Below are 136,623 nucleotides of genomic sequence, written 5' to 3'. Positions count from 1 at the left end.
GGCACCCGATCTCCAGAAGACACCAGCACACCTGGTCCATAGGACCAGGGCCCCACTGACGCCAGGTATTGCTAGCCTATGCTCCAGCCTCCACCGCGCTCCCCACCCAAAGGCGGTCTAGGTCTGGATGTCGCCATCCCGGTGCTGATCTACAGACCTAGCAGTCACTGAAAGGTAGGGATCTTCCCCACTTTCTGACGCGTCTCCAGCTCCGTATCTTACTGAGCCGAGCCAGGCACCGTAGGCGAGGAAGCGGCGCATACGTGACGTCACTGACGTGCGCCTCTCCAAAAACAAGGGCAACATGGCTATCGCGCGCCCGACGTTGCTGTTGTCTCTCGCTGCTCGGTTGCTGCAGGCGCCCCGCCGGGATCTGTCGGCCCGCGGTCCGGATGAACCTCTGACAGTGGTGCGCATTCCGCGGGCTCTACAGCGGCGGCAGGAACAGCGACAGAGCGGGCGTCGGACTGCCCAGCGGCCGCTGTTAGTAAAACCCGGACCACTCCTCGTCTCGGCGCGGCGGCCTGAGTTAAACCAGCCAGCGCGCCTCACGCTGGGCCGTTGGGAATGCGCGGCGCTCGCCTCGCGTGGCTGGAGGCATCGGCGCGCGCATCGGGACTATTTCTCCATCGAGCGCGCACAACTGGAAGCGCCAGCGCTGCGGGGCCTGCGGTCCCACGGCAGCTTCGCGGACCTGGGTCTGGAGCCTGAGGTGCTGCGCGCACTGCACGATGCTGCTCCCGAAATCGTTCGGCCCACCACCGTGCAGTCACGCACCATACCCCCACTGCTTCACGGCCACCACCTCCTTTGCGCCGCAGAAACTGGCAGTGGCAAGACTCTGAGCTATCTACTTCCGCTGTTGCAAAGGCTTGTTGATCGTCCAGCTCTGGAAACCCACCGCGTACCTGCTCCTCGGGGTCTGGTCCTTGTGCCTTCCCGAGAATTAGCAGAACAGGTGCGGGCTGTGGCCCAATCACTAGGCCGCTCCTTGGGCCTGCGGGTACAAGAACTAGGAGGAGGTCATGGCATGAGTAGAATCAGGCTGCAGCTGTCCAAACAACCTTCAGCACATGTGCTAGTTGCCACTCCGGGGGCTCTATGGAAGGCCCTGAAGAGTCAACTGATCACCCTGGAGCAACTCTCCTTCATGGTGTTGGATGAAGCAGACACACTGCTGGATGAAAGTTTCCAGGACCTGGTGGACTACATCTTGGAAAAGAGCCATATAGCCCAAGGCCCAGCTGATTTACAAGACCCTTTCAATCCCAAAGCTCAATTAGTGCTCGTGGGAGCCACATTTCCTGAAGGTGTGAGCCAGTTGCTGAGTAAAGTTGGGAGCCCATACTCTCTCACCACCATCACCAGTTCCAAGCTCCACTGCATTATGCCTCATGTCAGACAAACATTTATGAGGCTGAAGGGAACAGACAAGGTGACAGAGTTGGTACAGATCCTCAAGCAGCGTGACAAAACAGATAAGACTGGATGCTCAGGAACAGTCCTGGTGTTCTGTAACAGTTCCAGCACTGTGAACTGGCTGGGATATATTCTGGATGACCACAAGATCAAACACCTAAGGCTTCAGGGGCAAATGCCAGCCTCAATGAGGGCAGGTATCTTCCAGTGCTTCCAGAAGGGCTCCCAAGACATACTGCTCTGCACAGACATTGCTTCTCGTGGCCTAGACAGCACCCATGTGGAACTGGTTGTCAATTATGATTTTCCCCTCACCCTGCAAGATTACATCCACAGAGCAGGAAGGGTAGGCCGTGTTGGGAGCGAGGTGCCAGGCTCAGTCATCAGCTTTGTGACCCATCCATGGGATGTGAGCCTGGTTCAGAAGATTGAACTGGCAGCTCGTAGAAGGAGAACCCTTCCAGGACTGGCATCCTCAGTGAGAGAGCCTTTGCCTCAGCAAGCTTGATTTTGGCTAACTAAAATGGGATTCTAGATTAGGGATCTTTCCTGGTGTCCTGGGTGGATGAACACACTTGTCACTTAGGCTGACCTTAATGCCCCTCAGGCCTGGTGAGCTGTTTGCAGCTTTGAAAGATGAACTACGGGCCAGCAATGGAGTAATGGACCATAGTAACGTAGTCTTTCATATAAAATATGAAGAATAAAATGCATTTTAGTTTTTGTGATGTCATGATTTCTAGCAATAAATGATGCTTTTATGGGCCGCCTTAACAAAAATTATTTTGGGGGCAGACTTCATTGTGTTCTGATAATTCATATGCCTAACTGCCACATGTAGGACAAAGAATCTGTTGAGTTTATTTTCTTTCTTTGCAATGCTTTGGAGAGCAACCTTTCTACCGCTGAGCTACATCCCCAGCCTTATTGTTTCTTTTTTTTTTTTTTTTCCTAGTACTTGGTTTCACTTTGGGCTATATCCCAACTATCCTCCCTTTTTTTAATGCTTATTTGTGGTATTTGAGATTGAACCCAGGGGTGCTTTACCACTGAGCTACATCCTCAGCCATTGTTATTTTTATTTTGAAACAGGGCCTTGCTACATTGCTGAGAATAGCTTAAAAATTATTGGCCTCCTGAGTCCTGGGACTACAGACCTGCATGACCACACATGGTTTCTTTCTTTCTTTTTTTTTTTTTTAAGAGAGAATTTTTGTTAATATTTATTTTCTAGTTTTCGACGGACACAACATCTTTGTTTGTATGTGGTGCTGAGGATCAAACCCGGGCCACACGCATACCAGGCGAGCGCGCTACCGCTTGAGCCACATCCCCAGCCCCATACATGGTTTCTTTGCCTTTTTTTGAAGAAAGGAGTATGAAAGAATAATGTGGTAATTTTGTATTATGTCATTTTGTCTTAAACATGTTTCAAATTTTATGCTGAAATAGGCCTGTCATTCCTATTTCAAAAAGTCACCGGAGAAACTTGTTTTGCCTTGGAGCACCTTTAATACCCTTCCCAGTGTCCATCTTCTTGAAATGTCACAGGTTTGTCTTACCAGTTATAAATCTGGACCTCCAACATGAAACTCTACTATTTAGTAAAACACCACTGCGGACTTAGGTTAGGTCCTTAGGCTCCTTTTCAGAACGCATTTGTGAAAAGGTGAGGGTGCAAAGAATTTTTTTCTTTTTTTATGGTGCCTGGGATCAAACCCAGGGATTCATGTATGTTAGGTGAACACTTATCATTGAGCCACATCTCCAATCCATCAAAGGATTTATCTTTGGGGCAGAATGAGGTCAAGAAGGGCTTCTTTGTTTTATTCCCAATTGGAATGTTTTTCCACTTGTATAACTCATTAAATTCAGGCCTACTTCCAGGAAGCATTCTCTGACCCCCTAATCCACTCAAATCTCTGCTTCTCCCAACAGGTAAATACTTAGCGTCAGGGACATGCAACCTAGCTCTCTGTGTTTAATGATAACTGTCTGACCAGTCTCAGAATTTGTGTTTCTCAGAATCTTGCTCCCTGTGGTCATGGGTTGTACCCAACCCCCAGTTGTGCTCCACAGACAGTGGCTATTTGATTAGGATATGGGGGAAGGCCAAAAGGGAGGGTCCAGACAGAGCTCTCTTCTTTTTGCCTTGCTTTCCATAAAATACCAAGGGTCTGAAGCCTACACTCAAGACACACATTCCTTCCATGGCCACCCGGAGTAGTGATGACATCACAGCCTCAGTTTCCATGGCAGGATAACAATAGAAAACTTCCCTACAAGTTCTCTACAGGACACCAGAGTATCTGGTTGCTCCAGACAATGTGTCTGATCGGATATTCTATATTCAGTCTAACTTGTCTGCTGTCCCCTCGGAGAGCAGAGCAGCAGGTAGGCCTAGGCCAGGCACCTATAATGGAGCCCCTGGTAAATATACAACCTCACTTGACTGCCACATCTTCCTTTAGGGTTTTCCCATCACACCTCAGAACTTCACTACCCATGAGTAAGACCAATGGTCTGGTGCTTCCTCAAGGACCCACAGTGTTTTTGCTCACTGCTGAGGGCAAGTGTTCAGATAGGTGCTAATCTTTATCAATCTAGCCTTCCCCTTTAGCCTCCCCACCCCCAGTGCTTCCTTCAGAGCACAGCACACTGGTACACACCTATAGTCCCAGCTGCTTGGGTGGCTGAGTGGGAAGATCACCTGAGCCCAGGAGTTGGACTCAAGAATCTGGGTGGGGGACATAGTAAAACCTGGATAACATGGTTAGACACCGATCAACAAAAGGCTTTCTCCAGACCTTCCTTTATAAGAGTCTTACAGAAACCTAGTGTGCTTTTGTTATCAAATGCTAACTAGAGCAATTGAAGCAAGAGCTATCAGCCTCTCATGAACCTCATCTTCAGACCCAGGCACCTTTACCATACTGTCAGGGATACACCCACAATGGTCCCCTCACACATCCCAGTTTTATCTCCTGAGGAAAAGAGTAGTGTCATGCAGCTGGGAAGAACATAAGGGCCTCTGGGAGAGGTGAAGTGTTACTGAGACTGGAGGTCTGAGGAAATGGTGTCTCAGGAAGTAGATGTGAGAAGGCTATTTGGGCCGAAACTTGGTACCCAGAATTTGGATCTCAATCTTTTGATCCTCTGCCCCAGGATATAGCCTGTGGAAAGTTGTAGAGTTGGGCATTGTGTTGTACAGCTATAATCTCAGCTACTCAAGAGGCTGAGACAGGAAGATTGCTTAAGCTCAAGACCAGGGCAGTTTGAAGAAATAGCAAAATATATCTCAAAAGAAAAAAAAATGCATTGGAAAAAATCTATAAAAACTGGGCTAGATTTCAATATTATTGAACATACTGTATAAATGGGTCTCAACAGGAAATGTCAAGGTGGGGAGTCTAAACCTATGTATTTATTCATTTTAAGTATTTTTATAGGTATAGATGACCACAGTACCTTTATTTTTATTTATTTATTTTTGTGTGGTGCTGAGGATCAAACCCAGTGCCTCATGCATGCTAGGCAAGCACTCTACCATTGAGCTACAACCCCAGCCCCTAAACCAATTTATATTAGACCATTTTTTCCAAACCTTGAAAATTATTTCTATTAAAGCCTCAGGAAAGATAGATTTTAAGAATTTTTTTTTTTCAGTTATAGAAGGGAGAGACTGAGGGACAGCTTTTTGGGATATTTTGAGGTTTGACTGTTTTCCTGCTGCTTCCATTGGCTCCACAGAACTCAAGTACTTTGACAGCATCCCTTGAGGAGATAGGCAAAGCATCCATAGAGGTCACAGGCAAAGGCTATGTTCGAATGCCAAGCAGAGAAGAGGGCTTCAGTCAGAAACAGGAAGCATCAGGAGAGCGAGGTCCTGGTGGCAGACTGTACAAAGCAGAAGCAATTAATCAGTTCTGGTTTTCTTTCCAGCAGCAGTGCCTCTCATGTCTCCTTCTACACCTGCATACCACCATGTCCTCTACCAAGGATGTGGAGAAATACAGGTGGGCTGGCATGGGGAGACATACTGCCTGGTTGGTGGCTACCAGCTCTATGGAGATGCTCCCTTGGCCACTCCACCAAAGGCCAAAGCAGAAAAGCCAGCAGAGAAGCCAGCCCAGAAGCCAAACCAGAGAGGCAGAGGGGCTCCCAAGAAATACCATGCTCCAGCAGAGGCAGAAAAGACCCTGGGCTGCCCCAGGCCCCAAATTCTTGCCGAGAAACCACTGTCACAGAAGCTGGCTGGCTGAGCTTTCCTGTAGAGAGGACATTTATTTACCTAGGACATCTAAGGAATCATCTTTTTTTAAATTCTAATTCCTGTATTTTTTTTTTAATTTTTAAAAATTATTTATTTTTTAGTTATAGTTGGACACAACACCTTTATTTTAATGTGGTGCTAAGGATCGAACCCAGGGCCTCGCACATGCTAGGCGAGCACTTTACCACTGAGCCAAACCCTATCCCTAATTCCTATATTTCTTAAAGAAATAAAAAAAAATTATTGTTGCTGTTGTGTTAAATATAAAGTTATTCATATATACAAAAATTTGAGAGAAGCCCTGGAGATGATTGCAAATGATTTTCAATGGTGCTGCAGATAGGGCCTTGGTTTAGCTTATCATAAGGAATTACTGAAGCTTATGCTGGTATCTTCAGTGATTGGCAGAGAGTAGATCTGTATTTAAAAGCCATCCTTTATACTCCTTCTTCTCATAGGCTTTCACTCTGACTTATTTGTAACCATATTCTTCCCAGTCTAAGGGGCTTTTCTTCATCCATTCTCTCATGGCTGCCAGTTGGTTAATACTATGTGATGCTTAATATTTAATCCTCAAAAAGGAGGGAAATACCAGGTAGAATACCTCCTGGCCCCTGTATGCACGTCTTGAGGACTCTGGACAGAACAGAGCATGCTGCAGCTTGGCAGGCCTAAGGCCAGTATCTAGAATTCCTTTTGTCACAATATTGTTATTCAAATCTATTTTTCCCTTATAAAGATTAACTATATCAATATGAAATTGTATGAGTAATACAAATTAGGTAGTCTTCACTTCGGCTAATGCATCTTCTGAAGTGATCTCCACTGCCCTCACTGGAGACAGTACCTCAGTCAATCTGCATGAGCCTTTCACAGCCAGGGGTCCCCTTCCATGTCAACTGGCCACAGGCAAGAAACCTCAGAAAAGGGGGTTTGAAGGGATAGGCTCCTTTGAACAAGGCTTAAGCTGGCCTTGAAGAAGACCTGCCATTCCTCTGCTCAATCCTCTGAAGTCTCTCCTTGGGCAGAAGAACACTCAGCACTCTCCAAGGGGAGGAGTCAAGTGTAGAGAGAGAGAAGGACATAGTGGCCCACTGGTGCCCTATCCACCAAATAGGTCCAGCCCTGACTTATTGCCAGAAACATCAGCACAAACCATCAGGTAGGCTTCCTGAAACTAGAAGCAGTATTTACCCAGGGAGCCTCCTGCCTGTGCTCTCAGCAGGCACAGTAGCTACCTGGAACAGGAAGGGTTGGGGAAAGGCAGTAGCGCCACCCTGAGCCTCACATGCTCCTTTATTCCCAACCCATTATGGCCACAAGACACCCCCCTACTCCTCAATAATTTTTTTTTGTAACAGTGTTTGACTTGAAATTCAGCTTGTTGAAGGTCAAGCTTCAAACCATAATATCCCCTTTAAGTACATTCCTACATGGAGAACTTGGTCTTCTAAGGCCTTCTGCCTTCACAAGGGACTCTCGGGTACGGTTTCCAACTGTTAACATCTGCAATGATGCCTAAGTGAACTAGATCAGGACCCAGGTCAGTTCATCAAGAAATGAGAGCCTTGGGCTGAGGATGTGGCTCTGTGGTAGAGCACGTGTTGTAGCATTCATGAGGCTAATGGGGTTCCATTCCCAGAGCCAAATAAAAACCCTGATGAGTGCTTCTGTGTGTATGTGGTGTATGTGAGTGTGGGAGGGGCAGGAATGAGAAGATACAGGTCCATCTACATCCACTCATCTGGCTGTTCCATTATTCAACAAGTGTTTATTGAGAACCTGTTACATCGCAGGCACTGTGCTAGCTGCTTGGAACATATTAGTGAGATGATCCAAGTACCTCTCATCAAGACCCCAACCAACAAAGGATGAGACAAGGATACAATACGATTTCAGAGACTTGGGTTGTAGCTCAGTGATAGAGTGCTTGCCTAGTGTGGGCAGAGTCCTGCATTTCATCCCCAACATTAAACAATTTTTTTAAATTCAATTAATTAAAATTACTATAAAGGAAAACGAAAGCATAGAATGATGAATACTACATTATACAAAAAAGTCACAGAAGGACCCTTCAAAGTCAGGGTATTTCATCAAGGAGGGAGGCATAGACTGATATGTCCATTCCATATGTCCATTCCTAGACCAAAGAGCACAGGAAAAGACCCTGAGGTAGAAATGAGACTGAGCTACTTAAGAAGCAGGAGAAAGGCTACTGTGACCAGGAAGGAAAGATGTAGTTGGAGAAGTACATGAGAATGAGACCCCGGTGGGCCACATCAGCAATACTGAGGAGTATGGATCTTGTTTTAGATATGAAAGGGGAAGGGGGAAGTCATAGGATAGATTTGAACAGGTAGTGAAGAAATCTGATGCAGATGCCAAAAAGATCACTCTGGCTGTGTGAGCCTTGGTAGTAAGGCGCTGGCTGTTACCAATGGAATGTCTGTCTCAGCAGTTAAGGGGACAGTTGGTGCTGGGGAATGGGGGTTGGGGGCAGTCAACAGAGAAGGAACAGCACAAGGTTTGGATTCTGTCCCAGACCTGCCCACATCAGCAGCCCATCATTTGGAGGCCAGCCAGTCCCTGTCTCTAAATAATATAATCTCCTCATAACTACCAGTTTGCAGGAAAAATAAGGAATAGAGGAACATGTTCAATGACACCGTGGGATGCAATCAGCAAACTCAAAACCTGAAAAAACCTCTGAACATGATGATTTTTCTTTTTTTAAAACACAATTTCTTTTTAATATCTTTATTTCACTTATTTATTTTTATGTGGTGCTGAGGATTGAACCCAGGCCCTCGCACATGCAAGGCAATCGCTCTACTGCTGAGCCACAACCCCAGCCCACATGATGTTTTTTCAACAAATGAATTGCAAAGAAGATCAAAGAAGGTAGAGAAACCTACAGATTAAGCCATACCATACCTGTTGTTATAATTCTAATTCAAATCTATTTTTTAAATATTGGACAAGCAAGGATGTTTGAACTTGATAATTTATAATAATACAAATATTACTAACATTTTAAAAGTCATAATGGTATGGCAGTTGGGTTTTTTGTTATTGTTGTTGTTGTTTTATTTTTATTATTATTATTATTTTTTTTTTTTGGAACCAGGGATTGAAATCAAGTGTCCTTAACCACCAAGCCACATCCCCAGATTTTTCTTGTATTTTATTTAGAGACAGGATCTCACTGAGTTGTTTAGGGCCTCGCTAGTTGCTGAATTCATGATCCTCCTGACTCAGTCTCCCAAGTCGCTGGGATTCACCCCGAACCCAGCTATTTTTATTTTTATATTTTGCAGTATCAGGCATTGAACCCAGAACCATGTGCATGCTAGACATGCACTCAACCTCTTCTACTACAGAGCTACACTCCATGCCCTTCTCCCTACTTTGTTTATATCTTTGGCATTTTCTCTAAAAAAAAAAAAAAGTTAAACAAGTAAAAGTTTCTAAGTACAGCTTGATGTTCAGTCAGACTTAGAATCAGTGAGGGCTCAGATGATCGCTTTGCAGGGTCAACCAGCTTGTGGCAGTCACAGAAGGGAAGGAGGGTCAGCCTTCTAGGGCTGGATGTGCCAGCAAACAACATGCTGTTATAGAAGCAGCTGACAACCTGACACATGAGCTGACCACACTGAACAAAGAGATGGCAAGTCTGAACCTGAGACTAAATGTCAAATCGTACACGCTGTGTAGATGTTTAATTGGTCAAAAATGGCTCCCAGAACTGTGTAGATGTTTCTTTGTTCAGAACTGTCCCCCAGAACTGCTGCCCCTGCAAGCCACCTTTCTGCTTGTTTATGCCAGCACATGTGATGACTGGAGACTTGTCCAGCCACCTCACCAACTGCCCCAGCAAACGGCCAACACCATGGCTGAGCAGCAGAGAATGTCTGAACAAACAGATGGATGTAAGGAAACTGAGGCCTTTCCTGGTGAAAGGAGCAGAAGTGGAAGGATTCAAGGAAACCATCTGTCCTTGCCACGAGGGACCAGTTGTTCCTCTACCTGCCCCGCAACTCACTTTTCCCACCTAGACAGTGAAGCTGGTAAAACTCTACTTGTTGTACTGGCACATGCCAATAGTCTCAGCCACTCGGTAGTTTGAGGCAGATGAATTGCCAGTTCCAGGTCACCCTCCACCCGCCAAGACCCTGTCTCAAAATAAAAATTAAAAAGTGTGTGTCGGGGGTTGTGGTAGAGTGCTTGCCTAGCACGTGTGAGGCACTGATGGCGATCCTCAGTACCACATTAAAAAAAAAATACTATAAAGGTATTGTATCCATCTACAAAAAAATTTTTTTTTAATTTTTAAAAAGGGTTGGGGATGCAACTCACAAATAAACCATCCCTGTGTATAATCCCCTCTACAAAAGAGGAAGAAGAAAAGGAGGAGGAGGAGGAGGAGGAGGAGGAGGAGGAGGAGGAGAAAAGAGAAAGAAACTACCCTGTAGGTTGTTGTGAGTAAAATATCAAACTGGTAACACAGCTTGGGCACACAGTCACATCAGCTGCTCTCATCATCACCATTATCATGTGCCCTTGCTCTATGAATGAAGAGGATGCAGCAGCCTCCCAAGGGCCAAGTGCAACAAATTCTTTGGCACCCTTGCTGGGGACTGGTGGTACAGGGAGAGGAGCCAGCACAGAGTTGTGGTGGTCAGAGAGTGCTCAGTTCATCTGCCAGATCAGCATTAGGCAAGTGCAGACTGCTGTGAGGAGGAAGAGGAGGAGGAGAGAAGGAAAGCAACAAGGAGGAATAAGACCATGAGGAGAATGGAGAGTTTCCAGCAAAAAAACTTTAAGCAGGGTGTGGAGAGGATTCCCCATATCCCTGTTTCTAGAGAAGGCAGGTCACTAGAGAGGGTTTAGATTTGGTGAACCTCTGCAAGATCTGTCTCCATCCAGGGAACTGATATACAGTTCAGGGGGCCATCTGAATCCCAGGACATATACAGTTCGGGGGGGTACCTGAATCCCAGGATACCTCCCAGAATCTTTCTGGAAGCAGCTCCTGCACCCTGGAACACACACTGCCTGCTGATGGTGAAAGCTCAAGGATTCAGGACAGCATGTAGACCAATCTTAGGACACAGGCTCCAAGTCTGTGTGCTACACTCACTCATCTGGTCTCCAGAAGCAGCCCAGTCAGACACTTCAAGCCTATTAGGCAACACATGTGCTTTTGCCCTGAGGACCTTGTATGCATCCTCAATATTGGCTGAAACCAGGTGTGCCCATCTGTAACAGGAGCTATGTGGTTCAAAGGGGACTTGATAGACTGTTGGACAGAGAAGCTAGTGAAGGTACAGGATAGAAAGATGGGGGTTGGGGAGAAGGTTACGGAGAAGGTTGGGTGAAAGCAGGAAATGAAGATAGGTTTGTGGGTTTTGCACTTCTCCTAGCAAGATAAACACTGAATGCCTTTTTGAGGAAGAAAGATGTGCTATCATTACAGGAAGGGTGGCCCCAGCTTTGTGATTGGAGGATGTGTGTCCCCAATGGCCAAGCTGTCTTCAGTTTGGAAGACTGTTGTTTCTTGGGAATTTCACTGTCAGTTATTATGGGAGCAGATGAAGAGGAATACTAAGGAAGAGGCAGGGGCAGCAGGAGACTCCAGGACCAAGCCATGGTGGTCCTCAGATGTTGATGACCATCATCTGGGGAACACTGGATAGCAAGTAAGCCCCCATTTCCACCCACCCCTGCACCTGAGCGTGTTAAGTGGCCTGTGAACCTATAACGCAGCCTGAATTTAACTTCTCAGAATATTCCTTTTTTTCTTTTACTTTCTTCCTTTTTTCTTCTTTCTTTGCTTTTTTTTTTAACTGGTGATTGAGCCCTGGGGCACTCAACCACTGAGTCACATCCCCAGCCTTATTTTGTATTTTATTTAGAGAGAGGGTCTCACTGAGTTGCTTAGCACCTTGCATTTGCTGAGGCTGGCTTAGAACCTCCTGCCTCAGCCTCCTGAGCCACTGGGATTACAGGCGTGCATCACCATGCTTGGCTTTATACCCAATTCTTAAGGTTAATACTACTGACAGGTACAAAATATATTCAATAGGTATTGATTTCAACGTGACCCTATGGGGTTGTGTTAGTTAGCTCTTTGTTGCTGTGACAATATACTGGAGAAAATTATCTAAAAACAAGAAAAGATTTATTTTGGTTCATGGTTTCAGAGATTTAATTTCATAGTCACTTGGCCCTATCACATTGGTCCTGTGGGAAGCAGAACTTCATGGCAGAAGCACAGGCAGAAGAGAATGTGTTCAGGAAGCAGAGAGAGAAAAAAAGAGAGAAATGCTATTTTCATGTATTTATTTATTTATTTGTTAGTACCAGGGATTTAACCCAGAGGTACTGTCCCACTGAGCCACATCCATAACCCCTTTTTTTTAAAAAAAGGAAGGAAGGAAGGAAGAAAGAAAGAAAGAAAATATATAATATAAATATGTATGTATATGGGCTTTGGATATGTGGCTCAGTGGTAAAACACCCCTGGGTTTAATCCCTGGTACGAAGAAGAAGAAAAATGAGAAGAAGAAGGAGAAGGAGAAGGAGAAAAGAAAGAAATGGTATGCTTTCCTGTGGGAAATGGAATTGAGGCAAGGAGACCACAAGGAAAAGAGCAATAAAGATGGCCTCAACTGGGGGAAAAGGAGAAGGTACAGAGAAGGGGCACTTGGGAGATATTCCAATGTTGAGCCAGTAGGATGTGTTTGAGCATGGGGCAACCCAGGGGTACTCTACCACTGAGCTACACCCAAGCCCTTTATATTTTTAATTTAAGATGGAATCTTGCTAAGTTGCAGAGGCTGACCTTGAATTTACCATTCTCCTGCCTTAACCTCCTCAGTAGCTAGGACTACAGGCATGCACCACCATGCCCCTGAACCAGCAGGATTAGGAAATGCCATGATTGGTTAAAGGGGAGATAGTGAGGAGGCAACAGAGATTAACACTTAGGGTCAGCTCTGGAGTCAGGCCCTGCACAATTGACTGGCATTCCTCCTAGACAGGAGGCACCGGGAAACATCAAGTGCATAGTACCTAAAACACCTCCACCTTGGAAACACTTCCTCCTGGTAGCTTGGGACCTCCACACCTTAGGAGAAGTTTGCTCGTTTCCTTTTTAGAGGGCCTTCTTGCATCAGTCCTCATGCACTGATCACCTGAGAATGTTTCAAAAAATGGAGCAACTCCAGAGAATGTCAGTATTTAGAGCAGAATCTTGAGAGTCTGAGGGCAAGGAACAGGAGAAGGTCTTTGGGGATGGAGTTTGGACCAAGCTCTCAAGTGATGGGATTTCAACAAGAGTGCACACCCCTTTGATATGTGTGTGTCTGTGCACATGTATATAGCTGGAAGCTTCCTGGAGGAAGCAGCCTGGGTGAGGAACCAGGGTAGAAATAGGGTGGGGCTCTCCAGGAAACGAAGAGAACTAAGCAGAACCATTAAAACCTCAAGATAAAACCGGGGTAGATACAGATCCCATGTGCCAGGCTTTCCCTTAGGACTCATGCTTTCGACCTAACTTCCACATTCAGGTAGGAGGGATCCTGGCCATCAGGAAGGAAGGTGCTGGAGTGGGAGATCTGCTGCCTTGGAAATTACTTCATTTTCTTCCACCCAAATAGCTGAGTCCCTGACCCACTCTAGATGCTTGCTTAGTCCTCATCCCAAATGTATCTCCCTATGAGTCCTGGGCAGGTACAAAAATCTCCTTAGGAGGAAGCCCTTTCCTGAAGCTGCATGAGGATAATAGGGAGGGGTGTTCCTGATAGTTCTCAGTTGCTGGCTACAGTCCCCAGGGGATGGACCTGGGGTTATGATTGGTAGGGAAGAGAGATCCAGAGACTACCTATCTCCTTCCCTACACACCACCTACCTGACCCAGCATTGGAAATCCAGAGTCCAAAGTATCGTGGTCACAGAGACACATCCAGCATTCCAGGTGTCCTAGGAAGGGTGCAGGCGGTAGCTGATGCGCTGTGGACTCTAAAGATCTCTATGGGGACGCTCTCTGGGAGAACTACCTCAGAGTCTCCTTAGAGAGTAAGCCCTAGAGGCAGTAGGGGTGCTGTCAAGCCTTCTGGATCAACCCTTGGGAGGAGTGCAGTGTCAGGTAGCAGTGAGGGTCCTAGGAAGACCGCGATGGGAGGCAAGTAGGTGAACAGGTCCTCCTAGCCCGCGGGGGCGCCCTTTGCCGGGGATGGGGGTGAGGGGAGGGAGGCGGCAGGGCGGGAAGGCAGTGGAGGCCCCTGGCAGTTGTGCTGCCACTTGGTGATACTCCGAGTCGCCATCTCAGGGTCTCTTGACTCAAATTCCACTCCTCGCGGGGCCACGACGCTGGTTGGCCTGAATCAAGATTCGAGACCCAATCGTCGCCTTTTCCCTCTCTCAGGCTCTTGAGATCGTCACCTCTGCTTTGCGCAACATGCAGCCTGAGGGCCTCGAGGGTCCCCACGTGCTCTGCCCGTGGCCTCTGCTGCGTTCGTTTTTTCTGCCCCTGCTGCTGCTGCTGCTGCCACCAAACCCTGTAACCGGCACTGAGATCACTCCCGGTACCACCGACACCCCGACCACTCTAGACGCCCCCAACTCTGGGACCACGCCAGTCACCCCCAGTATCCCAGGCCTGCGAGAGCGCGCGCTGGCCCTAATGCGGGACTTCCCGCTGGTGGACGGGTAAGTAAGTGCCGCATGGGGGCAAGTGGGGCAGAGCGCACCCCTAGGTCAGGAAAGGTTCCAAGCATGCAAGGTTAGCGAGGAGGCCCCCTCACACCTAATGTGGATGCCCACTCTCCAACTTTTGTGGGTGCCCTGCTCTCCTCTATCATTCCCCCTCTGGTGGGAAACCCCCAGCCCAGGCCTCAAGGGACCTCAATATAGTCTGGTAGGGTGAAGGACACCCCCTCCTCCAGATCCCCTGCCTTGCCAGGAAGCCTAAAGTGCCCACCCATCTGTCCCTGACCTGACCTTGCCTTGATGTCCCTCCAGCCACAACGATCTGCCCCTGATCCTGAGGCAGTTTCACAAGAATGGACTAAAGGATGTCAACCTCCACAATTTCAGTGATGGCCAGACCAGCCTGGACAGGCTTAGAGATGGCCTCGTGGGTGCTCAGGTATCACAGGGACACTCAGGGTACCACAGCATGGCTTTTGGGACTTTGGGGAGGAGAGGCAGCTCCAGAGATTCCAAGTTTGTCACGTGGGTACTCAGTTACTATAGCAACTCAAGAAGTGCCATGAAGCTTGTTGGGTGGAGGGTTGTATATCTGTCATCCCAGCTATTGAGGAGGCTGAGGCAAGAGGATCACAAGTTCAAGGTCAGCATAAGCAACTTAGAGAGACCTTGTCTCAAAATAAAAAGTAAAAAGGACTGAGAATGTAGCTCAATGCTAAAGATCCCCTGGGTTTAATCTTCAATACCAGAAAAAAAAAAAAGTGTTATGATGTGGAATCAGGGTCTGCAGGGGCTACGGTGAGCCAGTTTGATTGGTATGAAGGTACCACAGAAGGACAGAAGGAACAGTGCATTCTGTGTGGCCTCTGGGCCCACCAAGTGTTGTGTTAGCCATGGAGGCCCAAGGAGCTCCAAAGTAGCCCCTGCCCAAACCAACCCCTGACCCTCCCCCCAGTTCTGGTCAGCCTACGTTCCATGCCAGACCCAAGACCAGGACGCTGTGCGTCTCACACTGGAGCAGATTGACCTCATTCATCGCATGTGTGCTTCCTATTCTGAGTTGGAGCTTGTGACCTCTGTGAAAGGTAGGTGAAGTAATAGGTGATGTTAGGGATTTGATTGAGCTACTTTAACTCCTAAAAGTAATCACCTGATCTCTCTCCCCCCAGCTCTGAACAGCACCAAGAAATTGGCCTGCCTCATTGGTGTGGAGGGTGGCCACTCACTGGACAACAGCCTCTCCATCTTGCGTACTTTCTATGTGCTGGGAGTACGCTACCTGACGCTCACCCACACCTGCAACACACCCTGGTAAGCACAGTACTGACGGTAGAGGTCTGTCTTCCCCAGGTCACACCAAGAGCCCAGAGCAAACTTTACCCCTAGGAGCTGGCACTGACCCTGGAATGCGGAGGGAAGCTGGTATCGTGGGGTTCACAGAGCAAGACTAGACCCCAGCAGGGCTCTCCCTCTGCCAGATACAACCCATCCTGGGTCCTTGGTTTTTCTTCAGGGAGTTGCAAGGTAGAGAGTTTAGTAGAGGCTCTAGGTTCTTGTGACTGAAACATGGCCACCAGTCAGACTATCTCTTGGTAATCCTGCAGGGCAGAGAGCTCGTCTAAGGATATCCACTTCTTCTACAGCAATGTCAGTGGTCTAACCAGCTTTGGTGAGGTAAGGACCCCAGTTCATACTCCACCCCACACAAATGTACATGCCCCATCTTTCCCTACAGACAAATGCAGGCATGCATGCACCCTTGACACTTGCCTTCCTACCTGTATCTGCAGAAGGTGATAGCAGAAATGAATCGCTTGGGCATGATGGTAGACTTGTCTCATGTCTCTGACGCTGTGGCCCGGAAGGTTCTGGAATTGTCACGGGCACCTGTTATATTCTCCCACTCTGCTGCCAGGAGTGTGTGCAAGAGTGATCGGAATGTTCCTGATGATATCCTGCAGCTTCTGGTGAGAAACTACCCCGGCCCTGGAATCTAAAACAAGAGGTTTGAACCAGGAGCCCTTGATCCCTCAGTTTCCTCTGACCCTTGGCTGAACCACAGACCTATAGTCCATAGCCCTTGAACTCTTGAACAGGGTGGGGGTCTTTTAGGTCATAAATATTCCTCGACCCCTTAACCTCAGAGCCAAGATATGCCCACCCAAACCATGGCTAAGATTCTCCTATTCACAAAAACCAGAGAGGTGAAGTCTCCTCTGGTTTCTGAAGCCAGAGCTGGACATCTTCCTCATAGGGGCTAGAGGGTGGGCAGGCATGCTGCTATGCCAGGGATCAAGCTGAGTGTCCATTTGACCATCCTTGCAGAAGAAGAATGGTGGCATTGTGATGGTGACCTTTTCTATAGGCGTGCTACAGTGCAACCTGTTAGCCAACGTGTCCACTGTAGCAGGTGAGTTTTCCCTCAACACTTCTAGGCTCTCTCTTTTTTGTGGGTGCTGGGGATAGAACCCCAGTGTACTTTACCATTGAGTTACATCCCCAGTCCTTTTTTGTTTTTGAGACAGGATCTCACTGAATTGCTAAGGCTGACCTTAAACTTGCATGCCTCTTCTTCAGCCTGCAGAGTTGCTGGGATTACAGGCATATGACATCACACCTTGTACTCCCCAGGTTCTCTAAAGAGCTCTGATTTGGACTTGAGGCTCTGAGGGTACCTTGGTATGGCCCCAGTGGTTTGGCTAAAATTCCCCAATGTCTACCTTGGTGCTTTGCAGAACCACTGCCAGAGTCCATGCTGATATGCTGATGGATATAAGGGAGGTGGTCAAACATAGACCTAGGTGCCCACCATCTGCACATCTGCAGGGATACCAAAACACCCTGTTCCTGCCTCTGCTTAGGTCTTCAGGATCTTTGTCAAGTGTTCTCTTTGTCCCTTTTTTATACTCCATACCCCTGGAAAGGTGCACCTAATAGGTTCTCAAGGAGACTAGAGGCAGGGTGAATCTAGATGAGAAATGGCCTAAATGGCTTCACTCAAAACCTGAAGTCCAATCTAGAGCCAGCTGGGATCAGTTGATAAAATCTCAGGGCCTTCAGGAACCTATATGCTACAAGTTAAAGACTACAAGAAGAGGATTAGCAGAGTCTAGCTCTATGGGCACCCCTGCCCTGGAAGCTTCACACTGCAGACTCTCTATCTCCCCAGATCACTTTGACCACATCAAGGCAGTCATTGGATCCAAGTTCATTGGGATTGGTGGAGACTATGATGGTGCCAGCCAGTGAGTACTTTCCAGTGGCTTTTCTGTGGGACCTTTACAGTCACTATGCCTACCACATCATGTTCCTCATAGCCTTTAGGCCTTGCCCACCTCACATCTACCCACTCTTCATTCCCAGGGTCTGCTTCCTGGACCCCACTGACTGTTTTCAGCCCAATGACCCTATTCTAAAGTGTCATATTTGGCTAAACTCCCAGACAGCTCATCTACTCAGTACATGCACCCACCCCCACAAATCCACTCCCTCTGAGTGGACTATCAGCAAGGTCTCGCATGGGCTGGCCATCTTCTCTACCCAGTTCTGGTTCTGGGAAGTTTTTCTTCTTTTTAAATGGAAGGGACACATGCAGATCTTTTTTTTTTTTAATTTTTTAGTTGTAGATGGACATAATACCTTTATTTTATTTATTTATTTTTATGTGGTGCTGAGGCTAGAACCCAGTGCCTCACACATGCTAGGCAAGCGCTTTACCACTGAGCTACAACCCCAGCCCCAATCATACAAATCTTAATCATACAGTTCAGTGGGATTTGGCAAATATTCAAATATTCCTCTAAGGGATGAAGAGTGGGGCAAATCACTGTTGCCAACTCCTCACTGCCCATATCTAATCAGAGCTGGGGTGCAGTGATCTAGGACACATAGGGCTAGGATTCTGAGGCCTTTCTGCTGGTGGCCACACAGATTCCCTCAGGGGCTGGAGGATGTGTCTACATACCCACTGCTGATAGAGGAATTGCTGAATCGGGGCTGGAGTGACGAAGAGCTTCAAGGTGTCCTTCGAGGAAATCTGCTACGGGTCTTTGGAGAAGTAGAACAGGTATGCTGAGCTGGGTAAGGAGTGGTCCAGGGTTCTGGAAATGTATTAGGGGGGTCTGGGGGAGTTGCTAACCACCAACTTCCATATCTAGGTACGGGAGGAAAGCAAGTGGCAAAGCCCCCTGGAGGACAGTATCCCAGATGAGCAGGTGGGCAGCCCATGCCGATCCATCCTCTCAAGACTGCGTCAGAAACAATATTTGGCTCCAGACCAGAAACTAACCAAGATCCCCACACGTCAAACATCCAGATTATCACGCAAGTGGTCACTCTCAAAATCTTCCTCCTACAAGGTCCCAGGTCTCACAGTTGTTGCCACCTTCCCAGTCCTCATTCTATGGCTCTAGTGACCCAGTTAGTCCTGCCAGATTTTACTCTGGCAGCTTGGATACCCCGGAGCACCCCCACTTTGGGAAGGCACAAACATTTCTTGGAAATAAATGTTTTGGACATGGAATCGCATGTGAGTGTCCTCGGTGGTAGAGTCTAGTGGCATAGGCTCCCCGGGCTGATGATCATTAGGGGACCCTGCATTTCAGCCACCAGTTGCTCAAAGAATGCCTGATGGTAGTAGCCTGAGGTGACTGAGGGGGTTGAGCTCAGTACTAGATAGTGGGCAGATCTTGCTCAGGAGGGTGGACCCTATTCCAGGTTTCCTCTGAGTAGCTCATCTCTATCGACATGTGAATCCACTGACCATCCCTAGAGGATCTCTTAGGAAATTCTGCTTCAGATTCTCAAGAAGGGAACCTGCCTGGATCATGAATGATATTTGTTCCTCTTTGTACAGAGCTCCCAGTCCTCACAGACTTCCTTTCCAAAAGGCACTAGCATCTACCCCCTGATGAATCTTACCCCCAGGCCCTTAATGATAACTAATAGCAACTGTAATAATAAAAGCTAATACTAACAACTAATAGTAAATAATATATGACGATAATAGAGAGTAATAAGAATAGTTACCATTGCTAGTATCCTGTGTAGACCTCATGACTGAGCAATTTTGCTCCAGATATATATTCAGCAGGAAAGCATGGATACATTCCCCCAAAAGGCATATGAATTTATATTTTTAGTAGCAGTATTCATTCAAACTGCATTTCAGAATCAAACTGTGAGGACCTGAACAGATACTTCACAGAATTAGACATACAATTGATCAAATATATGAAAAAAATGTTCAACATGTCTAGCAATTAGAGAAATGCAAATCAAAACTACACTGAGATTTCATCTCACTCCAGTCAGAATGACAATTATTAAGAATACAAACTAGGGGCTGGGGTTGTGGCTCAGCGGTAGAGCACTCGCCCCGCATGTGTGAGGCCCTGGGTTCGATCCTCAGCACCACATAAAAATAAATAAATAAAATAAAGGTATTGTGTCCAACTACAACTAAAAAAAAAAAGAATACAAACTATAGGGCTGGGTTGTAGCTCAGTGGTAGAGTTCTTGCCTAGTATGTGTGAGGGACTGGGTTTGATTTTCAACACCACATATAAGTAAATAAAAGTAAAGGTTCATCAACAACAAAAAAAGTTTTTTTAAAAAAGAATACAAGCAACAATAAATGGTGGCAAGAAAGTAGGGAAAAGGGTATACTCATACACTGCAAACTAGTGCAACCACTAAGGAAAGCAGTATGGAGATTCCTCAGAAAACTTGGAATGGAACCACCATATGACTCAGTTATCTCATTCCTCAGTCTATACCCAAAGGACTTAAAATCAGCATACCACAATGATGCAGCCATATCAATGTTTAGAGCAGCCCAATTCACAATAGCTAAACTATGGAACCAACCTAGGTGCCCTTCAACAGATGAATGGATATAGAAAATGTGGCGTATGTACACAGTGGAATATTACTTAGCCTTAAAGAAAAATGAAATTATTGCATTTGCTGGTAAATGGATGGTGCTGAAGAACATCATGCTAAGAAAAATAAGCCGATCCCAAAGAACCAAAGGCTGGATGTTTTCTCTGATATGCGGATGCTAATTCACAATAAGGAGGGAATAGGGAAGAATAGAGGTATTTTGGATTAGACAGAGGGGAGTGAAGGGAAGGGAGCAGTTATGGGAGTAAGAAGAATAGCAGAATGAATCAGACATTATTATCCTATGTGTATGTATGATTACACAATTGGTGTAATTCTACATCATATACAATTAGAAGAATGAGAAATTATACTCCATTTATGTATGATGTGTCAAAATGTATTCTACTAGGGTTGGGTGCGGTCGCAGATGCCTGTAATCCCAGCAGTTTGGGAGGCTGACAGGAGGATTGTGAGTTCAAAGCCAGCCTCAGCAACAGTGAGACACTAAGCAACTCAGTTAGACCCTATCTCTAAATAAAATGTAAAAAGGTTGAGGATGTGCCTCAGTGGTTAAGCACCCCTGGCTTCAATCCCCAGTACCAAAAAAAAAAAAAAATTTGTTTTGTTGGGCATGGCAGGGCACGCCTGTAATCCCAGTAATGCTGGAGATGCTAGAGGCTGAGGCAAGAGGATCCAAGTTTAAGATCAGTCTCAGCAACTTAGTGAGACACTGCCTCAAAATAAAAAATAAAAAAGGGCTGAGGATATACCTCAGTGATAAGGGGCTCCTGGGTTCAATCCCCAGTAACACAAAAAGAAAAAAGTATTTAAAAAAAAATCACATTAACTTGAGAAGCAAAAATAAAAGTGACTGGGAATATAGCTCAGTGATGGAGCACTTGCCTAGCATGCATGGGTTCAATCCACAATACTGCAAAAAAACAAATAAAACCTTGATTGCTGAATTTGCAACAGAAATAATGGAAGCCCACACAAAGTAAACTATCTTTAACACAGAGAATGAAAGAAATTATTAATGTTCAATTCTATGTAAAAATATTCTTCAAAAAATGAAGGAAGCCAGGCGTAGTGGCACACACCTGTAATCCCAGCACTCCAGAGGCTGAGACAAGAGAATCACAAATTCAAAGCCAGCCTCAGCAATGACAAGGCGCTAAGCAACTCAGTGAGACCCTGTCTCTAAATAAAATCCACAATGCCAAGAAAAAAAAAAGAAAAAGAAAAATACACTGGTACATGATGCGTGTCCATAATCCCAGCTACTAGGAGGCTAAAGCAGGAAGACTTCAAGTTCCAGGCCAGTGCATGGTAATTTAGCAAGATCCTATTGAAAACAAAATTTAAAAGGGCTGGGGATGTAGCTCACTGGTAGCCCACCCCTGAGTTTACACAGAAGAATGTTTTGTACAGAAACAAAATTCAACTCTAAAGGCTACAATAACATGGTCTCCCATAAAAATCGTTTGTTTGTTTGTTTGTTTATTTATTTATTTATTACCGGAATTGAGCCCAGGGCTGCTTAATCACTGAACCACATCCCCAGTCCCTTTCTATATATTTTATTTAGAGACAGGGACTCAACATGTTGCTGAGGCTGGCTTTGAACTCCTTATCCTCCTACCTCAGCCTCCCGAGCCTCTGGGATTACACCTGCCACCGCACCCAGCTTCATTTTTATTTTTACAGTCTGTAGAGAATACAGTGAAAACATACAGATCCAGGACTAGGGATGTATGTAACTCAGTGATGAAGACCAGCATCGTGAGGCCTTGGGTTCAGTCCCTAGTACTGCAAAACAAACACCATACAGATCCAGTTCACTTTTCTGAGCAGTAGCATAGAATTTCATGGAATGTTTGACCCTCAAGGACAAGGCACAACCTGGCAGCTGAACCCCAAGGTGGCTCTGGCTAGAGTTGAAATTAGGCCGATTCCTGGGTCCTTACCCAGTTCCCGTATCGATAGAGGAAGCCCTCCAGGCCCAGGGGGGCGCCCTCCTAGTTGGGGAGAGAGCACTGCGGTGCCCCCTGGCGACTCCGCTTCGCAGCACAAAGGATCCCAGCACGTGGGTGCCAGCGTAGCGACCTCCAAACGAGGCTGCATCCACCTGAATGTACGGTCGGTACTCCGTCTGTGCCCCCTGCCCTTCACTCGCCCCTCCCAGGCATCTCGTTCATCACGCCTCCCCCCCCACACACACCATTCCGCGGATCATGTTCCCCCTTGGCCTGGAAGGTCCCTGGGCGCCCCACCCGCGGGCTCTGCTATGTCTGCCGTTCCTGCTCTTTCTGCTTCTGCTGCCTCCGCAGCCATTAACCCACTCCCAGACCACGCTGGGCACCCCCAATGCCTCAACCGCCTCGGGCACTCCCAGTGCCCCAACCCCTCCAGGCACCCCTGTCTCCCCACCCACACCGGGCACCCCCCGTGTCCCGGGCCTACGAGAGCGGGCTAGGACCCTGATGAGTGACTTCCGGCTTGTGGATGGGTATGTAGGTGACTTCCTGGGAAAGACTAGGGGCTGAGCACACCCCTAGGCAGGGTAGGTTCTGAGCATGCAGGGCTAGGGAGCAGTCCCTCTCACACCACCCCTGGAGGGTCTCTCAGCCTTTCTCCATTGGGGTGGGTGTCCTCTACCCTATTACCCCATTACTCTCTCCAGTCAGACCTCAGGGGTCTCCATATTGTATGTGTGATGGAGCTTGGGGGTGGTGAGGAAAGGTAGGCACAAGCATGTTGCTATGTCCTGCTTGACCAGGAGGCCATGTCCCCATTCTGATCTCCTTTTTTTTTTATTAATTAATTAATATATATTTTTTTAGTTGTAGTTGGACACATTACCCTTATTCATTTATTTTTATGTGGTGCTGAGGATGGAACCCAGGGCTTCCCACGTGCTAGGCAAGCACTCTACCACTGAGCCACAACCCCAGCCCCATTCTGATCTCCTTTTGACCCTACTAGCCACAATGACCTACCTCTGCTCCTGAGACAGCTTTTCCAGAACAGGCTGCAAGATGTGAATCTGCACAATTTCAGCCGTGGCCAGACCAGCCTGGACAGGCTTAGAGAAGGCTTTGTGGGAGCTCAGGTACCATAGGGACACACACACAGTACCAGCATGGCTGCTGGAGAATGTTGGGATTAGAGAAACCTGGGGGTGGGGGCAGATTTTGGGTGACTAGGTACATAGGCATGCAGTGAGCCATAAGATGAATGTTAGAGAGTGTAGAGACCAAGACAGATAAGCTGCATGGGTGCCTGGATTCTTTGGAGATAGGTTGGAAATGACCAGAAAATCCCTGGTGAGCGTGGGGATTGCTGGAGTCATAAAGGATGGTTAATTGGCCTGGGTAATTTGCATACATGGGAATTAGTCCATGATGTGTCATGAGTCCAATTTAGTCATTGGCAGAAAGCTTATTAGTTAGTCATCAAAGTACCATGGGGTCATGTGGTGCCTCACTTGGGGTCACAAACCCAAACGGGTGCTGTGGGGAGGGGACTGAGGCAGGCCTAGGGCAATGGAGACCATCCTGGGCTCATTCTATACCCACTGCACTAGTTCTGGTCAGCCTACATCCCATGCCAGACCCAGGACCGGGATGCCATACGCCATTCCCTGGAGCAGATTGATGTCATTCGCCGCATGTGTGACTCCTATTCTGAACTGGAACTTGTGACCTCAGCTGAAGGTGGGCTGGTAGATGGAGGGATAGTCCAGGGATTATTCCAGTGATTGTCCCTGGGCTCTGAGCACTTGACTCTCCATCCTTTTCTAGGTCTGAACAACACTAAAAAACTGGCTTGCCTTATTGGTGTGGAGGGTGGCCACTCACTGGACAGCAGCCTTTCTGTATTGCGCACTTTCTATCTGCTGGGAGTTCGCTACCTGACTCTCACCTTCATTTGCAGTACACCTTGGTGAGCACTCTGCTTGATTAGGGAGGGAAAACTGCTTCATTACTGGGATGGGCCTGACCAGATGTGAGGATAAAGTGGTCCACAGAGGAAGGCTATACTCCCAGCAGGTCCTGGGTCTTCACTTGTTCTGGAGGTAGGATGGATGGATAGACAGAAGGCATCCATTCTGATGTCCAAGGTATGACCAGCCAGATTGTTCTCCCCTGGCTGTCCTACAGGGCAGAGAGTTCCACCAAGTTCAGATACCACTTCTACACCAACGTCAGTGGGTTGACAAGCTTTGGTGAGGTGAGGACTCTTGTTCCATACCCTATCCTACCTTCCCTACTGATTTGTATACACACCTCTGCACCCGACACCCCATCCTTCTCTCCCCCAAACCCAATTGTCCCTGCAGAAAGTGGTAGAGGAAATGAACCGCTTAGGCATGATGATAGACTTGTCCTACGCCTCGGACACCTTGGTGAGGCGGACCCTGGAGGTGTCAAGGGCTCCCGTGATCTTCTCCCACTCAGCCACCAGGACTGTATGCGACAATTTGCTAAATGTTGCTGATGATATACTGCAGCTTCTGGTGAGTGCCCACCCAGCCCTCACACCCAGAGCTTCATCAAAAGGAATGTTTCATCTAAAGATTCTTGATCCTGAACAAAAAAAAAGCTGTTGGCCCAGGTCTCACATACCCTTGTACCCAAAGGTGGTTAACCCTCCTTCATCTCTGAAACCCAAGGCCAAATCAGTTACACCCAGAGACCCACAAAGCCAGAAAGGGGAAGTACCTGCCAACTCCTGAAGCTAGGACAGAGTACTGACCTACCAGGGCCTTCACAGCATGGGAAGTGTGCCATCAGGCCAGATGGGCTGAACTAAGTGTGCCTTTGTCTATCCCTATAGAAGAAGAATGGTGGCATCGTGATGGTAACTCTGTCCATGGGGGTGCTACAGTGCAACCTGTTAGCTAACGTGTCTACCGTTGCAGGTGAGCTCTACTCTGTGCAACTCTGGCTTGGACTGTGGTTGTGGGGTCTCAGGAAAGATCCAGCAGTCTAGCACATGTTGGGCAATGGCAGACCTTTCAACAACCCAGAGGCAGCAAACTCATCTCCCCAGTCAGTGCCGTTGGGTTTGATATCTCTGCTTGAGCCTCACTTTTACTCTCAATTCTCTCTCATTTCCCACATCTCTGAGCAGGACAGGCAGAGCTCCTACTGGGTTCTCAAGGAACCCAGAGGTAGGAAGAAGTTCAAAGTGGTGGCTCTCAGGTCTGCTCCAGGCCTAGTGTTTTGTCTGTAGCCACTCCAGGACTTACGACTGACCCTGAGCTCTATGAGGTCAGCTGCCATGATCTGGAATTCTGTGGACAGAGTCAAAGCTTCCTCAGATCAGGGCTGGTCCCAGGTTCCAACTCCAGCCGAAACTGCCCATCATAAACCTTCACCTTCTAGATCACTTTGACCACATCAGGAAAGTCATTGGGTCTGAGTTCGTTGGGATTGGCGGAAATTATGATGGGTCTGGCCGGTGAGTTCTTCCCCTGGACTTGGCCTGGGCTGGGGTACAGAAGGGGGTCCTTTAGACTTAATTCCACATCCAGGACCTGTTTTCTAGGTTGGCCCTGTCCTTCCTGTGGCCCAGTGGACCCATTTCGGGTGGTCACACTTGTTAAGTACTCCCCCAGCAGACCACTGTGGGCTGACCATCTGCTTGGCCGCTAGGGCTTCAGAACTCCAGTCTTGAAGGCACTTCCAAAGTTGCATTCACAAGCTGGAAGAACTTAACCTTCAGTTTTAGTCATTTGTGACTAGGGCTGGTAGGACTCCAGGTCCTAGACCAGGATTGAAACCAAGGTCCCACAGCTAACTGGTAGGTGGCTACACAGGTTTCCTCAGGGGCTGGAGGATGTATCCACATATCCAGTGCTGATAGAAGAGTTGTTGAGACGGGGTTGGAGTGAGGAAGAGCTTCAAGGTGTACTTCGAGAAAATCTACTGCGTGTCTTCAGACAAGTAGAACAGGTATGCTGAGTTGGACAATAGGATGGTCGGTTCATGGTTTAAGCAGGTCAGGAGGCTGCTGTGGGGGTACATGGCTACTGACTCTCTCACTCTAGATCAGAGAGGAAAGCAGTGGACAGAGCCCTGTGGAGGCTGAGTTTCTAGACAGGCAGCTGAGCAGGTCCTGCCACTCGTACCTCCTGCCTCAGCCTCTGAATAAACACATGACTACACACCCAGAGAAGACCAACTGGCCAAGTAGTCAAGACCTGCAGAAGCCCTCAAACGCTTCTCCACATCCAATTCCAGGCCTTGTGGGTCTTGCTGTCTTCCCAGTCCTCATCCTCTGGCTTTGGTGATCTGGCCAGTATCCCCCAGAAATCACTGTGCAAAGTTCCACAAGGTCCCAATCCTTGTTATTCTGTCCCCAGAATGTGGTGAAAATAAAATTTGAGACTTGGAGCCACGTGTGAGTGTCCTTTCTTCATGGTGGGTGTAGGGTCAGGCAGGTTCTTGATTGGTGAGGGGACCTGTGGCCTATACATTCAGCTGCTTAAGGAGAGGGGTTCCCACTCACCTCCAGTCTTGTTTCTCAGGAAGGACAGAGTTGCTCACTGGACTCTTCTTGTGCTGAAAACCTGAGCCCAGAGAATGTCACAAAGGAATTGGGTTTAGTGGGTGTTACTGTGTGTGGATTCCCCTCTTCCTCTGAAAGGTTCAATTTGTTTAAGAAGCTGATCTGATATTATTTATTTTTTATAATTTGGTTTAGTTTGGTTTAGTTTGGTACTGGTGATTGAACCCAGGACCTCTTTATCACTGAGCTATATCACCAGACCTTTTTGTTTTTTATTTTAAGACAGGGTCTGGCTGTGTTGCTGAGGCCTCAAACTTGTGTTCCTCCCGCCTCAGCCTCCCAAATTGCTGGGATTACAGACATAAGCTGGTAGTATTTATAAACAGGAACTTGTTTGATATTAGTGGAAAAAAATTATTTATAAATATGTCAGCTTTTTCAGATACGGTCCTCTGATTTTCTTTACTTATTTATTGAATTTTGGTGCTGGGCGTTGGTACCCAGGTCTTCACACATGCTAGGCTCTAGCACTGAGCTATATTTCCAGTGCTAAATATTGTTGATTGTTGTTTTAGGTCAACATGTCTTGGGGGTGATTTGTATGTAGGTTGATCACTGAAATAATGCTATTTTTCTTTTTAAAAAATTTTTGTTGTATATGGACACAATACTTTTATTTATTTATTTTTATGTGGTGCTGAGGATTGAACCCAGTGTGTCACACATGCTGGCAAGTGCTCTATCACTGATCTACAACCGCAGCCTCATGAAATAATGCTATTTTTCATACCTTGTATTCCTGCATGCTCTTTTTATGTTTTGTTTCATGTTGCTAATATTCACTTACCTTTTTAAATGTTTATTATGCTAATTAAAAAATTTTTTGGTACTGGGGATTGAACACCGGGGTGCTTTGCCACTAAGCACATCTCCAGCCCTTTTTTGCTTAATTTTTATTTTGAGATAAGATCTCACTAAGTTGCTTAGGGCCTCACTAAGTTGCTGAGGTCGTCCTTGAACTTGTGATCCTCCTATCTTAGCCTCCCATGTCTCTAGGATTATAGGTGTGCACTACAGAACCTGCCCTAATTTAAAACATTTTATCCATGTACTCCAGAAATCTTCCTGATAGATTTTTTTTTTTTAATGTCTGTACACACCAAATATCTTTTTTTTGTAAGGGCGGGGGACTGAGGCTTGAAACCAGTCTGAGGCTTGTACTCTACCACTTGGCTATATCCCTGCTCCTTTTTATTTTATTTTTTTTTAATTTTGAGACAGGGGAGCCAGATGCAGTGATGCACACCTGTAATCCCAGCAGCTCGGGAGGCTGAGACAGGAGGATCGCAAGTTCAAAGCCAGCCTCAGAAACAGCAAGGTGCTAAGCTACTCAGTGAGACCCTGTTTCTAAATAAAATAGAAAATAGAGCTGGGGTTGTGGCTTAGTTATTGAATTACCCTGAGTTCAATTCCCAGTTTCCCCCCACCAAAAAAAAAAAAATTTTTTTTTTAAAGAGAGAGAGAGAGAGAACTTTTTAATATTTATTTTTTAGTCATTGGCGGACAAAACATCTTTGTTTGACAATGCCAGGTGAGCGTGCTACCGCTTGAGCCACATCCCCAGCCCTTTTTTTTTTTTTTTTTTTTGAGCAGAGAATGTCACAAAGGAATTGAGTAGCCTCCTAAATTGGCCAGGCCAGCCTGAACATTTTGATCCTGCTGCCTCAGTCTCCCTAATAGATTACAGGCATGTACCACTGTGCCTAGCTCTTTAAATATCTTTAGAATTTGCCTGTGAAGTTATTTTTCCTGAGAGGAATCTGATGGTACAGGCTGCTTGGTTAGTCAATGATATGGATGAAGTTGTTTACCAGTTGCAAAGTTCCCCAGAGTTCCCTCTAAGGTTATTGGTTGGGCTATAGTGACCTGTCTGTTCCACACAGCACCTGACCACTCTGAGGCTGCAGATGTGTGGGACAAAATTGGAAACCATTGTAGAACATTAGGGAGGACCAATGGGGCACCTATTCGTTCATATATATATATTTTTTTGTGCCAGGGATTGAACCCACTTAACCACTGAGCCACATCCCCACCCCTTTTTATTTTTTATTTTGAGACAGTTCTTACTAGTTTGCATAGTCCTGCTAGGTTGCTGAGGCTGGCTTAGAACCTGTGGTCCTCCTGACTCAGCCTCCTGAACCTCTGGGATTACAGGTGTGGGCCACAAGGATCAGCTACCTATTCATTCTTTACTCAAAAAATGAGTTACGGGCTGGGATTGTGGCTCAGTGGTAGAGAACTTGCCTCTGATATGTGAGGCACTGGGTTCAATTCTCAATACCACATATAAAATAAATGAATAAAATAAAGGTCCATCAACAACTTTAAAAATATTAGTTGGGGGGCTGGGGTTGTGGTTCAGCAATACAGCCCTTGCCTAACACATGCAAGGCCCTGGGTTCAATCCTCAGAACAACAGAAAAAATAAATAAATAAATTGGGGCTGAGGTTGTAGTACCGTGGTAGCACGCTTGTTTAGCATGTGTGAGGCACTGGTTTTGATCCTCAGTACCACATATAAATAAATAAGATAAAATTATTAAAATAAATAAATTAAATAAATAAATAAGGGTATTGTGTCAACTACAAATATATATATATATATATTTGTGTGTGTTTGTATATATATATATATATATATATATATATATATGAACCAAGGGTTGTGGTTTACATCTATAATCTCAGCTACTCTCAGCTACTCAGGAGGCTGAAGCAGAGGATTATATGTTTAAGGCCAGCCAGCCTGAGCTATTTAGTGAGACCTTGTCTCAAAAAAGATGTAACTCAATGGTAGATCACCACAAAAGTTGGGACCAGGTCCTGGGGATACAAGGGTGATGGGACTGACAGGGTCCTGTCCTTGTGAAGTCCATAGTCTAGTTGACACGACTAACATAAATAAGAGGATCTCACCAACACATTTCTGGAGTGGGTACCATGATGGGAACGTGCCCCAGGGGAATGCAATCCGTGTAGGAGGTGGGTGGAGGGAGTATTTGAAAAGCCTTGCGGCTGTCCCAAAGTGGCAAATGGGGCTGGGGCTGGGTGGTAGGTAAGGAGGAGTTTGGCCTGTGAGGGTGGGAGCAGAGCCTAGGGAGGCAGTTCCCCCCAGAGGGAACAGTGGGTGATGTCTAGAAGATCCTTGAGTCAGCAGGTGAGATTTTGAAGGGCTGATGCGCGGCAGGAGGAGGACGAGGTGTGGGGTAGGAGGCTTCTGTAGAGGTAAGCGGGATGGTTAGAGCAGGGCTTTGTCAGCTAAGAGCCAAGCTAGGGGTTTCTCAGCAAAAGGAGCTCTTTCACCCTCTCCTGAGAGCGCAGGAGAGGAGTGAGCAGGGGAAGGGTCCAGTTAGAAGGTAGCCGAGGATGGTATAAGGGGCGGAAGGTCAAGTCGAAAGGCGCCACTCGCGATGGCCATGAGGAGGGATCAGTAGCCGTAGGATCAAGGTCGCCCTGCAAGGCGATGGGACTCAGATTCTGCTCCAGAGCTGGAAAGTGAGAGGCGGCGGCAATCAGAAGGCGCAGAGCCTGAGGTTGACAGATGTTCTTAGGGACACAGAAGGGAGAAGAATGGAGATAGACAAGAAGATGGGCTCTGGGTTTTTCTGATAGAAGGGGAAGGGTGCAAGTGGACAGGAGGGTCCAGAAAGATAAAGATGCTAAAGGAAAGCCCCCGTAAGTTATCTGAGGAAGTGGAGTAGAAAGTGTGTGGGGGGAGCAAAGAAGTAAACGGCTCTGGTGAAGGAACCCTGTGGAGGTAAGACAGTAAAAAAAAAAAAAAGAAAAGAAAATGAAAGAACTAGACTAATCACCCAGTGTGCTGTCCCAAAGTGGCAAATGGGGCTGGGGCCGGGCGTGGTGCTCCTTCCTACGGAGAAAGTTGCAGCCTCCAGGCAAGGATTCATTCCCAGAAGGTTCCAATAGGAGAGGCTACAGCGAAGGGGCACGGCGGAAAAGCGGGAAACTGATGATGTTAATGGGGTGTGTTATCAGGGGATGTCTGGAGGCTCTGTGCAGGTTTGGGCTGGTCCCTGAGGTTTTGAACCCGTCCTGCCTACCCATCCCCTTCTCTATGTAACAGAAATGCTGTTCACTCACTAGATCCGGGGCTCAGAGCTAATGCACCCGGCGCCCCATCTCACCGAGCCCCCAGAAAACCCCAAAGAGTGAAAGCGCCTTTCCGCTATTTTACGAGTAACGTAGGTGGGACTCAGAGAGGGCAGCCTTTCACCCAAAGCCACACAGGAATCGGTCCTTCTCTCAGGGGAGTACTCCTTGCCCAGGGTCCCCGCGCCACCTAGGCCCCCCTCTGGGAGGAGTCGGCACGAGCCCCTCCTGCTCCCCGCCCTCCGAGGGGCGGCCCGGGGGGCGGGCGGAGGAAGTGAGCGCAGCGGGGAGGAATGTGAGCGGGCGGGGCGCACCGGCCCGGAGCAGCGGGGACAGCCGGCAGGCGGCGGGGTCGGCGGGCGCGGCAGGCCGGGAGGGTGCGGCAGACTGATTGCGCGCGATGCCTCACTTCACTGTGGTGCCCGTGGACGGGCCGCGGCGCGGCGACTATGACAACCTCGAGGGTCTGAGTTGGGTGGACTACGGGGAGCGCGCCGAGCGGGAGGAGTCGGACGGTGAGGGCTTGCCGGGCGGGGGCCTTGGCGGGGTCGCGGGGCGGCCACGAGGAGCCGGCTCCCGCCGGTAGTGGGACTTGGCGCGCATACGTCGATGCCGGCTTAACTTTTCTTTCTCTGCGCCGCCGCCACTCCCCGCTCCGCGCGTGCAAACACGATTTTCCTCTGCTCCGGGCGCGCGGGCCAGGTCGCTCTCCCTAGCCCAGCTCCTCCCCTGCGAGCCGCGGGCGGGGGCTGCAGACGTGGCCGCCCGGGGAGGCCAGACAGCAGGCCGCCCGGCCCCGGATAGCTCCGAGCCCGGGTCTCCAACCTTTTCCTTTGGGAGTATAGCCAAAGCCCCAATTGCAGCCCCTTCACCTCTGTAAACGACCCCCATCCTCTTGTCGCCTTTGCCTGGTGATTCCCTCCTTCCCTTGCCCTCCCCTTCCTGTGTCTCCCTACTCTCTAAACTCTCACACCCGAGAGAAGGGTGTGCCTGCTGAGGGGGCCTTTGGGTACCTGCCTGTAAGTCGTCCCTGTTGCCCAGGCCTAGATCTGTAGGTACAGTGGGCATCTGGGGAGCATTCACACGGGGCCAGGCTTGTCTAGGCACTTAACGTGAACCGACTCGTTTAATCCTCCCTACCTTCCTTGGGAGAGATGCTGTTACCTGCACTTAGGAAGGAGTGACGGAAAGTGTGGGGAGGTTATGAAATTTGCAGGGAGGGGGGTTGTTGGGGGGGTATTTAAACCCCCAGGGGAGATTCTAGCACCTTAACTCTGAACCTGGGTGTTAGTGCTGGTCCTGGAGGTGAGTGTCTCCTTTCTTCCAGGTTCCTGCCTCTTCCCTTGCTCCTTTCTCCATCTCCTCTCCCAGAAGGCTCAGGGTTTCACTCAGTCAGACGGTGTCCTTGCCAGGAGCCACTTTTGGAGTCCTGCTGGAAACTTATGTCTGTCTGTCTGTGCACTGTGTACTGGCATATGCATGTGCAAGTGTGCTGCTGTGGGTATCAAGTTAAAGGCAGGGTCAGGTCAGGGCATTCTCATGGCCAGTGTATCCTGCAGGATGGTGATATGACTGATGACAAATGCCTATAATGTCTGGGACTGATCATGATGGAGACATTTAAGAAATTCATGTCATTGAGATGTGTCAGGTGATATGATCTTGACCTCTGATCTGTCTTTGATGGTGATATGACTGAGCTGATCCATGCTGATGCGAGTGGCTGTGCGTTTGTATTACCTGACTGCCATGTGTAGAGTTGGCACAGGACAGAGGGATGGGCTGTTGGACATTGTGAAGGTTTTTCAGGCTTGACAGCTGTGTGAATACCCTTTGACATTCCCTTGTCTGTCCCTAGGGCTTGTTCAGAGAGTCAGAGCAGCATCCCTGCTCCCCTGAGCCTGGAAGGACCTCTGTCCCTGGAGGCTGGGCTAGGCTGCATCCCTGATTCAGTGGGCAGGCAGAGCTGGCTTAGCTTCTGCCTGCCTTAGCCTCATCCAGCCAGATCCCTCCAAGCAAGACCAGCTCCTCCCACTAGGTCCTTTCCTTTTCCTCCTCCTCTTGCTCCTTTTCAGCCAGACCTTGACTGTGTTTGCAGTATGGGGGACACCCTGAACCCTGGTGAGTGATTTTTTTAAATATATTTTTTAGTTGTAGGTGGACACAATACCTTTATTCTGTTTTTATGGGGTGCTGAGGATCGAACCCAGTGCCTCACTCGTTCTAGGCAAGTGCTCTACCACTGAGTCACAACCCCAGCCCCCCTGGTGAGTGATTTTGATCCTTCTTGGTGGGTACTACAAAAGTTCAGAGGGCTGAAAAACAGTCAAACTCAGGTCCATCTCCTGGGACCCCTAGCTGAAGGCCTGCCCTCTACTCTGAGGGGTCAGCCAGCCTGTGGGCAGGGGCTCGGGAGGTCCTGAAGGGGCACCTCAGGCAGATGCCTTTGTGCACAGGGATCAGGAGGATCACCTGGATCCTTACCTGTTACTGGTGTCTATACAGTTGCTGGTGGGAACACACCTGTGTCCCTCACAGGCAGGCCTCATATCCCGGCCATACTAGGGGTCTCAGGTGGCATGTGAGCAGCTTGGGCCTGGCAGGCATGCCCAGACGTGCCCTGGAATTTTTGGAATAGCTGAGGCCAGAATGGGCAGCTTGAATCTGAGGGCAGTACAGATATCCAGTGTCTGCTTAGACCCTCTTACGTTTCCACAGTCCCACTGGAGCTGTCCCTAAGCAAGGTTTGGGGAACTCCAACAAGTGCTTACTGGGTGTCTGGCAGCAGATAGTCCCTTTTCTGATGCCTCTGGGCAGTTGGAAAAGCATGTGTTACTATCTGTACATAGAATAGGACACACAAGGCAGCACAGAGTATCATTTTCACATGGGAGAGGCCAGGAATCCAAAGCAGACTTCTGGCCATCTGAGCACCCAGGGGACAGGATGTGCAAACTCTGGCAAAATTGCATATTCTAGACCTCTTCTTTACCTTCAAGGATCATGCTACACCTTGGGGTGTATCCTGGATGGACTGGGGTCTGGAGTAGGAATAGGGAACCTACAGCCAAGCCCTCACCTGGCTCTAGTACCCTGTATCCTGGTCTGACAAAATTGCATTCTCACTGGTCAGCTGTTAATATAAAGGGCAGTGTTACTGGGTTTTTAGATTTTTCTTGTGACTCCTGATCTGTGTAAGCATCAAAGTTATAGCAAATGTCATAGGGTGTGAGGGTGTCTGAGGAGCTACATGACCCCACTGGGCTTTAACATGCCTTGGTGGGATGACTTTCTGGCTGCCTTTGTCTACTGTGTCATTGACATTGACCTATATGCAATCATTGAACATGTGACTGATCTGTTTGGCCCACTTAACTAGTCCAGATTGCTGGATGAAGGAAATATACTGCTTTCACATGCTAAGGCAGAACTGACTTTACCCCAGAAATTTTCACAGGCACACTTTACCTATCAGTCTCCTTGAGTGATAAAGAATCCATAATGCAGCCCCTGCTAAGTGGTTGTAGGCTTGGGGAAGCCAAGTTAAACCACACACTGATATCAAGAGGATGTTTCAGATGGAGAAGGATGCATTAGTCCACGTTCTCAGCTGCAAATGAGAAATGAATTGTGACCTATTTAAATTAAAACATTGACAGTCATGGCCAGCGCATGACCCAATCACACCACTAGTCTGGGTTGGTAATAACACTTCTATTACTGCGTCCATCTGGGGACACCGTGCCAACACACTTAAAATCAAAACTGCATACTTCTGCAGAGCATGGTGGTGCATGCCAGTATCTCAGCTACTCAGGAGGCTGAGTCAGGAGGATCACAAGTTTGAAGGCAACCTGGGCACCTTAGCAAAATCTTGTCTCAAAAATGAAAAATAAGGGCTAGGGATGTGGCTCAAGCGGTAGCGCGCTCGCCTGGCATGCGTGTGGCCCGGGTTCGATCCTCAGCACCACATACAAACAAAGATGTTGTGTCTGCCAAAAACTAAAAAATAAATATTAAAAATTCTCTCTCTACCGCTCTATCTCTCTCGCTCTCTCTTTAAAAAAAAAAAAATGAAAAATAAAAAGGTCTGGGGATGTAACTCAGTGGTAGAGTGCCCCTGGGTTTAATCCCCAGTACCCAAACAAAACAAAACTGTATGCTGCTTCCAGCAAACACCATGGGTGGCTTCTTTGAACCTAAATGTCTACAGCCCATTTATTGTGAGACCTGACAGTGCTGCAGCTACCAGACTTCATTGGGGTAGAGGGACACTTGGCATCTAGAAAAGAAGTACTTAGTGTCTGCTGCCTGTTTGTTGGAAAACTGGGATTGTCACCATGAAGCTCACAAGAGACAAAATGTAGAACAGGGAAGAGTACGAATGATGGGATGCCAGGAAAAAGCAGGCAAGCTTTGGGAGGTGAGATAGCCTTACCAAGGGGGAAGAATAAAATGGGGGGCCCTCGTGGCACATTCCTGTAATCCCAGCGGCTTGGGAAGCTGAGACTGGAGGATCGCAGGTTCAAAGCCAGCCTCAGCAATGGTGAGGCCCTAAGCAACTCAGTGAGACTCTGTCTCTAAATATAATACAAAATAGGGCTGAAGGTGGGCTTAGTGGTTGAATGTCCCAAAATTCAATCCCTGGTGCCCCCCACCCCCAAAAAATCATTTTGGTTGCTTTCTGCCAGGTTTCCTTGGATCTGAGGCTCAGTCTCACCAACCTGAGGGGTGGGTGGAAGCTGGTGTGGGCCTCTCACCTGTTTTGATGCAAGCAGGAGGAATCTGCAGACCAAGGAGCTAATGCCCTGGGACCCTATGAACAGTCCATGCTTCTATCTTCCTTCTTTCCTCTTTTTCCTGTTTGCAGTGCTGGGAATTGAACCCAGGAGTGCACTACCACTGAACTACATCCCCAGCCATTTGTTTGTTTGTTTGTTTATTGGTACTAGGGATTTAACCTAGAGGTGCTCTACCTGTTTGTTGGAAAGCTGGGAATGTCATCCCCCTTTTTGAGACATTAAGGCTGGCATTGAATCCTCCATCCTTAGCCGTGTGTGTCACCACGCCCAGCTACACTCCTGTATTTCCAGACTATACAATCTAACATTCACCCACCAGCCTTATCTTTCGCAGATGACCTGGACAACTGGCTCCCACTTCTGCTTACTGTACAGCTAGGGCTTGCCCCTGCCTCCCGGCATGCCTTGGGCCACCCTCCAGGGTGCCCCTTCAGGTGCGGGTCATGGTGGGGTAGCTAGCAGGCCACCTGCTGGCCATGGCAGCAGAAGGCACTCTGTGTGGCTTTCATCTATCTGGAGAGCAGTACCCCGGTGATGCCTGACGACACCGAGCCCTTGGCATGGGGCACTCTGGGTGCTCCAGATAGGCCTGAAAAGGGGTTAGGGGTTATGCGAGGGCTGGCTGAGGCCAGGGCCCGCCCCCTCAACAGGCCCCCACCCCTTGCCTTACACTGGGGTTTTCATACCTGTACCCTGTGTTACAGGGAATGATGGGCTGGGTTTTGATTACTGGCTGCTCTTGGGTTACCCTGACTCTTCAAGGAGGCCATTAGGTGTGATGGAGAAGCTGATGCTCAGCCTCTTAACACTGTGGCCTCCAAAGTGGTTTACAGAAAGGATGTTTTGGGCACTGGCCTCTGAGGAGGGGTACAGGCTGCCTGTTCAGGAGGCAGCCCTAACTGGGTTTCTTTCCCTTTCTCTCCACAGGACAGAGTAATCACAGAGAGAGCAGCCCTTTTCTTTGCCCCTTGGAGGCTTCCAGAGGAAGTGACTACTATGACAGGAACCTGGCACTGTTTGAGGTAGTTGAGGAGCCATTTGGGGCCACAAATGTGGCAGGCTGGGAGACAGACCGAGGCCTGTCAGGGGCCTCTCATCTAAGCATGCAGGCTGGATGGTGACTCTTCTTCTGCTCTCCCCTTGTCTTGCTCCCTGTAGTCAGATAGTGGTTCCTGTGGCCCTTCAAACTGAAACTGCTTTCCCAGAGGCCATTTGCAATTCTGACCCCCATTGCTATCTCCTTGGCTGTTAACCTTTGCCTTCCTTGCTGCCCCCTCAGCAAGGTGACCACCCCCTGAGAATTTCTTTTTTTCCCTGCACTCCCAGTTCTCCGCCTGTGGGCTCTCTCATAGACTCTGTGTCTTTCCTGGTTGGTTCTTCCAACTCTGTCCCTGGTCCTTCTCCCTGAACCTGCTCTTGCCCTCCACATCTGCAAGCTCAGTTGATACCTCTTTGAAAGTTTCCCAAATTTGTGCCTGAACTTATATTTTAGCCTTTCCATACTCAAGCTGAAAAGTAAGATATGGATTTAAGACATGGTTTAGGCTCCTAAACTTTTTTTTATAATTTATTTTTTAGTCATAGGTGGACACAATATCTTTATTTTATTTTTATGTGGTGCTGAGGATTGAACCTAGTGCCTCATGCATGCTAGGCGAGCACTCTACCTCTGAGCCACAACCCCAGCCCCTAGGCACCTAAACTTTGACCCACATATTCAGCTGCTGAATAGTGTAGGCTTCTCAATCTCCACATGTCCAAAGGCCTGTATATTTATTCTTTGCTCCCAACCAACCTCCCTGTGTGTAGGGTCAGAAAAGAGCTGTCAGATAGTGAAAGGCTAAATGTGGATAAGAAACCAGTGGAGAGATGGCACTAAGAATGAATCAAGGGCAGGGAAAGCCTAGACCCCCGTGGGAGTTGGGGGTCCTGAGCCCAGGGTACCTCCTGACCAAGAGCAACAAGGTTCTGCAGTAAAACCTTTGTCCTGGCTTCACTTTGAGGATGATGGCCCAGCATCCCACTTTGGGATTGAGGTATGTCAGTCACAGGAACCAGAGCCTGGGGTTAGGCCATTTAGGAAGGTCAGACAACAGAGACTTCAGTTGTTCCAGACATCTTTTGTCTGCCTTGGTCCCTGAGGTGACTAAGGTGGCTTTTTTTGTGGGCAGTCCAGGGTAGATATGAATCCCAGAGGCTCAGCCATCGCCAGTAGGTGGCCAAACAGCAGATAGGATGAAGTGTGCAATTTGCCTGTCTGCCAACTGTGCCTGCCCTTCTTTTTCTCCCCTGAGGCGGGTGGTTTTCACAAATGGGCTGGCAGTGATTGCAGCCAAGGTGGGGCAGAGAGAAGCCACCACTGGGCTGGGCCTTTCAGTGCCACGTGCTGGGGTGTGGTGCCCACACCTGCTTAGTTGGCTGGCTTGGGCTTCCCCCAGCAAGAGCTGGGATCAGGCCCAGGCCTGCCTCAGGGCCTGGCATGGAGCCAGAGTCCAGGCTGCTGGCTACATATAGGTAGCCTGGCGCTGTCCTGGCCCATTGCCATATTGCCCCGTGGCTTTGTTTACAGGAGGAACTGGACATCCGCCCAAAGGTGTCATCTCTTCTGGGCAAGCTTGTCAGCTATACCAACCTCACCCAGGGCGCCAAGGAACATGAGGAGGCTGAGAGTGGAGAAGGCTCCCGTCGGAGAGCAGCCAAGGTGAGCCAGTCAGGGTCATCAGAAGGGCCACACTTAAGATGACAGACAGAACACCATGGAATATACTGTTTTCCCATGTGGTGTGCGCATGCCAGGGCATGTGGATGCCAGGTGAGGTAAGCATGAGAGTGGGCACTGAATGTCTTGGGCTCATAGGGGCTTTAAGGGGTGGGCTAAGGAGGAACTACTGAGGGAGGCCCTCAGAAATGACAGTGGGTGAAGCTGGGCATAGTGGTGCAGGCCTGTAATCCCAGTGACTAGGGAGGCTGAGGCAGAAGGATCAAAAGTTCAAGGCTAGTCTCAGCAACTTAGAGAGGCTCTAAGCAACTTAGTGAGACCCTGTCTAAAAATAAGAAAAGGACTGGGGATGTGGCTCAGTGGGCTCAGTGGTTAAGCACTTCTGGATTCAATCCCCAGAAACAAACAAACAAACAAAAATTTAAAAAGAAGGAAACGACAGTGGGTGGACTGGAGGTGTAGGTTTAGCTCTGGTAGAGTTTCATCAGCACTTCAAGAAAGACAGAAAGAAATGACAGTGGGAACAAGAGCTCCTTGCACTCAGCCTCTAAGAGTGACCCCATCTTCTCAAATGTTATACTCACAACACAATCATGAGATGGAAACCTGTAGCCTGTAGTCCCAGCTACATTGGAGGCTGAGGCAGGAAGTAGCAAGACCCTGTGTGGAAAAGAAAGGAAGGAAGGTAGGGAGAGAGAGAGAGAGGAAGGGAGGAAGGAAGAAAGGAAAGAAGGAAGAGAGTATGGGTGGATTTGAGATGTGGCTCAGTGATAGAGCACTTGCCTAGCATGCATGAGGTACTGGGTTCAATCCCCACCACTGGGAAAAAAAACAAACAAAAAACCTATGAGATAAGTCATTCATTCTTTTTTTAGCTCCTCTGAGTCCTGCCCATTGCCTATCTAGTCCCTTGGGCCAGCCTCCTGACTCCCTAAGCCTGGCTTCTCTCCCACTTTCATCTTCATTTCTCAGATGAGGAAACTGAGTGACAAGGCCTTAAGTAACTTGCCCAAGGTTAATGCATGATGCTGGGAGAAGTGTTTGTGGATGTACTGTGAGGTATGTGATTGTGAAATACCAGATCACTGGCATCAAATCAGGATGGATAGCCTGGGGGCTACACAGCCTAAAGCAAGTGACATGACTCTCTTGCCCCTAACCAAGGCTCCCACAGCCCCTGGGTTGCTTAAGTACCAGGTTGTGCAGGCATGAACATGTGATGGAGCCTGACACTTCCTTGTAAAGCACATCTATTCCTTCAGCCCTCCTCTGTATTTAGGATGATTTTTCTATCTTGCTCAGCACCTGTATTTGATGGGCCTCAGTTTAACTGAGGGCTGGGGATTTTTTCAACGTTTTGGTTTGAAAGTAAGGGGTCCTGCCGGGTGCAGTGGCGCATGCCTGTAATCCAAACAGCTCAGGAGGTTGACTGGAGGATAGCAAGTTCAAAGCCAGCCTCAGCAAAAAGCAAGGCGCTAAACAACTCAGTGTTGACCCCGTCTCTAAATAAAACACAAAAATAGGGCTAGGGATGTGACTCAGTGGTCAAATGCCCCAGAGTTCAATCCCCGGTACCCGTCCCCCCAAAAAAGTAAGGGGTCCTCCCTTTCCATCTCCTGTCTCTCTGAGGTTTGGGAAGTAGCTGCATTTGGAAGGAGCTGGGGTCTAGTCCTGGCTATACTGTTCTCTTTGGAGGTCAGTTGAAACAAAAGGAACTCCAGATTGGGATAAGCCAGATCACCAGGCTCAGACTTGCTCCTGAGATTTGGGCCTTGCTGGGGTGGGTCCAGGAGAGAGGATGCACCAAGCTAAAACACATCCTTCACCTGGCGCTTCCAGGAGACAAACAAGCCCACCCTTTCAAGAGGGCAGCTGATATCTTGATTATACAGAACTAACCTCCACCTCTTCAGCTGGTTGAGATTTTGCTGGTATATTCTGGAATAAAGATAGCAGAGAACTCTATCTCTGGCAACCCCTATGCAGCCTTGCAGGAGGAGTCTTAACTTCTGAGAGTGTTGCCCACAGTGGGTGACAGGATCATTGGATAAGAGTCTCATCCCTGTCCATTGAGGATGAGTCAGGACTGAGAGTAAAAAGGCCCCCAGGAAAGGCTAGTGCACATCTCAACAGAAGCATGGGAGGGAAGCATGAATTGGTGAAGGGCTGTGGTCCTTTGGCCTAATGGGGAGCCTGTGAGGATACTAGGGTCTAGCCTCAGCTCAGTTACCCATCTGACCTTAAGGTGAAGATATGAGAGGGAAGCTGAGGCTAGACCCTAGTATCCTCACAGGCTCCCCAGCCTTAGTAGCTGGGACCATGGAGGAAGGAGGAATCTAGTCAAGTACATAATAGGAAGCTAGGGAGCTGTGGACCTCACCCAGAGCAGCTCTGAGCAGGGGCCTCAGAAAAGAAGGTTTGAAGCAGGAAGGGTGGGCCTCCAACCAGACCATGCCAAGACCCAAAGGCAGCCTCTCCCTGGCAGTCACTTTGGCTCTGGCCCAGTGACCTTCTGAGGCTGCCAGAGGTTATTTGGGGATGCAGAAAGCATTTCCGGTCCTGCCCTTTCCCACACTGCTCTTTTCTCAGAATGACTCAGCCTAGGATGGGGGTGGGACTCAGAGTTCTTGCTGCCATTATTCCAAAATGGGTGGTATCCTTTGAGAAGGGCTTGGACAGAGCCTAGATGAGGTGTATCTTTCAGAAGGAAGCTTTTGCTCTTTCCTAGACCCTCCCAAGTTCCTTTAGCCTGCACACAGACCCTGCCCTAAGCCAGAACCCTTCAGAATGCTTCTTCTGGCATGTAGCTCTCTCCTGACCCCTCCATCCGCTCTGCAAGATTTTCCCAACAGGGTGTCCAGGGACTTCTAAGCTGTCATTCACTGGGTTTAGGAGCACCTTTGGGGGATCTGTAGGGTCTGCTGGTGAGAGAACAGTAAACAAGTCAAGTCTGCCACAGTATGATAATGAGTCATACTAACACAGTAATGTGACCTGTAGTGACCATTATCATAGAAAGGTATGTTAGATGCTGAAAGATTGCAGGAGGAGCACCAACTCCACCCAGCCTAGGGGGAGCTTTCTGGAAGAAGTGACAGTTAAACTTCTGATGGTTTCACTGAAGAAAGAGTTTTCTAGGCAGTGAGGCAAGGCCATCCTCCCTGGCAGAGCCTAGCACATGCCCAGGTTCCAAGGCTCAGAAGAAGCCATGTGGTATGGAACTGGGAATGACAGAGGAGGTGATGGGGTACATCTGTCAGCTCAAGCCAAGGAATCTGCACCACACGCCACACACTGTATTATAGAACAAAACAGGGTTTTCAACAGGGATGAGGGGATTGTACTTTGTTATCAGAAACCTACTCTGGCTGCAGAGTGGGCTAGAGTGTGGAGAGGTGGGCAAGTGTGGGAGGATATCACCTAGTGCCCCAGTTTACTGCCTTAGGGGGACTAAGGCTGAGACAAGGAAGCCTAGTCTCTGGATAGCAGGGAGGTAGAATGGGCAGGACTCCATGTCCATCTGGTTAAAGTGGGGGGATTGGAAAGAGGGAACAAGAGGGAAAATTTCTTGGATTTTGGCTTAGGTGATTTGGGGCCTGTTCAGAGAGAACGTGAGGACCTGAGATAGACCCCTTTTCGCAGACATTTAGCAGAGGAGAGGAAGGGGAGGAGGCAGTACCTTGAGGAGAATTTAAGTTCAAAAGCTCACTTGTGGGGTTTTAGAAAGAATCAGGTTTCATAACCTTCTCAATCCCAACTGTCTTGCTGTGTAGAGTTAATAGAGATGGTCATGGTAATCCCAGCAATTTGGGAGCCTGAAGCAGGAGGATGACAAGTCTGAGGCCAGCCTCAGAAACTTAGAGAGGTCCTAAGCAACTTAGGGAGACTCTGTCTCAAAAAATAAAAAAGGGGGCTGGGGTTGTGCCTCAGCAGTAGAGCGCTTGCCTAGCATGTGTGAGGCCCTGGGTTCGATCCTCAGTACCATATAAAAATAAATAAATAAAATAAAGGTATTGTGTCCAAATACAACTAAAAAATAAATATTTTAAAAAAATAAAAAGGAACTGGGAGGGCTAGGGTTATAACTCAGTGGTAGAGCTCTTGCCTAGCACATGTGAGTCATTGGGTTTAATCCTTAGCACCACATAAAAATAAATAAAATAAAGGTTTTGGGTTGGGATTGTGGCTCAGTGGTAGAGCACTTGCCTAGCATGTGTGAGGCACTGGGTTCGATCCCCAGCACCACATAAAAAAACTAAATAAACAAAATAAAGGTATTGTGTCCATCTACAACTAAAAAAAAAAAAATGTATAAAAAAGGGGAACTGTGAGCATAGCTCAGTGGTTAAGTGCTGCTGGGTTCAATCTTCAGTACCCAAAAAAGAAAGTTAATAGAGACATTCTAGCTATACCCCGACTTCTGGGGCTGTGGGTAGGCTGGTGTTATACACTGGAGCATGTGGGTACCCCACTACAGGTAAGGGATGACTAAATGACTAGGGAACTACCTTCTGTAGTGCATCTGTGCCCCTCTGATGCTCTGTGCCACCTCTTCTCCTGCCCATATAGGCACCCAGCATGGGCACACTCATGGGGGTGTACCTGCCCTGCCTGCAGAATATCTTTGGGGTCATCCTCTTCCTGCGGCTGACCTGGATGGTGGGCACAGCCGGGGTGCTACAGGCCCTCCTTATTGTCCTCATCTGCTGCTGCTGTGTAAGTAGCCTGGTGGGTCACGGATAGACTGAGCAGGGGCCATGGTCACCCTACAGATCCCACCCATCTGAGCTCATCCAGGGCTCATCCAGGCCCTCCTTTCCACAGACACTGCTGACAGCTATCTCCATGAGTGCCATCGCCACCAACGGTGTGGTTCCAGGTAGGTAAGGGAATGGGGCCCAGAATCTGCTTTGATTTGTCTGGGAACCCCCATTCTCCTCCACCCTTAAACAGTTCCCCAGTGGGATCCCAGTCCCTGACTTTCACTTAGGAGCCTAACAGAGTTTGAGACTGCTGTCATGTTTTGTTAGTATAAAAATAATACAACCTTCCCCCAAATGGGCAATGTTCATTTATCATAGGAAGGTTTGAAAGGGCAGGAAAACAGAATGAAAAACTGAAAGCATTCATAACCCCACCATGCTGAGTTCATTACTATTAGGCTTTCAGCATATGATCTTAGGGTCTTATAAAATATCGCTCTCTCTCTCTCTCTCTTTCTCTCTCTCTCCCTCTTCCCCCCTCATACACACATACACACACACACACACACACACACATACACACACATATGTACATATAAATGTATATATAATTTCTTTTTGCTGTATATATAGATATATACACATACATATATATGTTGGAAAGTGGGTTTTGTTTTTTCAACAGAGTATAATTCACTATAGTAGGATATAACCCAATTTATGTGATTATTCTCCTACCTGGGTATTCTACTTTTTCACTGTTATAAATATTATTTTTGTGAACAGCCTTGAACACTAATCTTTGTTCATATCCCTGAAGGTTCCCTTAGCAAAATCCTAGGGGTGGGATTACAGTATGAAAGGGATTGACTGTTTTTCAAGTTTCTTGATTCCTGTTCCCAGGCCTTCATCAGAGAGGTTATATCAGCAGCAGATGTACTCAGCAACATGGAATCACACTTGTCTCTTCACCTTCATCACCCTGGGGCCTAGTGTTGACTCTCTCAGTCTTGCCAAGGGTGTTAGACTGTGAGAAGCACAGACTAGGGCCGGAGGTTTAACCATGGACGCTCACATGGTGGCAGGCTTACGCAGGGACACAGGGGCAAAAAACCCGAAAAGACAATAATCCTACCCTAATCTATGAATGGGGAAAGCAGTCCTGTCCTTTTGAGTGGTTGTGAGGGCTTATCATGAGGGAGACCCCTTGAAAAGCACTGACCTTGACCTGTGCATACTTTCTCTATTGTAGCTGGAGGCTCCTATTTCATGATCTCCCGCTCACTGGGTCCAGAATTTGGAGGTGCTGTGGGCCTGTGCTTCTATCTGGGAACAACATTTGCGGCAGCAATGTATATCCTGGGGGCCATTGAGATCTTGCTGGTGAGTCAAGCTAAACCCTCTGTAATCCAACTTCTTGTTCCAGACCTACATTGCTCCACTAGCTGCCATTTTTTACCCATCAGGCTCTCATGACACGCATGTCTAAACACTTCCCTTGGATTCCACACAGAAGGCCCAGGCTGTTTGTGCTCCCCTGCTATCCCTGGCCAGGGCCTGGGGTCATACCACGGGAGGCATCAAAAGAGAAGGATCTCTGCTCAGGCCTGTTTCCCCCTTTACTTTCATGCTAGTCTGGGCCAGGCAAGAAATTGGCCTGGCTGTCTTCACTTTAGCCTGGATATGTCACCTATCTGGGTACTGTTTCAGCCATGGCAAGCAACCAACCAACTCTTGCATTTAGTTGAATGACAGATCTTGGGTGGTGACATAGAGACTAACTACTTCCTGAGCTTGGATGGCTCTGGCCAGTTCAGTCTCCTAGAGCTCTATGCCAGCGCCCTTCAGATTCAGCTTCTCCTTATCCCTAAGTCAGAGTGAGCTACCACAGGATGCCTTCTGGAGATTGCAGAAAGTAATCTAGGGTGCTGTGCCCAATTCAGCTTCCCACTCTCCACTGAGGAAGCAGAAATGTACAGGGTATGTGGGCAGCAGAGTGGCAGGTACTTTCTCTGGGGATGAAACAGTAGAAGATATTTAGAGAGACTGACTTTACTATTCCCACCTTCCAGTCCTCTGCTCATAGTGTGAATCTTGTGCCTAGCTCATCTGTTTTTTGTTTTCCATTTCTCATATTTCTTCTACATTTATAATTTGGAATTCTTCTGTAAGGAAATATGTCCCTTTTCCCCAGTTTGTTTGTTTATTCAACCATGTAATTATATGGACTTTTGGATATTTATTTTGTTCCCTAGGTTTTTGGTTATAATTCAATACTACCACTATTTATTTTGTTGTTCAAACATTCTACTTAGGCTCTTCCACTTCAGGTTGGTGTCTAAGTCTGGATCCTTTCCTTTCTAAAAAAATAATGACTTTATTGAGATGTAATTCACATAACATTCAATGCACTACCCAGTAAAAGTGTACAGTGCATTGGTCTTTAGTATATTCACAGGGATGCAACCATCACCACAATTTTAGAACATTTTATCACCCCAAAAGAAACCCCATCAGTCATCATTCTCCATTCTCCCCCAACCGTCATCTCTTGGCAACCACTAATTTGTTTTCTACCTCTAGATTTGCCTTTTCTGGACATTTTGTATAATTGGAATCATATAGTATGTGGTCCTTTGAGACTGGCTTCTTTTAGATATACTTTTAAAAGAAAACCAAAATGATAGGTTTCACACTCCAAATAGAAAGGTTGAACCCTCTGTAATCCATCTTCTTGTTTCAGACCTACATTGCTCCACCAGCCGCCATTTTTTACCCATCAGGCTCTCATGACACGTCAAGCGCCACCTTGAATAATATGCGAGTATATGGGACCATTTTTCTGACTTTTATGACACTGGTGGTATTTGTTGGTGTCAAGTATGTGAACAAATTTGCCTCACTCTTCCTGGCCTGTGTGATTATCTCCATCTTCTCTATCTATGCTGGGGGCATCAAGTCCATTTTTGACCCTCCCGTGTTTCCGTAAGTAACTCAGGCTTTTGTCCAGACATTACCTTGTCATCCCTTCCAAGTAGACTGCCTTTGATGCCCTGGGTCCCCAAGACTGTAGGGTGGGAATGGACTGGGTCCTCTAGCTCAGCAGGTGGTGATGCTTCCATCCCTGCAGAGTGTGCATGCTGGGTAACAGGACCCTGTCCCGGGACCAGTTTGATGTCTGCGCCAAGACGGTTGTGTTGGACAATGAGACAGTGGCCACCCGGCTGTGGAGTTTCTTCTGCCACAGCCCCAACCTTACCACTGACTCCTGTGACCCCTACTTCCTGCTCAACAATGTGACGGAGATCCCTGGCATTCCCGGGGCAGCTGCTGGTGTGCTCCAGGGTGGGTCCTCCCTCCCATGTTCCTGTCCCTGAGCCCACAGGCTGAGCAGGAGAGCAGAGCACAGAGCCGTCCTTGTGTGGCCAGCTCGGGAATGGGGGAGCAGGTCTGGCTGCCTTCCCAGCTCAGCAGTGTCCTCTCAGCCTGGCTCTTGGCAGCTGAGTTTCGGGTGAATGGAGATTGGCCAGCATCCCAGCCCTGCAGAAGCCCCTGGAAAGTTCTGGCATCCCCTCTTCCTCTGGCCATCAGCCCCTAATGCCACCTGGGGATGTTCCCACAGGGGCCATAAAGGGCTTTTGTCGGGAATGCAGGCGGTGGTGGGGCTCTGGTTGATAATGGTTTCAGCCACCTTTGTCTATCAGACTTGTAGCTTGGATAGCTTCCTCCCTGCAACCAGAGAAGCCCTGTGGTAGACGCTGTAGCCATCAGGCTGAAGCTGTACCCAAAGTCCCCAGCTTCTGGCTGATCTGCCCCAGACTACCCTGGGGAGGTCCATGGGGCTGTGTTGGTGATGCTGCTGCTTCCGCAGAGAACTTGTGGAGTGCCTACCTGGAGAAGGGCGAGTTCGTGGAGAAGCGAGGTCTGCCCTCCACAGACGCCCTTGGCCTGAAGGAGAGCCTGCCCCTGTATGTGGTAGCTGATATCGCCACATCCTTCACTGTGCTGGTTGGCATCTTCTTCCCCTCTGTAACAGGTGAGCCCCTTTTGCCCACCCACCCATCCCTGCCACCAGTCCAACCTGGGGAGCCCCTGAGGGAGTCTCATCTGTTTTTGGAGGCATCATGGCTGGCTCAAACCGCTCCGGGGACCTCCGTGATGCCCAGAAATCCATCCCGGTGGGAACCATTCTGGCCATCATTACAACCTCGCTTGTGTGTATCCTTTCCCAGGCCTGAAACAGGGGAGAGGGGACCAGGAGGCACTTGCCTACATGTACATCACCAGTTGGCATGCATAGACACACTATACACGCATCCCTCACCCCCTCGTACACAGGCACACACTGGGGGGACACATGCACATACCACAGTACCCTCAGCTATCTGCAGGCTGTGGCTGGGGCAAGAGCCGCTAGGGTCCTGTGTGGGGATGAGTCTGGTTACAGTGCAGTGGAGGCCTAGCTTCCTTGACTCTGTGTAGACTTCAGCAGTGTGGTTCTCTTCGGCGCCTGCATTGAGGGTGTAGTGCTCCGAGACAAGTGAGTGAGCTGTGCCCCTCCCTGTAGCAATAGCTCAGCCTTTGCCTCCCCTCATGCTAGACCCTGCACATGGTCGCAGACATTTCCTCAGGCTGCTGGCTGCCAAGGGTAGTCTGTGCCATCAGGTGGATCAGGCCCCTCCAAGAGTTGGTTTTAAGAGGATGGCAACATCAGGGTCAGGGCTGAGATGAGGGTCAAGGGTAGGGGCTGGCATTTGGCCTTTTCCACTGAAGGTAGAGCTCTGTCCCATTTAGCCCCTGCTATCCCTCACTCTGGGTGGCCCCACCCAGGACTTGGGGGACTCCTTGCCTAGAACATGGTCTGAGCCTGGCCCCTGCAGGTATGGCGACGGTGTCAGCAGGAACCTGGTGGTGGGCACATTGGCCTGGCCTTCGCCCTGGGTCATCGTTGTTGGCTCTTTCTTCTCAACATGTGGTGCTGGCCTCCAGAGCCTTACTGGGGCACCTCGTCTATTGCAGGCCATTGCCAAGGACAACATCATCCCCTTCCTCCGGGTGAGCCCTTCTATATCACCCTCACATGGTTCTGGACATAGCACTGGCTAGGGAAAGAGGGAATTTGGATGCAGCATTGTCTGCCCACAGGGGCACCAAGGCCAGGTGGCCATCCATAAGGAGCTGCTGAGAGCTGCCCTGGCCCTGTGTACTGTTGGCAGAGCTTCTAAGACCCAGAATCCTCATGAACTATGGCTCATCCAAAGAAGGGAGGCCTGGAGTGGTGGAGTCAGGAGAAAGTTGTGACCTCCCATGGGGATGGCCTGAGCCCCAGAGAAAGGACCTGGGGATAATGGAGGCCAGGCTGTGGCTTGGGGTCCCAAGTGTAGGAGAGGGTGGCAGGAACAACTCCTTTTCTGGTGCCTACAGGTGTTCGGCCATGGGAAAGCAAATGGTGAACCGACGTGGGCACTCCTCCTGACTGCACTCATTGCTGAGCTGGGCATCCTCATTGCCTCCCTCGACATGGTGGCCCCCATTCTATCCATGTGAGCTGGGGGCAGGGCAGAGTAATGGTCTTGGTAAAAGCTTCCTGAATCCCAGTAACTTTTAGCAGGGGACCCCAGCACCTCCCCATGATCCTTTCTGGTGTTGAGGGTGCAACTGTGTGCCAGGCTGTGTGGGGAGATGTTGCTTGGCAGATCTCAACCTACCCCTGCATTCTGGAGATAGCGTGGCACCTGCAAAGGAGCTGTAAAGAGACCAACAGGCCCCTCGCACTACTGTGGGGACCTTCCAGAACAGGAATCCAACAGATTCTCCCACTGCTGGACAGAGAAGCACCTGGTCCTTTGAGGCTTGATGAAGCCATCACTTCACCATTCATCATTTTCAAAGTTGTTTGCTCTGGATTTTTTTGCAGTACTAGGGATTAAACCCTAGGCTGCTCTACTACTGAGCCACATCTCCAGTGAGATAGATTTTATATATATACACATTTTATTTTGAGACAGGGTCTCACAAAGTTGCTTAGGCTGGTCTCAAACTTATGATCCTCCTTGCCTAAGCCTCCTGAGTAGCTGGGATTACAGGCATGCAGCACTGTACCTAGCTCAAAGTCGTTTGCTTTTAATATTCTGGAAGCACCTGGACAAATGCTTTTTGTTACAATTTTAGTCCTAACCCAAATGAATGTGCATTTGTGCCAGTGCTGTGCAGTTGCTGATCTGCACGTGGAGATTTCTAGTAATTCTTGAGGCAGAGTTTCTTCAATTGCTATTTTCACCTCTGCCCATGTTGGAGTCATCACACACTCTGCTCCATGGCTGATGGGCTTTGTTCTTTTGAAGGGCCTGACCTCCTTCACTCCTCAGCCTGTAGACTTGACAGGGCTTCCTTCCCTGCAAATAGCCTCCACCCTGGCTGCAGCTAGGCCTGCTGTACCTGGGCTGTCCTCTGCCTCCAACTCAACCCATCCCTCACACCTCAAACGGTTCTAGGTACAAAGCCAAAAGACACTGCTCAGCCTTTTATTATGTTGTACTTAATGGCAGACCCTGATGGGACTCACCTCTCATGGAATCCCCTACCCCTAGCACCCCACTCAGGAGTCTTCCTGCCTCCAATCTACCATTACTCTCTATCAGCTGAGTGTAGAAGTTGGTGCCCCCTCCCCTTAGCCATCTTTTTGGCTGCCTACCTGGGAGGGCTCATACAATCAGCCTTACCCATGTCCCAGATTCCTACTCCCACAGCAGCTTCTCTCAGGTGTCTAATCCAGTGCATTCATATGTCATCTACTCTTGAATCTGTTCGTCTTTCCCATGTGTGACAGCTTCTTATCCACTGGTCATCCAGGCCAGTATCAGCCAGCCAATCTTCAGACACTGAGCATTCCTCAGCATTCCTTGACACCATCCTATCCCAGCTCTCTACTTGATATCCTGGGGCCCTCATCCCCTTCTAGCCTTCTGCCAGGGATCACGGTCCATTCTCTTCTGACATGGGTAAGGCTGGCTGTAAGGATATGGGCTCCCTCATCCTCTTCATGGTTTTAACAGGTACAGCTTCTCAAACAAGCAAACAAAATGCCTCTTTTTGTTATTTAGGAAATCTATAACATGGACATGGGCAAGGCCAGCTGCATGTGTCTCCTGACACAACATGGCTCCAAGGACACCTTCTCCGCATAGTCCCATCTTCCTGAGGCTGCAGGAGTGGGTGCTGTGGGGGTGGGAGGACCTGACTGTGTCCATGCAATGAAGGGAAAGACATGGCCTAGAAGGTCCAGGCTCAGCCTGACATGAGGTACCCGGAGATACTAAGGAGGTTACTCTGTACCGACCAACTCCCTGTGCTGCAGGTTCTTTCTGATGTGTTACCTATTTGTGAACCTGGCCTGTGCTGTACAGACACTCCTGAGGACCCCCAACTGGCGGCCCCGGTTCAAATACTATCATTGGTAAGCTAGACCCTTGAATCAAGTTCCCTGACATAGGAGGTATCAGGGAGTCTAAGAATGCCATTCTGAATGAAGTTTTGAGTTTGCTGGGCAGTGGTTACTCTTGAAACACTATGGGGAAGGAGATTATACCCAGATTGTGACTTGGGACTTCACAGGGCTACCAGGGCATGGAATGGGTTATGGCCTAGGACCCTACCAGTCTTGCCTTGATTCTACCGCTCTCCTCACTCTGTCTTAGGGCGCTGTCCTTCCTGGGCATGAGCCTCTGCCTGGCCCTTATGTTTGTTTCCTCCTGGTACTATGCTCTGGTTGCCATGCTCATCGCAGGCATGATCTACAAGTACATTGAGTACCAAGGGTGAGTGAAGGGATTGTGAATAACCTATATGGCTGAGGGTTCCTGACTAAGAAGTGGGATGGTCTAAATGGTGAGTTGTTGAGGGAGCAGGGCCACTTTTGGTATCTACCATGAGTGATAGGACTGGAAGGCTCTGACTCAGGGCCTAACCTCTTTCCATTCCTGCATTCATATAGTCAGAAATCCCTGGTGAAGGGCTGGGATTTAGCTGGGAGGTATAGCTCAGTGGTAGAGTACTTGCTTAGCAAGTGTGATGTCCTAGGTTCAATTCCCAGTACCAGCACCACCAAAAAATAAAATTCCCTGGGTGGCACCTGGAGCTCACAAGCTTGTGGCATCTGCAGGGCTGAGAAGGAATGGGGTGATGGGATCAGAGGCCTATCCCTGAGTGCTGCCCGCTATGCGCTGTTGAGGCTGGAAGAGGGGCCTCCTCATACCAAGAACTGGCGGTGAGTTCACACCCAGTCTAGCACGGGCCATCTCAAGGTTCTTAGGGAGTGCTGGGAGGGTAGGAGCCTCCAGATGTGCTGGATCCCCATCCCTAGTCCAGTTTCCCCCTCCTTGGGTTGCTAAGGATGCCCTCCTGCTTATTGTACCCTTGGATCTACACTATCCAAAATATGAGAGCCCATGTTCTGAGAAGGGAAGAAAAGAAGGGGTGCCCTGAAAAGGCCTGATCGTGGTCTCAAGCTGCCTCCCCATCTGGCCACTGCAGGCCTCAGCTCCTGGTGCTGTTAAAGCTGGATGAAGACCTTCATGTGAAGTACCCACGACTCCTCACCTTTGCCTCTCAGCTTAAGGCTGGCAAGGGCCTGACGATTGTTGGCTCCGTCATCCAGGGCAGCTTCTTGGAGAGCTATGGCGAGGCCCAGGCTGCTGAGCAGGTGCCTGCAGAGGGTGGGGAAGAATGGAGTCAGACCAATGGTATCTGGGCTGCACTGGCTTGTAGAGGAGGGGACCAAGCCTGGCCAGCCAGGTAGACAACACTGCTGCCCCTTCAAGCTGGAACAAGAGAATATAGTTGTCCCATCTTGAAAACATTGCCTCTGGGTGGGTAACTTGTTCCAAGCCCTCCTCCACTTCCAAGAAGTTATGTGCCCGAGAGCCCTAGAAGGTTGCCCAGAAGAGGGACGCTGGTGGCCTGACTTCCTGACACTACTGTGTTCCCCACAGACAATCAAGAACATGATGGAGATTGAGAAAGTAAAAGGCTTCTGTCAGGTAGTGGTGGCCAGCAAGGTGCGTGAGGGGCTGGCCCACCTCATCCAGTCTTGTGGCCTGGGTGGCATGAGGCATAACACCGTGGTGCTGGGCTGGCCCTACGGTTGGCGACAGAGTGAGGACCCACGTGCCTGGAAGACCTTTATTGGTGTGTGAAGGGCCAGGGGCCAGGGTCATGGGGTGGCAGAGGCTTGAGGGACACAGGCTGATGGTCAGTAGTGCTCCTTTTCCCCAGATACAGTGCGCTGCACCACAGCTGCCCACTTGGCCCTGCTTGTGCCCAAGAACATTGCCTTCTACCCCAGCAACCACGAGCGCTACCTGGAGGGCCACATCGATGTGTGGTGGATTGTACATGACGGTGGCATGCTCATGCTTTTGCCCTTCCTGCTGCGCCAACATAAGGTAGGCCAGGTGAATGGTCTTGGGTGAGAGTGGCTATGCTCTTGGAGGACTACATGACACTGAACCACCCCCCTGTTCCGTTGCCATAGGTTTGGAGAAAGTGCAGGATGCGCATCTTCACAGTTGCCCAGATGGATGACAACAGCATCCAGATGAAGAAGGATCTGGCCATCTTCCTATACCACCTCCGCCTTGAGGCAGAGGTGGAGGTGGTGGAGATGGTGAGCTGCCTACCCCACCCTTGCCTTCAAGATACCAAGTGCCATGCAACCACATCTTCACAGCCTCCTCTCTCCCCAGCATAATAGCGACATATCTGCATATACCTATGAGCGCACACTGATGATGGAGCAGCGGTCCCAGATGCTGCGGCAAATGAGGCTGACCAAGACTGAAAGGGAGCGTGAAGTCAGTGGCTGCCTTGGTTCAGGCTGGGGGTGGGTGGGAGGGTCAGGCCTTTGGAGACACCATCCTATGGGGACATCAGACTGACTCATCCTGGCCCTACCTAAGCCAGTGCCCATTTCCTGGAGGCAGAGTAATCATGTCAGGCCAGTCAGGCCCTCCTTTTCTTAGGATGCCCAGGCCATCTCCTCTGTTCTCAGGCCCAACTAGTCAAGGACCGGCACTCAGCCCTGCGGCTGGAGAGCCTATACTCAGATGAGGAAGATGAGTCTGCTGCAGGGGCCGATAAGATCCAGATGACATGGACCCGGGACAAGTTCATGACTGAGCCCTGGGACCCCAGCCATGCCCCTGACAACTTCCGGGAGCTGGTTCACATTAAGCCGTGAGTGTAGCAAATACAGACCCAGCTTTGTTGGGCCCTGGGGAAGAGGCAGTGTGGGACAGACAGGCTGGGTTGGGTGGGCAGGGACAGAGGCTTCCTTTGCTAGATTTTGGTTCTTTATGTCAGAGACCAGTCCAATGTGCGGCGTATGCACACTGCTGTGAAGCTCAATGAAGTCATTGTCACACGATCCCATGATGCCCGCCTAGTCCTACTGAACATGCCTGGCCCACCCAAGAACAGTGAAGGTGATGAGAATTGTATCCTTTTGTGGAGAGGCAGGCCATGGGGAGGTGGGCAAAGTGTGAGGTCAGGCCAGGAGTTTTCCTCCTGGGGTGCCCTTGGGTGGGGATGGCCCTGATTGCCCCTTGTTCCTGCTGCTGCCTCCTTGACCTGATGCCTATAGACATGGAGTTCCTTGAAGTGCTGACTGAGGGCCTTGAACGGGTGCTGTTGGTGCGTGGTGGTGGTCGTGAAGTCATTACCATCTATTCCTGAGCCCAGTGTGGTCTTTCTTATGGCCTAGAGTGGGGGTATCCAAGGCAGTAGCCCCCACCTGAGCACCTACTTGCCAGTTCTGCTTTGCCCAGCCTTGCCTTGGGCCAGCTTTGCTAGGTCTCCTGGGAAACCAGGTCTGGGCCTGGCAACAGAGATGGATTTGAGTTCCTGTGGGACCTTGGGAGGTTTAGGGACTTTCCTCTCCAATACCCCAGTAGGATGCCCTGGCTAAAGACGACTGGTGGGGGCTGATGTGGGTTTTAAGGCCCAGCCCAAGAGCACTATTTATTGTATATTTATTGTTTGGATGACACCATTTGGGAGAAGGGGAAGGGCAGAAAGGGCGGGGGTTGAACTCATCCTGCTTGCAGGAAGACCTGGCTCAGACTACTGTGGGCAGGGACCCCCATTAAACCAAGTGGAATGGAGCTGGCCGAGCTAAGGCCTGACTTTCTTCAATAAAACATTGTGTACTTCTGGGCCTCCCGCTGCCCCTGCTCTGTTTCCCTTGGTGCCAGTGGAAGAGGGCGGAAATGAACCCAAGCCCAGATCTGGCTCCCTGAGGCTAGGGCTTTTCCCAGCAATAGCAATCACTGGCCACCCCCATTGGCCAGGCTGTCCCTCCCACAAGCCCTGGGCCCCTCCCACCCACATACCAGATAAGGCCTGCCCAGCACTGCTTCATCTGGCAGTAGGCACTGGGCTGGAATGGGGCCGCCCGGCTCCCCATGGCAGTGGGTACTGCTGCTGCTGGGGCTGCTGCTCCCCCCTGCCACCCCCTTCTGGCTCCTCAATGTGCTCTTCCCCCCGCACACCACGCCCAAGGCTGAGCTCAGTAACCACACTCGGCCCGTCATCCTCGGTAAGCCCCCGTCAGGCCCTTGATGCACTAGGCCAGCATGGGAAGCCTGGGCCCCAAACCCTTGCAGCAGACAGTGCCAAGGCCCTTCTGCCCCTGCATTAGCCCTGATACCTTCCTCAGCATGGGGAGGGGCCAAAGGCTTGTCCTGCAGAGAAATTCCCCCCCTTCCCCACCACAGTTTTCCCTGTCTCTGAGTTATTTACTTGGAGGTGGGGCGGAGCTGTGGGGGGACTGAAGTCTTGGCCGGAACATTACAAGGCGTGGTCAGCTACAGCCACACTAGAGCCTGGGTCAGGCCCCACCACTCCTTCCTTAGCCCCTATCCTACCAAGGACAAGATGCCCAGCCCAGGGTAGGAGAAAAGGAGAAGTCCCTGAAGGCCTGCCCACTACTCTAGGCCCAGCCCCCCCGCCCCCCCATTCTCACCTTGGACTTTGGCAATAATGGAAAGCCAGGCTGGATGTTTACTTGGCAGGGGCAGGGGTCAGTGGCCTTGGCTCCTGCATCTTCCCTGCCTGAGGGGAGTCTGGGCTTTGGGCTGCTGGGGGTACAGTGGGGATGTGTGTGATCAGCTGATGATAAGTGTCATTGGTCCCTGAAGGTAGAGGATGTGGGAGATAGGGGTCGGGTTGGTCTGGGGATGGATGGGGGGAAGTCGAGGAGTCCAGAGTGAGAGCTGGTGCCTGCAGTGCCTGGCTGCCTGGGGAATCAGCTTGAAGCCAAGCTGGATAAACCGGATGTGGTGAATTGGATGTGCTATCGCAAGACGGAGGACTTCTTTACCATCTGGCTGGATCTCAATATGTTTCTACCCCTTGGAGTGGACTGCTGGATTGATAACACCAGGTATGTGCCATGCCCTCTGCCTAGCTTATAAACACTGCCCCTTGGCTACAGGCTGCTGAATGTCCCCACTTCCCTCAGGGTTGTCTACAACCGCAGCTCTGGACGTGTATCCAATGCCCCTGGTGTACAGATCCGTGTCCCTGGCTTTGGCAAGACCTACTCTGTTGAGTACCTGGACAGCAACAAGCTAGCAGGTGTGTGTACTGGAAGAAAGGCCAGGGGCTTCAGACTGTGGTGGGCCAGTATGGCTGGGTCACAGGTGTCACAGCAGAGCCCCCCAATGCTGCTGCTTCCCCACAGGTTATATGCATACACTGGTACAGAATCTGGTCAACAACGGGTACGTGCGGGATGAGACAGTGCGGGCTGCCCCCTATGACTGGCGGCTGGAGCCCAGTGAGTGTCTGCTATTGATGGGCTTGGGGCTGGGCAGGTGTGGCCCCTGATCCCAACTGCCCTGACCCATCCACCCACCGTCAGGCCAGCAAGAGGAGTACTACCAGAAGCTGGCTGGGCTGGTAGAAGAGATGCACGCCGCTTATGGGAAGCCCGTCTTCCTCATTGGGCACAGCCTTGGCTGCCTGCACTTGCTTTATTTCTTGCTACGTCAACCTCAGTCATGGAAAGACCGCTTCATTGATGGCTTCATCTCTCTTGGGGCTCCCTGGGGTGGCTCTATCAAGCCCATGCTGGTCTTGGCCTCAGGTGAGAAGGCTTCTGTATCCTGTAGGAGGTGGGGTGGAATGGAGCTGACCTTCCTCCAGCTCTGCTCATGTTGGCACCTAGAAGTATTGTCTGTTGCCCGTGGGCCATGCTTTCTTTAGTCCCTTGAAAACAGTGACCCTGGCAGGACCATTATTAGGATGATTCCTTCAAGAGTCTGTGCCAGTGTTGACAAGGGGGAAGTAAACAGGAAGGTGAACTCCAGCAATTTGATTCAACCCAAGGTGTCTATCTTGTCATGACCCTAGGGCCTGCCCAACTTTCAACTACCTTCTGCTTCCTGGAGCCTCTGTGCCCAAGGATCTACCTTATTGAAGACAGATCTACCACAGCTAGGGCCAGACCTAGGAGCTCTTTCCTGCTCTTCCCTGAGGAGTAGCTCAAGGATCCAGAGCTAATACAACTCCTACTTGTTGAGAACTCACTTTGTGCTGGGCATTGACAGGTGTGGCCTTCCCCCTAGGCACTCAGTCTACTGAAGGAGACACTCATTTGATTACATCACTGAAGGGCAAAACAGGCACCATCTCATTTCATCTTTCCCAGAACACAATCTGGTGGTTGCTGTGCAGCATGAACCCTACTTGGGGCCTGAGGGAGACCAGCCAACACCCCATACACCCCAACCTCAGAAAGTTCCCCCACCCTTTTGAGGCCCTACAACTGTCTTAGAGGTACCATCAGGCCTACTCTATGGCTAGAAGTCCAGGTCTGGATGGGGCAGGAGCAAGCTTGAACAAACTGCTGGGCTTAGACCGGGGACAAATTGTGGGCCAGAGGTAGCCAGGCCTAGCTTCCTATTGCACCTTGCTCCTTGTCCACAGGTGACAACCAGGGTATCCCACTCATGTCCAGCATCAAGCTGAGAGAGGAGCAGCGCATAACAACGACTTCCCCTTGGATGTTTCCCTCCCGCCATGTGTGGCCTGAGGATCATGTATTTATTTCCACGCCAAGCTTCAACTACACAGGCCGTGACTTCCAACGCTTCTTTGCAGACCTGCGCTTTGAGGAAGGCTGGTACATGTGGCTACAATCACGTGACCTGCTGTCAGGACTCCCAGCACCTGGTGTTGAAGTATACTGTCTGTATGGTGTGGGCCTGCCCACTCCACGCACTTACATCTACGACCATGGCTTCCCCTACACGGACCCTGTGAATGTGCTTTATGAGGACGGCGATGACACAGTTGCCACACGAAGCACTGAACTCTGTGGCCATTGGCAGAGCCGCCAACCGCAGCCTGTACACCTGCTGCCCCTGCACGGGACACAGCACCTCAACATGGTCTTCAGCAACCAGACACTAGAGCACATCAATGCCATCCTGCTGGGTGCCTACCGCCATGGCACCCCTGCACCCCTGACTGCCAGCCCAGAGCCCCTGCCCCCTGAATAAAAAACTTTTGCTGCTGTAGCCCTGTATGCTGTGGCTTGAAGGGGAGGCTCTACGAGGGTCCCCACAAGAGGATTCATGCATTACTAGCCACAGACCAGTGCTCAGTGAAGCATGAGGCAAGATGGGCTCTGCTAAGATCTGAAGCTGAACTGGACACTGAGATGTGCAGCTTACTATTCTGGTTGAGCTATTCAGGCAGCCTGCCCTTACCTGCCTTTGTGTTGTGCATGGGAACTGCAGTCAGCTGTACTTGCAGCTATAGAATGGATGTACAGGGAGAGGATGACTTCATCTATCCCTCCCAGCTCCAAAAGGGTAGATGAGATGGCTTTTTGAGTGTGGGGTAGATGGAAAATGTACAAGAGTTCAGAATCTGGGGGCTCAGGAGTGCAGCTTAGTAGTAATATAAGGCCCTGGATTCAATCCCAAGCACCAAAAAAAAAAAAAAAAAAAAAAAATGTGCTGAAGTGACAGCTATTAATCAGATCATTTCACTGAACACATTTTTGTGTGTGATGTTATGGGGAAAACCCAGGGTGTTACACATTCGGCAAGGGCTCTACCGAACACTTTCAGCCCAATTTTTGGTACAACCAAAGCCTGGGAGAGTTGGTAGCAGCAAGAGACTGAGCCCTGTGAGTCAGGAAAGCATCCCCGAGGATGGTGCATACAGGTCAGAGAGCTGAGAAGGGTACATGGGCCACTTTAAAAGCACTGTGCAGTTGCTGAAGAATTTTAACAGAGAAACAATTCCAAGCTAGAAAAGACCCCTGTCCTACAGGCTGGAGTATAGCCTGAGGGAGGAGAGAGGGGTTTGTGGGGTAATTAGAGAGGATGCTAGCTAGCTGAGTCTAGTGATTAAAGGTATGTATAATAAAAAGTGGGGGGCTGGGGATGTGGCTCAAGCGGTAGCGCGCTCGCCTGGTGTACATGCGGCCTGGGTTCGATCCTCAGCACCACATACAAAGATGTTGTGTCCGCCGAAAACTAAAAAAAAGAAAAATAATAAATATTTAAAAAATTCTCTCTCTCTCTCTTTAAAAAAAAAAAAAGTGGGGGGTGAAATAACAAGGCTTGGCCATGGGTGGAGCCCAGTATGACTCCACGCAACTAAATGGATAGCCACAGTGACCTACCACTTTTTTTTTTTTTTTTTTGGAGCTGCAGTCCATGCTAGGCAAGCTCTCTACCACAGAGCTACAACCCCAGCCCACACTGACCCTCTTGAGAGAGATGGGAGGATCAGCATCACTGTAGCTGAGGAGTGAAACTTCATGTTTGAGGCTTCCAGGAGGCAAAGACAGCAAAAGAGGCAGAAACTGGGAGAAGAAAGTTGACAAAAGACAAAAGTTAGGGGGGTCTGATCTATTAACTGAGACCTGGCCTTGGCTTTGACAGCTTTAGGGCACTGGCACCTGAGGCTAGAGTAGAGTTAGAGTAAGATTGCTGGGGGTATCAGATTGGAAGAGGGTGGAGGAGTTGAACAATGACCAAAGGGGAAGGGCTGCCCTCTGTTGGAATAGAGGATCCAAGGAACAGCACCAAAGGACTGGAAAGGGACGCCCTATCCTTCCCAAGCTACCTAGGACCAGAAGTGAAGGTGAAAGTGAAAGAAAATATGCAGAAAGAGGCCAGCGGCTTCTTTAGGAGGGTAGAGGCAAAAGCGAAAGCGAGAAGTGTCAGCTTCAGCCGTGGAGCTCCACAGCAGCAGAGGCTGAGGCCTTTCTACTCCCCTTGGCCCCACTCATCTAACCGATCCATCAACTCCTGATCCCAATCCTCCCTGCCTGCTCCGAAATGCTGAAGACCGCGCAGGAGCCCCGAGGGGGCTTCTCCTTCGAGAACTGCCAGAGGTGAATAGGGAGGCTTAGTCCCAAGAGGCCTGTGCTTCCTTGTGAGCCTTTTTTCCGGGAGGAGGTGGGGGTTGGGAAGTGTGAGATTGGTCCTGGTTTACCCTGGGAGACCAGCACCTGCAGGAAGATGGGAAGGGGCATTGGGACTGGAACCCAAACCCAGGCCACTCCCCTCTATTTCCAGAAACGCATCCTTGGAACGTGTCCTTCCCGGGCTTCGGGTTCCTCATGCGCGCAAGACTGGCACCACCATCGCAGGCCTTGTATTCCGAGTGAGCACGGGAGTGTGACTAAAGGGTGGGTTGAGGGACAACCGGGATAGAGAACAGGTGGGCACTGAGGCACGCCGTTCTTCCCCGCAGGACGGGGTCATCCTGGGCGCGGATACGAGGGCCACTAACGATTCAGTCGTGGCAGACAAGAATTGCGAGAAGATCCACTTCATTGCCCCCAAAATCTAGTGAGACTCCCTCAGCCTAGTTCCCGCATGCAAGAAAACAGCTCTTCGCACGTCCTATCCCTGTCCACACTGTCCCTCCCCTTCCTTTGCCCTCAGCTGCTGTGGGGCTGGAGTAGCCGCAGACGCCGAAATGACTACACGGATGGCTGCATCCAACATGGAGCTACACGCAATGTCCACTGGACGCGAGCCTCGCGTGGCCACGGTCACTCGCCTCCTACGCCAGACGCTATTCCGGTGCGGGGGGGGGGGGGGCGGGGAGGAGGAGGTTGACCGTGAAGAACTGGCTGACCAAAGGAGGGAAGGGAGAAAGGGTGGGGCTGAGAAGTGCAGGGAGGCCGGAAGAAACTGGCCCTCCAGAATCTGAGCCACAAGGGGCGCTGTCGGCCGCGGAATGCGAGGCCACACAGGCCTCGGGGGGGCGGGGTCAGATTCATGGGCGGTGTCAATAGGGGTGGGCCCTGGAGCCCGTTTGCGGCTGATCAGACCTATCGGCGAACAGGTACCAGGGACACGTGGGCGCATCGCTGATCGTGGGCGGAGTAGATCTGACCGGACCGCAACTCTATGGCGTGCACCCCCACGGTTCCTACAGCCGACTGCCCTTTACGGCTCTGGGTGAGTGCTTCTGCCCCTTCCTCACGAATCTCCCACCTCTGCGAGCTTGGCCTCACATTTGTCCCTGGATGGGGTGACCACTCAGATGCCCCTTCCACCTCCAGGCTCCGGGCAGGACGCGGCCCTGGCAGTGCTGGAGGACCGGTTCCAGCCAAACATGACGGTATGCGATCTCTGTACTCCCCTACGTGGTCCCTAGTGGGAAGTACACCCAGGGGCCGACACAGAGGGAACCTGGCCCAGTATAGAAGTCGGGGAAGGATTCTCAGAGGAGGCAAGGACTGAGGAGAGACTGAGTGAAGGTGGAGAAGTTGGTCCTGACAGTACCAAAGTTTGGACAGCTGGGAGAATCATTAAGAGCCAAGGGAAGAGGAAAACCTGGTAGGGTCCTGTTTGAGGTCTGAAGTCTGGACTTGAGTGGGATGGAAGTGGGTAACTGTCACTTCAGAGGCGGCTAAGGCCCAGAGGGAAACACTGTGAGTCATAGGACTGGGGGTGAACATTGGGTGGGTGGACAGCCTGGAAAAGGGCTAAAAGTGCAGGCAATTCAGAAGTTTGTGCAGAGGAGGACAGTGGGTGGAGGGTTCATGGGTCTTGGAGAGAGGGAGGCAGAGGCCAGAGAATGGGAGTCTGGGGTAAAGAAAGAGAGGAGAGGTTGGGTGTGCACAAATGATCTGGTCTGGACTTCAAATCTAACAAAGTCCCTGGGCTGGAGCCTGAAGTAACACCAGAGGGTCCACTGGGCCTCACAAACATATCACCATAGCTGGAGGCTGCACAGGGGCTGCTGGTGGAAGCTATTACCGCAGGGATCCTGGGTGACTTGGGCTCTGGGGGCAGCGTGGATGCATGTGTGATCACCGCATCAGGTGCCCAGCTGCTGCGGACACTGAGCTCGCCCACAGAGCCTATAAAGAGGTAGGAGCAGGGAAGGTGGGGCTACAGGGGAGGATTGGGCAGTACAGTAGCAGGGTATGGAAAAAGGGGGCTGCAAGAAGAGGACAAGCCACATGCTCAGAGGCTTTACCTCCTATCTCCCAGGCCTGATAGCTACTGCTTTGCACCTGGAACCACAGCCATTCTGACCCAGACAGTGAAGCCATTGAACTTGGAGCTCCTAGAAGAAACTGTGCAGGCCATGGAGGTGGAATGAAGTTGTCTGGGGTTTACAGCTAAGAACAAGGGGAAATAAACCCAGAAAATAAAAACATCTATACAGACTAAACAGATGGCTGTGTCTTCTTGGGTGGAGCAGGATAGGAAGCCAGCAGGGATCTGGCTAAGATATCCCTTTAGGAGCCACTACCTCCCACAGCTCTAGTGCCTGGCCTTATCACCCATCACCTCAGACATCTATTTCTCCAGAACCCCAGCCCTGGCCAACATTACAGCCTTGAGGAGAAAGCTTCCATCCTTTCTACCTTCTAATTTTCCTTCTTAGTCCCCACCACAGTCGCTCCCCCACCACTCCTGCCTTGATTTTGCCCCCTCTTCTACTGGGGATTGAACCTAGGAACACTGTACCACTGAGCTTCATCCCAAGCCCTTTCTTATTTTGAGACAGGGTCTCACTAAGTTGGCCTCAAACTTGTGATCTTCTTCCATCAGCCTCCTGAGTCACTGGGATTATAGATGTACACCACTGTGCCTGGTGCCCCTGGGGAACGTAAAACCCACAAGACTCATCACAACACTGCCCAGAGCCTTTCCCTGGCTCATCAGTGAAACAGGACAAAGCCCACATGTCTTAGTCAGATCCACCCTGGGTCCAATGAGGGCTATAAGTGCTGATATAGGATCAACTCCCTCCAGGGGCAAGCTCTTATCAAGTGTTCCTTAGCCTTGCACTTGAGACACCCCTTAAATGACCAGGCACACCTGAGCCACTAACACAAAGCTGGGCTTCATCTGCACATGCTGGGCTGTATATACGGAGATCAACTCCAAGTGTTCTAGGCTGACAGGGATCATAGGACTCATGTGGCAAGAGATGACACATTCATCCAGGAAACCTTTTGTTAAGTACCTATTGAATGTCAGGCCCACTTGCTGGGTGCTGGTAGGAACATCCTGCCCTCAAAGTAGCTGGGTTCCACTGGGATTTCAGAACTGTTAAAGAGTCTGCTCACCTCTAGGGAGGTTCTACTCCATGCCAGACACCTATGGGCCTCAGATTATGCTCCCCTCCCCCAACTTTATTATGAAATGGGTCATGAAAATTGAAGAAGTTTCAATTTTCACTGAATACCCATATACCTACCACAGATTTAATAATTCATATTTTGTTGTATTTCTGTCTGTATCTTCTTATCCATCCATCCCTCTATCCACCCATTTCCTCATTTTTGGTCTGAGGTCAAAATGAGTCAGTCAAAACCCTCACATCCCTAGAAGGAAACCAGCCAACTTAACCTGTTGCAACTCCACACAGGGGAGTCTTCTCTCCATGAGTTCACACTTAGCCTGGAACTCAGTAACAAATGGGATGTAGACACCAGGGTTTTCCCATGACAGCCCCAGTGCCTGGAAGTGTCATAGATTTGTTTGCTATCACCCTTCTAGCTACAACCTCAGTCCAGGGTTTGCTAGTCACCAAGAATTCAGCTTATATTTAACAAGAATATGGATTTCAGAGTCATACACATGAGGGTTTGTGTCCCACTCCATCTCATGCTGATGGGAGAGTCACCATCTGACTCCTGTTCCAAATGGATGAGGAATCCCTGAGAGGATGTCTTTTAGGACTAGCAACCCCCAGAACCTCCTTCCTTAGTCTTCCCCAGGAAAGCTGGCCAGAGCTGACCACTCCCTCCTCCACTCAGAACACTCCTGGATTCTGAGCAGCCTTCTCTGAAAGCCTAGTGCTCCTGATAGCTATGGGAGGCTTTCCTGGTCCTGGCCACCAGGTTGACACTATAGATCTAGTGTTGTACCTGTGCCCAATGCTTGTGGTGCTTCAGGCAGCCAATCAGAGGCCAGGCTTTGGGAGGTGGCGGTGAGAACCTCACACCTGGGGGTCTCTCTGATAAGTCCAGGCCTGGGTCAGGGGACCTTGGCCTAAATAGAGCATGGGAGTGAGCTGAGCCTGCACAGCTGGCCCGGTCTCAGGCCTAGGACTTTGGCCCAAGGACAAAGATACCCATAAATAAAGTCGGGTCCAGTTCTCAACCTCACACCTACCATGATGCGACTGCTCAGGCTGACCCTCGGCTTGATCCTCTTTGGCTTCTCCTGGGGTAAGTGGGCCAGGAGCAGCCTTGACTGGTTGCCCAGTTTGGGGCAACCCAAATTCCCAGCACCAGTCCAGGAACCAGGCTGGATAGAAGGGAAGTAGATGAACAGATATGCAAAGGACAAAGAATGGACCAGGGCAAAGGAGCAGGAAGGGGTCTGCAGGGTCAGAAGTGGGAAAGAATGGGATGGAGCTGGTCTCACAAATGGGACAGGAGCTTGAGTCGAGCCTGGGAGGGCTTAGGAAGCTGAGCTGTGAAAGTTGGGTGTGTAGTTTAGGAAGAGTCCACAGATTGCATGAGGGGTATGAACTGTTTAGGCCTGGATGGGTAGAGGGCCAGGAAGGAGACTACACCAGAGGTCAGGGAGAAAAAGAGCCTGGGCTGGAGGACAGGGGTGAGTTGGAGAACAGGAGGGACTAAGTTGAAGAGATGTGGGAGAATAGAGATTGATTGGATGGAGGGTAAACCACAATAGCTTTGGAGGCCCAGAAAGTGCTGATGGGGGAAGAAGGGCTAGTGACAATTCCTTTTGATTTGGATCTCTCTAGAGCACACAGCCTGGGGACATCCAGGGGAAGCAGGTGGGGAGAGGTGGGCTGGGGTGTTGATTCTCACCAACCGGATGGTCAGGCTGCAGAGTTCCTGCCATTAAACCATCACTGAGCTTCAGCCAGAGGATTGTCAACGGGGAGAATGCTGTGCCAGGCTCCTGGCCCTGGCAGGTTTCCCTGCAGGTATACACACCCTGAGGGTGGGGTAGGGTCCTGAGTGCTTCATGCCTACATATAATCTTGAGTTCACCTCCAACTCTGACCCCTGACTCCAGGACAGCAATGGCTTCCACTTCTGTGGTGGCTCTCTCATCAACCAGTACTGGGTGGTCACTGCTGCCCACTGCAGTGTCAGGTGAGTACTTGTACCCCACCTGCTCTGCCCACTTGGCTGCCCCTCTCTTGCTCTGCCCTCCCAGCATATGCCCAACCAATCTCTTACTGCAGTCCTGGGCGCCACTTTGCTGTCCTGGGTGAGTATGACCGATCGTCTAGCACTGAGCCTGTGCAGGTACTATCCATCTCAAAGGTAAGTGCCTGGCTGCATGCATGGGAAGGAAGAATGGGTCACAGGTGGGTTCCTCTGGGCAAAGAATTCAGGCATGTCCTGGCCTATCCATCTTAGCACCATCGATGGGTACCTGTGCCCATCCCAGCCCTACATGGCCCCTTCCTGCCCCACAGGCTATTACACACCCAAGCTGGAACCCCACCACTCTGAACAATGACCTAACGCTCTTGAAGCTCGCCTCACCAGCACGATACACAACCTACATCTCACCAGTCTGCCTGGCTTCCTCAAATGAGGCACTGCCTCAAGGCCTCACATGTGTCACCACTGGCTGGGGACGCCTCAGTGGCGTGGGTAGGAACCTGGGCCCTGAACAGGAGGAAAGGGAGGTTATCTTGGACCAGCCTGACCATCCCTTTCTGGCCCACAGGCAATGTGACACCAGCACGTCTGCAGCAGGTGGTTCTACCTCTAGTCACCGTGAATCAATGCCGGCAGTACTGGGGCTCACGTATCACTGACTCCATGATCTGTGCAGGTGCCTCAGGTGCCTCTTCATGCCAGGTGAGCACAAGCACTCTGTCCTCTGCATTGTTCCACAGCATACCTCCCCAACCTGTCATACTGACTTCTCTTCCCTCTCAGGGTGACTCTGGAGGCCCTCTTGTGTGCCAGAAGGGGAACACATGGGTGCTTATTGGTGTTGTCTCCTGGGGCACCAATAATTGTGATGTGCAAGCACCTGCCATGTACACTCGAGTTAGCAAGTTCAACACTTGGATCAATCAGGTCATAGCCTACAACTGAGCCTACCACAGGCTCCCTCCCCATTTCAATCCAATAAAAGACTCTAGTCTCTGTCCTCTTGTCTGTCCTCCTGGCACAGGGAAAAGGAGAGGCTTTTTAGTTCTAGCCCTATCTTTCTGACACAGAAAGGTCTGGAGTAAAGATCTTTCTACAGTATCCAGCCCAGGCTGGGGCCCTCATCCCTCCTCCTCTGGGGCAACCCCTTGGTTCCACAGTACACAGTCAGGGATTTTAGAATGAATGGGCAGCCTTCCTTGGGGAGGGCAGCCTGTTTATTGAATACAGAGGATACATTTACAAACTGAGTACACAAAATAAATAACTGCACATTCTCCATCCACGGTCCATGGCATAAAGGCCTATCAAAGGTTCAAAACTCCAAACTCCATCTATCCTACCCTCAGGCCTACCCTGGGCAAGAGGGGAAAAAAATCCTCAGGGCTTCAGGCTCCCAGAAACACTTATGGAACTGGGGGAATTTGTGAAGCCCTAGGGCTTGGGCTTTCCACTGCCTTCTGCCCAGAGGGCAGTCAGAACAGAAGACAGGGGTATGTAAGGCACAGTTGACTTGGCACAGAGTGGTCTCTTTGGTTTTCCTCTGGAAACAGCACGTGCAGAGAGAGGAGGGCCTGGCCCAAGGCTACCCAAAGGGAGGAGCTGAGTAGGGGTCAAATGTTCCCTGCTGGCAGGGGCTCTAGCTAAGGCCAAAGCTGGCCCCTGGCCCTTTCTGCCCACTGAAAGCAGCTGTGGAGGAAGAAGGTTTGGGTTCCAGCCTGGTTTGTGTTGGTGTAGACATCATGACAGCCATGGGGACAGTTCTGGCTCAGGCCTCTAAAAAAGAAGCCCCGCCAACCCCACCCACTTCCCACAAGGGTTCCCTCCAGCCTGAGACTCAGCAGGCCCCAGACTGGAAGGTTAATGCTGTAAAAGGAAGCTGACACAGGGTGGGTGGGGCAAGGCCAGCTCTCACAGCAAGATCAGTCATTACCCTAGGCACCCAGGGTTCAGAAGCAGGTCACACAGTATGGCTAAGTTCCAGGGAGAAGCTGAGCAGAAGGGGAGTTGAGCAGCCCACGACCCTCTCTCAATGTAGCAGTTCCTTCCTTTCCACTTCCTTTTAGAGGACTTTGGTTATCTATATTAGATGGGTGTGCATTCATCACCCAGAGGCTGCCCATACCCAGACTAGACACCAGATGGCGCCTTCATGAAGCTGCAGAGGAGGGTACAGTGACACCTGAAGGGAAGAGGCAATGGATAATACCAAAGGATGAAATTAGAGATGGCCATGGGAACCTAAGGGAAAACCATCTGCCTTGGCCCAGGTGCCCCCATCCCCTGGGTAGCAGCAGTGGGGCTCCCTTTAACCCCCAACAGTTGGGAAGGAGGCACCTGGGGAATGAAATAGACATCTAAGGGGGAGAGGGAGGCAATAGTGAGTGCTGCAAAAAAGGCACTGAGTATATTGGGGAGGACCCCACTCAAGCTGGCCATCAGCAATGGCTAAGGTCCATTCCATGGCCCTACCACAAGAGGTCCTGGAAGACTTGGGTTAGAAGGGGTCCCTGGTGGCACCATGAAGGAAGATCTTGGCTGGGAGGTAGAGGCTGCTTGGGTCCAATCAAGGAGATTTACAGTCTAGCTAAGGCCAAAGCCAGGCCTCCCACTGCAGCATAATCTTTTTATTTTTTTTTTTTTTTTTTTTTTTTTTGGTACTGGGGATTGAACCCAGGGCACTCAACCACTGAGCCACATCCCCAACTTTTTTTTTATATTTTGAGACAGGTTCTCACTGAGTCGCTTAGGGCCTTGTTAAGTTGCTAAGGCTGGCTCTGAACTCATGATCCTTCTGCTTCAACCTCCCGAGCCATTGGAGCATAATCTGAAGGATCAGAATGGCATGGAATGTGGGGAGCTAGGAAGGAAGGTTCTGTGGCAAAACAGCGGGTGCCCAAAGTAACTACTCCAAAGGGTCCTGGACCATAGGACACCCTTCACTCCCAGGACTGCAGGACCCTTCAGTCTGGGATAGATCCAAAGGATGAAGAAGACAGTGAAGGCCAGGTCCTGTCCCTTTCCCCAACTCACAGAGCAGCTACCCACCAAAACGGGTATCAGTGCCAGGCCAGGCTCCCATTTCGGGGGAGTCATGACCCTCCTGGGCTACCTCAACTCCATCACACCAGGCCCAGGCCCATGATAAGGTCAGGGGCTGCTAAAGGCACAGAGAAAGGGCCAGGGCCAGACATTCTCTATATACCACTAACCATGAGGCCTATCTTCACAGAGGATGTCAGGCCCAGAGGGCACAGCTGAGCCCAGCCAGTCTGGGACCATGTTGTATCTGTGCCACAGCTGGTGGCTCAGCCATTGTATTGTTGCTGATAGCGGAGGTTGAGCTCTCGCAGCTCCCGCTCCCGCACACGGCGTGACTTGTTGGAACGTGTGGAGCGGCTGGAACGTGTGGACTGGGCCGACTTGGTGCTCTGGCAGCGTGAGGAGGCACGCTTGAGGAGGTTCTGGGAGATGGAGCGGTGCAGATTCTTCATGGATGAAGAGGCTGCCATGCTCACCACCCATGGGTGCCTCAGGGCCTGTAGTGCAGTCATACGGGCTCCAGGGTCCACTGTCAGCAGGCGGTCAATGAAGTCCTTGGCCAGATTGGATACACTGGGCCAGGGCTAGAAGCCAAGGATAAGCATTAGAATTAGAGTACCCAACACTGCCCTCCCATCTGGATGATGCTGCCACCACAACACTGGGACCTGCCCAGAGGCCTTGCACTTCCTAGGGAGAGGCAATGCTTCATCCTCCCAAGTAGTATTCTGGGCCTCTCCTACCCACCCAACACTGACCTAGCTTCTGACTGGAGCTGACCTCTGGATCATGAGGAGTCTTGACAGAGGAAAAGGACCCATTCTTTTTCCCAGAGAACATTTCTAAGTGCTATGAACCCAAAGCCTGGCTCAGGGAGGTGACTCCTGACAAGACCCTCAACCTACCCCAGGACCACCATAATCAGGGAAAACTTCAGACAGAACAACCCAAATATTTCTACCACATCTTTAGACAAGACTTAAGCTCCAACCTGGATGGTCAAAACAGATCATTTAAAGAGGAGCTTCCTGGTACCTTTAAGTACCTGGGTCCCACCTCCTTTCAACTGCCAAAGCATTCCTTTAGCCTTGGGGTAAAAAAGGAAACAATCAAAGCATCTAGATTTCTCAGTCAGCTGAAAGGAGCTCTTAGAGCCAGGCACCCAGGGGTACTCTCTAGTTTGCGTGACTTCTCTGAGGCATGAAGGGCTCCTATGCACCAGCCTCCTAATGTTATGTTCTGTCCAAAGGGAGGAACTCCACAAAGACTGCTTTGCTACACACACCACACACTGAGCACCTGTTCATCTCAGGGCTACACACCAAGCACCTGTCCACCTCAGGGCCACCTGCCTGGCTTGTCTTCATTTGGCTGAGTCTTAGATTCTCAGTATGATATCCTTAGGTTCTCAGATACTCTGTGAGCCCTCCGTGCTTATGGCTGTTATTCTAGCTATAACTTGAAGGCTGTGAATTAAAGTTTATTATTCCCATTAGATGGTGCTGAGCCCTAGTGCTTGGCACAGTGCATACAGGAGGCGCACAGTAGGTACAGTGAGTTAACCACCCTTACATACTGACTGATGTATGCCCTCAGCTGAAGCTGCTTCCAAGCCATGGGGTTCAGTCGGCAGAACCCATATGTCCTGGGCCCCTTCTGGAGGGTAGGCTGAGTCCTTGCTCTCCTAGGAGCACATCTGGCATGGGCTCTATTGCTCCTCAAGGGATGGGTGGCTAAGCCCTTAGGACCTTTCCTGATCCTACTGCAGAGTCTCTGCTGGGATGCCAGAGGCACCATAACTTTCCTTCCTGTCAGTGAAGTCTGCCTGTTCCACCCCATGGCATCCTTCATCTTGGAGAAGCCCTGAACATGCTCTCCAGGGAACTCAGGGAAATCTGTGGAAGCCCACTTTTGGGGTGACAACATGACCATTTAGCAGACAGTCATACCCATTGACTACTGCCACCCCTGGCCCCCTGGACCTCTTGCACTATTATTATCCCTTTCCCACTGCTGGACAGGGACAAGGAAAAGACACCATTCATCTGGAATTCTGTGGAAGGGCTGAGCTGCTTGCAGCTGCTGTCCTCACCTGCCTTTTAGAAGGCAAATATCAAATTTTCTTGAGCTGAACTGGAAGTGACAGGGAAATCACAATGCAAACAGTCACCTAACAGGGCTGTCCTCACCATCAGGACAGTTTTCCAGTGATTCTGGTAGAAAAGTCATGGCCTCAAGGACATATAGCCATAGAAGGACCAGAGAGATAACTTGCTGTCTGACTGGACCAGATGGTTGTCACAAAAGCTTTTGGCTTACAGCTCAAGAAAGTCCCACTGATTGTTACTACTACCTGAACACAAGGAGCCACTGCTATGGGCCAACTAATCCAGACCACAGACACTCACTGCAGCCCCTGTCACTCACTTAAGAGATGGAAAGCAGTGAGCTTAATGCCCCATATTGCCCTACCAGCCTTTTATGGTGTCCAAGAAAATAACTTGCTGGGAAACACATGGCAGCCTAGCCTGGCCTGTTAAGGGAACAGCCACAGGATAGGGCTGGCAGCTTAGACTAGTCCAAACAGGGCTAAGACACAGCCTCTGCCCCTGTCCTGTGGTCCAACCTGGATGGAAAGGCAACTCTTCTACAGAACAGTGGTAGAGCTGGACTCACAAGCCAAGAACCTGAACATGGATGGACCAGAGGCTTCCCTATTTCCCATCTGCAGACCACCAAACCATGGAACCCTGTGGCTTTGAACCAGTCCAATGAAGTCTTAGAAGGGCCTCTCACTAAACCTGTCCCATGGGCTTAAGCATCTCCATCTCCAGAGTGGCACAGGCTCACCCCAGGCATCTACCCCTGCTGCTAGTCGGGCAGCCAGCCCGTTAGTGCCAAAGCGAGCCAAATTGATCCACCTATCCTGTTCCCCCAGACTCTCGCCTCATCAATTACTGTGTACGTGCAGCTGTACACAGAATGCTGATTGACTCATTTGTGTTTGAGGGCCAGCCCAGCCCTTTCTGACAGGTCCCAGTGCTCCTCATCTTTGAAGAGCTGGGAGTGGCTGTGCTCGGGGAAGGGGTAAGATCCCCCAAGCCAATGATTCAAGTCATCCTGACCAATGACCACCAGACTACCCCTCATGCACTCAAGAACATGCAGAACGTAATCAAGCAGGCTGAACACAGGGGGGTAGTCCCCATCCTGCCTGCTGACACTGACATAAGTGGGGGCTTAGGTTGACCTCCAGAATAATGTCCCTGGAAGCCTTGTTGAAACCTCAAACAAGGCTCAGAAAGGAAAAATAAGGCCTTCCACACTCACCCACAGCCATGCTCTGCCTCAAGTCCAATCCAATACCTCCTAAGAAAGAATTCAATACCCATAGCCCAACTACCTGCTCCCCCAACATGCTCAGGCCTCTGGAGCCTAGGTGTCCTTCAGCCTATGATTGACTGATCAGGAAGCATTCTGGGCATGAGATGAAGGAAAACAATAAACAGTTATGTTCTTCAGTTTCCACAACTCTGCTTGCTCTGGGTGAAAGACAGAACGTTGAGCTTAATATATATACTTGGGGCCAGACCAGGACATAATAAATGTGGGTGTCAGGTGCCTGATAGATGAGACAAGCCACAAGTATCACTTGGTCAGCCTCCCAGAGGCTTCCACCTGTTTCTGGACTCACATGGAGCATTGGGCCTGGAAGGAAATGATAAGAGGTTGGTTGGAGTCAGGACAATGGCACACACCTATAAATCCAGGTACTTGGAAGGCCAAGGCAGGAAGATCACAAGGCCAGCCTAAACAACTTAGTGAGACCCTGTCTCAAAATAAAAAGGGCTGGGGATGTAGCTCAGTGGAAGAGTACCCTGGGTTCCATCTCCAATACCACTAATTAAAAAAAGAGAGAAAGAAAAAAAGTTGGCTGGCTTTGCTTCCAAACATTCAGGCCTCTGTCTACTCTGGATTCAGAAGACAGCTTCAATACCTGGGGTGCCAGTCTACACTCTCCACAAGTCTCTGGAGTTGTATGGGTAAGTGGTTCAGACCTGTGGAGAGGCTGTGGGGGTAAGGGACATCATCTCCACTCTATTAAGCCACTACCTTTCTCCTGAGACCAGTCCCCAAGGAGGCTTGCCCCTTTCAATTGGGATACCTACTCCTGAGGAACCAATTGCAGAAAAGAGGAGGGACTGTCCATGAATAATTCCTCACCAACTTAACCTCTTTCCCCCACTTCTGCTGGGTCAAAGTCACTCTTCAATAGTGGAGCTCAGGGTATCGCATGCCTTTAATCCCAGCAGCTAGGGAGGCTGAGGCAGGAAGATTGCAAGGTCAAGGCCAGCCTCAGCAACTTAGTGAGGCCCTAAGCAACTCAGTGAGACCCTGTATCAAAATAAAATACAAAAAGAGGCTGGGGGATGTGGCTCAGGAGCTATGTGCCCCTGGGTTCAATACCCAGTACCACACACACACACACAAAAAAAAAAAAAAAATTATGGAGCCCAACTCTTTCTTTGGAAGAAAGGCCCCAAAGCAGAAAGACAGACAGGAATTCTGCTCTACCTAAGAGGACTTGCCTTTTTCCTCCCTATCCCTTCTACTTGCTCTAGTTCTGATGTCACAAGGGCCTAGCAAAAACATTTCCCAAGGAAGCCTGGCAATGATGACACATGCCTGTAATCTCAATGACTTGGGAGGCTAAGGCAGGAGGATGGCAAGTTCGAAGCCAGTCTCAGCAATTTAGCAAGGCTATAAACAACCTAGTGAGACCGTGTCTCAAATTAAAAAAATAAAAAAGAGGGGGAGTGGTCTGGATATGTAGCTGAGTGGCAGAGCACTTGGCTAGCACAAGCCAGGCCCTATGTTTGATGATGATGATGATGATGATGGAAGAAGAGGAAGAGGAAGAGGAGGAGAAGGAGGAGGAGACAACGACGACGATGACAACTGCAAATCAGCAACCAGTATTTTAATTCTATCTTCTCTGGGTGACCTTAGAGAAATCATAACTTCCTCAGTTTTAACATGAAGGGACTATATGCAATGAATCTAAGTCTCTTCTTGTTTCTTTCTTTTTGTTTTTTTTTTTGAGAGAGAGAGAGAGAGAATTTTTTAATATTTATTTTTTAGTTTTCAGCAGACACAACATCTTTGTTTGTATGTGGTGCTGAGGATCGAACCCGGGCTGCACACATGCCAGGCGAGAGAGATACCGCTTGAGCCACATCCCCAGCCCCCTCTTCCAGTTTCTAATGTCCTAGGTTCTAAGAACACAGTCCCCCATCATTTTTCCTCTCTTGACTGCATGCAAGGCATACAGCATACCATCTGACATTCCAGCTAACCTCCTGACCCTTATGGGTTCTTTATCCAATCCATGATTCTATAGGAAGGCTCTCAGGCAGAGAAGGCAGCCCCACCAAAGAGCTGCTGGGAGAAGGAGGGGAGGAATGAAGCGAGGCTTTGCTACCATGACTCAGTTCTTCCCTCAGCTTTGTCTCAAGATATATTTTTATATTTTCAGACCCTGTATTGCCACCCTCAAAGGCCTCCTTTCTGTACTTACGTGGGCCTAAATGAGAGCAGTGAAAAGGGCACAGAGGAAATTCTGGGAAACAGAGTTTCAGATTTACTAAGGAGAGCAGAACTCTCGAGTGTTGTAACAAGAACAGCACACTCTGAAGCTGCCCACAAGAAGAAATGTTTAACCCCTTTAACAGTGAATAACCCCTTCAACAGGGTTAGACAGGGTGGCACTGAAGCCAACATCCCCTCTTATGGCCAACATACCCATTGACCTGGTGCCTGGGATTCCAGACCAGGCAGATCTATTACCCTGGGCTAAGGCAGGTGCCAAAGAAGGGGAGGGTAGCAAAAAAGAGAAGGATGTGGGTGGAGAATCTGAAGGGGAGAAATAGAAGGAAGATAACGGAGTTTTTAAAAGAGGCAGGGCAGCTAGACACAATGGAACATACCTCCCTTTTGATACTCTATCTCGAAATTTAAAAAAATAATAAATTAAAAAGGGCTGGAATTATAGCTCAGTCACAGAGCTCCCCTGGGCTCAATCCCAGGATGGTAAATAATATAAACAAACAAACAAATAAATAAATAACCAAGCAAGCAGGACTGTGGGTATAGCTTAGAGGTAGAATGCTTCCCTAGCATGTACAAGGCCTTGGGTTTAATCCCCATACCAAAACAAACAAACATACAAAAACCCCAAAGTAAAAACACAAAAATGAGAAATGGCATGACAACTTAAAGGTTAAGTAAATCTGAGCTCTAAAACTTGAGATAAATAACAAAATGCAATCTTGTACCCCAATCTATTCATGCCCAGAGCTCATGAAGTGAAGGGAGGGACAGGAGGAAGACAGGGTATGACTCAGAATCAAGCTGGGCATGATAACACATCCTAGTTACTCAGGAGGCTAAGGCAGGAAGATCGCAAGTTAGAGACCAGCCTTCCTTGATAAGTTGCAATGCCCCATCTCAAAATAAGAAATAAAATAAATAAAATAAAAAGGGGTGGGGAATAGTTCAGTGGTAGAGTACCCCTGGGTGGTAGAGTACCCCTGGGTTCAATCCCAGTAATGTGCCAAAAAAAAAAAAAAAAAAAAAAAGTTGAGAAGGATTGCTTTTTTCCTCACTTTGGAGTCAGGAGGGTATCAACAGCTGTGCCAGCAACCTATCAATGTCTTTTAATGATGTCATAGAAGATTCTGGGTCTAGGAGACTGCTAAATGGTGATCTCCACTCAAGGTTTCTGCTGAAGACAAAAGGTTTCCAAGGCCCAACCTGGCTCTTTGGTTTTTTAACTCTTATTTATTTATTTATTTATTCATTCATTCATTCATTCAGTACTGGGGATCATTCATTCATTCATTCATTCATTCAGTACTGGGGATCAAATTCAGGGAGTGTTTTACCACTAAGCTACATCCCCAGCCCTATTTATCTTGAGACAGGGTTTCATTAAGTTGCTGAGGTTGGCCTCGATCTTGAGATACTCCTGCTTCAGCATCCTAAGTTGCTGGGATTACAAGCTTGTGCTACCATGTCCAGCACCATTTTTTTTTTTAATTTTTAATATTTATTTTTTAGTTTTCGGCGGACACAACATCTTTGTTTGTATGTGGTGCTGAGGATCGAACCCAGGCCACATGCATGCCAGGCGAGCGCGCTACCGCTTGAGCCACATCCCCAGCCCCATTTTTTTGTTTTTAAACTTCTTCCCATTTTAATTTCTGAGGCAGTGTGGAACCCTAGTGGCTGTCAGCATCTCACCCATATGTGGTCTCTGTCCCTAAAGGTCTGTGTCAGCAGAACCCTGCACACTCAGGACTCAGTTCAGGGTTGGCACCTGATTAACACAGGATAGCAGGATGTGTGAAGAGATAAGTGACTTAGCCTTCTGTTCCAAGCCAGTTATGATACACTGGAGTGGAGCTCAGTTATGGGTACAATACACATACTGAGAAACAGACAAACCGAGACACATCAGGTATGAAAAGGGGTGACCTTGTATGACGGGAGTACTGACAGGAAGGAGAGCCTGGAGAGGCAAGCTGGTGGAGATGGTTGGACCAGGTTACTATTAACCATTTCATCTGATGGAGAGAGTTACCTCTCATCTCAGTGGTGGCAGAGGGAACAAGTGTGGGAGGCCATGAGTAAATCTGAAGAGGTCAGAATGTGGGAGATACAACAGCCTGGCAGCTCCTAGAGGAATTCAAGGGCTTGGAAATGACAGAGCCTGTGAGATGGCAGGGCTATCCAGGTGGAGATAAACAAGAAGAAGAAGAGAAGAGGAAGGGGACAGCTGGCACACAAGTATGATGTCCCCTTGAGGGCTGGGAGTGAAAAGCAGCCGTGATCAAAAGTGGCTCGGACTTGGGCTGTTGAGCTGCTAGAGATGGTCAGAGCAAGGCCTTTCTGTAGGAAGGGCTAAATGTGGCAGCATGGGAGGATGGTGTCTGGTTCTGCCACCACAGGGAAGGTCCTGCTCTCTTGGGGAGTGTGTCTCCAAGGCAGCAGAGACAGAAGAATGCCTAGAGGATAAGACTCCAGCTAACTCTTGTCACCTAGAGAGCACCAGTATATGCTACATCCTTTGCATCTCATTTTGTCTTCAACATCTCAGTGTTAAAGAGTCATTTTAAGCCAAATGGGATGGCATATACCTGTAAACTCAGCTACACAGAAGGCTGAGACTGGATAACTGCAAGTTTGAGGCCACTCTAGGCAACTTAGCAAGACCATCTCAAAATGAAAAAATAAAAATAAAAAAAGTTTGCCTGTATATACACTTTGTAACAACCAAAGGTATGAAAAATTGTGCTCTATATGTGTAATAAGAATTATAATGCATTCCGCTATCATATATAAATTTAAAAAAAAAAAAGAGTTTGCCTGAGTTCAATTCCTAATACTGTTAAAAAAAGAAGAAGAAGAAGAAGAAGAAGTAGGGCTGGGGTTGTAGCTCAGTGGTAGAGCGCTTGCCTCCCATGTGTGATGCACTGGGTTTGATCCTCAGCACCACATCAAAATAAATATATATTTTTTTTAAAAAAGCAATTTTAAGAAGTAGAAGCTAGATGTGGTGGCCTATGCCTATAATCTCAGATGTCAGGAGGCTGCAGCAGGAGGACTGCAAGTTCAAGGATAGCCCTGGCAACTTAGCAAGACCCTGTCTTAAAAAAATAAAAAGAGCTGGGGGCTGGGTTTGGGGTTGTAGCTCAGTGGTGGAGCACTTGCCTAGCATGTGTGAGGCACTGGGTTCAATTCTCAGCATCACATATAAATAAATAAAGGTACGTTGACAACTAAAAAATATTTTTTAAAAAAGTGAGGATTTAGTTCAGTGGTAAAGTGCACTTGGATTCAATCCCCAATATTTAAAAAAAAAAAAGAAAGAAAGAAAGAAAAAAAGAAAAGGAGGAGGAGGAGGAGGAGAAGGAGGGGGAGGAGGGAATCTAGCTATTTGGGAGGCTAAGACAGGAAGATCACTTGAGCCCAGGAGTTGGGGGCAACATATCCTGTCTCTTAAAAAGAAATAAAAAGTAGGGAAGAGTAAGGTTAACAGAGGGGTCAGGAAAGAGCTGAGATGGGAAATGTAAATATCAGCTCTGGCCTCAGGCACTCATCCTACTGCAGGACAGGACAATCAGAATTAATGGTGGTAATCCAACTTACTGTCCCTCAAGTACCCTTCAACTCTAAGGGAATGGATAACCAGGCTGCAGCCCAGAGATCCCACCCTGGAAGGCTACCTCCCATCCCTTTATCCCCCAGATAGTGGCAGAGTGGGCTTCCTCTCCCACCAACCTTGTCACCTGCTCAGCAACACTCACTCTCCTGAACAAAACTCTGTAAAAGTTGTGCCCAAACCCACCTATTCCTGGTGTAGTCACCTGGACTCACCCACAGCTCAGAGCCTGCCCAAGCAGAGGAGGGTGTCAATTCAGGCTGCTAAAAGCAACAGACAGCAGAGCTGCTGATGGCATCACTCTGCCATCAAACCTCCAAGAGCCTCTTCATGCATCCTGCCTCTAGAAATAGAACACTTGACAAAAGCAATGACATCAGGCCAAGGATGTCACATTTCATGTCAAGTGAAGTACACAGTTTTGTGTGAGAGGACCCTAACAGTCTTCCAGTATGAATCTACAAGTGGTGACTCATCTTCTGTGTTACTCCTTTGGAAACAGCTCCTCCAAGCTTCTGGGGCCTCCTGCAACAGGAAGCTCACCTCTCAAGGTGGCTCTGTATGTCTTCAGACTGCTCTCAACCCTACACAGGTCTTCCTCACATTTAGTAATATGTGTCTTTACCACATCCAATATTCCCTCTCCACTCTAGCACCTTTGGGCATTGAATGAAAACTCAGATTTCTGCTCTCAAAGTGATCTCTTTCGGCATTCCTGAGTCTTTAAGAGTCTTGAATTTACACTAGTAAGTGAAGGGCACACAGAGTCCTGAGGCCTTCAAATCCTTCCACCTGTGGGCACAGGTATCTCTGGCCAGCATTCCCCTAAGTACAATGCCATTGGAATCTCTAATATGTCCAAGAGACCAGTCCCCAGAAGAAAGTACTCCCTACTGATGAGCAACCCCATCTGCCTACCAGCAATCACATTTGGGACCTTTTCTAGGGCATCATCAACAACTGGTGTTTTCCTTAAGAGAAGGCAGAACAAAGAACCCTCCCCTCCCACATTTATAACCAGTTATCACTTATAAATGTTCCAGTTTAACCCAGCAAATACTCAAACAGGTACCTGTCATGTGCTAACCCTGAACAGTGGAGAGCATATGTTACTGATACACATACTATTCCTCAAGGGCCTCATAGGAAGGAGAGGTATGTCCACAGACCAGAGAAAGCACTGAAGCCAAGACCCTAGCACATACTAAGGCAGCTGTCTCAGGGAAAATAGGCTACAGTGGGGCAAAGGTCAAGAACACTGAAGCCAAGCTGACTAGGATTCAAATCCTGCCATCCTCTAGCTTTAAGACCACCAGCAAGGTACTTAACCTTACCAGCCTCAGTTTTTTCAGCTGTAAAATGGGGGAATCATAGCATCTGGAGAGACTGTTATGAAGATTAGAAATGTTGGTTGCAGCACATCCAGTCCCATGGCTGGTGCTCAGCAAGCACAACACAAACAGCAGTGTTCAGCTTTATTCCTAAAGGAAGCAAACTTTGAATTGGATCTTTTAGAACTAATCAAATTTCTAAGGGTGACACTGGGAGCAGATAGAACAATGTGATCAAAAACTCACTGTGAATTGTGAATGCAGCAAATATGTTGGGCCTATGATGTGTGCAAGTGGGGTACAACTTGGACCTCAGCTTTGGGCTGGAGTATCTGAAATGTCAGGATCATAGGGCCTCACCACCATTGTGCCCCACCAGGTATGTCAAGGTGGGACCCTTATAGATGGCATGCTGGAATCCTCTCCAAATCCACCCTCACAAGCTGATGCTTCTGCCCCATACTCCTTCTTCTTTCTTTCTTTCTTTTTGGTACTAGGGATTGCACCCAGGAACATTACTGAGCTAGATCCTCAGCTCTTCTTAATTTTTTATTTTGAGACAGGGTCTTACTAAGTTCCTGAAGCTGGCTTCAAACTTGCAATCCTCCTGCCTCAGCTTCCCAAGTTGCTGGGATTACAGGTATGCACTATCATGTCCAGCTACTCCTTCTTTTCTTAACCATGTGGAGTCCACTCCATGGAATCCCTGATCTGCCTCAAAATGCCCAGGAGCCAGGCTGGGATCATCCCAACAGCCGCCAGTGAGGCATCCTGCTTGTCTTCCACACTTTCTTCTGTGTTTCTCCTTCATTGTCAAGAACCAGGACTCCTCCCAGCATTATAGGGCTCCCACAAGAAGCACCAGGCTTGCCCCCCAGCTTTTTCCACTTCTTTTCCAATACCCCCAAACAATCTCTAGCTTACTCTGAAACTCAGTCAGCAATGTCCCCTTGTCTGAGCCTACCTCCTGCAGGAAGTCTTCTATTCAAGTCCATGAGCCTGACAGAAGCTGCACAGTCAGAACATGCAAGGAATAAGCATATCAGACAGGGGTTTATGTACAGAAGAAACCAACATAAAGGGGCAGGATATAGGAAAAGTGTCCTACAAAGGTACCAAGTTCTATAGAACCTAGTCCTTAGTGGGGAAATACAACCTTCTACACCTTGCTGAGCTCAGAGTGGGAAGTCCTTTGCTTGCAACCTCCCCTCAACAACCAGACAGGTTTCTCTGGCAGGGCCCTACTCACTTAGATGGACTTCATGAGGGTAAATGCCTACCACATAGTATAAGACAGATGACTGGAGTGAGGGAATAGGGCCCAGTCACTTGACCTGAGTCTCACAGTCCATGTTCCAGACTATCCAGATCCAGTGGCTCTATGCCAAGACTGTACTGGCATGTGCCTGCCAATGAGGCTTGTCCTGTGGCTGTTTCCCATTCTAGTTCTCTCTCCCCAGACAATCTCTAACTCCATGGGAAACGGGTCTTCATGCCTCTTGCATTTTTCCCAGGTGTGTGACCAGTAGGACAAAAAGACAGATTGATTTCCAGTGCTGAGAATCTGATTTACTAATGAGGCCACCTCCCCCTGGAAACACCCACAGAAATCTCTCCAAAGCCAGAGCTCTTCACAGAGAGTGGTAGAATCTGTTCATGGGGTCAGCCAAGCTCCAGGTGGCAGACAAATGCTACCAGGACCCGCCGGGAATTTGACTCCATCACTAGAAAATGATGCTTTTAGCTTTCGGTAAAAAGGTAGTGACAGCAAAGACTGGGAAGTTCCCCAACCCTCACACTGGGAGTTCCAGAGTCATACTCCATTACTCCAGAACAATAGGAAGCAGACTCTTAGGACCCACTCTTTTGGCTCCAGCAAGAGCAGGAAGCCTGAGTTCATTCACTATCCCATTTGTCATTCCTTCACCCTCAGATAATCAATACCCAGTTAGCATAACTTGCAAGCTCCAATTAGATAAAATGCCTGATCAATAATTGCCAGAATCAGGAAATCTTGGGAAAACCTACAGATTTTTCATAACCATCTTTTCTCTGTCAGCAGCTCTTGGGAAACATTCCATCTTTGTCTCCCTCTCTCCCTCCCTCCTCTAGTTAAGCTTGGTACCCCTTTGTCAGCTGGACCCCTCAACAGCCTGGCACCATGCAGAGTTCCAAGAGACTAGAGCTTCTAGAATACAACCAGCCTCTCAACCTTTAGGCACTCAAGGATATTAAAATTTCAGTTTCAACTACAACCTCAGGTGGTTCTCCAAGGCCTCCTACCCAGACAGCTGAACTTCCTGAGTTCCCCTCCAGTATCTTCTGTCTGACTCCAAATGAACCTGCTTCTTAGGCCATTGCCCACAAGTCTGTTTCCTCTTGTCTCCCTCCTGTACTTTTGTGCATCCTCCAAAATTCATGTTCCACTTGCTCCACAGTTGTTCCTGACCACCCAGTCCCTTTTCTTTCTCTGTGGTACTGGGTATTAAACTCAGGGGCATTCTACCACTAAGCCACATTTCCAGCACATTTTATTATTATTTTTTTTTATTTTTATTTTGAGACAGGGTCTTGCTACATTGCTGAGGGCCTCACTAAATTGCTGAGACTGGCCTTGAACTTATAATCCTCCTACTTCAGCCTCCTGAGTAGCTGGGATTGTAGACACGTGCCACTATGCCTGGCAACCCAGCCCATTCTATGGCATCTGCCCAAACACTTGCTCCTCAAAGCATGGTCTATAAGCCAGCAGCACCAACACCAGTAGGGTGCTTGACAGAAGTGGAGACTCTCAGGCTTCACCCAGACTTACTGAATCAGAACCTACATTTTTAATAAGAATTAAGGGGATTTGCATGGACACTGAAGTGTTTGAAGGGTTCTTTCCCCAGTACCTCCTCCTCCTACCCCCACAAAACAAAATCAAAAAAAGTGTGAGAAGCTCTGGCCTCTACCTCTCCTCGGCTGAGCCCTGGTTTCTCTTCACTTTTATACATGGAGATGACGATAGATATGACTGTAATCATCCCTTCCAGTCACTCACTTCACAGCCAAATGTCTTCCTCAGAAGCAGAGGCAGAACCAACTTCAAGTACCTGCTGGTGATACCTTGCCAAACTTCTACAGTTCTGTCCCAGGAAACTGGGAGAGACTCTGACCATCGGTATATACCTGCAGGATTGGGCCACCCTGATGACCAATCCTATTTGAGGACCAAGTAAACATTAGGATATTAGCACTACTGAGGGGAGACAACTGTGTGCATTAAGGCACTAATCCCCAAATTGTGCCCCTGATACCACCTGAGCTTCTTCCCAGTCCCTTCCATAAATACCCCAAGCCAATATCTGCCCTGAAGAACCAAAGTTTGAACTGGGCCTGGAACCAAATCTAATTATACTGGAGTGGTTCCCAAGTGAGACAGTACATTGTGAGGCACTCATGGCTTTTTTGTTTGTTTGTTTGTTTGGTACCAGGCAGGGATTGAACCTAGGGGTGCTTAACCACTGAGCCACATCCCCAGCCCTTTTTATTTTAAGACAGGGACTCACTAAGTTGCTGAGAGTTTCACCAAGTTGCTAAGGCTGGCTTTGAACTTGAAATTCTGCCTCAGCCTCCCAAGCTACTGGGATTACAGGCATGTGCCACCATGCCCAGTCACTCCTGGATTTTAACTGAGTAGTAAGCTACAATTCTCCAGCACCCTAAGTTCTTGCTCAATACCAGTATGGTCTCATTTACTGCCCAGTACAGTAGGTATATGAGAGTCAAATTTTCTGCAAAACATGCCCATCTACTTAACATCTGAGAATGACAGTGGGCCAGACCTGACCACATTGTGGAAAGCACCAAGTGATCTACTCCTTCACTCCAGAGCCTATAGATCACAGTTGTAGTATAAACAGTTACCACTGGCCTTACTGCCTCTACCCCTCTTCTAGAACTATGTCTGCACTATAGCTGGCATGAAGTGGAAGGCTTTCCTTTCTAACTTGTACCACCTGTGAGACCTATAACCTGGAGATCCACCTAACCCTGAAGGGAACTAAGTCCATAACCACATCTAGAAGCTGACAGGAAAGTGATGAAGAATCTCAAATACTTAAGTTGGTAACATGGGGCTATTGGGTGATTCCTGCAGGAAACATTGATCTAGGCTAGCTCTTGGAAGCAAGAAAGAGGTCCTGGCCCAAACCCCTGTGAGGAAAGCTGGACTGCACAAGGAAGCTTCTCCCAAAGATACTTCCCATCCATACAGTTTACATAAAAGACACAGACAGCATCTTGGCAAGCCCAGGCCTGAAGGGAACACTCAGTGGGGAATAGCCATGGCAGTATCCTTAGTGTCCAGTTGATGCACAAAACTCAGCTCACCAAAGCCATCACAATTCTTTTCCTTATGGCTTCCCTAAGTACACCATTATCTAAAAGGTGCTTACAGTTCCCTGCAGTCAGCTTTGTCATCTACCCAGTTAGCATCTTTCTAAGGATTCGCCAGCTCTTTCTCCATACCTTTCTTTGGCAACTAGCAGTGCTGAAACCTGATATTTTTGCAGATATGAGAAATATCAATGGATCCAAAAACACAAACTGATGGCCTGCTGGTTGAATATGGGCCACAGGTTAATGTTTGCTGGTATACAGATACTATTTAATATGTGACCTGGATTTGAAAATCTTTTTGTTTTTTTATCATTATTTATTTGTTTTATAAGGTGCTGTGGATCGAATCCAGTGCCTCACACATGCGAGGCAAGCGCCCTACCACTGAGCTACAACCTCAGTCCTTTTTTTTTTTTTGTACTGGGGATTGAACTTGGAGCACTGGACCACTAGGCCACATCCCCACACATCCCCAGTCCTATTTTGTATTTTATTTAGAGACAGGGTCTCACTGAGTTGCTTAGCACCTCGCTTTCACTGAGGCTGGCTTTGAACTCACGGTCTTCCTGTCTTAGCCTCCCAAGCCACTTGGATTACAGGCTTGCCACCGCACCCGGCTGGATTCCAAAATCTTAGACCTAGTTTATCTTTCAAGAATAAGAAGATTTGGATACATGGAACCCTCTTTATTTCCTGGCAAAACTGCAAAGAGAAGCAAATGTTCCCTAAGATGGGACATGTTCTTTCTAACTTGCCTGGAGCCTCATGGAGCTCATGACCATCAGTTTATATCTGCAGGATTGGGCCACTCTGATGGGTACTTCTGATTCCACATACAGCTGCCATGCACTGTCACAGCTTCCCACTGCCAGGGGCTGCATCTCTCTGCTTCTCTGAATGCCAGCACTAGTTGGCATTCAGGACAATCCAGAAGCACCAGAGATTTAATGCTCCCAAGAAATGCTCAACCAATAATGTACAAAATCAGTGCATTTAAAAACAAAAAACAGGGGGTTGTGGCTCAGTGGTAGAGCACTCACCTAGCACATGTAAGGCGCTGGGTTCACATAAAAATAAATAAATAAATAAAGGTATTGTGTCCAACTACTATATATATATATATATATATATATATATATATATATATATATAAATTAACTTAGTACCCTTTAACAGTTTGTTTTGTTTTGGTGGTACTGGAGATTGAACTCAGGGGTGCTGTACCACTGAGATACATCCCCAGCCCTTTTTAAATTTATTTTTTAAATTTTTTATTTATTTGTTTTAGTTGTAGTTAGGCACAATATCTTCATTTATTTATTTTTATGTGGTGCTGCGGATCAAATTCAGGGCCTCACCCATGCTAGGCGAGCGCTCTATCGCTGAGCCACAGCCCCTTAAATTTATTTTTTTAAATTAATTTATTCATTTATTTTTGTGGTACCAGGATTGAACTCAGGGGTGCTTTACCAATAAACTACATCCCCAGTCCTTTTCTTTTCTTTTTTTTTTAATATTTTTATTAGTTATAGATGGACACAATGCCTTTATTTTATTTGCTTATTTATTTATTTTTTTAATGTGGTGCTGAGAATTGAACCTAGTGCCTCACACATGCTAGGCAAGTGCTCTACCATTGAGCCACAACCCTAGCACCCAGTCCTTTTCTTTCAAAAACAAGGTCTCACTAAGTTGTCCAGGCTGTCCTGGAACTTTTGATTATCCTGTCTCAGCTTCCTCAATCACTGGGACTACTGCACCTGGCTCAGCAGTACAATTATAAAGCATGTTTACATGATATTTACAAAGTCCCTAATGGGACTGAGTTTCAGCAGCCCATTTCTTACTGTACTCATTATTGGTTTTCTCTCTTTCTTGCCTTAGTTCCCCCATTCCTTCACTTGTGGTGACTGGAATCACCTCCCACATAAATTATCTGCTCCCAAGTCCTTACCTCTGGGCTCACTTTTGGGGAACCCACACTAAGATATTCTGCTAATCTCACCTTGTTATTTTTACATTACTTGCATGCGTCTCCTGAACATGGGTCCTTAGACCGAGAAGGTTATATCCCCCATCAAGGGCCTCCTCAACATCCCTGGGACAGGGGCAAGACAGACTCACCTCCCCCAAATAACTGTACTTGCCCCTGAGGATCTGCCGGTATAGCCGGGTGCGGTTGTCATCCTCAAAGGGCATGGTACCACTGAGCAGGATGTAGGCAATGACACCCAGTGCCCACATGTCCACAGAGTTGGTGTATGGCTTGCGGACGAGGACCTCAGGAGCAATGTACTCAGGCGTGCCACAGGTGGTCTTCATCAGGCAGTCATCGCCCTTCTTGCGGGCACTGGCCAGGCCAAAGTCAGTGATGATGATCTTGGAATCAGTGCCTGGATGGTAGTAGAGCAAATTTTCAGGCTTGAGGTCTCGGTGTGTGATGCCCAGGGCATGCAGGTATCGAACACCATCCAGCACCATCTGCAGCACCCTCGTAGCATCCCGCTCAGTGAAGGAACCCTTGGCAATGATGCGGTCGAACAGCTCACCACCAGTGGCCAGCTCCATTACCATGTACACTCGCTCTTGCGTTTCAAACACCTCCACCAGCTGAATGATGTTGGCATGGCGCACCCGGCGCAGCACACGCAGCTCTGATTCACACACCTCCCGCCCTTCTCGGTACTTGGTCTCTATCATCTTGATGGCATATGGTTGCCGGGTTGCCCGGTGCTCCACACGTACCACTCGACTAAAGCTGCCTCGGCCAATGAGGGCTTTGATGTCGTACTTAGCTGTAACACGTGGGTCAAACTTGGCCCTGTACTTTGCCACCCTGGCCCTGCGTGGTGGTTCTGAGGGAGGCTCTGTGTGGCCAGTAGTGGGGGCACCAGAATAGGAGTTTGCATACTGATTAGCAGCTGGGAACCCAGCTTTGAGAGGGCCAACACTGTCCACCTCTGTGATGAAATGCTTGTATACATCACTCTTAGTGCCACTGAAGGGCTCCACCTTCTTGACCAGATCCAGCTGGACATCCTTGGGCGGCTCAGGAAGAACCTTGCTTGTCCCACAGCCCATCACGGACACGGGGGCATCCTCTCCAGCGAGGCTGGCAGGACCTGCTCTGCAGGCAGTGCCCCGTCTACACCTACGCAGACAGAAGAGAGGGCAAATCAGCATTACCAGAGACATCTCTGAAAGGATGCTGCCATCTTCCCGCCCCCAACCCCTGATACATGTAGTCTGATTAAGACTGAAAACCTAAGCCAGGCACAGTAGTGCATACCTATAAACCCAGCAACTCCGGGGACTGAGGCAGACGTATTGCAAGTTCAAGGCTAGCCACAGCAACTCAGCAAGACCCTGTCTCAAAATTTAAAAAAGAGGATGGAGATGTGCATTGGGGTTGTGGCTCAGTGGTAGGGCACTTGCTTAGCATGTGTGAGGCACTGGGTTTGATCCTCAGCACCATATTAAATAAATAAATAAAATACAGGTGTTATATCTGTCCACAACTAAAAAAAAATTTTAAAAAACAAAACATTTTTTTAAAGGGATGGACATGTGACTCAGTGGTAAAGCATCTCTGGGTTAAATATAGAAAAGATAATCTGACTCTAATATGTTTCCCTGGAAGGGAAGATGGTTTTGGCCCCTGAACACTTGGAGTAGAAGGCTCAGTATAGAGTCTAGATGAAAGACTGGGTCTTAGCTCCATAACTTTGACCTAGTCTCCTTGGGTCTCAGTCTCATGCTATTCTTTAAGCCTCAGAATGGGTAGGAGTATGCAATAGGATCAGCTGTCACAGCCCCACCCTCCTCTCTACTCTGCCTGGGTCCTTTCTTGTTGAAGTCCCATATTTCTTAAATGTTAAAATCACTCCTCTTATTATTCTGACCCATCTTTTCTGAAACAGGGGTTTTCAGCCATCAGGGCTCAGAAAGCTCTTTCTCCAAGGCCTCCCTCCTGGACAGTGTTTCCAGTCCTCAAGGCCTCCTGGAAGGGTTGATTTTCCCCCACAACAAACAAGAAACCACTTCCCTAGGCCTCTGCCCTAGCCTCACTCTTTCCTGGATGATTTCCACAGTTTTGCTAATGTACAAACTTCTCTCAGGCAGTTGAATACTCTGTCCTAGGGTCTCTCACTTCCCCAGCTTACTACGTGGCTGACATCCACATGAGGCCCAAAGCTGACTAGAACCCATCCCAGAAAACTTAGGACCACAAACCTCAGCACAGTACCACCAGGTAGTTGCAAAACTAGTCTGGCTACACACACATAAATCCAGCAACTTGTGAGGCTGAGGCAGTAGGATCACAAGTTTGAGGCTAGCCTTGCTAATTTAGCAGGAACTTGTCTCAAAAAGTAAAAATGGGGGGCTGAGGTTGTATGGCTCAGTGGCAGAGCGCTTCCTAGCATGTGTGAGGCACTGGATTCGATCCTCAGCACCATATATAAATAAATATAAATAAAGATACAACAACAACTAGAAAATATTTTTTTAAATAAAATAAAATTTAAATTTAAAAATAAATAAATTAATTAAAAGGGCTGGAGATGTAGCTCAGTGGTAAAGCATCCCTGAGTTTAGTCTCCAGTACCACCAAAAAAAACACACAGGGACAGGGAGGGCCTTGATCTCAGAAAGAACATCAGCACATTGATCCAGATGTGATTTCAGCTGTAGATCAGGATACCATGTTTCCTTGATACCTTGTAAAAATAATGAAGTTACTGCTTTCCAGAAGTCTCCACCTTTCTACCTAGACTGCCCTTTTCTAGGTCTATCTGAGGGCCCCATGGTTTGAAAAGAGCTAAGAATTTCCTAATTATGGCTATACAGAATTGGGAGTGAAATGGTCAATTCATATCAAACATTTACTGAACATCTATAAAATGTTAGGAATACAGAAATGAATAAACAAAGATCCAACGTAGGCTATATTTTAACACTCACCAAAAAAAAAAAAAAAAAAAAAAAAATCAAGTAAGACATGGTCATCAAACTCATAGTCTAAGTAAAGAAAAAACATAAAAACAGATAATTTCAATAAAGCAGGGTATTAAGCTTGAGAAACAACAGTAGACACATAGAGAGCAAGACAGGGATTAGGGAAGCCTTTAGAAGGAGGTGACCCCACCCCAACTCCGAATTTTCAATCAAAATGAGTCAAGTAAGCACAGGTGGGAATGGTGACTTAGGCAGAGAATAACACATTCTAAGGCCCAGAATCCCAGAATAAGCCTGGTAAAGGGCAGTTTAGTGGGACAAAGCCAAGGTTGGGGGCTGAAGATTTTGGAAGCAGGAACCAAATTATGAAAGGCATCACGAGTTCTATTGAAGACTGGGCTTGAGGACTGGGCTTTCCTGAAAAGTAATGGAGAAGAAGTAATGGTAACAGAAAAGAGAAGTGATCTGATCTGTGTTTAGAAAGAAGTATGAGTTAAACTAGAGGAGGGTCAAAGTGGACTAAAATGGTCAGTGACAGTGTGTCCTGAGTTGCCATGTGAATCCATGTGACACCTCCAAGGCATTCTGGTAAGAGCTGTCTGTTTCTACCCCCTTTCTACACCCTGTGCCTGAAAGGGGTAAAATTGGGAGATGTCAGTAGCACCAATGACAGGCTGGAGGTGATCTAAGGGGTAAGAGGAAAGATTAAGGGCAGCACTCCAGTTCTTTGCTTGGTGCCTGGGCAAAGGGTCAGGAGTGCAGCAGAAGGCACAGTTTAGGAAGCAATGGGAAGAGTTCAGTCTTGGCTGTGCTGCAGTGCATGTGAAACGTCCATGTGACACTTACTGTAGGTTACTGGATGTAGAATCTGATGCCTAAAGAGAGCTGGTCAGAGACTCTGTGACTCCCCAAGAGTAGTACTTGGGGCCAAGAAGAAATAGCTACATCTCCTTACCCGCTTGTGAAAATGGCAAATGATTCCACCCAAGGCAGCACAGGAAGCCCCTTGCAGGTTTTACCGTGGCACATTGAGAGATATAGAGAACCCCTAATAGTCATCAGATTACAGTGAATCAAAGGGCCTAAATTCCAGGTGATGAGGCTTGTACTGGCCAATATGGCCAACTCTTTCAGGGAACAAACTCATCACTGAAACATACCCAAAACTTTGATGGCAAATCCATAAGATAAAAAAGAAAAATTTGGAGACCACAGATTAAGGGTCTGGGTTCTACCCCGAGTACTGGAGACTGAACCCAGGGTCTTGCGCATGGTAGGCAAGCACTCTACCACTAACTACATTCTCAGCCCTTTATTTTAAGACAGGGTCCCGTTAGGTTGCCCTGACTGGCCTCCAACTTGAGATCCTCCTACCTTAGCCTCTCAAAAAGCTAGATTATAGGCATAATGCACCACACCTGGCTAAGGGTTCAGGTTTTAATCACTGTGTCACTACAATTCAGAATGAAGTTTTATCTTTCTTCACATAAAAGGGAACTAGTCCTCTACCAACACAAGTGCTTCAGGATTTGCTACAACTCTTACCCTAATGCCTTGGAGGTCCCACATGGATTCCCATGGCAATTTAGGAAACAATGTTTAAACAAAGGCATTCAGAAAGAGGTTCCTTTTCATCTGGGCATGGTGGCAGATGCCTGTAATCCCAGCAGCTCAGGAGGCTGAGGAAGGAGGATCATGCATTCAAAGCCAGCCTCAGCAACTTAGCAAGGCCCTAAGCAACTCAGTGAGATCCTGTTTCCAAATAAAATATTAAAAAGAACTCAGGATGTGGCTCAGTGGTTCATACGAAAGAAAGGAAGGAAGGGAGGGAGGAAGAAAGGAAGGAAGGAAGAAAAAGAGAAAAAAGAAAGAAAAAGATTCCTTTTCACAGACATCAAAGACTAGAACTATGGACTTTGGAATTCTGCATACTCATCTCTTCCTTCAGGAAAACACAGTATCTCAACACAGTAAAAGCTGAAAGCTCAGGCAAAGACCAGCTCTTGGGCCAATATTCCTGAGGCAGAACATAGGCGCCTGATCCCCAAGACCACTCTGTAAGCAATATTGACCATCATGGAGAAGGAAGACAGATTGCATGGATGACCTAGCACAGCCACTCAGGTGTTACTTCTTTCTTGTTAGGAAGCAGAGTCCTAGATTCACAAATAAATAGCTGTCTGAAGACATACACTGACTCTTTTTATTTAAATGTGCACACTTAGTCTGGTCCTGATAAGAAAAACTAAGGTTTATTAAATAAAAGTCCTGACTTCACTTTAAACGAAGTCTGCACAGGGACTAAAATCAGCAGTAAGAGAGCCACATTCATTCCAATTAGAAATGCTTCAAAGGTGGGACTGCTGCTAACACTCCACTGTCCCAACTACAGACTAAAAATAGAGGATAAAGTGCTAGCTCTGAGGACTGAGGGACACATGTAATAGCCTCCAGGGGATCATAGCTGCTCTATGCTCCAATCACTACGCTCCAATCACGTCTGTTAACTTCTCTTCCCATACAGGTTAAGTGAAAATGCAGACAAGGGGATAAGGGTGGTGGCTGGTAAAACTCCTAGAAAAGAGGCAAAGCCTTTTTCCTCCTCCCAGCTGTCTTGTGTATGTGACCAAGGTAGGTGTAGGGGTTGGCAGAATGATTAAAGAAACCTCAAGAAAACTTCTAGGAGGGTTTCACTACACCAGTTATAACAAGTCACCAACACCAACCCTAACACATCTTGCAGAAAGTACCTGACTCTCTAGAATCTGCTCTATAACTTCAACTACCAGCCTCCCCTCCAGGGGCATTTAACCACTGAGCCACATTCCCTAGCTCTTTTTTTTTTTTCTTTAGTTTTAGTTTTAGGTGGACACTATATCTTTATTTTTTTTTTAATTTTAATATTTATTTTTTAGTTTTTGGTGGACACAACATCTTCGTTTGTATGTGGTGCTGAGGATCGAACCTGGGCCGCACGCATGCTAGGTGAGCGCGCTACCGCTTGAGCCACATCCCCAGCCCATATCTTTATTTTATTTTTATGTGGTGCTGAGGATCAAACCCAGTGCCTCATGCATGCTAGCTGGGCGAGCACTCTACCACTGAGCCACAACTCCAGCCCCTCTCCAGCCCTTTTTTATATTTTATTTAGAGACAGGGTCTCTCCAAGTTGCTTAGGGCTTCACTAAGTTGTTTAGGCTGGATTTAAACTCATGATCCCACTACCTCAGCCTCAGGAGCTGCTAGGATGACTGTATGCCACCACACAGGGTGAGGGAGGGGCAAAGTACTCCTTGAGGAAGACAAGCATACTGGACAGTGTAGAATGGCAGTGAGTACTCAGCACTACTGTCCTCACTGTCACTGTACAGAAATGACCAGCTAGGAGAAGTGAGACTTGTCCAAAGCCACTCAGACACTGTGGACCAAGCATGGCCCAAGTCTCCTGGTTCCCCAGTCAGCTGCTTTCACCACACAGAAAAGACTTTACAAGTGTCTGGGGCCCAGCAGAGCCTAGTCTCACTAGATCAAGACCTTAACCACCCACCCCCATCCCCCACCTCTTGAGCTGGTGAGTCAACACACCTCTACTGAGCTTTTTTTTTTTTTTTTTTTTTTCAGAACAACTATTCCAAACTCCACTCCAACAACAATCTGGGCCATGCTGCTCAAGGCTCTACTCCTGACTGCCTTTGATCACTACTGTTATCAGTCCCTCAATGAAGGGGCCACTATTCAGGTTTCCAGAACTCCCGTGGTACTTAGCAAAGTGCTAAGCTCAGAAAAAACATTCCCTACTTTGTCAACAGTGAGTGAAAGATGGTCTGGCTCTTGGATTTCTATTTGGTATGGGGCAAACATTCTAGAACCTCAGAAATTTTCAAGGGGCAATAAGATATCTCACTAGTAGTTAAACTAGAGACATATTATTTGGGTGCCCAAGTAATCAGTTTCAACAAATGAAGCCTGTTTGGGTTTTACAGATTACCTGAACACTAAAGTAAGTTTGTCCACATTCTTACAGAAGACTGGGGGCCCAGGATAGATTCTGAAATAATTTCCTGGCCACAGAGACCAGAGGACTATAGGCACCTGACCTCTCCAATAGCAGCTCTCAAGATTTTTCTCCTCAACAAAATTTTACAACCTTTTGCCTACAAAGATCTCTATATTCTGCTTCTGTGTTTTAGAAGTCTGTCTACCAAAATGAAGTAGGTAGAAATCTCTCAGTAACCGCAGAAAAAGTACCTGCTAGACAGTACATCTAACTCTTGGCCTGGTAAGCAGAGAGACAAGGCAAACTCTTGTCACTTTAGACAAAAGCCCCCAAACAAGGGCTTAGAGGGAACTATACAACTCTACCTTCTACAACAGGAAAACTGACCCAGCAATTCCATTCCAAAATAATACTACAAAATCACTTCCATAAGCATACAATATATAAGAGAGTTCACGGCAGCATTCTTTATCATAATGAAAAATTGGGGGCTGGAGGATAGCACTCATTGATAGAGTGCTTGCCTAGCATGTACAAGGCTCTGGATTCAATCTCCAGGATAGCAAAAAATAAAAAGAAATCTTTCACTGAAAATAACCCAAATACCCATCAATAAGATTTTTTAAAAGGGTGGGAGGGGGATAACTCATGTTCCTTGCAGGATAGATTGGGACAGCATGAGATTTCATTATACTACTCACAATAGCATGCAAAAAAATTACTCAAGATATATTCATATAATGGAATGTTTTTCAGCTGCTGAAATGAATGAGGTAAATTGGGGTCAGGGTATGGTTCAATGGTAGAGTGCTTGCCTTGCAAAAGTGAGACCCTGGGTTTGATCCACCATTCCACAAAAAGAAAAGAAAAAAAGAATGAGGTAAATCTAGCCAGGCACAGTGGCACAACACATCTGTAATCCCAGTGGCTCAGGAGCCTGAGGCAGGAGGTTCACAAGTTCAAAGCCAGCCTTAGTAACAGTAAGGTGCTAAGCAACTCAGTGAGACCCTGTCTCTGAATAAAATACAAAATAGGGCTGGGGATGTCGCTCAGTGGTTCAGTGCCCCTGAGTTCAATCCCCAGTACAAAAAAAAAAAAAAAAAAAGAATGAGGTAAATCTATATCGACAAGGAAAAAATACACCAGTCATGTACAATTTTGCTAAGTAGCTATGTGCCAGGATTCATATCTGTCATAAATTGTGTACTGTACAGTAGTTTATTGTGTAATTTTTGCTGGGGATAGAATCTAGGACCTCACATATGCTAGACAAGCACTTTACCCTGGAGCTAGGCTCCTAGCCCCTTTTATCTGTTCATTTATTTATTAAATGATTATCTATCTTATCTGTTTATTTATTTGTATGTGGTGCTAAGGATCAGATCCAGTGCCTCACACATGCTAAGCAAGTGCTGTACCACTGAGCTACAGCCCCAGCCCCCTTTTATTTTTTTAGTTGTAGATGGACACCTTCATTTTGTTTATTTATTTTAATGTGATGCTAAGATTCAAACCCAGGGCCTCGTACATACTAGGCAAATGCTCTACCACTGAGCTACAATCCCAGCTCCCCCAGCCCCTTTTTATTTTTTTGAGACAGGGTCTCACTAAATTGCCCTGGCTGACTTCAAACTTGCCATCCTTCTGTCTCAGTCTCCCAGGTATCTAAAATTACAGATAAGTATCACCACACCTCATAGTTGATTGAATAGTTTTAAAGGGTATGTAAAGCATATATCCAATGAGGGATTGTAAGAAGTTATAGACATATTCATGGGGAAAAAAATATCCTGAAAGAATAGAAGAAAATTGTTAACAGCGATTGCCTCTGGGGGTGTGTAACTGTGAGGGGGGATGAGTACAAGAAAGGATGAGAATTTTTACTTCTCACTTGGCAGACTTCTGTGCTGTTGCTATATTTTGAAACCACCACATACTACACTTTATTTATTTATTTAGGCGGGGGTACCAGAGACTGAACTCAAGGGCACTCAACCACTAAACCATATCCCCAGCTCTATTTTGTATTTTATTTAGAGACAGAGTCTGAGTTGCTTAGCACCTCACTTTGGCTGAGGCTGGCTTTGAACTTGAGATCCTCCTTCCTCAATCTCTTGAACTGCTGGGATTACCGGCATGTGCCATCACACCCAGCTCACTTACTATACTTTAAAAGGTATTCTGCACTAGGTGCGGTGGCACATTCCTGTAATTCCAGCAACTTGGGAGGACTGCAAATTCAAAGCCAGCCAGGGCAATATAGCAAGACCATGTCTCAATCAATTAATTTTTTAATTGTTTGGCTCAGTGGTGGGGTACCCATGAGTTCAATCCCCAGTACTGAAAAAAAAAAAAAAAGTTATTTTCCTAGGTATTACAGAAATGTGTATGCTAATATATGCATAAGAAAAAAGAGGCAAATAAACCAAATTATTATAGTACTTGTGTCTAAAGATATTTGTTCATTATTCACTCCTATAATGTTTCAATTTTTTTTTTTTTTGAGAAAAAGGAAAAAGAAGGTTTATTGCTATGCTAGCAAAGGAGAAATACAGGAGATTGGTCCCAACGGCTGTGACTGTTTCAATTTTTAATAATATTATTTCATAATAACAATTGTTATGACTTTTTTTTTTTTTTTTTTTTTTTGCAGTACTGGAGACTGAATCCATGGCCTCATGCACATTAGGCAAGTTCTCTACCACTGACCTACATCTCCAGCCCATTACTCCTTTTGAAAAAAAAAAAAAATTTTTTGAGACCTGTCAGTGCCAGGTTGGCATTAAATTATGGGGCTCAAGTGATCCTTCTGCCTTAGTCTTCCAAGTAGCTAGGACTCCAGGAGAATACCACCTCACCCATGTATGACTCCTTTTTAGAAAACAGTAACTTGGGCCCCCATTTTTCAAGAATTCTAGCTGAACCCACTGCTCTACATAGTAACAGTTGGTAGGCAAATACCTTCAGAGAGATGTTCTGAAGTTTGCTGTGTTCTCCCCATGTTATCATGACCCCCAACTCCATCTAAGACATCTCACTATCAGAAATACAAACCCTGGCTAGGTGTGGTGGCACCTGACTTAATCCCAGATACTCAGGAGGCTGAGGCAAGAGGGTTAAAAATTTGAAGCCTTGGGGCTAGAGTTGTGGCTCAGTGGTAGAGTGCTTGCCTCACACATGAGAGACCCTGGGTTCAATCCTCAGCACCACATAAAAATAAATTTAAAAAAATAAAGATATTGTGTCCATATATAATTAAAAAAAGAAAAAAGAAATTTGAAGCCAGCCTCAGCAACTTAAAGAGGCCCAAAGCAACTTAGTGAGACCCTGACTCAAAATAAAAAGGACTAGGGATGTGGCTAAGTGGTTAAGTGCCCTTGGGTTCAATTCCTAGTACCAAAAAAGAAATGCAGACCCTCACAATGTATTTGCAGTTATCCTTTCAAACTCACATTGATCAACTCACAAATATTTATTGAGCTCCTACTATGGGCCCAGAATTCTCTCAGGGCTATAACAGACAAAAAGAAGGAACCATAGTTTCTGCTTCTAAGAAACTTAGAGCCCAGATGGTTCCACACCAAGAGTTCCTTGACCCATTTACTCTTTTTTTTTTTTTTTTTAAGAGAGAGTGAGTGAGAGAGAGAGAGAGAGAGAGAGAGAGAATTTTTTTAATATTTATTTTTTAGTATTCGGCGTACACAACATCTTTGTTTATATGTGGTGCTGAGGATCGAACCCGGGCCGCACGCATGCCAGGCGAGCGCGCTACCACTTGAGCCACATCCCCAGCCCCCATTTACTCTTATGATGCCCTCAAAGCCACTTTAAGTCTGAGAGCCTGGAAGAAGACCTTTTGAGATAATTTTCTCCCAGCAAATGAAAACATTATGTTTCTTGATCTTAGCATCATATCAGACACCATGGCAACAGAGGGTTGTACCAAGAATTAGCTCAGTGATGACCTAGCCAACACAAACCAGCTTAATACTCACTGAGGTTCCTGAAAAGAAAGTGAGTTCAAATAAATAAGACTCTCGCCAGCTTTCAACAAACAAAATTGCTTACATTCTTCCAGAGCTGTGTATCTCAAAGTTTCTCAATGGGTCACAATACACAGAGAACAATATTGTTATACAACATCCTGGGTCAATGGAGACAGCTATTCTCAACTGTCATGAAGCTTAAGGGTCAATACTTTCACATACCTATAGTACATTAATATCATTATATACTTGGGAAGCTCTGAAAAGGACCAAAATTGCCCATGTAACATGCTCACAATTAGGTGGGTAAAGTGGTACATGTCTATAATCCCAGCTACTTAAGAGGCTGAGGCAAGAGAATCACAAGTTTGAGGCAAGTTTAGGAAATTTAGCAGGACTCTGTCTCAAAATAAGAGATTGAAGATATACCTCAGTGGCAGAGCACTTGCCTAGCATGTGCAAAGTCCTGGGTTTATCCCCAGTACCACACACACACAAAAATCCTTATACTTTTAGAGTGAAATGGAAGGCCAAACCAAAGTGCCAGTCATTTAACTATGAATTTGTGACTGACAGAGAATACCAGCATCTACTGCAGATTCTTATTCTAAAATCTGCAGGGGCATTCCATTCTAAGAGCCAAGCAAATCTAAGAAAATGTGAATTTGTAGCTCAGTGTCAGAGAGAAACAGTTGTCCTTAAGGCTGCACTTTCTCCAGCTCATTTATACAACTTAAGCACAGAACTGTAATTAGACCTAGACAATGTGTTTATTCAGCAAACCCACCCTCTAGTGTGTTAACATTCCACATTTCTTCTAGGGGAATAGTCAACTATATATATCCTGATGAGAAACCTGATGAGTGTTGCCAGCTTTCTCTGATGAGGAGAAATGACCTTAATGAAATCACCAACACAAGGCAGCTTCCTACATGCAGCTCAGTCTGAAGAGCAAACAGAGATGAGATTTTCTGGGGGCGGTGGGGGGACAGTGGTAGCACACGTATTTGATCCCCAACAATGCAAAAGAAAAAAAAAAGGGGTGGGGGGAGATTTTTTTTTTCCTGGTCCTGGGGATAGAACCCAGGAGTGCTTTACCAATGAGCCATATGCCTGGTCTTTTCTTTTCTTTCTTTCTTTTTGAAACAAGTTCTGGTTAAATTGCTTAAGGCCTTGCTAAGTTGCTTAGACTGGCCTCAAAATGTGATTCCCCTGCCTCAGCCTCCTGATTTGCTGGGACTAGAGAGATTTTCTTTTGACAAAGGACACTTATTATTAATGATCATTAGTAATAAGAGTGGCTTCAGTTTAGAATTTCAACTCTGCTAAGGATCTCATCCACAATATCTCAATCCTCTCTGCAACCATGTGAGGTAGGCAATGATTATTCCTATTCTAGAAATAGGAAACTTCAATCCAAAGAAACTTAATCTCATAAAAGCCAGAAATTGAAACAAGACTCTAAAATTCTGACTCTAAAATTCTCTGACTCTAAAATTCCTGCTTCTAACCACCAAAATATACTGTCTCTCTAAGGAATGGGCAATGAGACACAACAGGAGTCCATAATGCATAGCTAGCCCATTCTATTGGACAAAAGAGACAAGTTTCTTGAGGCAGCGACACAGATCTTCAAGCAGAAATCACAGTAAAGTGGGCTAGGATTGTGGCTCAGTGGTAGATTGCTTGCTTAGCATGGGCGGGACCCGGGTTTGATTCTCAGCACCACATAAAAATAAAGGCACTGTGTTGTGTCCTTCTACAAAAAAGATTCTCTCTCTCTCTCTCTCCTTTAAAAAGAAAGAAAGAAAGAAATCACAGTAAAGTCACTTTTTAAAAAAACATTTTTTTCGTTGTAGATGGACACAATATTTTTATTTATTTATTTTTATGTGGTGCTGAGGATCAAACCCACAACCTCACAAATGCAAGGCAGATGCTCTACCACTGAGATACAGCCCCAGCCCACTTTTTTTTTTTTTTAATCAAAATTTTAGAGTGAGAGGTAACTGGTAGTATAGTTAAGTAGTAGAACACAGGTACTAGGTTCAATCCCCAGTACACCGCCCTAAAAAAAATCAAGAATAACACTCTTAGGGAGGGAGGGGTTAAGTGCTCGGGAGTGATATGGGTCAAATTATTATAGGTATATACGAACGTGTAACAACAAATTCCAACAATACATACAACTATAATGCACCAATAAGAAAAAAAAATGCAGGAAAAAAATAGTAAAACTTTTTTTCTTAATATTTTTAGTTGTAGATGGACACAATGCCTTTATTTATTTACTTATTTTTATGTGGTGCTGAGGATTGAACCCTGTGCCTCACACATGCTAGGCAAATGCTTTACCACTGAGCCACAACCCCAGCTCAAGAGAGAAAACTCTTGAATTTGTATTTTGAAAAACTACCCCAGGGGCTGCCCTGGGTTCAATTCCAAGTACTGCAGGAAAAAAAAAAAGAGAAAACCAGGCCAGGCTCAGTGGCTCATGCCTATTATCCCAGCAATTCAAGAGGCTGTGACAGGAAGATCACCGTTCAAGGCCAGCCTCAGCAAATTAGTGAGGCCCTGAGCAACTTAGTGAGACCCTGACTCAAAATAAAAAATAAAAACAAGGACTGGGGATGTAGCTCAGTGGTAAAGTGCCCCTGGGTTCAATCCCTAGTACCAAAAAAAAAAAAAAAAAAAAAGAAAGAAAGAGAAAAAAACTACCCAGAGAAATTTTGGATCTTCAAGGTTGAAGATCCACACCTACAACACATAGGTGTTAGCTGTGGTCATCTCAGATCCTGGCCCTGCCACTGACAGGTGCTCAATAATATAGCTGAATCTGAATCCATTAATAAATCAGTAACCTATCCCAATAGATTCAGCAGACACCACTGCTGCTGGAGCTCCTACTTTATGCCAGATATACAGCCAGAGAGATGCAGATCATATTTGACACATTATATACTCCGCAGCAGCAGCATGGACAAAGGGGAATCAGTGATTACATGCGAACAAGTTTTCCCAAGAAAATGTCAACTCAGATGGACTTTAAAGAATACATGTACTTTTCCCATATTGGTGGATGGAAGGAAGAGAAATCTGCATATCTAAATCACAAGGATATGAAACCATAGAAGTAACATGCTTCCACAACATACATTACGAAAAGGGAGTGAAGAAGTGCCCAGGTGTTGACTGTAGGATTAGGCCTCTACCAGATTATGAAGAGCCCTGAATGCTTCAAACTAAGAAGCGTGACTTATATACTACAGTAACAAAGGAGCCGGTTATAGGAAGTTAAAGACTAGATTTTCAACTTCAGTAGCTTCACGTAGGAGGATTGGCTTTTCCCCTTGCAGGAATGACAAGTCTGCTGTGCAGTCAACATAGCTGGACTCTGGCCTGCTTTTTCCCCCCGTCAGTACAAGGAAGTGGTCGGTTGACCCGCCGGACCCTGGTGTTCAGTAGCAAAGTAAAGGTGTGGGGTAGGCACCGGACACTACAAAGCAGTGAGGGCCATGGGGTTATGTCAATCTGACCCACACTGGAAGCGACACCGCTGAACCGCAGTAAGGGCAGCTGACCACGTCCACCAGGCCCACCAGTGTGGGTTACTGCATCACGTTTCAAGGCCAGGCCAGATTCAGACACCCGGGACCCCGAGCTGCCATCGCTCGGCCTGCTCCCGGCCCGGTAGGCCTCAGAGCACAAGGGCCGAGGAATCCGGGCTGTGCAGGGAGAGGCCCTGTTTTCACAGGAAACGACTGCAGCTGCTGCTCGTCAGCCCCTCCCGCCCGTCGGGCCTTCGCCCTGAGCCAGGCCGCCTCACCTCGCGCGGGCGGCGGGCTCTTCGGCGTCTCGGCGGCTCCGCGGACCGTCTCACGGCCGCGGCCACGGCCGCCGCCGCCGCCGCCGCCGCCGCTATCCTCCGGCGTCAGCGTGGTAGCGTCATCACAGCGCGCTCCCGGAGCCAAAACAAACCTCCGCCGCCTACGGGGCGGGACCCGGGCGAACTCTCCGTAGGTCGGGCTACGCGGCTGACTGCGCTCCGAGTTCTGCCTGTCTGCCGAGCGAGGCCTGCGGGGCGGGGACAGTCCCTCTTTTGTGGCGGAGCGGTGGGGACATCTGTTTATTGTTCTAAGAAGTTAGACTGTGAGCTGTGCGGAGGGCCTGTGTTAGAAAAACGAGTGACCTCAGGAAGTTGGGAGAGAGTTTCAAGTTTCTGATTGGGAAAAAGTGTTCTTTGAAGAGCGAGGTTAAGGACGTAGAGGGTTTCAGCGGAGATTTCTGAAAATGCCTCAATCGCCGCAAAAGACCGACTTAAATTTCAATAACAAATCTACCTATTTATTTATTTCGTTACTTGGGATTGAACCTAAGGGCGCTCGACCACTGAGCTATATTCCTAGCCCTATTTTATCATTTATTTGTTTTTTGGTTTGTTTGCTTTTGTGGTGCTGAAAATGGAACCTAGGTGTGGTCACTTGTAAGCCCAGCTACTAGGGAGGCTGAGGCACGAGGGAGGCCAGTTTGGGCAATTTAGCGAGACTCTGTCTCAAAATTAAATAAAAAAGGTTTGCAGGCGGGAGCAGCGGCACACTGTACACGTCTGTAAGCTCAGCGACTGGGAGGCTGAGGCAGGAGAATCGTAAATTTGAGGCCAAACTCTGCAATTTAAAGAGGCCTGTTTCAAAAAGGGCTGGGATGGGGCTGGGGTTATGGCTCAGTGGTAGAGCACTTGTCTAGCTTGTGTGAAGCACTGGGTTCGATTCTCAGCACTACATATAAATAAGTAAAATAAAGATCCATTGACAACTAAAAAATATATATTTAAAAAAGAGCAGGGATGTAGCTCAACCACAAAGCATCCCTGGGTTCAATCCCCAGCACCAAACAAACAAAAAATTGTCTCTTATCCAGTCTTTGTAGTGGCCCATGCTTGTAACCCCAGCAACTGCAGAGGCTGAGGCAGGATTACAAACTTGAGGTCAGCCTGGGCAACATAACTAGTCCCTGTCTCGAAATGAAAAATAAAAAAGGGCTGGAGATGTAGCTGTGATAGAACACCCCTGAGTTCAATCACACACACACAATGTTTTTGAAAAGTTTAGTGGAGCACAAGGCACTAGGTTCAATCCCCAGCACCACAAAAAAAAAAAAAAAAAGAGTTTAGTGGGATGATTAAGGGAATGGACTTTGGTGCCAAACAAACTTGGGATCAAATCCCAGATCTGATATTCCCATGACTGTGTTTTTAGGAAAGACATCTCCTCTCAAGTTTCTTTTTCTTTTTATTTATTTATTTTGCAGTAATGGGGATTGAACCCAGGGTGTTCTACCACTGAGCTACACATCCCCAGCCCTTTTTATTTAGTTTCTAGACAGGTTGGTCTAGAATTAGTAATCCTTCTGCCTCAACTTCCTGAGTAACTGGAATTATAGGTATGTGCTACCACTTCATTTTTTTCTTATTTATGCAATGGGGCTCATAATCCCAACCTCACAAAGAATTAAAAATAATATGTAATTCCAAGGTTCATGGTACTCAAACATCTACACAACACCTCCGTTTTAAAGATATTCAGTAAATTTACAAATATTTATTAAGCCCTACAAACAGGTCCTGTTCTGGGCTCTGGGGAAGAGCAGGAGGCCCTGCAGTGAAGAAGAATATTGAGGCAAAAGGGACTGGGGTCTACGCAATCCAACCCCTGGACTCCTTTCTGAAATAAACTACTCCTCATCTCCAGAGCTACAAATGTGAAACACTATCACTGTGATGCTCTAGCCTAGGCATCTGTGCCCAGGGCCCAGTTTGCTTGGCTATCAGCCCACCCCTCTCCTCTAGCTTTGGGATAAAACACACAAAGCCCTTAAGCCTCCGGCCAGGGAGCAGATTCTTTCCACCCTCCCTCATCTCCCCCATCACTGCACTCCATGGAAGGGTAGGGACTTAGGGAGCAAAAAATCAGGGGAAAAGTAGGTCAGAGCAGAAGGATGGTAATCCCCCAGTGCTGGTCAGTGCAGCCAAGCCCCTGCTCTTGGAAGCAAGCTGCTCCTGGCCACCCACCACAACTGGCTCTGGAAGACTTTGAGAGTCTGGAAAACCAGCACCTTCCCTCCTAACAATATGCCCAAGCTGAGGAGACTGCCCCAACATGACACATTGCCTATGTTGGGGTATTCTCAGTCCAAGCTTTTTTTGTGTGTGAGTGGTGATGGGGATTGAACCCAGGGCTTTGTGCATGCGAGGCAAGCACTCTACCAACTGAGCTATATCTCCCTCAGTTCAAGCTTTTGAAATACTTTCTGTGCTGGGCTTAGATATTCTTTCATTTCATATACTCTATGCACACTCTTTATTCCCAGCCCTAGGTTGAGTGCTAGAAACACAGCAAGAATTCCTTGTTCTTGAGGAGTCCACAGTGGGGATTTTTTTTTTTTTGGGGGGGGGGTAGTGGGGATTGAACCCAGAGTGCTTTACCACTGAGCTACACTCCCAGCCCTTTAATTTTTTTTTCTTTTGAGACAGGGTCTCACTAAATTGCTTTGGGCCTCAATAATTAGTTAAGGCTGGCCTCAAACTTTCCATATTCTTGCTTCAACCTCTTCAACACAGTGGAAAATTCTGACCTGGACTTGACAATAATAAGCCAGTGCTATTAGTACCGAGGCAGCAGAAAGCCCAGGATCTGTGTAGACCTAGAGGTGGCTTTAATTCAGGTCGAAGTCAGTGTTAGGGAGGAGAGGATACTAAACAAGAAGTAGGAATTTACCAGGAGAAAATGGAGAATGGTATTTTGGTGTTTTTAATATTTTTTAGTTGTTGATGGATCCTTATTTATTTTATTCATTTATATATGGTGCTGAGAATCCAACCCAGTGCCTCACATATGCTAGGCCATGCTCTACCACTGAGCCACAATCCCAGCCCAAGAATGATATTTTGAACAAAAAATAATAGATGCACAGACACAGAAGAATAAAAAGCCTGCTTTCTTCCTGGAAAATTCTAGTGGTCAAAGGGGATAAATCTGCGCCCCCTGTACTTTCCCCTTCAGGTGATGTGAGAAGATGGACAAGGTCTTGTTGATGAAAGTGGGGATAGAAGTCCAGATAAATGAAGCACAGGAGCAAACGTAGAGTCAGGGCAGAGAAAGGGAGATAAAGCATCTGAGTTAGTCATATGAATGTTTAGGAAACATGAATGATGTAGAGTTTCTACATACCTGGGTAGAGGTCTCTATAGACACCTGTTGCCTAAGCAAGGATCTCATCAGGCCTGACTGTCCTGAAGGGTGACACCCTTTCAGCATAAACTTCAGTGTAGGCCTGGCCTGCAAAACTCTCTTGCTTCCTCCTTCCCAAATGATTGCTTTGGATGTCTCTTGTAAAGTCTTTTCCATGTCAGCCCACCTTTCCTGCACCACTTTTAGGTCTGACATCCCATGTCCTGTCACCCCCTTGAGAGTGCTGTGTCCTCTCTGAAGCTTCTTCTGTCCTGAAGGACTGGATAGGTAGACAACTCCTCTGTGTTACTACAGAGTGGGTTGTAGGAGTGGACAAAACTGGTTTATATAGGGCATTACAGACAAGTGGTAGGAACACAGTCATCAGATTTTCATTCAGGAAGTAGAGAATAAGCCAGATGTGATGGCTTATATCTGTAATTCCAGCTACTGGGGAAGTTGAGGCAGGAGGATTGCAAGTTTGAAGCCAGCCTCAATAACCCCTAATCTCAAAGAAAAATTTAAAAGGATGGGAATATAGAATATAGAATGCCCCTGGGTTCAATCTTCACTACAGAAAAAAATAAATAGATGAACAAAAAATTTAAAAAGACTGGGGATGTAGCTTAGAGGTAGTGTGCTTGTTTAGCTTGTACAAAGCCCTGGGTTCAACACTCAGTACCTCAAGAAAAAAAGAAGATGACTATGACAAGAAAGTAAAGTGGAGGTGATAATAGAAGCAAGTGAGGAGGCCAAGGCAGTGCCCACAGAAGCCTTGGGGTGGTATCTTGAAATCAGGTTCCCTCTCTCTGAGGTCTCCGCCAGTTTCTGCCCATGCTGAGTCTCACCTTCCTTTCCACCAGGATGAATAGGGGCTCTGCACACATGCACACCTCTTCTGAAAGAACAGGCTTGTGGAGAGTAAAAGCCAGAGATCCCTCATTATAAACCCAGTTTCTGTAGCTTCAGATTTTCTCAAGAATTTGAACGTGGACTAAGACAGGGGATCCCCACTTTTTGGGACAAGCCCCCCTTCCAAAGGACTATTACCCTTGGAGGAGGAGGGGAACTGAGCACAGAGCCTAAGCAATTTTGAACCTGAGTAATAGTTCAACAGAGGGAGGAGGATCAGATAGGATCAGGAGCTTGGAAGCTGAAAGGAGCCTGGGCAGCTGGGGTGAGGCCAAGGGCAAACACCACCTCACCCGTTCCCAAGGGGACAGAATAGAAGGGGTATGCAGGATTAGAAGTGTGGGTCTTAGAACTTTGGTCTGCCAGACCTCATCTGGTCCCCCACCGAGCAAGCCCCAAAAGGCAGAGAACAACCTCGCATTCCGGCAGATCTCAACCAGAACTCTTGAGATTAGTGTAATGGAAAGCTCTGCGTTGGGGGAAATGTATGTTCCTAAGGAGTCCCCTGTGGCAGCCTTTGGCCAAGCCCATCCTGTGCTGGGGATCAGTTTCTGGGGCCTCCTTTCCCAATCAAGTGAGTCGCAGCTGCGAGAAAGGAAGGAGCTTAGTGCAAATATAAATACCTTTAATGAAAGCCGTGCGCGCTCTGCAGAGCCCAGACAGCGACTGCCCGCGCAGGGTTGGAGGCGTGGGCGCTGCTACTTGACCCGACTGACTAGGCCAGAGGCCCCAGGAGGTAGGCGAGCACCAGAACAGCAACCAGCAGCAGGGGCGCAGGGGCCCCAGCGGGTGAAGCTGCTGTAGCCCGTAGTGTTTCTTGGTTGGTCTCCGGGCCAGTGCCGCGTTCCCAGACCCGCACCGGGGCACCACACAATGTATGCAAGTTATCCGGATGTGGGGCCCGGCGAGCTTCTTGCTGCAGAGACTCCCACACAGCAGCCGCCTCCTCTGGGCAGCCTGACAAGACCCGAGAGGCGCAGGCATGGAAGTCATTCCAGGACCTGTTAGGAAATGGGATTGAGGGGTTAGGTTGGGGTGGGGCTTTGGAATGGGAAGGAAGTTTAGCTCCAAGGGTGGCGCGGATAGGGCTATGCCTCCCACCTGCCCTCTGCCTCCCACCTGCCCTCTGCCTCCCACCTGCTGGTACCTGCAGACAGTCTCCAGCTCGCCTCCGCGGCCCATGCTGTCCCCCAAGCGGATGAGACACTCGGCAAAGCCCTGGTATATGGTGTCACAGCGGTTTGGAGCCTCTGTGGCTGCTGCTAGTAGGGGTAAAAGGACTGGGGAGAGGGGGTGAAGAATGGTTGACAGAATAAGCCGGGCCATTCCCCACCCCCCACCCCCAGGGGCTTGTTTACCTTGGGAGTGCTCTAGGGACATGACTCAGCGTGAAAAGAGCACCCCTGGGAGCTGAGGGGCATGTCTAGGGATCACCTGCCTTTAAGGCAGGACCTAGACCAAGATGCAGAAGCAGGAACTGTGTGTCCCAGAAGTGGGTTCCTCCTGAGCTCTTGGGGCTCTAGGTGAAGTGAAGATGGTTTAAGGGAAGAAGTCAGGAGAGAATGGAGGGATTGGGGCTAGAGGCAGGTGGGGCACTATCTCTGCATCCTTCATAAGCTTCGCATGACCCTCCCACCTCACACCAAAGATAAGTGTTTTAGATGAGATTGGGCAACATAGCCAGGGATAGGGATCCAGGCCAGACCCTCAGAGAACTTCAGGAATCCCAAGGCTAGTCTAGGAGTCCTGCCAGAGGTAATGGGTTTCCCTTTATCAGAAGAGGAACTTCAGAATTTCAAGGTCCTTCCCCCACAGCTGGGGCTCAATTTGTTCCTCACTTTCCATCATGAAACCATTCACACTTTCCTGGGGCCCTCAGAACACCTATCCACCCTGGCGCCTGGCACTAGGAAAGCAGCACTCCCGGCTCCCACACTCTATACCCAGCCTGATGGGAGACAAGCAAGAGGGTTTGCGGCCTGGTCTGGGTCCAGGCTCCCGCACTCACCGAGTGGCAGCAAAAGCAACAGCTTCAGGACACCGGGTGGCCGCTGATAGCAGCGGCGGTAGCAGCAGCAGCAGCAGCAGCGCATGGTCCCTGGCTGAGAGCCTAGTGCGGGAGCTAGCAGCTTGGAGTGCAGGCGGCCGGCCCAGCCCACGGAGGGAGGGACCATGATTGGATGGAAGCTAGGAATGGGCAGGGCTCGAAGCAGGCTGTTGGCTCCGCCCCCAGCGCCCAGATTGGCAGAAGGGTGAAGAGGTGCCCCCAGAGAGCCGACATGCCCTGAGAGGCCCAGGTTCCTGCTGAGATGGTCTAGGACCCTTGCCCTGGGAGTTGGAGGGGAGCTCTGAGAAGGCAGTGGAGTTGATGAGAACAGATGTCCAGGCCCCAGGGATGGGCTGACTTAGATCTCCCCAGAGGGAGAAAGGGCAGTCATCAGTCTCACTAAAGACACACCAAAACCACACACATACGGTTTTATTCCAAAAGCATTTAATTGAATTTCTCAATGTTTTTCAAAAACAAAAAGATCCAAATCAGAGGTAAAAAGGAACATGGAAAATTCAACTCAAGTGGTGTCACGATCTTGGGGTCATGCTCTAGGAATGGCAGAACCCAAGAAGGCACAATACCTGCCCTGGGCCCAGCCTTACCCTACCGATTACCACAATCTGTAGACCACGGCCAGAATACCCTGCATCCCCAATCCCCAAATACTAGAGGTGGAGGCCTGAGCAAGTAAATAGCAGATGTGATCCCAATCTTGGCCGACGCCTGTCTACTGGTCTTCAGTGCCACCCACCCCTACACAAGGCAGGCTTAGCTGCTAAGGGAGGCTGGGGGTAACAAGGCCATGCAGCATTAGGCTAAGACGCCGGGCTGCTTTGCCCAGTGAGTTGTGTGGCTCAGCCTGCAGAAACTGAAATAGCTTCTGGCGCACTTGAGCCATGACGGAGCCCATGTGGTCTCGAGTGATGGGATCACTGTGGTCCAGGTGCATCACAGCCTCTTCCAGGTAGCTGAGAATGGGGGGAAAAGCACAGGCTACAGGTGGGTGCCAATAGATAGGAGTGCCCCCTGGTGGCACTGAAGCCCAGAGGGACAGATGATAAGGGAAGTCTAAACCTTTCAATGAATGAGGATGGGGGAAATGAGTGGAGAAAATTAGGGAAGGGAATCAGGCATGAGTGGGTGTTTCTGCTTCCCTTCTCACCCCCACTATCAGCTTATCTCCTACTCTCTTACTACACATACTCACCTGAGTTTGAGGTCAGTTCTAGTGCCAAGGTCAGATGCCAGCTGCTGGATGAGGGAAAGGAGCACAGGCTGGGAGAGTGGGCAAGGCGGTTGCCCAAAAACCTGGGCTGGGTCCACCGTTTCACACACATACAGCACCAGGTTCAGGTCAGCAGCTGTCAGCGCCTGGGGGCAGCAGCATTTATGGCTAGTATTAGGATAGAATGCCTGCTTGTCTGTGGTGTGTGGCCTGGGGGAGGAGAACCACAGAGTTGGGTGCTAAGGGCTCCAGAGGAGGATACTCAGGGACCCAGAGAACTGGAGGGCTGTATTTTACCCTATCAATAAAAAGATTAGAAAGAAAGTTTCCTGAGAAGGGGCTGGGGTTGTGGCTCAGTGGTAGCATGCTTGCCTAGCATGCGTGAGGCACTGGGTTCAATTCTCAGCTCCACATACAAATAAATAAAATAAAGGTCCATCAACAACTAAAAAATATTAAAAAAAAAAAAAAAAAGAAAAGAAAGGTTCCTTAGAAGAATGGTCATAAGGCAAGGTGAGCTGAGACAGGAAAAAAGGGATCCTGAACAAAAGAATGGCACAGGCAATGGCTTGGAGGTCAAAGAGAATAAAAAAGTCTGTCAGACAGCCCACAGCTTGGTGGAGGGAATGGAATGTGTGGTGTGTAGGTCTTGTCAGAAGATACCTGAACCTTACTAGGGCCAAATGCTGTCATACCTGCTGGAAGGCCTGATTGAGGTGGCCCTGCTGCAAGAGCTGCAAAATATGGGCTTGCTGGGCCTGGCAGTCGATGTGGGCAGAGGGGACAGGTGTGCCAGCAGCTGAACGCATGGCCTGCATGATACTGGAGGTGACGGCAGCCTGCTGTTCCTTGAGAGCCACACTCACCTCACCCTTAACAATGCGCTGTACCTGTGCTAAAATTGACTCCTGCAGGCTGAAAAGGGAAGGGAGACAGAGGTGGACAGGAAGCAAAGTCTGGCCAATCCCAAACACCCCACCTTGCCCAAAGCCCTGCCTACATACCTGCCCACAGCCACATGCAGCTGGTGTTGTACTTCAGCCCGAACACTGCTAGATACAGTGGCTGCCATTTGCTCAGTGGCAGTCTGCAGTGTGCTGACCAGGCCCCGAAGCTGGGCAAGCACAGGCTCTCTGGCCTCCTGTTCCCGTGCCTTCCGGCTCTTCATGTGGCTCTCTAGCTGTTGCAAGTCTGAGAGGCAACCATGGGGATCATAAGAGGGATGAAGAGTGAATAGTCAGCCCCTCCTACACTGGGTTATACAACCCCACTTACATTCCTGTGTGCCCAGCCGGAAGCTATCATTGATTTGCTGGAACATGGCCTGGCAGCTCTTTTCAAAGGCAGGCAGCACCACGCTCTGGAAGGCTTCACGGTAGGCAGCCTGCATTGGCCCCTGTAATGTGTCTGCAGCTGCTCGGGCGATAGCATCTGTCAAATTCTGAGGTACAGGGAGAGGCCAAATTGAAAGCCTGAGCCCAACCTGGTCGGAACTAGCCACCACCCCAATCTTGGGCCCTATAGCACCTTGGACTTAAGTAGCTTAGAGATGTTCTCTTTCATGCTGCCCTCTACAGCTGTGAGCTTGGTAGCCACTGAATTGCTCAGTTGGCCTGCTACAGGCTCTAGACTTCTGGAGACACCTGGGGCAGGGGAAGAAGAGAAAGGTGGAATCAGGAGATTAAGTCTGACAGGTTCACCTATTCCCACTGGCCCACCCAAAAGAAATCTTCAAGCAAAACTTACATGGAGGAACTGTTTTTTTAATCTCATCTCGTATGCTACGTTCCAACCGCCCAGCCACAGCAGAAGATAGTGCTTGGGACAGCTGTTGTGTCAGCTGCTCCTGCAGTTGCCCACCCCGCTGCTGCCCCTCAGCCAGTGCCCTCTCTAGACGCCGTTCTGCACTGTAGCTAAGGAACAATCCCAGAGCATATCCCTTCCCAAGCTAAGAAGGCTACCCCTCCTCTAAACCATGCTGTGCCATCACCCTCAAGGATACGTTCCTGCTCATGCCGGGTCTCAAGGGCACGTTCTACATGGCCTGTGACAGTGTTCTGCAGGCCTTCGAGTTGGGCACACAGACGCTGCAGCAGCTCTTCTTGGCTGTGACGCAGCTCTACCAATTCTCTCTGCTGCTGCCAAATTAGTGCTGGCCAGTCTTCAGGAGGCTCTGCCACCTGCCAGTATCACTGAGAATCACATGATGCCTGCCCCACCTATCCCTACCCACCAGACCAGGGAAATAGCCCAGAGCCTTTAAAGGATGGGTTCCAATGGGTAGGAAGAGCTCCTTCACTTACCTGGTGCTCTGTGAGCCGGGATCCCATGGCTGAATCCCTGCCATAGGCAAGAAGTACCTCAGGCCACATCAGGCAGCCTAGAGACCACCCCTCTCCCTGGCCCAAGGACTCTTCTTACCCATCATCCTTCTTGCTTTTTCTCTTGATCTTGGGTGAGGTCCGAGGGGATCCCTTGGTCTTCCAGTCCTTGGCAGGCAGGCGGGGAGTGGGAATTTTGGTGCCAAAGCCTCCTGAGGCAGCAGCAAGACTGGCTACCTCATCATCATGGTCACTGTGGGAAGGGGAAGGAGGGGGTAAGCACCTATCCACCTGATAGTTCTCCCTTGTTGGAAGAATGGTACAGGGTGACTCCCACCTTTGTTCAGCACTGGTGTCCTGGCTATCATGTTGCTGTAGCAGGTGATAAGGTGGTCGGTGGAAGGCCAAGCTTTTATGCTTTTCCTGGAGACCATTTCTGGGGCTGAAGGGACAGGTGGACTCAGCAGTGGATGATTCTTCCTGAGGTCCCTCCCACCAACATACTTTCTCTCTTCTAGCTCCTCACCTCTCTGCCAGGGTACTACAGGTCTCCCGAGTAATGTCAGGTGCCGTAGGCCAGACCTGACTGTCAGCAGGAGCAGCCTCCTGAGTCAAGGCTGCTTCCAGGAGTGAGGGGGTACTATGTCGATCCCCATCCCCAGGGCCTCCATCCAGGCCAAGTTGGGGGCCAAGCTCGGGTCCTGGCCGGGGCCGTGGGGATAGTAGGTGTAGTGCTGAGGCAGCTGAGGCCATACTGTCTGGCTCAAGGCCCTCAGAAGCCGAGGAGCCAAAGCCACGTGACAGGGCCTCAGATGCGATCTCAGGAATATCCTGGGACAGGGCAGTAGAAGCTGAGGAGATAACATCAGGGGAGCGGGTACGACTGGGGGAGGCCTGGGGTAGCCCCAAAGGCTCCACTTCCTGTAACTCCAGGGACAGTGCAGAGGCAGTAGCAGATACCTGAAGTGAGTGAAAAATGTGGGTTTAAGTAAAAGGAGGTAGGGGACCACAGTCAGGAGGCACTGGAATCAGTAGTGATGAGATGGGACAGCTAGGAAGGGAGATGCAGGTCAAAAACAGGGCTACAGCCCAAGAAAGGAAGTGGGGATGGAGAAACTGAGAAGATAGCCTCCAGGGAACATGGAAGACTGATCTGACCCCTGAGGGAGCATCTGAGACAGAACAAGTCAGCAAAGAAAGAGTGCAGGAAGAGGCTGCCAACTTCCCCTGCAGCCAACCACCAGTTACCCAGCACTTCACATACATGCACACACACCTGCCCGGGCCCTTTGGGAGTCAATTTATCGCCTGGGCCTGGGAGCAGGCTGGGCAAGAGGCTGCGTGGGCTTGCCTGCAGGCTGCTGCTATTGCTCATTGTCAGACTGCCATCCAGCTGCAATTTGGGGCTCAAGGTCAACTCTTCAGGTGGCCTGGTGGTGGTAAGGCCAAGGTATCAGCAGTCAGAGCTTGGCATCACCTGGCACTAGCCCCTACCATTCCCCAACTCTGACCTTTACCTCACCTGGGCAAGGAGGGATCCACAGCTGAGGTGCTACTCACAGCAGACACAGCTGTAAGAGAGCTGCTGCTGCTACTACTGCTGCTGCTACTGCTGCTATTGCTGCTGCTGCTGCTGCTGCTGGGGGATGCAGTGATCTGAAGAGATGCAGAGAATAAGCACTATGGCCTGAGTGGGGCATTCCCACTCCCCCTACTTAAGGGAGCTACCTGCTGCAAGGAGGCAGTGGGTGTCATAAAGGCATCAGGTGTCATCAACTTGGGTTTGGTTTCACTGCTCAGGGTGAGGAAGTCAGCAGGTGCAGGCAGCTCCACAATGCGTCGGAGGTCAGGCTGGGAGCCGTGAGTGGTTGATCCCAGGCCTTCAGAGCCCAGTTCAGGCCGAGACTCTCCAAAGGCTGTGGGGAAAGCTGCCACTTGAGTCAGATCTCACACCACTGTCAGTCCAACCTGTTTCTTTCACTTCTAACTCACCAAAGTCCTCATGGGCAGTGTGAGTGGGGAGTGGGGCCACCACATCAGGGTTCAGCTGTGGCTGGAAACGGATCTGTACATCTTGCAAGGCCCTGCAAGAAAAGGGCGTGGGGGAGAACAGAGTGCTCAAAGGGGCCAAGGTCAGTGGAATGGGGAGGAACACAGGCAGGGCCTGGATGGGACTTCCTGACACACTCACTTAGTATGCACACAAAAGAGCTTGATGAGTACGCCAGCTGCAGACTCCATGGTACCAGCTCCATGAGAACCCTCTAAAAGGACAGATTGGATACCTTAAGCTTCTAGCCAGCTCTGCACCTCAGTACCACCCCACACACCAATACCAGGCCTGACTCTGGAGCAGCTCACCAGCCCCCAGGCTATCATTTTCCTCCTCAGCAGGCAGCACTTCAGTGTGCCGCAGCCGGCAACGACTCACAACCTGGATGCCAAAGCTCAGCACAGGATGGGTAAGCAGGAACTCTGAAATGGAGCTGAAGCAGGCACGGCCTTCCTCCTGGTTCTGCAGCAGCTCCATCACATATAGGACCTGCATGGGTGCCACATTCCAAACTCAGCTTTAGAAACTATGAGTCCCTTCAGTCCTTCCCAGTGATACTGGCTCTGTCCAGAGTGCTCCCATGACAGCCTACCTTTCGTTGTACATCACTGAGAATTAAGTATTCTGCTGAGAGGTCTAAGCAAACTTTGAGACTGGGGGGCACACTCACTGAGCTGAAGATATCTGGGGAGAAGCTAGGAAGCCAACAAACAGGCTAGGTAAGACTGAGAATTCACAGAAGGCACATTCCCACCCTGCCACCTCTGCCTGCTCCCCGCCAAAGTCCTGCTTACCGAATGGTCTGTAGGCAGGTCCAGGACACTGTGCACCACATCTTCAACTCCCGATTCTGGTCAGCACCAGTAATGAGGAACCTCCAGAATGGGACCCTACAAACCCACAAAGCACAAGTGGTTGGTAGGTCTCCAGCTGGGTGGGAGTCCATGGTCTAGCCCACTACATGCTTATATCCCACTCACTCACTCAGGGTCCTGTTTCTTATGATTGTCACAGAATAGGAGGCAGGAGAGGGGCCGCCCATCATGAGGCTTCCACTCATGTAGACACCTGAAGGCAGGCAGATGAGGGACCTGAATGAGTGATTTGTTCCTGTTCCTGAGGCAAAGGGGGTCCTGGTCCCTCAGGCTTTGCCTTACCGTGGCTCATCCTGCCCCTCAATGTAGATCTGCCAGAACTTGACATAGCCATCATGACTTGCAGTAGCTAGGACAGTCCCGTCAGGAGAGAGGGCTCCTTCACTTAGACACTGGGAAGAAGCCAAAGGGCTTTGCTATCTGACCAAGGTGGAAACGAGACCCTCCCAAATGAAGATGGTAGGAAACTGGATTGACCCCTGTGGATTCACACGTTTTGTGACTGACTGAATGGGGGGCGCTACAGAGAAGTCCAGACCTGCAGGGTACAACTAGGTTAAGAATGAAGTTCCATAGGTAAGAACTACTTTATGCTAAGTCCCCATGGGCATAGTGCTGGTAAAGCTATCTGGACAGCTGTGAATACGGGAAATAGATGAGGAGAATGTGGAAGAGAAGGAGGACAAGGAAGCAATCAGCTGTAAGCCTACCGTGCTGTGGCCTTTTACCACAATGAACCCCTGCTTGATTTGACTGACATCAACAGGCCACATGCTGTGGTTGGAGCGGAGCATGTCCAGGTCCCACACCTCAGCCTGGAGGTACAAGGAGGTGAGTGTTCAACCCATTCATATAATATGGCTGCTTTCACCTTCTCCACCATGTCTGACCCCCTCACCCGGTCTTCATGCAGCAGGGCCACTGTTGGGCTACTCTCCTCACAGCAGTCCTCACTTTCCTCAGGAATAAAGGGGCACCAGATGATCCTTCGGAAGTGGTTCAGTGGCGTGCCCTCTGGCTGCCGGATATGGACCAAGATCTCGTCTCTGAGCAGGGTGTTAAGGGCTAGACACATGGATGATTAAATATGCCTGGCAACCCCCACTTTGCCCACTCTTCGTCAGCCTCCATGCCTGGGAATGGATACTGAATTTTGCTGTTAACCAGAGCCAAGCGCCACACAAACAGGTTGCCTGCCTCATCCAGGCAAGCCAGCTGTGGAGAGTTGAGGTGTGCAAAGGCCAGATCAGCCACACTGCCTGTGAAGCCCTTAAGTAGGGTCCGCTCTGAAGTGCTGACACTGATCACTCGCACCATTGCTGAGCCATTGTTGGCAGCTGTAATCAAGAGAGCAGGGGGCCATGAGCAAACATCTAGGCCTAGGCAACAAATCGTACAGAAATTCTGCCCTTGCCTGCCTCACTGCCACCATCTCAAGCTTGGCTTTCCTACCCAGCTCCACCAGGCCTGACAGAGGTTAGGGCAGTCCAGAGAAGCCTCCCAATGTATCCTAAGGTCTGAGTGGTCCCAAATTGGAGCTTCCAGCAGAATACTTCCTACAACCCAGAGCCCCTACTCACCACGAATGGCATAGGCTAAGAAAGAGTTGGACACAGCAATTAGGTTGCCATAGTAGTACTTCTGCTCCCAGTCGTACTTGGCAACAGGCTGGATTTTCACCTGAAAACCCAGAGTGAGGAAAAGTCAAAGAAACTGAGGGCTGAAGCAACTCTGAGCCTCAGCAATCTCAACAACTCTGGGGATGGAGAGGACACAGATGAAAACCCAGTCATTCACAGAAATCTCTTGAGCCAGATTCCCACAGAGGTTTGACAGCAAAGCCTGGCTCCCTGAAATAGAGGCATGCTGTTTGTCAGGGTGGTACCCACAGGAACTGGACTCATGGGAGAGAAGGGAGAGGCTGGGTGTGTCTCCATACATTATATGTGCCACAGTATCCTGGTACCTACCTTGTTGCTCCCTCGTGCCTTGCTTGAAATGCTGGAGTCACTGCTGGCCACAATCTCTACCTCCTTGGCCAAAATCCCAATGCAGGTGGAGCTGTCATCTCCAGAAAGGCAGCTGGAGAGAGGGGTGCACAAACTTTGTTTTATTCACCCAAAAGCTTAATGGTAGGGTTACGTATGTCTGGTATACCTTAACGGCAAGATTAGAAAAGGAGAAGACACAGCCACCTGGTAAAGATTTCTAGTCCCAGATGACCAGCTTTGCCTGGTCCATTGTTCTCAGACCCACAGCTTCCCTTGCTCACCTCCCTCCTTGGGAATGAGCCTACTTCCATTCTATACTGGGCACCCAGGTAAAGCCCTTAGCTTGTGTCCTCACCTCTCAACCTAGGAGATGAGAGTTCAATGTGGTTGAGTGCTCTGTCCCAGGTCTTCCAGAGCAGGAGCAGCAGAGGCTGCTGGCACCTCTTGCCCTCATTTAGCAGATGCCCCCAAAGTACCATCAGCACATTTGCCATCTCCCAGCTACTTACATGACCTGTTTCTCTTGCAGGTTAATGGGTGGTATGATCCGCAGACCAGGCTTACTTGTTGAGGTACCATCACCTGAGCAGAGGGGGTCTGGTACCAGGAGCCCATTGAGGTCTCCATTATAGGCACTAGATGACCGCTGGCTCTCTGCACTGGGGCCTGGGGAAAGAGAGACACCCTGATAAGGTTGTTACACATTCCCACTAGCCCCTCTTACAACAGAACTTCCTTCTGGACCATGAGGTGCTCTAGGAAAAAAACTGAACATAGTATGTCCATGGGGAGGAGGGCCCTTTGTTTATATTTCATTCTATAAATGCTGATATAAGAACCAAGGATGAACATGAGGTTCTTCCACCTGGAGGAGGGATACATGCCATTAAAGATCCTCTGATGGGGCTGAAGGTATAGCTCAGTAGTAGAGTGCCTATCTAGCATGTGTGAAGCCAGATAATATCACATCGGGGTCAGCCTAGGTGTTCCAAGAGGAACACTTGAGAGAGAGCATGGCAAAGGCCACCTGGTAAAGATTTCTAGTCCCAGATGACCAGCTTTGCCTGGTCCATTGTTCTCAGATCCACAGCTTCCCTTGCTCACCTCCCTCCTTGGGAATGAGCCTACTTCCATTCTATACTGGGCACCCAGGTAAAGCCCTTAGTTTGTGTCCTCACCTCTCAACCTAGGAGATGAGAGTTCAATGTGGTTGGGGCACCTTGGTTCAAAGAAGGGACCTCACCTTCACTATTATAATCACTGTAATCACAACAAAAGAAAAGCAGGAAAATGGAGGGAAACCAAGGCTGCAGAGGCCTCAGGTATGACACTGAGATGGCTTAGACTCTCCCTGTGGACAATGAGAACCACAATTTTTTTTTTCTTCTTTTTTAGAAGTGCTGGGAATAGAACCCAGGGCCTTGTACATGCTAGGCCAGTACTCTACTACTAAGTTACATTCCCAACCCCACAAAAGAATTTTAAAGGAAAAGGTGATATGGTCAGCTTCGGCCAGTAGGTTGGTTGCTTTAAGGCAGCATACAAACTAAGAATCTGGTGACAGATAAACCAGGGCCTATTACCAAAGCAGTGGCAGGGTTTGGAGATAAAGGCTCCTAAGGCCTGAATAAATGTGGCAGTAAGAAAGCAAGGGTCCTGTCCCAAACAGAAATCGCTCTGAAGTCATCTCAGACAAGTAAACTCTGGGGAAATGTACACGAAGGAGCTGAACAAAAAGGAGATAAACTATAGGGTGAAGCATGGTGTTAGGAAAGACAACATCTTAACTGTTTGCACTGGCTGGTTTTTGAGCACTCTCACTGGCTCATACACCACTGCCAAAACTCCCAGGAAGCAAGGAACATAGCAAATTTCCAGTTACAAGACCGTATGAGGTATGACTTGGTCCTTCGTGGGGAGGAGACAAGCAAGAACTACTTGGCAAATGAAAATCAAGTGCCAATCAATAAACAATGGAGTTAGGAGGAAAGCCTCCAGGTCACTTCACAAGATTCAGAGCCACCATAGCTGCTCAGGGAAAAGGTGATCACTCTCCCTTTCAGGCAGCCTACCATGAAGATAAACTGGAGGCTCAGGCTGTATGTGGTTGGTCATGCCAAGCTCTACCAAATCTCTGTGGAGTGTAGTCTGCTCAGCAGATGATATGGGCATTTGAGGCACAAGCTACACTCATGAGGAAAGGGAGCACACAAAGTATGTGTCAAAGGGCCCAATGGTCTCAGGCAGCAAATAGATTTCCGCAGAGTATGAGTTACCTAAACCCACCTGGAGCTAACCACCAGTGCCTGCTTCCAGAAGCAGCCAGACTAGGCCATCCAGAAAGTATAAACACCAATTCTCAATGTGGCCTCCGAACACCCATACCACCATTTCAAGCCAATCCTTTAACCACTACAACTTTTTGTAACATGTGGCATCTAAAAAGGTGCCTTGGGTGCCTTTCCTGATACCCAAGATCCGTCCTTATTATGAGACCTAGCCTAAACAGTCTCCTCTCTCAGATCTGCCCTCTGCATCTCCAGCTCCATTCTGCCTCCACCCTATTTCCATAACAGTACCAAAACAGTATTCTTTTACAATGACAACATTTTATTGCAACCCTGTTAGCTCTGTTCGGGGGCTCTTGGCAAGCAAGAGAGCTTCAGAAGTATCACTAGTGATATTTAAATGAACTGGAACAAGCTAGGCTTGCAGATGTTTGAAATCTAATCCAATCAAGGTTGTGCAATCTGTGATTTGCCTTCATCACAGAAAGAACACGGAATTGGGGCTGGCCACCTTCCTCCAAAAAATAGATTTCAGAGCAACAGCAGGCCTAGAGTCGCATTCCAGAGGGAAGAGCAAGTTGTAGAGAATGACCAGAGGTTCTTCAGCACAGCGCTTAACTGTAGGCCTCTGATCCACCGCGAAAGGCTAGGGGCGCTGGGCCAGTACCAAGAATACCAGTCTTTGTGGCCAGGAAACCAGAGGGGCGCCTCGGTTCAAAGAAGGGACCTCACCTTCAGCTGAGACTCTCAAGGATGAGACGGGATATCTGGCGTCAGGATGGGGAGGGGTCATACCCAGGGGTCTGCACCAGTCGCCCAGTACGCTTAGGGATTTTGACTTGGTCTGCCCTCACCGGCCTAAAGGACCTAGAGGAACTGCGGGCTCTGAGAATGGTTCAGATCCACGCCACCTACTCCCCTGCTTGCGGAGGGCCAACCCGCGCTATCCCCGCTCACCCCCCGCGGGCCGGTCCAGCTTGAGGATGTCCCGCAGGTGCTGCGTGGCGTCCTCGATGTCGATGCTCGCGCAAGAGGCCATGGGCCCAGCCGCAGGCGCTCCGCCCGGACGGCGTTCGTTCCGCTGCCGCCGCGCACCGCCCAGCCTCGCCCAGCCCCGATGGGGCAGAGAGCTGGGCGCCGGTAACCACGCTCAGTCCACCCGCAGCTCCTAAACCGCCGCCCGTGCAGCGTCCAGAGCCCCGCCAACCTCACCAACCGCCTCCACTTCCGGCCCCCAAAAGCCTCCGCTCCCGGAACCTGCGAGGACGAAAGAAGAAAGGTTCCGGGGTAGGGGCGAATGCCTAGCTTCTACAGAAGCCTATCACCCTTTGCAACCTCCACCCAGTGCCAGTGAGGTCGGAGTTCTGTTAGACTGAAGAGCAGCAAAAATCCACGTACAGTTACCAGGCTGGTAGCCCTACTCGTCCAAGGACACCCTGGGACGAGTCTAGTTCCTGTCTGCTCTAAATGAAGTCTAGATAGACCTAGGACAGGATTAACTCCACCGCCTAGGGTGGAGCTCCTCAGGCCCCCAGGAGAAACTGAATTGACAGAGGCCTGTGTCCCCTTTGGGAAATGGGTTGGAATAACCCAAGGCCCGAGGGGACCCACGAGGTCATTAAGTCCAGGAATTACAAGGGCAGGGGAGATAGTCCCACCATAAAGGTCATTGTTTCCTACTGTCCCCCAGCATCCCTTGTCCCAAGGGGCTTCCTCTCCGGTTAGAAAGAAAGAAACCATAGTTTACAAACACCTCTTTATTGCAGACATTTCAGGTACAGATACATGGAAGAAGCTGTATTGCAGATTTTATACAGGATGGTTTAAGAGGCAGCAGGCATCTACCTCTCCCCAACCCAAACTTCCCCAAACACAGCAGCTGGAGACCAGTCCCACTGAAATCTGAAAATGTGCCCTGACAAACAGCACATCTAGCTCTGTGTGTGCCCAGTTTAGCCAGGAAACCTGAGGGGTCTGAGAAAATCCTTATCTTTCTCCCATAGTGGGTGAGGGGAAAGGTATGCCTTTACAGATCGGCCTGAGCTGGGGTGCCCTTTCCAATCCTAAGAACTCTGACAGCATTAGCCCAAAATTCTGGGTTTGGTTATAGTCTGCAGTTACTACTTTGCTACTAGGTTTACACCATCCAGTGGTCTCAGGACAGAAGGGCTAGATTTCTACTGGACAAGACCTCTGCCCCCAAAACTGAGGAGCAGAAAAATGTCCTAATAGTTGACTTCCTAGGATTTGAAGGTGTGCAGTGTGTATAACAAATAGGAGGTGGACAGGAAATGTCCGAGAGGTCTGAGAACTGATACCATATGAATATGAATCCTTTATGCTCAGACGACTTCTCTCATTGTTCCAAATCTACATTCCACCCCAGTGGGGACTAGCTCTGTGGGCAATGATATCCCAAGCAGGTGGTACAGGATCTGGGCTGCCCTTTGCTTAGCTTGGGGCATATGGGGCACCCTGGATGGGATCCTGTCCATTCTGGTGACAGACGAGGTCCCTCTGTCATTTTTGTTGAAACCTCAGCCTAGAGGGCTTGAACCTTGTAGGTTGTGTGTGCAAAGATCTCTTCAGCAACAACAGGATTCAGGATCCTCTCCTGCTACTAGAGCCCTGAACCTACCCACGGCAGAGGTCACAGGTGTCAGAACAGACAGCACTGGCTTCCTTGCAAAAGCAGCTCAGGCCAGACCATACTCTCCCTGTTTGCTTAACCAAGACCAGCTAGTCTGTGGAGAACTCTGGCCCACAGGGCTTGAGAGTGTGCTTCTGCCTGTTTTCTCCTTGCAGCAGGTACTGCTGAGTTAGGACAGGTGGGAGGGTGAGACATGAGAGACAATGGAACAGGGTAGCTGTTGATGCCTAGTCAACTATTAAACTAATTAAAACAATTTAAACTGTTAAGAAAAATTTCGTGTTTTATTGTATCATGAGGCATTGAAACATCTGAACAAATCAATATCTGGGTGGTGAGGCAGCTGCTTTCTCCTTCACTTCTTTGGGTTACTAGAGCAACTTGTCAGTAGATTAAAAAAAAAAAAAAAAAGACAACCTTTTGCATTACTTAAGTCTTTCCAAGGCATGCGCTGGTACAACACAAACTTCTCCCATCAGATGCAACTAGGCTAGTGTCCAAACATCATGCACAACACCTTGGTGGCAGCAGCGCACTGCGCCCACTCCCACTGTGGCCCTGCTTATTTGTGTATGATATTTGGAGCATCTGGAGGAGTGTGATAGTATTGGGAAGAGGAGGGAGGAGGAAACAGCATGAGTGCCTGGCCAGGAGGAGGTCAGCCGAAGTTGTGCAGGGCAAGCCTGAACATGTCATTGGTGCAAACCCAAGCATCATTGATGTTCTTTAATAGGAACATCTGGTGGAACCCCATGATAGGGTCTTCATCAGCCTGTGAGGAGAGAGAAAATGATTCTGTAAGAGGACCAAGAACAGAAAAGGAATTTAGTGGTAGGGGAGTAAGGCAGAGAATGTCAACTTTGGGATCACACCCTCCTGCCCTGGTCTCAAATCCCAATATAACTAATGTGAATGCAAATTGATATAATGTATCAAACACTGTACTGGGCACATACAAGCCAACAGATGGCAGCTCCCACTACCATGTGCATTAAAAATAGATTGTTTCACCAGCTAGCTTCAACAATGAAGCAGAGAATATACCTGCCTTCAAACCCATATCTCTGGGCACAAATGATCAAAATTTTTGAAGAATCTTTTAGTACTTACCATGTAATTTACAGTATCAAAAAAATGCAAACAAGGGCTGGGGAAATAGCTCAGTTGGTAGAGTGCTTGCCTTTCAATCAATCCCCAGCACTTGCGCACACACACACACACACACACACAAACAAATAACAATAACAAAATTAAAAACAAAAACAATCCCTGCAAACAGTCTTAGTATTTGATAATGCCATCCAATCCAATCTGGAGAAACTACTGCTAATACTGACAGGGGCTAGGTGAGAAAAGGCTTAAAACTGAATTCACAATGGGATCACAAATTGACAGAGGAAAAACAGTATAAACTTGGGTGATCTGTTTCCTGTTGTGTAATATATAACACTGTAATGGAAAAAGAAAGGCAAGCAGCAGTCTCTAGCCAAAATGGAGAAAAGTGGGATGAGGCCTAACTAAAGTAAGAGTCCAGCTAACCAGTGGTGTCTCCAACATCAACTGTGTTTCTGGGAATTAATGTCAACAAAGTAGCAAATCAGTCATTGGGAACTGTAGGTGAGACAGAAACATCAGGAAGAATCTGAAACCAGGTGGGAAGGGGCACTGTTAACTATCCTAACTAAGAAAGTAGGCATTGAGTATCTTGGAGATACCTTTTTTTTTTTTTAATATTTTTTTATTGAAGATGGACACAATACCTTTATTTTATTTGTTTTCATTTTTATGTGGTACCGGGGATCAAACCCAGCGCCTCACGCACGCTAGGCAAGTATTCTACCACTGAGCCACAACCACGGCTCCTCTTTTTATTTATTTATTTTTTAATACTTTTAGCTGTAGATGAAACAATATCTTCATTTTATTTATTTTTTTTTTTTATGTGGTGCTGAGAATCGAACCCAGTATCTGGCACGATAGGCAAACGCTCTACAATTGAGCCACAACTCCAGCCCTGCAGATACCTCTTAAATCCCGAGAGCCTAATTAGATACAGAATATCTTGGACAGACAGGAGAAACTGACAGGAAAGTCAGAAAGCATGTCTCTCAGGGTCCACTGCAGAGGCTGGGATATCCCTCCTTCCACAGCCATATTAGACTTATGAAGCCCTGTCCTAACTAGCCTTGGGAAAGCACGTGAAACTATTACTGTGAGCACCACCTTGACACACGTATTTCTAGGAGACTGGGGCCTGGCCAAGGGGCAGTTAAGTTTTCTTGTTTTGGGAAGAGAGACTTAACTTTTTTATTTTTTATTTTGGTACCAGGGATTGAACCCAGGAGTGCTTTACCACCAAGCAACACCCTTTTTATTTATTTTTTATTTCGAGACAGAGACTCACTAAATTGTTGAGTTTAGCCTTAAACTTGTGATCCTACTCAGCTTTCCAAATTGCTGGGATTATAGGTGTGAGCCACCATACCTGGATGAAAGAAGTATTTTGAAAATATGATCTGACTTTAATATGTTGGAGTACAATAGGTTCCTTCAAGAGTTACTAGGGGTCCAAAGGGCCAGGTAGGTTTGACAAGTTTGACAAGTCTGGATCCCACCCAATACTAGGGACTGAATCCGAGGGTGCTCTACCATGGAGCTACATCCTCAGCCCCTTTTAGTTTTTATTTTGAGATGGGGTATTGCTAAGTTGCTCAGGTTGGCCTCAAACTTGAGATCCTCCTGCTTCCATCTCCCAAGGAGCTGGGATTGTAGGCATGTGCCACCATGCTGGAAAGAATGACAGGTCTTGAGAAGGGGAAAGAAAAATGCAGGAGTTCCAGAAATTTGTTTTTCTAGGCAGATGAGGAGCCAGGTCAGGTAATAGCAGTGCCGGCTCCAGAAAGGGACTGCCCCTTAGCACCCAGCTGGATAATCTAATACCCTGAGGTAGTTTAGGGGCCCAAGGGTTTAGCACTATAGCCTGACCCTTCTCTTATACCTTTTGTCTCCTTTCTATATTCCACACTGCTGGGTGGCACATGCCTGTAATCCCAGCAGCCTGGGAAGCTGACGCAGGAAGTTCGCGAGTTCAAGGCCAGCCTCGCAAAAGCAAGGAGCTCAGCAACTCAGTGAGACCTTGTCTCTAAATACTCTAGATCATTGTTCTCTATTATAACTTTGCAATAATAGAAATGTTCTGTATCTGTGCTGTACAAAAGATTATGACTAACCATGAACATCTAAAATATACCTAGTACAATCGAGAAACTACATTTAAATTTTATTTAATTTTAATAAAATCCAAAATTGCAGGGCTGGAGGTTTAACTTGGTAGTAGAACTCTTGTCAACCATGTGCAAGGTCTTGGGTTCAATCCCCATCATCACAAAACAAACAAACAAATAGCAACAACAACAATACAACAACAACAAATATGACTAATGGCTACTGTATTGAACTTTGCAGATCAAGACAGTTACTTTATCTAGCTGTCCCTTAATAAGCAGATCACATACACAGGAAAGGCAGGGATCCAGAGTTCTGCTATTTGCTCAGGACTACTATAACACTGTAGCAGCACTACTACCTTTAACTGGCCCACAACCATGCTGATGATGCAGCTATCTGGTGTGGGCTGATGGTCCTGCGCCGTGATGCTGTGCTGGATTTTCTGGAACGGAAGGCTCTGCAAGAGAAAGAATGGGCCGTGGGCTGAGGTCAGAAGGGGCAAGGAAGGAGTGCCCACACCCAAGCTTGGCTCTTACTTACAGTCAACTTCTCCATAATGGCAGCTTTCCCCTGAAACTGCTGTCCTTCCCACGTAAGGCATGATGCATCAATCTAAAAATGCACAGGAAACCCAGGGTCAGGGCCTCAGGACAAAGAATATCTCTTCTTAAGACCCGAGAAAGGGTCTTGTTTGACAAAATGAGTCCACACTTCAGTTTTCCTGTCCACAAACAGGGGAACTAAGGTAGTTCCAAAGTTTATAATATCAACAACTTTTAAATCACACCCCATTGGTCCATGGGCCCAGACTCTAAATGCCTATTTAACAAAATATACTTATTGATTTCATTTCCCATTGTTATTCAAGAGATCATATGGCCTCTAATCTCCACGGGCCCCAGGAGGGCCACATGTGGCCAGTGCTCAGCCAAAAGCCATCCTGCCACATGGTTAGTAAGCATCAGCCCCAGATATGTCATAAGAAATAATTTGGGCCAGGCACGGTGGCCCACTCCTGTAATCCCAACGGTTTGGGAAGCTGAGACAGGAGGATCACAAGTTCAAAGCCAGCCTTAGTAAGGGTGAGGTGCTAAGTAACTCAGTGAGATCCTGTCTCTAAATAAAATACAATATAGGGCTGGGGATGTGACTCAGTAGTTGAGTGTCTCTGAATTCAATCCCTGGTACCCCCCGGCCAAAGAAAAAAAAAAAAGAAAAGAACTTGGGCTGGATGTTGTAGTGCTCACCTATAACCCCAGCTTCTTGGGAAGCTGAGGCAGGAGAATCACAAGTTCACAGCCAACCTGGGTAATTTAGTAAGACTCTGTCTTAAAATAAAAAATTTAAAATATTGGCTGGGGATGTAACTCAGTGCTTGCCTAGCATATGAGGCCCTGAGTTCAATCCCCAATTCCACAAAAACAAAACAAAATTTAAAAAAATAAATAACTTGGAAAAATCCCAAGTTTATTACCATTTCCAGGTCTATGGCTGAGTTCTACAGTGGCCCTTCTAAGTACTCAAGTCAGGGAGGAATGGAGGCTAACAAGGCCTCTCAAGACGTAGCCTGGAACCCTAGACTACCATCAACAGACAAAATGCCACTAAATCCATTAAATTATTAAATCCATTAAATTAGCCCTTTGATGCCTTCCCTTTCTTCAGAGGTAGAACTCAAAAGAGCCTCTGCTACTTCCAGTGATGACATTAGGCAAGCTACTTATTTTTCTGAGTCATAATTTCCTAATCTTCAAAGGGGAAATGTGCCAAGGATTATGAAACAATGTATAGTAAGTGCTCTTTTAGGACTTTACTAAATTCTCTGTGTCAGACCTGCTTTATTTATTTTTTCAGAACCATAATCGACAAGATTTATTTTGACTTTAATTTCTTTGCTAAAATTTAATTTTGAGTATCTAGTTTCTTCTTAGAAAAAAAATTTTATTGATTTTTTTTTTTTAATATATGACAGCAGAATGCATTACACTACATATTACAAAGCCTGCTTTATTTGAGAAGATGAGACCAAACATGCTTTAGGCACTGGGTTTGATCCCCAGCACTGGAAAAAGAAAAAAGTCTCTATTTGTAATGACAATCATTTTAACCCTAATATTTGTAATACTTATGCTGGGTTTGGTCTTTCACTGCTAAAAGTCCTTTCTTTTTTCTAAAATTTCTAATTGTTCCCTGACTTTTTAAAGTTAGACTTTTAAAAAGGAGACTTTGCCTACAGCCTAACCAACCTCTGAGGCTATGCCTGGATGAATCATATCACTCCCATCCTGGGCAGATCTGCTAGCAGTGGCCTAATCAATTGCATCTCTATGACCGAATTTCAGGCAGGGTCAAGTACAAGTATAAATGAACACCATTAAAGTAGTAGTAAACAATGTCTACATAGAAGGGTTTCATTTCCCACATGTGTTCAGGGGCTTTTGGCTCCAAGGGAAGCTGAACCTGGGGTTCCAAGAGAGCTCAGCTCTGCCCTGAAGATGCTCATAGCCGCTGCCTCCAGAGAGTACCATAAGCCTCAGCCTCTGCCTGCTGCTACCCAGTCTGGACTAGAGGCACTCTCAGGACCATGGGCCCTGATAAGGTGGTGGCCACATGGAATGGTAAGCCCAGAATCCTCTGTCCAAGACAGTAGGATCCCAGTTCTTATGGAAGATGACAAAAGGAAATGTGTAGTTGGACCAGGCTTTGATTCTCCTTTCCTATGAACAGAAACTCAGAGAGGAAGAGCCAGGACAGCCTAAACTTGTGAAGTGGACACACTGGCCCAACATCTTTTTAAAGTATATATATAGTTTTTAGTGTAGATGGACACAATATCTTTATTTTATTTATTTATTTTTATGCAGTACTGAGGATTAAACTTAGTGCCTCACACATGCTAGGCAAGGGGTTTACCACTAAGCTACAATTCCAGCCCACTGGCCCAACATCTGAATTGATCCTCTGAAGTTCTACTCTGGCCATAAAGCTGAAGACTTACATAAATTGCACCTAGCTGGGTTCTGTCATTATCAAATAACTGGTAGTAATGTTGAATGAAGCTGGATCCAATCTGCTCCCAAATTGGCTTATCTCCCATTCTGGAGCGTCACCCAGCGTCACTGAGACCTGCAAGAACAGTGAGACAAAAAGGCAAGCATTGGTACTCCAAGATGAGGAGGTAGTCAGCCACTGACCCCTACCCCTTCCCTGGCCTCATTGCACAGGGAATCCTTTGCTGAGGTTTGTTCTCTTAAGGAACATGGAGAAATCCTAGGGATTTGATAGGAGATCTCCTTCCAAGCTAGACCAATGCTAGAAGCCCAGAGAAAGGCCAAAGTCAGTTCTTCCTTTGAGGAGCTCTTGGTTGATGAGACAGAGTACCAAGGTTGTGGAGCATACAGGATGGGTGTTGAGGGTTGAGCCCTGAGAAAGGAAAATCAGAGCAGATCCTGCAATGTCCAATAAGGAGTAGGCCCTTGAAATAGAAGCTAAGCAATTGCTCCAGCCCCCTATGTTTTCATTTAATCCTTTCAACAAGCTATAAACCAGAGTTACTACTATCCTTCCTACTTCACAGACCAGAAATTACCGATGTCTATATGGAATGTTTCAGTTTCAGACCTCAGGCCCCCACCCTGTCCCAGGGTTTTGTTGGCAGGTGGGGGAAGATCCACTGAGAATAGGGAAGTGATGGCTCCTCGAGGCCCACTTCTAACAAAAAGAACAAAAATAACTCCGTTAGTCTCAAAGGAGCAGTTGGCATCTGTGAGGTTAGTTGATACCCGATTTGGCCCTTTCTGGGGCATTTCTCCATTGATGAGGATGACTTTTCCCTGCCTCAGAGCTGGGGCCATGAGTTCAGAGGATCAGAGTAATGATAGCTGAGGGGTATGGAAAAGGGGAAAACAATAATTTCTTTACATCCTCCCATCCTAGCCTTATCCCTAGGGGGTATCTTGAAGGGAGTCCCCCTCCTGGCCACAGATAATAATCTCTAGGACTCCGAATAGAAAGCCCAAGCCCTGGGTGAGAGGGCCCACACTTCTCTGCACCTCATGTTCTGTAGTTGTCTTTGAATGGAGAGGAGCATGCTCCATCTGATAATAGGACTGTGAGCCAAAAGCAGAGAGGAAGTGGGTTCAATTCCAACAGACAATCATGACATCAGTCACTACCCTAAAGGGATTTCTTCCTCAGCCTCCCCAGTAAAATGGGGATCCTAACCCTAATGTTGCCAGTGGTTGTGTAGCTTCACTGGAGAACTTGGTTAAATCCCTTGTTTAATGTGGTAAATACAGACTCACTCAAGTCCCTGTGACTTCACCCTAGGCCAGAGAAGCCAGAAGGTACCAACAGTTACATCACAGCCAATCCCCCAGCCTATGACCAATAATCCAGCCAATGAGGATCTAAGAAACTAAGCCAATTTTTAATTTTAGGTCCCCTGAGAGGTAGTAGCACTAAAAATAGAAGCTTAGTACTGGGATGACTAAGAAATGTCCAGGAAGGTCTAGAACAAGCAGAGAAGAAAGCTTGGATCTGGCCATGCCTATACATAGGAACAGAAGGTGTCTCAATTCGTACTCTGCCACAAAAAAGTCAACTAGTGGGAGAAGCAAAGGACCCATTATCTAGTCTCAGTTGTTCTCTTGGGTACTTTTTCAAGAGGTTAGAGAAAAGCTGTACCCACAGAGAAACTCAGAGTACCTGAGGCAGGGCATAGCCTCCCATCACATCTCTGCCCCTCCACCTAGTATTCACTGTGCTTAGTTCTCTCAATCCTGCTCCAACTCCACAGCATCCCCCATGATACCTTGCCCAATTCCCAGACCTCTGGGGGCAGGGGTAGATTGCAGGAATTAATTGAGCCATCTCTCCTGCCACAATCCATGGCAGGGTTGGGCAGCCTTCAGGGCAGGTCCCAGAAAAAAATGTATGCCAATCAGAAGACACAGTACCAGCAGATATCTGATGGCATGTAAACAGAGGGCAGGAAAGCAGAAAGTTGGAGATGGAGGAAGGGGAACTGGGACTGGAAGTTGATGCAAACACAAGAAAAGTGCTGCCACATGGTAGGACAGGGGGTGTGTTTTCCTTTTCCATTATTGTTCTTAATGGTATGATAACTTTCTAATACAAAAACTACTTGATGAGAGTAGTGGTGGAGGGATAAAGGAACAGAAGGGCTTCCTAGTTTGGTGGGGCATAGTGAGCTCACCACCCATCAGTGTGTTAATACTGGGGCTTCTAGTCAGGGCCAGCACTTGTTCGCCATGAACTTTCCACTCCCAAGCTCTAAAACACAAAGCTGGCCACATTCCTACCCTACAACACCCTCAACCTTGGTTGAAAGACCAAATCCCCAAAGCTCTGCCAGTGGTCATCCATTGTCCACTTATCCCTATCCCTATCTTATCAATCATTTTCTCCTACTTTTATCTAGTAATGCCAAACACATACACATACCATAACTTGTCCAGTACTTGCTCACCTGGATTTATGCACAGGTGAGTCTCCTGCCAAGATAACCTCATCTGCTTGATCAGTTCTGGCTCTTCCCCCCAAAATCAACCTGTGTGCAAACCCTTATTAATATATAGGCCTTGCTCCTCTGCCCAGGAGCACTGTGGCTCTGGGCTGTGGGTATTCCAGGTGAAGGGCTGGCAAGCCTTGACTGTGTTCCTAACACATTTACTATGGAAATAACAGCCTATAAGGAAACAAAATGCCAAGGCTTAGAGGCAGCCTCACATCATGTTGGGGACTGACCTTCATCCTGATGGCTTCTCCTACAGCTCTTCTGAGAGGCAGCTGACCACATCATCTCCTGTTTCACCCCAACCGTCCGCTGGCTGACAGGTCAGACTCCTCGAAGAGCTATCATCACCCACTGAGCATCAGCCTCCACTGACCCTTAGGTCTCTGTGGGTGCAAAGACCCTCTGAGAATGTCTCAAAAATTGTGGTCCTTTCCCAAGAAATGTGCACAGAGGTAGGATTGCCCCCACTTTATGAACAATTTCAGATTGTTCTGACTCCCTAAGGGTTAGCTACCATTCCCAGCTGCCCAACTTTGTCTCTTGCCATCCATTTCCTTCCCTCTTTGGCAGCCACATTAGGCATTTTCCTGATTCTGGAAATTCTGCTTTTCTTACCCAAGGGCTTTGCAAATATTGCTTTTTCTATTTGGCTCACTCTTGCCCCAACACCCCTGGCTCCATGTCATAAACATCAATCAAATGTTACCACCTCATCAACACTTTACTGACTTCCCAGTTTAGGTAGCCCACCAGATACTCATTTTACCTGCTGTACTGTTTTCTCAGCACCACATAGATTGTCCCACTTATATACTTTTTTATGGTCTGTTTCCCTGATAAAGGCACCTCTCTAGTCACCCCTATTCCCATGGTGCCTGGTTCAACAATAACTTTTTTTTGATTGACTGCATAAATTCATGGGACTCCTTGTCTGGAGGAGTCAATGCTGGCAAATCCTGCTCAATTTAAGTGGCCCAGTGACCCACTTCCCCCCTGCCCACACCTTCAAAGTTGCCAGGAAACGATCCTTTGTCATCTATCCAGTTATCTGTCTGTGGAGTGTCAGGTGGGGCTTAACCAACACTGTCTCACTAAAGGTTCTTGTCATCTGAGGGGCAACTGTAGCTGAATAGCAGACATACAGCCATCCCTTCAAAGATCTAGCCGCTAGCCTGCTCTACCTTTCCCTTGTTGTGTGACCCCCTGACTCTGTCTCATCAGTAATTGTGGGCATATGAGAGAAATAACTGAGATCATAGAGGACCCAGTTGAGAGGAATTCTAAGTCAACACTAGGAAAAAGACCTTAGCCTCTTGCAGGTAGGCCCTTTGACCCAGAAATGGCAACTGTCTAGCCCACTACTCCTCTGCCTCAAGTCTATAAAAGATGCCTGATGATTGGCCAGACAGAACCCTTTCTGAACTAAACAACAGAGGTCTAGCCCAGCACTGTACAAGCCTATTCTTCCTCTTCTACCTGGATGGTAGAATTTCCAGAGCCATTGGGCTACTCTGATATATCCAGAAGTGGAATCCTGAGACCACATTCTGGTCTCTCTGCCCTGCATTTGCACCTCATTTCTCAAGTGGCTCACAAGATCTCTGGGGCCTCAGTCTTTCCAAATAGCTCCCATATGTGAACTGAGAGCTTCATGCCATTAACTTTGTCAGGTATACAGGGACTTGATTAAGGGAAGCCCCTAAGTGACCCCTCCTGGTTTTATTTCCCCAGTACTGGGGATTGAACCCAGGGCCTTGCTCATGCTAGACAAGTGCTTTACCACTGAGCTACATCCCCATCCTCTAAGTAACCACTCCTGTGGTCTGCTACTACTATGCCTGGACAACATTGCTGTGACATCCCAAGACTGAGAACAGCAGGGAAATAAAGGTATGAACAGAGTTCACAGTGGGTAAAAGAAACACCTCCTCTAAGTCAAACTCTTCCACATGTCCTCTTATTTGAGCTTCACAACAAGGCTGCAGGGCTGGTATGAGTATCTTCACTCGTAGATGAAGAAGCCATAAAAAAAAAAGAAGCCATGACAAGATTAAGAAGCAATTCGAGCCAGGAATAGTGGTACCAGCACTGTAATCCCAGCAATTCAGGAAGCTGAGGCAGCAGAATCCCAAGCTGAAGACCAGCCTGGGAAACTTAGTGAGACCCTGTTGCAAAACAGCATTTATAAAAAAGATCCAGGCACACTGGCATACGCCTATAATCCCAGTGGCTTAGTAAACTTGAAGGCAGGAGGATTACGAGTTTGAATGCAGCCTCACTAAGGTCCTAAGCAACCTAACAAGACACTGTCTCAAAAATAATAAGGGCTGAGGATGTGGCTCAGTGGTTAAGCACCCCGGGTTCAATCCCTGAATCCCTGGCACAAATAAATAAATAAATCTTAAAAAAAAAAAAAAAAAAGGCTGGAAGAGAGCTTGCTAAGCATGTCTGAAACCTTGGGTTCAATCCCCAGCACTGTCAAAAAAAAGGAAGGAAGGAACAAAGGAATACAGGAATTCAAGACCATAAAAGGCCTCTAGCAGTTAGCATTACAATGTCCATGAAGATGAGCAGGACTGGAATAGCTGAGAACCAATGTGGGCCAACAGAACATATAAAGACAGCAAAATAAGGTGGTAAGGAACAGAGCCCAGGCCTTTTCTTCCCATTGAAATCAGCAAGCTCCATACAACTCAGGATGGAAAATATCTGAGCACATGCTCACCAGGTCAAAGCAGGTTTAATATAGTGACAAATTCTTAGGACTGAAATCACCTGCAAGCAGAAGGGCTCCACACAGAGAACCTTCAAGGGGTCAGCAGGCCTTCTAGTTTCTATCCTGGGGAAACCAAGTGGCTCCAATGGAGTAGTGGAGGCTTTAAGAAATAACCACTGGTCACAGTGATCAAGAGGTCGAGGCAGGGGGATGCAAGTTCCAAGGCCAACCTGGACAATTTGGCAAGACCCTGTCTTAAAATAAAAAATGGAAAAGGGCTGGGAGTGTAGCTCAGTGGTAAAGCACCCTGGATCCAGTCCCCAGTACCAAAATAACTAAATGAATAAAAGAGAAAAGAAAAACTAGCACACAAACAGCCAATCAACCCATCTGGGAACATAGCTCAGTAGTAAAACACTTGCCTAGCATGTGTGAGGCCCAGGTCTGATTCCCAGAACAAGAAAGAAAGAACATTCTGGAATTTTCCCAGTTAACCGAGGATAATGAGGTGAACAGTTCCAAGTCTCCCCAAACAATCCTTTCTCAGGAGGATAAGGATCAGAGTGAGGTTGGGATATATATTCTTCATCTCTGTGGTAGCCCTGTGTCTAGCCTAGGGACTTAGGGAGTCAGCACATAGCATGTACCAGCAATAAAAAAGGAATAAGGCCCAAGACAGTGAAAGGAAGTTCTCAGCCATATGTCTACCAACAGTGGGAACCCTGGTGCCAAAAAGCATGTCCACCTTGTGTCCCTGTTTCTTACTAATACACTTTCTCAGCCATAGCCAGACCTGAGCCAAGCATCCTGCCAGGAGCATACACTCCAAATAATAGAATAAGAAGGGAGATGGCAGCACATAGGCCTGATGGCCAGAGCATTGACCAGAACAATCATTCACATGGCCTGAAAGTCATCCCAGGGATAATCCACAAACTGCTGCCTCCCTTAGGGATAGACAGGGCTGGTTACTCTATGGCTCACCCTGCAAAGATGCCTTATGGTCACTATTCTAGGAATTCCTGCCACATATAGTCAAAGTTGGGAAACAGGTAGCTGACTTAAACTGAATTCAAAACACAAACACCTTCAAATGGCCACCTGAAAAAATTATACAAGAAGTCCAGCATAAGGTTCAGCTCCATATCAGCCCAAAGAAATCCTGTCCAACTTCCAAATCCCATTTTGTGGAAAACTTTTTAGATCCACTCACCTGTCCTCTAAGGACTGTTTCTCTGTCCTGGAGGCCTTGTTGAGAAGTGGGGAACTAGATTCTAAAACAAGCAGCACCGTAATTTCTAAAGTCGCTGCTGGCCAGGTGAGGTGGTACACACCTATCATTCTAGCTACTTGAGATTAAGGAAGAAGAATCACCAGTTTAAGGTCAACCTACGGAACTTAGTGAGACCCTGCCTCAAAAAATAAAAGGGCTTGGGGCTGGGGCTGAGTGGTAGAGCGCTCACCTAACATGTGCAAGATCCTGGGTTCGATCCTCAGCCCCACATAAAAATAAATAAATAAATAAAATATTTTAAAAAATAAAAATAAAAAATAAAAGGGCTGGATGTAGTTCAGTAGAAGAATGTTTGCCTAGCATGTGTAAGGCCCTGAGTCCAATCCTTAGTACTGGGGAAAAAAAAAATTCCCTTCTGGCTCCTGTTCACCTTCCCAATACCTCAGGCAAGGGTCATCTGCTGAAACACCCAAAGAGCCTCCATGACCAGGTCTCTAGGGAGGAAGGAAGCTCCTGTATCTCTTATGCTGGAAAGATGTCCTAATGGGCACTACTCTAGGTACAACTGCTTGGCACTTGAATCAAGCTGACCATGAGAGTTTCAGTCAAAGTGGCAGAAGCCACACACCCAGGGGACTGAAAGGCCACAGACAATGCTGGGGAGATTCCTAGCCACTATGAAAACCCTTAGCAGACTCCTGGAAGACCAAAGAGCAGGTTGCAACTCAATAGTCACAGCAATTTAGAGTGGTGGCAGCCTCACTCAAATCTTTGTGAACCCACAATCCAGAGGTATACCTCCCTCGGCAGTTTCTGCCAGACATAGGAGAGGAAGGGGGATCCACTAAGTCTTTTCTCTTCAGTCCTCTGATCATTCAAAAGCCTCCTCTCCTACACATGATTAAGGGCCCCTGCAGGTAGTAGGTCTCTTCAACAAGGCCCTCAGCACATAATACCAACATGATCCTGTCTGTCACCCCCAACATGGAGACCTCCTTTCCCCAGCACCAGGCTAGGTAGTATTCATTTTTCGTCTTATGCCCAGAGGTGTACATACAGAGAAGGCCAAAGAACTGTTGCTGAAAAAATAAATAAATAATAAAAAAGATCATTTAGAGAAAAGCAAAACCAAAAAACCCTCACAATCACTGCCAACAAAGAGGAAAAAATTTCACACTAGATACTAATGCCTCAGTAAGGAAATCCTGACATTTTGACATAATGTACCTTCCAGTTCTAAAATTTGAGAATTCTCTATCTCCCTTAAATCATTAATCCCATACCAACTCACCAATGGCAAAGACACCAGAATAAAGCAAGACCTGGCTCAGAGAGAAGTGTATTCCTGGTCATTAAGGGACCAAATTTGTTTTCAGTATTGGAGACTAAATCCAGGGCTACCATACTAGGCAAGCATGCTCACCCTGAGCTATATTGATCCTTTTTTATTATTTGAGGCAGGGTCTTAGCTAATGTCAAACTTGCCATCCTTCTGCTTCAGCCTCCTAAACAGGGATTACAGATATGTATGACTGTGCCCAGCAAACAAATATGAGTTGAATGAAAGGCATCTTCATAACCTGCTCCTTGCTTATACAGACGTATACCAACTGCCCATGTCAGGCTCCACGTTCCAAGTTAGTCCTACATGAACAGAGGGCACAGATAAGATCCTGAAGAACCTCAGAGTTCTCAGATGAGAAGAGAATCTAGATGGCCTGCCAAGTTCCAGAAAGGTCAAGGACTTCTCATAGTCAGGACTAGCAAGACAAACTCCAGACAAAAGTTACAAAAGGGATTAGAGTAGGAGGGAGGGACCTGAATTCCTCCTACTCCAGGGTAACCTTGAAGAATGAATAGTATCTTTTTGATCCTGCAGGTTCTGGGAAGTAGCTCAGTAGTAGAGTGGCTTGCCTAGCAAGTGCAAGGCCCTGGGATCGATCCTCAGAACCAAAACACAAAAACCAAAAAAACACTAGCCCTGTAGTCAAGCTACCCAAGACCTGGCAATATACAAACTAATCCATGACCATAAGCCCACCTCACCTGAAACCTGTGTACTAGAAAGCACCAATAAAATCCAGAGGCTCTTGAAATAACTGTTTCTAGTTCTAAGAGAAGCCACCTCATTAACCCTACACATGTTCTGTGGGTAGTTCCTTTTCTTACTACCCAATTCCATTGGTAAACCAGGTCTCTCCTGAGCCTACTGAATGGACCTGATTTCTAAAGGCCAAGATGTGGATTAGGAAAGTTAATTCCAGAGAAGGTAGTCCCTGGTGAGATCTAAGGAGCATTCTTTGCCTATTCTTCTGGACCAGAGAGAATCATTAGGCAGAGCAAGGAAAACTTCTAAGTCAAGAACAGAATGACCAGAAAAATATCATCTGGGGAAATATTCAAGAGAAAGAAAAAGGATAGGGCCAGTGGTTGTCTGCATTATGGGCTTAATCCAGCCTTCCTAAGATTGACCTAGCATTTTGCTTGCTGCTGAGGCCAAGTCTGCAGAGATGGAGCTGCTGTGGTCCCTTCAAAACCTGTGGCTCAAAAGCTGCAGAGGAATCAAGGCTTAACAAATTATTACTCCCAAGTCCCAGCATTTTTCTCTGAACTAATTTCTTAATTTATTATTCAAACAGAAGTGCCTTTTCAAAGCATGACTGATAGTAACTATGTGGCCACAACCCTTCTTCCAGAACTCGGTGGGGTCTCTGGTACCATTATTAAGGGCACTTTCCCAAGACCCCATTGGCTTCCTCCCTGTTCACAGGCAGCTCCAACTGTTGGGATGGGGAAGCCTGGCTTTCTGCAGCTTCCAGCTCTTTCCTGCCACTCAGGCTTCAAAAGGGCCCCGCAGAGTCTGAATCTGACACCTACAGCTCAAATGCACCCCACCCTCAAGATCCCTTCCACCTTGGTGTCTTGTTTGGCACTAGGTTCAAGGAACTCAGGCCTGGATTCTACTACCCCTTGCAATAAACCGCACCTAGTCATCCCATTCTTAAGGAGTCATCCTCTTCTGCGGGGCAATTCTATGCTTACTCCAGGAGGTTCCGACATCAAAATTGGACTGTGCCTAAAAGGTCTAACAAAACCTTAGGCTCACACTTCCAACTTCATCTTTTTGGCTTCTTTCCTCCCTTTCTCCACTAACACAGCCTGCCAACACACCCGTAGCTGGGACCTGGTAACTGAGCCGCACTACCACATCAGGTTCATATTTCCCCAAACTGGCTACAGGTAAAGTCCCACGTGGCCCGATTCCCCGACCCTACCCTCCATGCAGAAGCTAGCATGGGTTCCACCACAGGAGCGGTAGATTTCATGCACTCCCAGCAGGCAGCCAGGCAGGGAGCGGAGCGTTCACTTACATCCTGGCATGACTATAGTCTGGGACCGAGTAAGAGTCCCAAGCCCCGACTGCGGCAGGCGGGCACCCTTACCCATGCTGGCTCTGGAGTGAGCCGGGTGGCGCTGCCCATCCCCGGATCTTCGCAGGCGGGTGGCGGGACGCGGGGATGGTGTCTGCCCGCTAGCCTGCCCGGAGAGCTTTCGGGATTCGAGCAGGCCGGGCCAGGCCAGACGGGGCGGGGCCCGGAGAGCCCCATCCAGATGGTCCGAACTAGAGAAAAAGGCCTGGCCACAGTGCAGTCCGGCGCACCAGCCACCGCACCGTATAGCCCGGATAGGCGCCTGTCTGGCTCTCCGCGTTCCCCCAGGCCGCCGCTTCAGAGCACCGGCGGGAGGCGGAGCCGCGCGCCACACATGGCTCGGGCCCCGCGCGGCTTCGGGCCGTGGGGGGGGGGAGGGGAGGGGCCTCCCGGAAACTCGCAGCAGAGGCTCCCGGCGGCCTAGAGCGCGGCTCTTGCGGCCCAGCCCCCGCCCCGGCACGCTGGCCCCAACACTCACCCGAGGGGCTGGCACGATGGCGGCAGCGGCGGCGGCAACCCAGCGCGGTCTGCGACCGACTGTCCCTTCCCCCCTGCCTTCCCTCGCCCGCCCCGTTGCACTCTGGGAAATGCAGTCCCGCCGCTCTCCTTTTTGGCATTAGCACGTCAAGAGAAAACTACAGTTCCCGGTGTGCTATGCATGGAGGCCCAGACACGGCCCGCAGCGCGGGAGGGGAGGCTAAGTCAGGGAGGGAGGCTACCCGGGAGAGCCCCTGAGAATTGTGGTCCAGCGGAAGCCTCTGGAACACGAAGGTTGGCGCCAGGGTAGGGTCAGGGCTCTGTAGTCGCCCTGTCCCAGCGGGCCGGCCCCGCCCAGTCTGTGCGGCCGTGGGTGGTTAGCCCCGCCTCTGTAGGAGGCCTGCCTGGCCCCGAGCTGGCCGGGGCGTCCCTCCCTGGGCCCCTGTGATGTTCGGCGATGTTCGGCTCGCGAAACCCCGCTGCCTTTGGGCTCCCACTGCCAATTCGAGCTGAGCCGTGAGGACTTAAGCCAGCCCGGGCGGAACCCAATTTCTGCTGTCCCACCATTTGGGAGCTCTGCCCCGGGGCCAGTTGGGCCTAAAGCTGGTTTCCAGCAGACTAGACTTCTTGGGTGAAT

General features: G+C 48.4%; 12 protein-coding genes across 21 annotated transcripts in view; 7 read left to right on the top strand and 5 right to left on the bottom strand.

Moving 5' to 3' along the window:
- Dus2 (dihydrouridine synthase 2) overlaps positions 1–255 on the bottom strand; it is an 80,022-nt gene extending 79,767 nt beyond the window's left edge. Inside the window, exon 1 of one of the 3 annotated variants that reach the window (XM_058575847.1) lies at positions 158–255. The gene's annotated coding sequence lies outside the window, so the exon portion shown is untranslated. The other 2 variants (XM_046434465.2, XM_058575848.1) reach the window with 2 other exon arrangements.
- A 12-nt stretch (positions 256–267) lies between these two features.
- Positions 268–2,142, top strand: LOC124086342 (probable ATP-dependent RNA helicase DDX28). Its single transcript, XM_046434463.2, has one exon. It carries the CDS (start codon positions 305–307, stop codon positions 1,925–1,927), a length of 1,623 nt encoding a protein of 540 aa, XP_046290419.1. The 5' UTR covers positions 268–304; the 3' UTR covers positions 1,928–2,142.
- An 8,998-nt stretch (positions 2,143–11,140) lies between these two features.
- LOC124086711 (dipeptidase 2) lies at positions 11,141–18,926 on the top strand. Its single transcript, XM_046435177.2, has 11 exons — positions 11,141–11,391; positions 14,121–14,404; positions 14,717–14,843; positions 15,360–15,489; positions 15,574–15,715; positions 16,009–16,078; positions 16,195–16,371; positions 16,730–16,814; positions 17,574–17,649; positions 18,335–18,470; positions 18,562–18,926. Exons 2-11 carry the CDS (start codon positions 14,154–14,156, stop codon positions 18,814–18,816), a joined length of 1,449 nt encoding a protein of 482 aa, XP_046291133.1. The 5' UTR covers positions 11,141–11,391; positions 14,121–14,153; the 3' UTR covers positions 18,817–18,926.
- A 3,184-nt stretch (positions 18,927–22,110) lies between these two features.
- On the top strand, positions 22,111–26,691 carry Dpep3 (dipeptidase 3). Of its 2 annotated transcripts, none has more exons than XM_046435174.2 (10): positions 22,111–22,429; positions 23,276–23,402; positions 23,877–24,006; positions 24,094–24,235; positions 24,454–24,523; positions 24,633–24,809; positions 25,130–25,214; positions 25,681–25,756; positions 26,115–26,250; positions 26,346–26,691. In XM_046435174.2, the coding sequence occupies exons 1-10, from the start codon at positions 22,164–22,166 to the stop codon at positions 26,586–26,588; spliced, it is 1,452 nt and encodes a 483-aa protein (XP_046291130.2). In that variant the 5' UTR covers positions 22,111–22,163; the 3' UTR covers positions 26,589–26,691. The 2 variants fall into 2 exon arrangements, with proteins under 2 accessions (XP_046291130.2, XP_046291129.1); XM_046435173.2 differs by having other exon boundaries at positions 22,329–22,799.
- A 4,603-nt stretch (positions 26,692–31,294) lies between these two features.
- Slc12a4 (solute carrier family 12 member 4) lies at positions 31,295–54,412 on the top strand. Of its 2 annotated transcripts, XM_058575955.1 has the most exons (25): positions 31,356–31,491; positions 36,113–36,212; positions 36,706–36,800; positions 38,348–38,479; positions 43,067–43,213; positions 43,322–43,376; positions 44,453–44,583; positions 45,944–46,185; positions 46,331–46,545; positions 47,072–47,236; positions 47,320–47,418; positions 47,683–47,740; positions 48,081–48,255; positions 48,625–48,743; positions 50,558–50,656; positions 50,898–51,017; positions 51,362–51,466; positions 51,733–51,901; positions 52,191–52,386; positions 52,474–52,643; positions 52,733–52,864; positions 52,944–53,051; positions 53,249–53,433; positions 53,560–53,693; positions 53,840–54,412. In XM_058575955.1, exons 2-25 carry the CDS (start codon positions 36,179–36,181, stop codon positions 53,929–53,931), a joined length of 3,177 nt encoding a protein of 1,058 aa, XP_058431938.1. In that variant the 5' UTR covers positions 31,356–31,491; positions 36,113–36,178; the 3' UTR covers positions 53,932–54,412. The 2 variants fall into 2 exon arrangements, with proteins under 2 accessions (XP_046290351.1, XP_058431938.1); XM_046434395.1 differs by lacking the exon at positions 36,113–36,212 and having other exon boundaries at positions 31,295–31,491.
- Positions 54,413–54,504: 92 nt separating this feature from the next.
- On the top strand, positions 54,505–57,779 carry Lcat (lecithin-cholesterol acyltransferase). The gene is made up of 6 exons (XM_046434398.2): positions 54,505–54,793; positions 55,483–55,639; positions 55,718–55,833; positions 55,940–56,035; positions 56,120–56,344; positions 57,187–57,779. The coding sequence occupies exons 1-6, from the start codon at positions 54,640–54,642 to the stop codon at positions 57,759–57,761; spliced, it is 1,323 nt and encodes a 440-aa protein (XP_046290354.1). The 5' UTR covers positions 54,505–54,639; the 3' UTR covers positions 57,762–57,779.
- A 1,578-nt stretch (positions 57,780–59,357) lies between these two features.
- On the top strand, positions 59,358–61,917 carry Psmb10 (proteasome 20S subunit beta 10). The gene is made up of 8 exons (XM_046434399.2): positions 59,358–59,614; positions 59,799–59,886; positions 59,977–60,074; positions 60,171–60,311; positions 60,577–60,692; positions 60,797–60,855; positions 61,459–61,610; positions 61,734–61,917. Exons 1-8 carry the CDS (start codon positions 59,559–59,561, stop codon positions 61,843–61,845), a joined length of 822 nt encoding a protein of 273 aa, XP_046290355.1. The 5' UTR covers positions 59,358–59,558; the 3' UTR covers positions 61,846–61,917.
- Positions 61,918–63,800: 1,883 nt separating this feature from the next.
- On the top strand, positions 63,801–65,847 carry Ctrl (chymotrypsin like). 2 transcript variants are annotated; one of them, XM_046434400.2, is made up of 7 exons: positions 63,802–63,928; positions 64,556–64,659; positions 64,752–64,831; positions 64,924–65,005; positions 65,161–65,341; positions 65,418–65,551; positions 65,633–65,847. In XM_046434400.2, the coding sequence occupies exons 1-7, from the start codon at positions 63,874–63,876 to the stop codon at positions 65,792–65,794; spliced, it is 798 nt and encodes a 265-aa protein (XP_046290356.1). In that variant the 5' UTR covers positions 63,802–63,873; the 3' UTR covers positions 65,795–65,847. The 2 variants fall into 2 exon arrangements, with proteins under 2 accessions (XP_046290357.1, XP_046290356.1); XM_046434401.2 differs by lacking the exon at positions 65,161–65,341 and having other exon boundaries at positions 63,801–63,928; positions 64,924–64,949.
- A 176-nt stretch (positions 65,848–66,023) lies between these two features.
- Pskh1 (protein serine kinase H1) lies at positions 66,024–99,706 on the bottom strand. The gene is made up of 3 exons (XM_046434393.2): positions 99,594–99,706; positions 84,953–85,979; positions 66,024–68,475 (listed from the first exon to the last, which is right to left on the bottom strand). Exons 2-3 carry the CDS (start codon positions 85,907–85,909, stop codon positions 68,158–68,160), a joined length of 1,275 nt encoding a protein of 424 aa, XP_046290349.1. The 5' UTR covers positions 85,910–85,979; positions 99,594–99,706; the 3' UTR covers positions 66,024–68,157.
- Positions 99,707–104,513: 4,807 nt separating this feature from the next.
- Positions 104,514–106,255, bottom strand: Nrn1l (neuritin 1 like). Its single transcript, XM_046434392.2, has 3 exons — positions 105,914–106,255; positions 105,053–105,185; positions 104,514–104,906 (listed from the first exon to the last, which is right to left on the bottom strand). Exons 1-3 carry the CDS (start codon positions 106,077–106,079, stop codon positions 104,621–104,623), a joined length of 585 nt encoding a protein of 194 aa, XP_046290348.1. The 5' UTR covers positions 106,080–106,255; the 3' UTR covers positions 104,514–104,620.
- A 122-nt stretch (positions 106,256–106,377) lies between these two features.
- Edc4 (enhancer of mRNA decapping 4) lies at positions 106,378–117,936 on the bottom strand. 3 transcript variants are annotated; one of them, XM_046434389.2, is made up of 29 exons: positions 117,669–117,936; positions 114,933–115,089; positions 114,403–114,514; positions 114,013–114,112; positions 113,580–113,769; positions 113,331–113,478; positions 113,143–113,247; positions 112,715–112,824; positions 112,542–112,625; positions 112,352–112,447; positions 112,150–112,252; positions 111,866–112,046; positions 111,696–111,768; positions 111,497–111,588; positions 111,233–111,420; positions 111,027–111,160; positions 110,781–110,934; positions 110,031–110,464; positions 109,842–109,946; positions 109,605–109,757; positions 109,487–109,523; positions 109,186–109,363; positions 108,930–109,085; positions 108,711–108,826; positions 108,459–108,624; positions 108,188–108,374; positions 107,879–108,098; positions 107,166–107,329; positions 106,378–106,926 (listed from the first exon to the last, which is right to left on the bottom strand). In XM_046434389.2, exons 1-29 carry the CDS (start codon positions 117,748–117,750, stop codon positions 106,734–106,736), a joined length of 4,218 nt encoding a protein of 1,405 aa, XP_046290345.1. In that variant the 5' UTR covers positions 117,751–117,936; the 3' UTR covers positions 106,378–106,733. The 3 variants fall into 3 exon arrangements, with proteins under 3 accessions (XP_046290345.1, XP_046290346.1, XP_046290347.1); XM_046434390.2 differs by having other exon boundaries at positions 110,856–110,934; XM_046434391.2 differs by lacking the exons at positions 106,378–106,926; positions 107,879–108,098 and having other exon boundaries at positions 107,187–107,329.
- A 517-nt stretch (positions 117,937–118,453) lies between these two features.
- On the bottom strand, positions 118,454–136,119 carry Nutf2 (nuclear transport factor 2). 3 transcript variants are annotated; one of them, XM_058575954.1, is made up of 6 exons: positions 135,988–136,074; positions 128,359–128,511; positions 125,588–125,715; positions 123,130–123,201; positions 122,948–123,046; positions 118,454–120,133 (listed from the first exon to the last, which is right to left on the bottom strand). In XM_058575954.1, the coding sequence occupies exons 3-6, from the start codon at positions 125,684–125,686 to the stop codon at positions 120,020–120,022; spliced, it is 384 nt and encodes a 127-aa protein (XP_058431937.1). In that variant the 5' UTR covers positions 125,687–125,715; positions 128,359–128,511; positions 135,988–136,074; the 3' UTR covers positions 118,454–120,019. The 3 variants fall into 3 exon arrangements, with proteins under 3 accessions (XP_058431937.1, XP_046290344.1, XP_058431936.1); XM_046434388.2 differs by lacking the exon at positions 128,359–128,511 and having other exon boundaries at positions 135,988–136,119; XM_058575953.1 differs by lacking the exons at positions 128,359–128,511; positions 135,988–136,074 and adding an exon at positions 135,522–135,795.
- Positions 136,120–136,623: the final 504 nt, after the last annotated feature.

This window comes from Marmota monax, unplaced genomic scaffold (genome assembly GCF_021218885.2).
Source record: "Marmota monax isolate L192 unplaced genomic scaffold, Marmota_monax_Labrador192_F-V1.1 WCK01_AAM20220418_F8-fsc00024, whole genome shotgun sequence".
In the NCBI taxonomy this organism is placed as follows: domain Eukaryota; kingdom Metazoa; phylum Chordata; class Mammalia; order Rodentia; family Sciuridae; genus Marmota; species Marmota monax.
Note: the sequence above shows the minus strand (reverse complement) of the source record. Positions and strands in the feature narration are given on the sequence as shown.

Excerpts from the sequence above, each read along its gene's own strand:
- LOC124086711 (XM_046435177.2), top strand. The coding sequence starts at position 14,154 with ATGCAGCCTGAGGGCCTCGAGGGTCCCCACGTGCTCTGCCCGTGGCCT. Across the intron at positions 14,844-15,359 it reads ATGGCCTCGTGGGTGCTCAG|TTCTGGTCAGCCTACGTTCC; the intron begins GTATCACAGGGA and ends CCCTCCCCCCAG. Across the intron at positions 16,079-16,194 it reads GTCTAACCAGCTTTGGTGAG|AAGGTGATAGCAGAAATGAA; the intron begins GTAAGGACCCCA and ends CTGTATCTGCAG.
- Nutf2 (XM_046434388.2), bottom strand. The coding sequence starts at position 125,686 with ATGGGAGATAAGCCAATTTGGGAGCAGATTGGATCCAGCTTCATTCAA. Across the intron at positions 123,047-123,129 it reads CCATTATGGAGAAGTTGACT|AGCCTTCCGTTCCAGAAAAT; the intron begins GTAAGTAAGAGC and ends TTTCTCTTGCAG. Across the intron at positions 120,134-122,947 it reads TGGTTGTGGGCCAGTTAAAG|GCTGATGAAGACCCTATCAT; the intron begins GTAGTAGTGCTG and ends CTCTCCTCACAG.
- LOC124086342 (XM_046434463.2), top strand. The coding sequence starts at position 305 with ATGGCTATCGCGCGCCCGACGTTGCTGTTGTCTCTCGCTGCTCGGTTG.
- Dpep3 (XM_046435173.2), top strand. The coding sequence starts at position 22,423 with ATGTACGGTCGGTACTCCGTCTGTGCCCCCTGCCCTTCACTCGCCCCT. Across the intron at positions 24,524-24,632 it reads GGTTGACAAGCTTTGGTGAG|AAAGTGGTAGAGGAAATGAA; the intron begins GTGAGGACTCTT and ends TTGTCCCTGCAG. Across the intron at positions 26,251-26,345 it reads TCTTCAGACAAGTAGAACAG|ATCAGAGAGGAAAGCAGTGG; the intron begins GTATGCTGAGTT and ends CTCTCACTCTAG.
- Psmb10 (XM_046434399.2), top strand. The coding sequence starts at position 59,559 with ATGCTGAAGACCGCGCAGGAGCCCCGAGGGGGCTTCTCCTTCGAGAAC. Across the intron at positions 59,887-59,976 it reads TCGCAGGCCTTGTATTCCGA|GACGGGGTCATCCTGGGCGC; the intron begins GTGAGCACGGGA and ends TCTTCCCCGCAG. Across the intron at positions 60,856-61,458 it reads GGTTCCAGCCAAACATGACG|CTGGAGGCTGCACAGGGGCT; the intron begins GTATGCGATCTC and ends ATATCACCATAG.
- Nrn1l (XM_046434392.2), bottom strand. The coding sequence starts at position 106,079 with ATGGTCCCTCCCTCCGTGGGCTGGGCCGGCCGCCTGCACTCCAAGCTG. Across the intron at positions 105,186-105,913 it reads GTTGCTTTTGCTGCCACTCG|TCCTTTTACCCCTACTAGCA; the intron begins GTGAGTGCGGGA and ends CCCTCTCCCCAG. Across the intron at positions 104,907-105,052 it reads GAGCTGGAGACTGTCTGCAG|GTCCTGGAATGACTTCCATG; the intron begins GTACCAGCAGGT and ends ATTTCCTAACAG.
- Slc12a4 (XM_046434395.1), top strand. The coding sequence starts at position 31,377 with ATGCCTCACTTCACTGTGGTGCCCGTGGACGGGCCGCGGCGCGGCGAC. Across the intron at positions 47,419-47,682 it reads CATTACAACCTCGCTTGTGT|ACTTCAGCAGTGTGGTTCTC; the intron begins GTATCCTTTCCC and ends GACTCTGTGTAG. Across the intron at positions 48,744-50,557 it reads GTGGCCCCCATTCTATCCAT|GTTCTTTCTGATGTGTTACC; the intron begins GTGAGCTGGGGG and ends CCTGTGCTGCAG.
- Pskh1 (XM_046434393.2), bottom strand. The coding sequence starts at position 85,909 with ATGGGCTGTGGGACAAGCAAGGTTCTTCCTGAGCCGCCCAAGGATGTC. Across the intron at positions 68,476-84,952 it reads AGTACAGTTATTTGGGGGAG|CCCTGGCCCAGTGTATCCAA; the intron begins GTGAGTCTGTCT and ends CTTGGCTTCTAG.
- Lcat (XM_046434398.2), top strand. The coding sequence starts at position 54,640 with ATGGGGCCGCCCGGCTCCCCATGGCAGTGGGTACTGCTGCTGCTGGGG. Across the intron at positions 54,794-55,482 it reads CACTCGGCCCGTCATCCTCG|TGCCTGGCTGCCTGGGGAAT; the intron begins GTAAGCCCCCGT and ends TGGTGCCTGCAG. Across the intron at positions 56,036-56,119 it reads TGACTGGCGGCTGGAGCCCA|GCCAGCAAGAGGAGTACTAC; the intron begins GTGAGTGTCTGC and ends ACCCACCGTCAG.
- Edc4 (XM_046434389.2), bottom strand. The coding sequence starts at position 117,750 with ATGGCCTCTTGCGCGAGCATCGACATCGAGGACGCCACGCAGCACCTG. Across the intron at positions 111,161-111,232 it reads CCACTGCCTCCTTGCAGCAG|ATCACTGCATCCCCCAGCAG; the intron begins GTAGCTCCCTTA and ends GCATCTCTTCAG. Across the intron at positions 110,465-110,780 it reads CTCCCAAAGGGCCCGGGCAG|GTATCTGCTACTGCCTCTGC; the intron begins GTGTGTGTGCAT and ends CACTCACTTCAG.
- Ctrl (XM_046434400.2), top strand. The coding sequence starts at position 63,874 with ATGATGCGACTGCTCAGGCTGACCCTCGGCTTGATCCTCTTTGGCTTC. Across the intron at positions 65,006-65,160 it reads AGGTACTATCCATCTCAAAG|GCTATTACACACCCAAGCTG; the intron begins GTAAGTGCCTGG and ends CCTGCCCCACAG. Across the intron at positions 65,552-65,632 it reads CAGGTGCCTCTTCATGCCAG|GGTGACTCTGGAGGCCCTCT; the intron begins GTGAGCACAAGC and ends CTTCCCTCTCAG.